General features: G+C 40.0%; 4 protein-coding genes across 5 annotated transcripts; 2 read left to right on the plus strand and 2 right to left on the minus strand.

The window, feature by feature from the left end:
- Nucleotides 1-46,166: 46,166 nt before the first annotated feature.
- LOC110153628 (transient receptor potential cation channel subfamily M member 1) lies at nt 46,167-89,585 on the plus strand (the record flags this gene model as incomplete). The annotated part of the gene is given in 27 exon segments (XM_055155918.1): nt 46,167-46,303; nt 49,824-50,013; nt 51,595-51,808; nt 53,555-53,679; nt 54,947-55,118; nt 57,861-58,035; nt 59,459-59,582; nt 68,767-68,839; nt 68,947-69,047; nt 70,547-70,720; nt 72,804-72,938; nt 73,016-73,036; nt 73,038-73,067; nt 73,984-74,124; nt 76,331-76,360; nt 76,440-76,732; nt 77,745-77,973; nt 78,061-78,189; nt 79,711-79,839; nt 79,915-80,043; nt 81,863-82,114; nt 83,470-83,662; nt 85,573-85,593; nt 85,686-85,830; nt 86,592-86,797; nt 86,971-87,103; nt 88,243-89,585. Coding segments are annotated over 27 exon segments (5,001 nt in total), but the record flags the coding sequence as incomplete, so codon positions are not given.
- An 8,499-nt stretch (nt 89,586-98,084) lies between these two features.
- dnaja (DnaJ heat shock protein family (Hsp40) member A) lies at nt 98,085-107,852 on the minus strand. 2 transcript variants are annotated; one of them, XM_020933034.2, is made up of 8 exons: nt 107,693-107,852; nt 106,670-106,811; nt 104,123-104,297; nt 103,939-104,043; nt 102,675-102,902; nt 100,939-101,169; nt 100,012-100,112; nt 98,085-98,479 (listed from the first exon to the last, which is right to left on the minus strand). In XM_020933034.2, the coding sequence occupies exons 2-8, from the start codon at nt 106,799-106,801 to the stop codon at nt 98,264-98,266; spliced, it is 1,188 nt and encodes a 395-aa protein (XP_020788693.2). In that variant the 5' UTR covers nt 106,802-106,811; nt 107,693-107,852; the 3' UTR covers nt 98,085-98,263. The 2 variants fall into 2 exon arrangements, with proteins under 2 accessions (XP_020788693.2, XP_055012009.1); XM_055156034.1 differs by lacking the exons at nt 106,670-106,811; nt 107,693-107,852 and adding an exon at nt 104,861-104,928.
- A 5,114-nt stretch (nt 107,853-112,966) lies between these two features.
- lrrc61 (leucine rich repeat containing 61) lies at nt 112,967-127,170 on the minus strand. Its single transcript, XM_020933038.2, has 9 exons — nt 126,938-127,170; nt 122,618-122,713; nt 119,061-119,207; nt 117,418-117,478; nt 117,236-117,321; nt 117,090-117,155; nt 116,930-116,998; nt 115,914-116,039; nt 112,967-113,265 (listed from the first exon to the last, which is right to left on the minus strand). The coding sequence occupies exons 1-9, from the start codon at nt 126,963-126,965 to the stop codon at nt 113,159-113,161; spliced, it is 786 nt and encodes a 261-aa protein (XP_020788697.2). The 5' UTR covers nt 126,966-127,170; the 3' UTR covers nt 112,967-113,158.
- A 146-nt stretch (nt 127,171-127,316) lies between these two features.
- Nucleotides 127,317-139,085, plus strand: cib2 (calcium and integrin binding family member 2). The gene is made up of 6 exons (XM_020933036.2): nt 127,317-128,494; nt 130,626-130,660; nt 132,117-132,228; nt 133,811-133,958; nt 135,291-135,486; nt 137,087-139,085. The coding sequence occupies exons 1-6, from the start codon at nt 128,444-128,446 to the stop codon at nt 137,106-137,108; spliced, it is 564 nt and encodes a 187-aa protein (XP_020788695.1). The 5' UTR covers nt 127,317-128,443; the 3' UTR covers nt 137,109-139,085.
- Nucleotides 139,086-144,179: the final 5,094 nt, after the last annotated feature.

The following is a 144,179-nucleotide window of genomic DNA, read 5'->3' on the forward strand; positions in this document are numbered from 1 at the left end:
ACTTCAGCCTTAAGCCATGTTATAATGTTACTTCATCCGAAACAGACCTGGAGTTGAGTTTTGGTTCATACCGACTTGTCAGAGCCTGATCCTGTCAGATCTCAGAAGTTCAGCAGGACCGGGCCTGGTCAGGACTTGGATGGAGACATTGGGAAAATCAGGAGCCACAGGAGGCGTCAGGGGCAAAAAAAATCATCGTGTTTATTCTGCCTCCACTAGTGTTTCAGAACTAGCTTTACAGATGGCAAACAATGTCCTCAATAAGCACCCAGGAAGCCTCTTGCTGTGTTGGACATTTACTCAAGGGTTGACTGTAAAACTGTAACATACAAAAAATAAATATACAGTTACAAATAATATTACAATTATGTCTTCACATTTGAACGAACAAAGAACAAGCAGAGCTACATAAAACAACGTAGAGCAACTCAACAATTCAAAATATGTCCAACAATAGCAATAACATCACAAAAAAACGTCTATAAATCAAGCAATTAGCATCATGCTAACATCAATGGAAATCTCCATAGACATGCTAACGCTATTAGCATATTCAATTTTATCAGGAATCTCAAATATAAAACAACCCAAAGTGCCTCATAGAGTGAGGTAGCATGTTATAGTATTACAATACTCACACACAGATATTTCTATGGGCCCAAAAAACAGTTCACAGGAATCAAACACTGACAAGAACAGTTGAAAAGTCAAGAACAATATAGCGGCTAAGGTAGCTCAGAGTGGACAAAATAAATAAACTAAAAACAGAAATATTCTCCACTGGGGGCAGAACAGTGTTATTAGGCAAGACACTTCATCCAGTGTCTACCCAGTAGTAATTTACCACCACTGAGTGTTGAGTGAGTGAATAATAAACTGTAAAGGGGATCTTGAAAGGTGCTATATAAATGCAATGATTAATTAATAATTAAATAAATTAATTCACACATGTTTGCTAAATCTTTTCTTGTATTCATCTGTTTTCATCTCCAAAGGCCAAATGTTCTGCCTTTGTAGTTTCTAACAGAGCAGTGCCTTCAGTTAGCGTCACACCCCCAGGGAATCTTGACGACATCATCGTTTGGGTGTCAACACCGGAATACTGAATCACCATCTCCAAAGAGTTGTGAACAAATACATATTTAGTGTTGAGTGACAAGTACAAACCCGGCGCCTTAATCTCTTTACACTGTTCTGACATTAAACCGACTTTGGCGACTCAGAGTTCAATGGTTCTGCGCAGGAGTGGCCACAGACAAAACATGAAGCTCACCATTTCACCGAACGTGTTTGGCGCGAGGGCGTGTTTTCGTCTGTCGGCGTGTGTCGGATGCCCTCCCTCGAGCCTGTGCGTGACCCAGCGGTGCCCGGCTCTCTGGGTTAATCCTCTCACATGTGGCACAGGAGCAATAATCCAGCTCCTCGGCTCCGCTCAAACGCACACGCCCACGTCCAGAGTCTGAGCGAGCTTTCACCACACGAAACATCTGTGTCACGACGAAAGGAAAAGCCCAGCGTGAATTTAAAAGAACAGTACGTCACATGGGTTTGGGAGAATCCGTGTATCATTCGTTCATTTGTTTTTCAATATCCAAAAATAAGAAAACAAAAAAAAAAGCAACTATTTTCTTCATTATTTGTCTCCAAAACCAAAATGATAATGGATAACGGCCGTTTCCCGCATACGGACTGAACCAGGACTGATCCAGGTCCGGGACCAGAGCGAGACTGAGATCGAGACCAGACCGAGACTGAGATCAGAACTGAGACCGGGACCAGACCGAGACTGAGACCAGACCGGGACCAGAGCGGGACTGAGACTGAGACCAGACCAGACCAGGCCGGGACCAGGCAGGAACCAGAGTGGGACTGAGACCGAGACTAAGACCGGAGGCTCGGACCCCGTGGAGGTTCGGAGTCAAAGCTCGGAGTCCACTGTCCACTCGGAGTCCCAGTGTGGTCCCGGACCTGGATCAGTTCTGGTTCAGTCCGTATGTGGCGCAAAATCCGACATCTCAGTCACGGAAGTCACGTAAACGGGAAACGGTCGTTATCCGTTTTTTCCATTTTTCATTTAAACACAAAATCGAAAACTGAAAAAACGAATGATTATCCGTTTTTTCATTTTGGTATTGGAGACAAATAATGAAGAAAATAGTTGTTTTTTCATTTTCTTATTTTTGGTTTTATATTGAAAAATGAATGAACGAATGATACAAGGATTTTGGAGTTACCTGAAAATTATAGTACCGTATTTTTCAGACTACAAGTCACTCTGGAGTATAAGTCGTACCAGCCAAAAAATTTGTAATGAAGAAGAAAATAACATATATAATTTGCACTTTTTGGAGGAAATATATTTTATAAAATCAGAAAGCAGGAGCTGACATTTCCTGTTGAAAGTCAAGTTGTAGTAAAAACAATAGAAAAGAGAACAACAGACTGTTAACGTCACATATGAACAGTTCTTCAGATAAACTATAACATAAACAACAGAACAAGTTTAACAAACTCTCCATCTCACTCCAAACCACTAAATCCATTCAATTCTTCATCCTCGGTGTCACTTCTGAACAACTCGGCCTCGACCTCCGGAGGTAAACAGAGCGACGCAAACTCTTCTGCGTCGCTGTCGTCAGACTCAGCATCAGTTCCAGTTAGAATTATTCGGGTCTTTCTGAATCCTGACAGGATGGTTTCAGTGTCACTGAAGTCCAGACTTTGTCCATCCAGTGACTCCAGGAAAGTTTTGTGGTGCATCCTCCCGGTGTCACAAGTTTCTCTCTCACTCCAAACTTTCTTTCTACTGCTCGATTATCGTTTTCAGCTGCAGATTTCACAACTTGCTGCTTGTAAATCTGCAGAATCTGATTTTGTTTTTGGAGGCATTTGTGTTCAATCTTCTCAGTCGTCTTTAGAAGTTTGTTTAAATGTTAAATTGTTCAGTGGTGCAGAAGTAACGGTGCGATCGACTGACATGATACAGACAGGACAGAGGCTCTTTCTGCAGGAGACATGCACAGTAGAGCCAAGTGACAGTGGTACAGGAGGAACAGGAGCAGCAGATACTGACACACAAGGCTAGAACCTCTCCACACTTCACGAAAAACATTTTAATATATAAGTCGCACCGGGGAATAAGTCACAGGAAACACACAAACCATGAAAACTTGTGACTTATTGTCCAAAAAATACGGTATATTGAGAACAATTAAACGTAACGTTAACTAGTTTTCAGGGTTATGGAATTCCAAACACTTGTCCAGTAAAGTATCTGGGAAATATAACAGATGAAGTAAGAAAGGATGACATGTATCTGACAAAAAATGGTTCTTGGCTGTGTCTAAAAAGGGAATTACAAAGAGTTCTGGTGTCACAAGTTTCTCTCTCACTCCAGACTTTCTTTCTGCTCCTCGATTTCCATTTTCAGCTGCAGATTTCACGACTTGCAGCTTGTAATCTGCAAAATCTTGCACAGGACAGAGGCTCTTTCAGCAGGAGACATGCGCAGTAGAGCCAAGTGACAGTGGTACAGGAGGAACAGGAGCAGCAGATACTCACAGACAAGGACTAGAACCTCTCCACACTTCACTCTCAACACTTGAATGTAAGTCACACCAGAGCACAAGTCGCAGGAAACACCCAAACCATGAAAAAAGTGCCATTTATAGTCTAAAAAATACGTTATATACTTCACTCACTTAGTTCTCAAAATCTAATTTATTCTATAGTTTTTCTTTTGAGATAGCCTTTTTGGTAGATTTTGCTGATTTCTGTTGTATCTTGCAAAAAGAAAAAACAGGCGCAGAGGCACAGAGATCATTCTACAGCAGCTTTAATGATGTTACAGCGTGGATTTAAAGTGTCAGGGTGACATTAGGGCTGTGCAAAAATATTTAAATATCGATATCATGGGCTGCTGTATCGATATATTGCCAAGAGTATTTTTAGGTATATTTTATGAAATTATTTAGTGTAAGAGCTACAATTGTGTTGACATTTTCACTGTTTTGATGAGTACAGGGTTCCCACAGTCATGGAAATCCTGGAAATCCTTTCGCGCAGCTACAGTGTTCTTGTATCTGACAAAAAATGTTCTAGCTGCGTCTAAAAAAGAGAATTACAAAAAGTTGGTTGCAACCAGATCCACCTGCACAACAAGACTGTGTCAGGATCGTGGAAAGTATTTCAAAGATGGAAAGAATGACACAGAATCTTAAATTGAAACTGTTCAAACACGATGAGCAATGGGAAGCGTGGAATGCTTTCATAAATCATAAATGACACCAGTAAAATAACACAGTGTATTAAAGTGTCATTAACAAATGCATGTTTAAATAAGAACCTGTAACTCCAGACTTTTGTTACATGGTGCTGATTTATATTGAAATGGTTTCCTAAAAATCAATAAAAACAAAGTTACAAAAAAAAAAAAAGAACTGTATGTGAGATTTGGATTTTAAATTTCATAAACTTGACTCGTCTGTGCCCAGATTCTGAGTAAACGTGTTCAAATCAAATACTGATAACAATTGCGCTGCTGATTTCTTCTTAACTACAAAAACTTTGCACCTTGACCCACTGACCCATTGATTCTCTCTGTATTATCTGGTGTTTTGGGTCTGAAGACGATTATCCAATCAGAAAGCAGGACGAGTCTCTCATGATCCTCGCTCGTTTGTGTTGCCAGGTTCAGTGGTGAAATCCGGTCGGTTTAAACCTGAAATGTTTCTCTCGGATCTGACTGGTCACTGCCTAAATCCCAGTTATGAATCATGTGTTCTGTATCTGCAGGTTAAAGAAGTTATAGGCGACGTTCAGACTAGTGATGGGCATTCGAGGAAATTTTCTTAATCGATCGTCGGAAGAATTAACGATCGATTATCGATTAACCATTAACGTTTTTTTATTAAAATGATCATCATTATTATTACTATCTGCACTAATCTGCATAAATAAATTCAACTTTACGACATATAAACCGTAACGACTCTAGAGCCACATCAGCTGTTTGACATTATAATGTGTTTAATTCAGTTTTGTTCAAATCTCACAGAAACAAAACTTAAAACTGCATCACAAATTTACATAATCTAAGCGAAGATAAAACTCCAGCTCTTGTGTCGCTGATGTGGTTCAATTTCTGTCAGATTAAAAGACATGACTCAGGTGAATACAGGTCAGTGTGACCAGATTTGCGTTTGTCAAAACCAGGACAGCGTACGGGGGGAGGGGGGCGGGGCCTCGTCATCCACATTGAGCGACTCTCACCTGGAAAAACTTTTTCCCACTGGACACAGAAACATATGTGCTGCTTTATACACTGTGCACATGGACTCACACTTGTCCCAACGCAACGGAAAGTGTGGAATTTCTTGTACAAATCATCGTTAAATCCACATTTGTGCTTCGGTTCGTTACAGACTGACCCACTGTTTGTGTCTCGCTCCTTCTGATGCAGAGACACATGTACACACCTGTTTGGTCACGACACACAACAACATACATTCGGTTTGTCGATTAAAATTAACGTAATCGATGAAATTCTTAATGATCAATTATCGATTAATCGATTAATCATGCCCATCCCTAGTTCAGACTGCAGCCTGAAGTGACCCAAATCTGATTTTTTGGCCCCTATGTCAGTCTGAACGACACAGATCAGATTTTTTCCAATGTGACCCAGGACACTTGGATATTTGCTCCTGAAACTGATTCATATCTGATCTTTTGACATGTGACTTCAGTCTGAACGGCCAAAGTGCATTCATCCACCTACACGTTATCAACAAGACACAAACGTCTAAGTTTAGCATCTGGTTTTAGACCTGGTTTAGAAAGTTAAACCTGGTTTAGATCTAGTTTAGGCCTGGTTTTAGACCTGGTTTAGACCTGGTTTAGACCTGGTTTTAGACCTGGTTTAGATCTAGTTTAGACCTGGTTTTAGACCTGGTTTAGATCTAGTTTAGGCCTGGTTTTAGACCTGGTTTAGATCTAGTTTAGATCTGGTTTTAGATCTAGTTTAGACCTGGCTTTAGACCTGATTTAGACTTGGTTTTAGTCCTGTTTTAGTCCTAGTTCAGTCCTGGATTAGTCCTCCTCTTCGGTCCTGGAATCAGTCCGAGGGTTAGTCCTGGGTTAGTCCTGGGTTAGTCCTGGGTTAGTCCTGGGTTAGTCCTGGTTCAGTCCGTGGCGTAGGCAGCACAAAACTTTGCTATAATCTCGTGTTAACGGGCAGGTGTGGTCCTGTCCTGGCAGGTGCGGTGTTGTACTGCGAGTCTCCAGAATTGGACCCGTGCAGGACTCTGTGCTGTACGGCTTCATTACAGACCGGGACGGAAAACTGAGAATTTCTTGTCCAAGTCATCGTTAAATGTGCATTTGTGCTTCGGCGTGTTGCAGACCGACCGTCTGTTTGAGTCTCGCTCCTTCTGATGCACAGAGCAAAGAGACGCTCAGTTTAATGGCCCCGATGAAAGATCATGAAAACCCGGACATTTCCATCATAACCTGGACCAAAACCAAACCAAAACCTGGACGCCCCGGACAGGATGTTTGGTCATCCTAGTTTAAGATATTCAGGATAATTGAGATTAATGCATTTAAAGAGAAATAATAACCAGAGAAGTTGATTTCTGGTCACCCCTCCCAAAACGTAAGTGTTGCCAAGACGACGCAATTTCAATACTGAGGAAAACACTCAAACAGTGACAAACCACAACGACAGAACTCGCTGCACCAGTCCTGTTGAGGAGTTTATTATTATTGAAATTAACCTTTTGAAATGAAAATATTATATCATCTAAATCACAGGTGTCAAACATGCGGCCCGGGGGCCAGATCCGGCCCTCCAACACCTTTAATGTGGCCCTCGGATGATTTTCTACTAAAATATTTTGATTCTATTTTCTTGTTAGGTTTATCTAAACATTATAAACAAGAAGAAAGACAAGAGATTAATTCAGTTTTACTCATGAGGAGAACGGGCAGAGAGTGGGCATCACAACCAACAGTCTCCACACGTTCTGATGACTCAAGGCCGTTCTCCTCTTTTTATTTCATTAGGAGGCCCTAGTTACAGAATGATAATTCTCAAGGGGAAGGGGAAACAGCAAAGACATAATAAGAAACTGATGAAGCTATGCATAGTACAAACATAAAACATGATTAACAATCAGGAGGTGCCTTAGGTCAGACACCATCATAACTCTTCATGTGTGACAGTGGGAGTTGGCTTCATGTGAGGAATCATCTTGAGGTTCACATAGGCCTAGAATATCACACAAGTATTTAGCAAATATGGGATAATAAAATTATTCTGACATTTCTATTAAAATCTTGTTAATTTTCTGTGGTGTTTATCACAGCAGCGTCTCCAGCGTCTCTGTACGTGGCCCCTCCCACCAGAGCAGCACAAATGAAGACTTGTCTCTTTCCAAACGCTCTTAAAGGACGATCGTTTTGACTGTTGACCGTGACACCCTCATCAGAAAAATGTCCAACATGAGAAAAGTGGAGCCGAGTGCAGGATTTTACAACAAAAACTGACTTATTCCTGTTTATACAAGTTAATGTTAAATATTGTGTTGAAATTGTATTTTTCTTAAAGTTTTTTCAGGTTGTTCATAATATTATAATATTTTGTAAAAGAAAGAGTTCATCAATTAAAAAAGATTTCTGTCATAGATTTGTGTTTCTCTGCACAAATATTTGAACTTATTGTTTTTTTGGGGTTTATATGACATGAGTTTTCTGATCCGGACACTTTGGGATCAAAGTCAGTTGGATACGACCCCTGACCAAAATGAGTTTGACACTCCTGATCTAAATGGTCCAAAGTTCTTAAAATGTCTCCCAGTCTCGCTCCAATTCCTTTTTATAAATCTGCTTTTGTAAAGTTTGTACTAGAGCTGGGAGATATGACCACCACATGTTCTTACTGACAGGACACTGGCTCTACACCTCGACTAAAACGTCCAAACTGTTTCAATTTTTGTTCCCCGAATCTACAAAGAAGTTGGACTCGGATCATTTCATTATAAAGCCTCTTCAGACTGGAACAAACCCAAACTGAAGAACTTGAACATCTTTCAGTTCGTTTAAATCACGCCTTGTTTATGTTTTTAGTTTTCCTTTTTATTTTTCAGTTTGGTCTATTATTATTTTTCCATTTGTTTATATCTTTGTTCTATAATGTACACTCTGATTTTTTCTAAATCAGGTTCTGCTGCAGGAGTTTGGAGGAGGACATGAAAGAACAAGTCTCAAACAAGTGTGTGTATGTTTTGTAATGTAAACCTGTAAGTTCTGTATTCCGTGTGTTGTTTTTTTTTTTTTTTTTTTTTTTGGACCACCTTGAAAACGAGACGGCACATCTCAAAGGGCATTTCAAGAACGAATCGTGAAAAACAAAACTAAATTTGTTGTGCGTAAAAGTGATGATCTGTGTTTGTGATTGTTTAAAGGGCCCATCTGATGCTAAATCAACTTTTCAGAGTTTTCTACCGTCTCAGAGTGATGTGTGGGTCTTGGATTTGTCGCCGAAGTGGTTTTTAGATTGATTCTGTGTTTGTTTGTTTGTTTTTTTTAACAAATTGCAGTGTATTTCTGCCTCCCTCCCACGTGACAACGAACTAAAGCTGCTACAACGATGACGCGGCAGATTCACTTATGACGCGTTTGACGTAGCAGAAAACACTTCGCTTTAGTCCTGGTTTAGTCCTGGTTTAGTCCTGGTTTAGTCCTGGTTTAGTCCTGGGTTAGTCCTGGGTTAGTCCTGGGTTAGACCAGGTTTGGATCTACTTTAGATCTAGTTTAGAGCTGGTTTTAGAACTGGTTTTGACCTGGTTTTAGACCTGGTTTAGTCTTGGTTTAGATCTAGTTTAGACCTGGTTTTTGTCCTGGTTTAGATCTAGTTTAGAACTGGTTTTAGTCCTGGTTTCAGAGCTGGTTTAGTCCTGGTTTAGACCAGGTTTGGATCTACTGGTTTAGATCTAGTTTAGAGCTGGTTTTAGTCCTGGTTTTAGAGCTGGTTTAGTCCTGGTTTTGACCTGGTTTTAGACCTGTTTTAGACACGTTTTTTGTCCTGGTTTAGATCTAGTTTAGAGCTAGTTTAGAGCTGGTTTTAGTCCTGGTTTAGTCCTGGTTTTGACCTGGTTTTAGACCTGTTTTAGACCTGGTTTAGATCTAGTTTAGATCTAGTTTAGAGCTGGTTTTAGACCTGGTTTTAGTCCTGGTTTTGACCTGGTTTTAGACCTGTTTTAGACCTGGTTTAGATCTAGTTTAGATCTAGTTTAGAGCTGGTTTTAGACCTGGTTTTAGTCCTGGATCGGTCCTGGTTCAGTCCTGGTTTAGATCTAGTTCAGACCTGGTATAAACCAGGTCTAATCCAGGACTAAACCATTGATCTTCTATCAAGTCAAGTCAGTTTAGAGTCAGTTTACTCTTCAGTAAAGTCTGGACTTTTTATTTTCTTTTATCAGATAAAACATCTTATGTGAAGATTTCCTCATCTTTGTTTCTCTACAGCAAATCAAGTAATCCAAAGTATTCAGATTACATTACTCACTTTAAGTAACTGTATATAAACTACATTTTGGTGTATGTAATCTGTAATCTGTAGATAAAATACATTTTAAAAGTCGCCTTCAGTCAGTTCTTCTACTTTCTATATTCGCTTCATTTTTAGATCATCACTTGTAAATCTTCCGTAGAAAAATCTTTTGAAATTGCTCTTTCCTCTTTCCTGTGTGTTTGTGCTGCACAGTCTGGTTCGTCCAGAGGATTTGGGCTCTGAAGTTTCCTTCAAACAGCAGATGTTGGATCGACTCTGAGCCTCTTCCTCTTTCACTCTGGACGAACTCTGATACGGAGAAAACAAGCAGAACGTCGTTTCAAAAGGAAAACCTCCGAGAACAACTCCAGCTCCAGCTCCAGCTCCCCAGAGACCGTTTTACTGTAACACGCACTTCATCAAACTTTTAATCCAGTGTTGGGAAGGTGACTTTTAAAATGTAATCCCCTACAGATTACAGATTACATACACCAGAATGTAGTTTGTAACAGAATCCATTAAATTACTTAAAGTGAGTAATGTAATCTGAATACTTTGGATTACTTGATTTGTTGTAGAGAAACAAAGACGAGGAAATCGTAACATAAGATGTTTTGTCTGATAAAAGAAAATAAAAAGTCCAGACTTTACTGAACCAAATTAAAAATATTATTGATACAAGAAGAGACACGTCCACACAGCAGGATTTAGACCTGTTTTAGTCCTGGTTTAGACTTGGTTTATACTTCATGTTAGTCCTGATTTTAGACCTGGTTTAGACTTAGTTTTAGTCCTAGTTTAGTCCTGGTTTTAGTCCTGGTTTTAGTCCTGGTTTTAGTCCTGGTTTAGTCCTCGTTTAAGACCTGGTTTAGTCCTGGTTTAGTCCTGGTTTAGTCCTGGTTTAGTCCTGGTTTAGTCCTGGTTTAAGTCCTGGTTTAGACTTGGTTTTAGTCCTAGTTTAGTCCTGGTTTAGACCTGGTTTTAGTCCTGGTTTAGACTTTGTTTTAGTCCTGGTTTAGCCCTGGTTTAGACTTGGTTTAGACTTGGTGTTAGTCCTGGTTTTAGACCTGGTTTAGACTTGGTTTTAGTCCTAGTTTAGTCCTGGTTTAGACTTGGTTTTAGTCCTAGTTTAGTCGTGGTTTAGGCCTGATTTTAGTCCTGGTTTAGACTTGGTTTTAGTCCTGGTTTAGTTCTGGTTTAGACTTGGTTTTAGTCCTGGTTCAGTCCTGGTTTAGACTTGGTTTTAGTCCTAGTTTAGTCCTGGTTTAGACTTGGTTTTAGTCCTAGTTTAGTCATGGTTTAGTCCTGGTTTTAGACCTGGTTTAGACTTGGTTTTAGTCCTAGTTTAGTCCTGGCTTAATCCTGTTTTAGTCCTGGTTTAGACCTGGTTTTAGACCTGGTTTAGATCTAGTTTAGACCTGGTTTTAGTCCTGGTTTAGACCTGGTTTAGTTTCTGGCAATGAGTGAAATGACCAAGAAGGACCAAAAAAAAAAAAAAAAAAGGGGGGATTTAGCCCAAAATGTGAAAACAGAAAAATCCCACCGTGTAATCCATTTATTTATTTATTTAAATATTTATTTATTTATTTTGTAATCCAATTACCACTCACTGAATACAGTTACTCATCATTTGTACTCTGATTACATAACTCCGGTACATGTAATCTGTTACTCCCCAAACACTGAAGCTAATTGAGTCTTTTGTTTTGTTTTGTTTTGACAAGTATTTGCGATTTATGTTTTAATAAAAGGGTTCAGTCACCTTCAGAACATGTGCAGACTTCGCAGTATTTACGCAGAACCAGACTGGAGGTTTTGTTGTTTGTGGAGGAAATTACGGTTCTTCTTTGTGATTTGCTCATTCCGTTCGTCCAAATTGTGATTCCGATCCCGGCCTACCTTCTTATTTACCCCAGTTTCCCGGCACTGGTGACTGATCTGGTTTTGTTGAAAAAAAAAAAAAAACAAAAAAAAAAACAACGGCTCGTACAAATACTCGTGGGTTTGTCCGCTTCGGTTTTTTTTTCTATTCTGTGAAACTTTTAAACAGTCTCCCGTGTAGGCGTGATGTGGTTGGATTTTTACAGGGGGCGCCACTGAAACGTCTCCAATCGTCTCACCCTGTTGTTTATGCGGTCTGATTGTGACTAGTCCCGGTAAAGAAGTGGACTGAAGGACTTTGTGACGTCACGGACATCTGTCGCCTTCAGTCAAGTGAAGCTCATCGAGGCAGAGTTTCATATTAAGAAGAAGAATTGATTTACTTAGACAAACTTTATTGATCCACAAGGGAAATGACTTAGATGCAGTAGCTCAAACTACACCAGGACTGGACCAGAACTGGACCAGGACTGGACCAGGACTACACCAGGACTACACCAGGACTACACCAGGACTACACCAGGACTACACCAGGACTACACCAGGACAACACCAGGACTGGACCAGGACTGGACCAGGACTGGACCAGGACTGGACCAGGACTACACCAGGACTACACCAGGACTGGACCAGGACTGGACCAGGACTGGACCAGGACTACACCAGGACTACCAGGACTACACCAGGACTACACCAGGACTGGACCAGGACTACACCAGGACTGGACCAGGACTGGACCAGGACTACACCAGGACTGGACCAGGACTACACCAGGACTGGACCAGGACTGGACCAGGACTAGACCAGGACTAGACCAGGACTACACCAGGACTAACACCAGGACCAGGACTAACCAGGATTACACCAGGACTACACCAGGTCTAAACCAGGACTACACCAGGACTGGACCAGGACACACCAGGACTGGACCAGGACTGGACCAGGACTACACCAGGACTGGACCAGGACTGGACTACACCAGGACTACACCAGGACTGAACCAGGACTGACACCAGGACTACCAGGACAAACCAGGACTACACCAGGACTGGACTACACCAGGACTGGACTACACCAGGACTGGACCAGGACTACACCAGGACTGGACACCAGGACTACACCAGGACTACACCAGGACTACACAGGACTGGACCAGGACTACACCAGGACTACACCATGACTACACCAGATCTAAACCAGGACTACACCAGACTAAACCAGACTACACCAGGACACACCAGGACTACTGGACCAGGACTGGACCAGGACTGGACCAGGACTACACCAGGACTACACCAGGACTGGACCAGGACTACACCAGGACTACACCAGGACTACACCAGGACTACACCAGGACTGGACCAGGACTGGACCAGGACTACTGGACCAGGACTACTGGACCAGGACTACACCAGACTCACCAGGACACCAGGACTACACCAGGACTACACCAGGAACTGACCAGGACTGGACCAGGACTGGACCAGGACTGGACCAGGACTGGACAGGACTAGGACTGGGACTGGACCAGGACTGGACCAGGACTGGACCAGGACTGGACCAGGACTGGACCAGGACTGGACCAGGACTGGACCAGGACTGGACCAGGACTGGACCAGGACTGGACCAGGACTACACCTGAATGAAATGAAATGAAACTGAGCGGAGGCACTAGGTGGCACCAGCCTGACTACAAAAACATAGCTCTGTAACAAAATAATTTAGTAAAATATGCCAAAAATATGGTGATATATCGATACAGCAGCGAGCGATATCGATATGATGATTGACAGACCAAAACAGTGAAATAAAAACACCAGGATCACGTCGACTGAGTTAATATGAACATTTAAGACCAAATTGACGAGTCTGACAGCAGCATTTCGAGAGAGGAGCCATGTTTTTTTCAATACAAAGTGAAATGGAGCCGGAGTCGATGAAACCGGAAGCACCACCCAACGCATCGGCGAGCAGGTCGACTTTAACTCCATTTAGATCTACAGTCTATGAAAACAATTCTGTATAAAAAACTGGGACGTGCCTCGTTTTGGGCGGTCGGTAATAACAAAATTATGAATCAATGCGTAATTAAGGATAATTGTTACGCACTCTGCCCATTCATGACTGATATTATTAACACGTGAGTCAGTTTAGTCACGTTTTATTTGACCCGGGACATTTTTTGTGTAAAACTGTGACAAATTTGCTGGGACAGGGGACACAGACTCCAAACTGGGACTGTCTCGGGTAAATTAGGACGTGTGCTCACTCTTTGTAAATGTATATAATCTGTGCGGTTGAACCTGTTACTCTGTCATTTTAGATGAATGTTTAAAATATGCAAATAACAGCGTCATGATCCGGGGGTGTCGTAGATTATAACTGTGGAGCGCACAAACACGGCGCGTCGGATTTAAAGCCTCGCGGAGATTTAAGGAAGATTTATAACAACAAATAATAATAATTGGTCAGATTTAATGGAGGGTTTGTTCCTGTAGAAGTGCAGACTGAGAAAAGACGACCTGGAGCCTGGACTCTCAAGACACGCCCACAAACACACACACAGACGCACAAAAACGCACAAACACACACACAACATACACACAAGACGCACAACAAACACAACACAGACGCACACACACACATAACACACACAGACGCACACAAACACACACACACAGACGCACAAAAAACGTATACACACAGACACACAACATACACACGCACAACACGCACAACAGACACACATACAACACACACACACAGCACACGCACACACACACACACACACACAGACGACACACACACAAGACGCACAACATATACACACACACAAGACGCACACACACACACACACACACACAGACACACATACACACACAGACGCACAACATATACACACAGACACACAGACGCACACACACACATACACACACACACACAAGACACACACAGACACACACAGACACACAACACACACAGACGCACAACACACACAGACGCACACACACACACGACACACAGACGCACACAGACACACACAGACGCACACAGAATCACACACACAGACGCACACAAGAACACACACACAACACAGACACGCACACAACACACAGACACACACACACACACACACACACACAGACGCACACACACACACACACATACATACACAGACACACAAACACACCGCACACACAGACACACACACACAGACACACACACACCAACACACAGAATCACACACACACACAGACACACAAACACACCGCACACACAGACACACACACGCACATACACAGACGCACACACACACACACAGATGCACATACACACACACACACACGCTCATATCAAAAGCACACCTGCGCCGAGGGGAGCTCAGGTGAAGCTCAGGTGAGGCTCAGGTGAGGTGTGGCCTGTTTCCATGGCGACCAAAAGGAAACACTTCTATTGTTTTGATTGTCGTGCCGCTCAGCCGACGCACGGGAGTCGGGTCCATTCAGGTGAAATCCACGCTCCAGTTTTGTTTTGGTTTGACCTACTTCCTGCGCAGCGAAAACTGGAGGGTTCAAATTCCAGGATGAAATATTGTTTTGAGTTGTTTTTAACACAAAAAGTGTTATTTTAACTATTGGAAAGTTAAATGAGGGTTTAAATTTGAGGTGATTTGCCAGAGTTGATATGGTTTAACTTAATCCAACTTCCCTTAGTGTTAATTCAACTTAATTTCAATTTCTTAGTGTTAACTTCCAATTCAACTTCTTAGTGTTAATTCAACTTCCACTAGTTTTCAATTAACTTCACTAGTGTTAATTCAACTTCCTTCAACTTCCTCTAGTGTTAATTCAAAGTTAATTCAACTTCCTTAGTGTTAATTCAACTTAATTCAACTCCTTAGTGTTAATTCAACTTCTCTAGTGTTAATTCAACTTCAACTTCTCTAGTGTTAATTAATTCAACTTAATTCAACTTAGTGTTAATTCAACTTCCTCTAGTGTTAATTCAACTTCTTAATTCAACTTTCTAGTGTTAATTCAACTTTCCCTTAGTGTTAATTCAACTTCCTTAGTGTTAACTTCAATTCAACTAGTGTTAATTCAACTTCCACTAGTGTTAATTCAACTTCCCTTAGTGTTAATTCAACTTCTTAGTGTTAATTCAACTTCCACTAGTGTTAATTCAACTTCCACTAGTGTTAATTCAACTTCCACTAGTGTTAATTCAACTTCCACTAGTGTTAATTCAACTTCCACTAGTGTTAATTCAAATTCTACTAGTGTTAATTCAACCTTAAGTAGTGTTAATTCAACTTGTTCATAATTTCATCTTAAATTAACTCAAATAAAGTGTAAAAAATAAAACACCTCTGTGTGTTGTTTCGCTAAATCAGAATAACTCTACAAAGTGTTATCTGTTTACTCTCAAAACGTTAATATAACTCTTGATTTTGGGGTTAAACAGGAACTTTACTTAAATGTTACTTAATTAACATTTCCAAACTTGTTAAATTAACTCGTGAACAGATTGGACTCATATAAACCCTGAGAAAATGTTAAAATTGACTCTGTGAGAGTCGATTTTAACACTTTTTGCGGTGTGCACAGGCTTTAGTTCAGTGTGGTGTTTAGTGTAGAACTGGTTTAATCCTGGTTTAGGTCCAGCTATAATCAGACCTGTTTATCTTGTGTAGCCCTGTAGTTTGGACCTGTTATAGTCCTGGGTCTTAAGTCAGTTCAGACCTTGGTTTTAGTCCTGGTTTAGTCCTGGTTTAGTCCTGGTTTAGTCCTGGTTTAGTCCGTGTTGAGGTCTACAAGCTCGAGAAAATCCCCTTTGTGTGTGTGACCTCACAGATGGACTGAAACCAGGGCACATCTCCTCTTTTCTTATTTTTCTCATCTGACAGGAGCAAAATGAGGGGCAGAGACGAAGCAAATAAACAGCATGATTAGGTCTTTTGCAAAGACTGGAGGCCCTGGAAGTGTTTTGCTCAAGGACACAGTGTCAGACCGCTGCTTGTATCCTGCTCGTTTTATTCCATCTGAACCGTACGTATAGAACAGAACAGAAACACTTGATTGATTCATAATTTAGCGCGTCCTGACAGTCCTCACCTCAGATGACGCGCCCGGACACGGACACATACTCAGGTACAGGGCGCCCTCTGCTGGACAAAGACACTCACTGCGCTTTCTCAGACCTAAAAAAGCAAGAAAGAAAACAGGAAAGAAATCAAAATTCAAAACACAAATGGAAAACAATAAAGTTGACCAAAGTGCTGTACACAAAGACAAAAACATTATATATAACGTTTTATCTTTGCCAATCGGCTCAAATGGAAAACACCTTTACCAGATGTGGGGACTTGTAAGTCGTGATTTAGACTCGAGTTAGACTTGAGTCAGTATTTTTAGGACTTGAGACTTGACTTGATAAAATGGACTAAGACTTGGGACTGAACTTGGACTTGAAGGTCAATGACTTGAGAAACACTTCACGCCACTAAATCAGAATTTTTTCTATTCTGACCGTAAAGATTCACACTAAGATCTTGTTAAAACATTTAAAAAGGAAAAAGGAACATTTCTACAACTCTTACATACTCTTATAATTACAATACTCATATAATTATACTATGATTTTTTTTAAGTAAAATTTATCTTAAAATTCATATAAATTGCAAAAATCTAAGCTATATTCAGTTCTTTGTTTTAAAGATTTGAAATGACTTGAAGCTCAAAGCAGACGACTTGGACTTGACTTGGAGTTATGGGCCAATGACTCGAGACTCGACTTGGTCTTGCCTCTATTTGACTTGGGATTTGACTTGGACTTGAGGTCAAAAACTTACTTAAGACTTGCAGAACGAAGACATGGTCCCACCTCTGGTCTTTACCACAGCACTCGTTTGTTTGTCACGTTTAAAGTCTTGATCAGTTTTCACTCCCAGGTTTGCGGCTGTGGGTTTGACAAACTGTGACAAAGATCAGAGTTTAACTGGAACATCACCACCAGCACAACTTGGACTAGAGATGTAATTAACCGAAATATCGTGATATCGTATCGTCAAAGTTCTCACAAGTAATATCGTGGACCATCACTACATATCGAATTACAAGTGTCTTTGCTTAAATTAAGAGTTATGGTGCAGCAATAGATAAAAAAAAAAAAAAAAAGACAGAAGGAACTACATAGACCATGATCCTTTGCTCCATTTCAGTGCAGACGACAAGAAGAAATAACAGTTCTAACACTTTTAAGTCTTAGTTCTTTGGATTAAAAAGTTGCATGTTCACTGTTTTGCCCTCAAAATATCGTAATAAATATCGTACTGTGAGATTCATACTGTGATGATACTGTATTGTGAGACTTGGACCAATGAAAAGAATTTAAGAATTTATTTTTTTATTTTTTATTTTTTTTTTTTTAGTCATTAAAATGCAAAAAAAAAAAAAAAAAAAAAAAAAAAAAAAAAAAAAAGTGCAGACATCCAAGTTTTAACATCATCAAAACAATCAAACAGATGAGTGGCACAATATTTATTCTGACGCTTAATTGGGAAACAGATGGAAAGCAAGCAAAGAAAGAACAATGTTTTCTTTTGAAATAGGCCAAAAAACTATATATATATATATTTTTTTTTTTACATTTCATAACTTTTGTTCTAAAATACATTCAGGGAGTAGGTGGTGAACCCGTCTGTTTAAGAATGTTTTAAACCAGTATCACATCACATAATGACAAAAGACGTGACATTGTGATTTCATATTTACTTTTCCCAGTATAAAGAATCATTTCCAGAACAATTGAAACAGTAATACCAGACGTGTTTCACTAGAGGGAGCCAGAGGACGGATTACAGCAAGAAAAAAAACACCAGGTTATTGTATTTCTGTGAAAATCTTCACACACACACAGAATATTTGTCCTCTTCCCTCGGGACACTTGAGCCTGATCCACAGTACAAGAGTTTAAATTGTTTTATTTATGGAATCCAGCCACGACTCTCAACATCACGTGCATCTGTACATGTTCAAGGGGCTGAAGTGTTTGAGTGACGCAGGTTCAGTCTTTCTCATGAATTCACATTTCAGTGCTGATGTCACAAGGTGGTGTCTCCTGTGAAGATCAAACTCTCCTCTGGACATTTTAAAGCAGGGCTCCCCAACCGCTGGACCAGGACCAGGACCAGGACCAGTACCAGGACCAGGACCTAAACCAGGTAAACCAGGACTAAACCAGGTCTAAACCAGGTCTAAACCAGGTCTAAACCAGGTCTAAACCAGGTCTAAACCAGGACTAAACCAGGTCTAAAACCAGGTCTAAACCAGGAACCAGGTCTAAACCAGGTCTAAACCAGGTCTAAACCAGGACTAAACCACTAAACCAGGTCTAAACCAGGTCTCAGGACTAAACCAGGTCAGGACTAAACCAGGACTAAAACCAGGACTAAACCAGGTCTAAACCTAAAACCAGGTCTAAAGACTAAACCAGGTCTAAACCAGGTCTCAGGACTAAACCAGGTCTAAACCAGGACTAAACCAGGTCTAAACCAGGTCAGGACTACTAAACCAGGACTAAACCAGGTCAGGACTAAAACCAGGTCTAAAAACCAGGACTAAACCAGGACTAAACCAGGTCTAAAACCAGGTCTAAACCAGGACTAAACCAGGAAACCAGGTCTAAAACCAGGTCTAAACCAGGTCTAAACCAGGACTAAACCAGGACTAAACCAGGACTAAACCAGGACTAAACCAGGTCTAAACCAGGACTAAACCAGGACTAAACCAGGTCTCAGGACTAAACCAGGACTAAACCAGGTCTAAACCAGGTCTAAACCAGGTCTAAACCAGGACTAAACCAGGACTAAACCAGGACTAAAACCAGGTCTAAACCAGGACTAAACCAGGTCTAAACCAGGTCTAAACCAGGACTAAACCAGGACTAAATCAGGACTAAACCAGGACTAAACCAGGCTAAACCAGGAGGTCTAAACCAGGACTAAACCACTAAATCAGGACTAAACCAGGTCTAAATCAGGACTAAACCAGGACTAAACCAGGTCTAAACCAGGACTAAACCAGGACTAAACCAGGTCTAAACCAGGACTAAACCAGGTCTAAACCAGGAGTCTAAACCAGGTCTAAACCAGGTCAGGACTAAACCAGGACTAAACCAGGTCTAAAGGACTAAACCAGGACTAAACCCTCTAAACCAGGTCTAAACCAGGACTCTAAACCAGGTCTCAGGACTAAACCAGGACTAGACTAAACCAGGACTAAACCAGGTCTAAAAATAAACCAGGACTAAACCAGGTCTAAATCAACTAAACCAGGACTAAACCAGTCTAAACCAGGTCTAAACCATCAGGACTAAACCAGGACTAAACCAGGTCTAAATCAGGACTAAACTAAACCAGGTCTAAAACTAAACCAGGACTAAACCAGGACTAAACCAGGTCTAAATAAACCAGGACTAAACCAGGACTAAACCAGGTCTAAAATCAGGACTAAACCAGGACTAAACCAGGTCTAAATCAGGACTAAACAGGACTAAACCATGCTGCGCAGCCACAGCCCCTGGTTCGGGCAATATTGTTGGAGTTTGTTCTGGTCCCTGTGATCTTCCTCTTCGTCTCGTGTTGTTTCTGTGACGTGTCACGGTTCGGTTCAGTTTGGGAACAAAATACAAAACCATTTTCTTGTTGTTTGTGTGTTTATTAAACCAGCAGTTTGTTTTAACATTATACAAATGGGAAAATAAAATAAAGTGCTGCTTGGTAATACTAATAAGTTAAATAAAATATTATCAAATAAGCAACAAATGTATGAAATATTATAAAAAATAAATTCCTTGTAAACAGTAAACAAATCTAGTGCTGTCAGGCGATAAACATTTTTTTTAGAGATTAATTAATTATGATCTGTAATTAATTAATCAAATTAATCTCCTAAAAATTGCTGAGAAAAGCTTCAAGTTGAGGCATTTTCATTTAAATTCATTATTACATTATTGTGGCAGATCAAAAGACTGACAGAACAAAAAAGTGACTTTATAAAGTCATTTATTGTTTAACAAACTTTAACAGATGCAGTCACTTACATTCCACAGTATCATTATTATTATTCCTATTACTAATCTGCATAAATAAACTCAACTTTACAACATATAAACATCACACTCTAGAGCCACATCAGCTCGTTTGACATTATAATGTGTTTAATGCAGATTTGTGCAAGTCTCACAGAAACTAAACTTAAAAACCGCATGGCTCATTTGCATAAACTAATTGAGAAAAAAAAAAAAAAAAAAAACACTCTTGTGCGCTGATGCGGTTCATCTTCTGTCGGAATAAAGGACACGACTCAGTGGAATATGAGTGTTCTTTCTGTGACAGAGGGATGTTCTGCTGATGGTGAGTCTGTTCTGTGTCTGTATCACGATGTTTTCAGAGATCAGGTTTATCGCAGATGCAGCGACAACGGGAATGAAAATTACAATTCTTTGTGGGAGCGATGTGTTGTTGGCAACTCACGTACAGAAACAGTAAAGTTAGAGATTAAAAATGAGATTAACGCGATTAAAAAACATAACACACTAAATATGACTGTAATTAATTAATCGCAATTAACACGATAATTTGACACTCCTAAACAAAACTTAAAGTTCCAGCTCCAGCATAAAGTTTTACTTAATCTTCAAATTTTTGGCCAGAAAAAACAACTTGTCCACAGTGTCTGCAGTAAGTGCAGATCTACAGGGGGTGAGGGGACGGAGATTTCGTGTCAGTGAAAGATGAAAGTGAGGACTGTGGCGCGACGACCGTATTTATGCCAGAATTCACATGGTCCAAAGGAACATGGTCAAGGCTGGGGGCAATTGTTGTCAAGGCGGCCACGCAAACTATAAATTGCCACGGGAAACACTTAGTCTGACTCAGCCAGTTTCACTTGGTGGAAACCGCGTGACCTCGCAGCATTAGGATTCGTTCACTCCACGGTAGGCAGGTACTTTTTTAAATTAACCAATCGCTGCTGAAAGAATAAGAATATGGCTGTTTGCTGCAGACGTTCCAACCAGTGGGAGCAGTTAGAGCAGAGGTGGGCAAAACTACGGCCCGGGGGCCATTTGAATTTTTTAAATCCGGCCCACCGAATTTGAATAATAGTAATAATAATAATAATTTTCAGTGTTTTAAAAGTAATTTCTATACATAGCAAATACCGTGGGACTTGATAGACATTTTGTTGTAATGTTTTGTAAAGATTTTCAGTTATGGGATATTTCAGTAACATGGGATATGTTTTCTACACATTCCATGTTATTTTTTTCTCTTATGAGGATCCATCTGCTCCTGGTCTGGCCCTTCTGTCAAATTTTAGAACCCTTTGTGGCCCACGAGTCAAAAAGTTTGCCCACCCCTGAGCTAGAGGAGCTCTTGGAAAAAGGATCAAAACTAAAACACAGCGGACTTCATCAGGGCTTAGTTGCCGAAGCCCTGGATGAAGACCAGTTAAGGTCAAAACATGTTGGTTTTGGCCCTTCAAATAAAGGCCTTTTAACTACATTTTTCCTTGTGTGATTTTTTACTTTTTCTACTTCTTTGGAGTGCCTGGAGTCCGTTGTGTTTTAGTTTTAATCAATCGCTGCTGTTTGGTCGTGATGTATGTAATGCTCCACTAACGGGGTTAACTGGTATATTAAGCTTTTCCCAAATCCCGTAGGAAGAAGAACAAAAACGTCTTTCCCCTTGATAAAATTCACCGAACATTCTCTTTGTTCCGGTTTTAAATCCTCGATCTCGGGAATCGTTGTCAACACAAAATGTCTGACTCTTCTCTGATTGGCTGGTGCCCGGAATCACACTTCCAGGGTTGTTGCGAACAGTCTAGTGTATTCTGATTCCTGACCTAGTTGCTGGAGAGAAATTAAATTGAGCGGAGGCACTAGGTGGCGCCAGCCTGACTAGGAAACACTGTCATGGATGAGTTCCCTCGTGAACATTAAAGAGCCGCGACTTCGTGGAGCTGCACATGTAGTGGAGGAATGTAAACACACACAAATTACACAAATTCACTTGAACCAGACGCCCTGTGCCCAAACAGTTTGGCACAAACACATGAACCGTTACAAATCTACATTACATTTATGCTCTGGTTCTATTTTATCTTTTGCGTGGAAGAGTAACTGCCTGAGTTTTCTGTTCAGTTTCACTGGTGTGTTGATATTTTCTCATTGCCCTCTGCACTTCATCCAATGAAAACAAACTCTAGGTTGGAAAAAACAATCTAATAACATAAATGATCGAAAAACCAAATGAACCTTATTGGACCATTACAGATCTGTGCCTGAACTTAACCACACACAGAGTTGGGAAGAATAATAAGAATACTTTTAAAATGTAATCCCCTACAGATTACAGATTACATACCTCAAAATGTAGTTTGTAACAGAATCCATTAAATTACTTAAAGTGAGTAATGTAATCTGATTACTTTGGATTACTTGATTTGCTGTAGAGAAGCAAAGACGAGGAAATCGTAACATAAGATGTTTTATCTGATAAAAGAAAATAAAAAGCCCAAACTTTACTGAACCAAATTAAAAATATTATTGATAGAAGAAGAAACACGTCCACACAGCAGGATTTAGACCTGGTTTAGTCCTGGGTTTAGTCCTGATTTAGTCCTGGTAAATCTTGGTTTAGTCCTGGTTTAGACCTGGTTTTAGACTTGGTTTAGATCTGGTTTAGACCTGGTTTTAAACCTGGTTTAGTCCTGGTTTAGTCCTGGTTTTAGACCTGGTTTAGTCCTGGTTTTAGACCTGGTTTAGTCCTGGTTTTAGACCTGGTTTAGTCCTGGTTTTAGACCTGGTTTATTCCTGGTTTTAGACCTGGTTTATTCCTGGTTTTAGACCTGGTTTAGACCTGGTTTTAGACCTGGTTTAGATCTAGTTTAGACCTGGTTTTAGACCTGGTTTAGATCTAGTTTAGACCTGGTTTTAGACCTGGTTTTAGTCCTGCTTTAGTCCTGCTTTAAGACCTGGTTTTAGACCTGGTTTTAGACCTGGTTTAGATCTAGTTTAGACCTGGTTTTAGACCTGGTTTAGATCTAGTTTAGACCTGGTTTTAGACCTGGTTTTAGTCCTGCTTTAGTCCTGCTTTAAGACCTGGTTTTAGACCTGGTTTAGACCTGGTTTAGATCTAGTTTAGACCTGGGGCTACAACCCAAAATGTGAAAACAGGAAAATCCCTCTGTGTAATCCATTTATTTCAACAAAGTAACTGTAATCCAATTACCACTCACTGAAACAGTAACTGTAACCGAATACATTTACTCATAATGTGTACTCTGATTACTCCGGTACATGTAATCTGTTACTCCCCAACACTGTCCACACACACAGAGTCTACAGAAACACACACAGACAAAATCCCTTTAATATTTAACATTTAACAACAAACTAAACCAAAAACTGATGAAAGTGTGAGGTGCGTGTGGTGGAGCCTGCAGCCCGACTCGGACTCGTGCGTCCAGACCGGCGCCGCCCCGTGTTTTACCACAGGAGGTTCTTGTGTGTGAGGTCTGTGGAGTGACAGTAGATTTAAGCCCAATAACATTTATGAAGCTCGGTCCATTAGACGCGCTGCTGCGGCGTTAAGCCTGATTACGAGGAGAGGCTCAGAGGCACAGAGGCAGAGCTGCTCGTTCTCACATCGCCGCCCGCCGAGCTGGGAATCACACCGGCAACCTCAAATGCACCGGGAGGGTTTCGAGACGCTCCTTTTGACCGGACGCCTCCAAGGGGGATCTCCTCGGTGGAAGAAGTGAAGACCTGAGGAGGCGATGGAGCCCAAAGGAGCTGGAGGGAAGCGCCCGTCTTTAAAGAGGTCCACGTCAGGATCGCAGAGGGTGAGTCCAGACTCCGCGCTACGACTCAAGTTATGACGTTGTTCCTTTCTCAAAAACAGACCTGGAGTTGTGTTTTGTTTCATTTTCATCTTCATCTTTCATCTCCAAAGCTCAAAATGCTCTGTCACGAAGCGATAAGTTTCAAGTTAAGACCTTTAGTTCAGTAGAGATTGTCAGTTCCAGGGCAGAACTTATCTTCAAATGATTTAATTGAAGCTGCATGGAGTTTAAAAACACAGTGGAGCACTTTCTGTATTAGAAAGTTTTCAATTTGAGAGAAGAGCTCAGGCTAAATCTGCAGAGTTTGTTTGTGTGTGAATGAAACAAAACACAACTTCTATGATCAGGGGCGTCAAACTCAAATTCAAAGAGTCTGATGAGGTTCATTTGGTGTTCAGATAATTTATGTTATTAGATTCTTTTTTCCGACCAGTACAGTTTGTTTTCAGGTATGAAAACAAACCCTTGGTCTGAAAAAAGAACCTAATAACATCAAAATCACAGAGGCCAAACGACTTCATTGAAAAATTCCAACCACATCTGCATGTTTTCTCTTCTTTCGACGTATGTGTTAAACCTTTTCTTATTACAATAAATGTTTAATAATAGTTTTGCTTAAACATTGAATCCAGAAGAAGCAGAATATAAAATAATAACATTTAGTATCTGTAGCCGGTGGTCCAGCTCTAAAACATATTTGATATGATCTCGTGGGCCAAATATAATTATATCACGGGCCAAATTTAACCCCCAGGCCTGAGTTTGACATGTCTGTTCTATGTTATAATGTTGTTTCCTCATCAAAAACATATCAGAAAATTGTGTAATATTGGCCGTTTAAAAGAAATAACCAGTAGAGATGTAACAATAACTGAAATATCGTGATATCATATCGTCAAAAGTCTCATGATAATATCGTGGACCATCACAATATATCGAATTACAAGTTCACCTGTAGGTTTTACAGTAGCAACAGCTTTTAATTAATCATTGCGTTTATTGCCTTTCAAGATACTCAGAGACACTTCACAGTTCATTGTTCATTCACTCAACACTCAGTGTTAAACTACGACTGTACTGGGGCAGACGGACAGAAGCGAGGCTGCCAATCTGTGCCACTGGCCCCTCTGATCACCACCACTCACACACACACCACTTTCATACTAGGCAAGGTGGGTGAAGTGTCTTGCCGAAGGACACAATGACAGTTTTTTGCCGCTGGCGCCCCCCTGAGGCTCCTGGTGTTCCCAGTGTCTCCATCCTTATGTCCAGGTTACACTGTGATATTTACAGTCATGTCACTCAGCCCACGACCAAATCACAGGCTTTAAAAGTTCACAGCTCATGAATCATGTTCTCACACTGAACGAACTGATGCTGCGGCCTCTGCCCGTGCACACTGGACGTTCACATAACGACCGGAGTTGTTGTTTCGGAAGTAAAAGACCACGAAGAAGAAAACCACGGACGTGTGGAGACACAACGCTGATCCAGGCAAAAAACAGACGCACTGCCTTGGCAATTTGTGCCGTTCTCAACGCAGACAAGAACAAAAAGAAGAGACGACGAATCTGGTCAAAGAAATGTCTGCGCAGACGTGGGCAGACGTGGGCAGACGTGGGCAGACGTGGGCAGACGTGGACAGACGTGGGCAGACGTGGGCAGACGTGGGTAGACGTGGGCAGACGTGGCAGACGTGGGCAGACGTGGACAGACGTGGGCAGACGTGGCAGACGTGGGCAGACGTGGCAGACGTGGGCAGACGTGGGCAGACGTGGGCAGACGTGGGCAGACGTGGACAGACGTGGGCAGACGTGGGCAGTACGGGTTGTCAGTTCTTCAGAAGGAACTGGTGGAAAGTAACATCAAGTTCTTCACCAAACGTTGTGTTCTGTGTTGCTCGATGAGCTGCGCCTCCATGTCCTGTGTCCAAAACAGTCGCCGGCGCCGTCGTCCTCCACAGGCCTCATATCCTGCTTCCTCTTCTCTGTCCGCACATGCTCAGTCTGACAGATTCCGGCAAATCGTCTCGTGGAACGACTTCAACAGAGCGAAACCCTCACGAGAGGCGACTGGATTTCAAACAAGTTTGATCATTAGCTGGTCATGAGGTATAAATTGACACACACGATCAAACCAAACTCGGCCCGATCACCAAAACAGTCGCACGAGTGAAAAATCGTCTCAAAGAGGGTCAAAAATCGCACAGTGGACGCCCGGCTTTATTGCTGGTGATGGTTCATGATATTGTGAGAACTTTAACGATACGATATCACGATATTTAGGTTATTGTCTAAATGTGCAGGTTTGTGTGTTAAACGTGTGAATAAAACAAAACACAACTCCAGGTCTGTTTGTGAAGAGGAAACATTAGAACAGACCAGAATAAAGCGTAACACGGGGGGGGGGGGGGCTCTTTAACGTCTCCGTGATCTTCCTCTGCTGCTCTTGTGTGGAGCCCGCGTCCCGCACGTGCTCCTCTTAATCCCCGTAATGGTCCAGTGCTCGGCCAGGCCACATTAGCCTCTGTCTGCGGAGCCGCTCTCATGTGATTAACACATTCCTGAAGTTCTGTGAGCAGGAGAACTGAAGTGTGCGCAGATGTGACGCTCTCCAACAACAGGAGTCCAGAGGAGGGTTTAACAAGAACAGAATCCAAACTAATAAAAGTGTAAGAGTAACGTAACAGGACGGTGAAAAAAGTCACATTCCCCGTTACGTAAATTTGGCAGTGAAAACATTTAGAATAAAACACATAAAACCACTTCTGTTCTGTTCACTTCTGTCCAATAAACCAGTGATCCCCAAAACTTTTTAGAGCCACAGACCGGTTTTATGTCCAGCGGTATTTTACGGACCAGGGGCTGCGGCAGCGCAGCAGGGTTTAGTCTTGGATTCAGTCCTGGTTCAGTCCTATTTTAGGTCTGGTTTAGACCTGGTTTAGACCTGGTTTTAGAGCTGGTTTTAGATCTGCTTTAGTCCTGGTTTTAGTGCTGGTTTAGACCTGGGTTTAGACCTGGTTTTAGTCTGGTTTTAGACCTGATTTAGACCTGATTTAGACCTGATTTAGACCTGATTTAGACCTGATTTAGAGATGCGTATGCGAGGGGGGCTTTTGCTTTCGCCAAAGACCAGTGTTTCCCAAAGACTGGGTCGTGATCCTCAAATGGGTCGCAAGAGATTTTTTTTGGGTCGCCTTGTCACGATCAGCACGACCCCCCCCCTTCAGTGGAGGCTGAAGAGAAATGATCCCAAAATGCTTTTTGTTTTACACTGTTCATATGTTTACGTTTAATTGACTGATTAGAAATGTGGATTGTAAAAAAGAAAATCACAAACTAAAATTAGATCAGTGATTTTTGTGTGTTTATTACATTTACATGAGTGATTTAGTTGTGTCGTAGTATGCGGTCTTGGTTACGTCTTGGTCTTGAAGGCGCTTGGACTTGGTCTTGTCTTGGACTCAACCGTGCTTGGACTTGGTTTTGAAGGAGCTTGGACTCTGTCTTGTCTCGGTCTTGAAGCCGCTTGGACTCGATCTCGTCTCGGTCATAAAGGCGCTTGGACTCGGTCTTGTCTCGGTCTTGAAGGCGCTTGGACTCGGTCTTGTGTCAGTCTAGAAGACGCTTGGACTAAGTTTTGAAAGAGCTTGGACTCGGTCTCATAGCTGCTTGGACTCGGTCTTGTCTCGGTCTTGAAGACGCTTGGAGTCGGTCTTGTCTCGGTCTTGAAGGCGCTTGGACTCGGTCTTGTCTCGGTCTTGTCTCGGTCTTGTCTCGGTCTTGAAGGCGCTTGGAGTCGGTCTTGTCTCGATCTCGAAGGCGCTTGGACTCGGTCTTGTCTCGGTCTCATCTCGGTCTCGTCTCAGTCTCGTCTCGGTCTTGAAGGTGCTTGGACTCGGTCTCGTCTCGGTCTCGAAGGCGCTTGGACTCGGTCTCGTCTCGGTCTCGAGGCCCAACATTCGACAAGTGATAAATTGGCAACAGATTTATAAAAACATTGATATATTTGGGCCAAACTTACTCTAAAATACTAATAAATTACAAAAATGACAAAGATGCTCTCAATTTGGTCTCGACGGGCCGTGGTCTCGGACTGGTCTTGGTCTCGGTCTCGGTCTCGATTCGCGCCTTCTCGACTACAACACTATGAATTCAGCATCAGTATCGTCAGTTAAGGGTCACTCGTTTTTACTCCGATTCATTTCAAAATAAAAGGAAATGGTGTAAAAATGTGAATCGCCCTGGTCGCGCGGATCTTTTGCCGCTGCGTTGCTTTCGAGGCGGCGCTGGACTTAAGAGCTCAGGCTGCGTTCTTCCATGTGACGGGACATAAGTGCACAAATGCTCCGCGCAGAGAATTATCTTTGTATAATCCAGCGGGCGACGACACGAGCTTTTACGGACGAGCCATCAGAGCGCCGCTTTTAATAAGACCTGACGAGCTTTAAATAGAAACCAGAGCATCCTCCCTGCACCGTTCGTGTGTTTGTGTGTCCGCCCGCTCACCCCGACGCCTCAAACGCACGACGAACACACGACGCTCCAGTCAAACGAAGCTCAATGAGGTCTGGAGTTAGAAGAACGAATTTGGAGCTGCCACATATTAGGAACAGGAATTGATTTATGGACTAAATAGTGAAATAAAAACACCAGGATCATGTAGAGAGAGTTAATAATCAGGACTGAACCAGGACTGAACCAGGACTAAACCAGGACTGAACCAGGACTAAATCAGGACTGAACCAGGACTAAACCAGGACTGAACCAGGACTGAACCGAGACTGAACCAGGACTAAACCAGGACTAAACCAGGACTGAACCAGGATTGAACCAGGACTAAACCAGGACTAAACCAGGACAAAACCAGGACTGAACCAGGACTAAACCAGGACTAAACCAGGACTGAACCAGGACTGAACCAGGACTAAAACCAGGACTAAACCAGGACTAAACCAGGAACTGAACCAGGATTGAACCAGGACTAAACCAGGACTAAACCAGGACTAAACCAGGACTGAACCAGGACTAAACCAGGACTAAACCAGGACTAAACCAGGACTAAACCAGGACTAAACCAGGACTGAACCAGGACTCAATCAGCATGACGAACGCACGACGCTCCAGTCAAACGAAGCTCAACGAGGCCGGGGGTTAGAAGAACGAATTTGGAGCTGCCACATATTAGGAACAGGAATTGATTTATGGACTAAATAGTGAAATAAAAACACCAGGATCATGTAGAGAGTTAATAACATTTAAAGACCAAAATGACTTCCACTTCACTTCCTGTTTGGAAAGCTTTGTCCATTTATATACACTGTTAAAAAAAACTATATCTATGTAAGTAAAAAAAAAATCTGTCATTCGTTCATTCGTTTTTCAAAATAAAACCAAAAATAATAAAATGAAAAAGCAACAGTTTTCTTCATTATTTGTCTCCAAAAAAAATTAATAAATGAGAAAACAGATGATTCGTTTTTTCAGTTTTTGATTTTTTGTTTAAATGAAAAATGAAAAAAAAAAAAAAAAAAAAACTGGTCACAATCAGAATCAGGACTGAACCAGGACTGAACCAGGACTAAACCAGGACTGAACCAGGACTAAATCAGGACTGAACCAGGACTAAACCAGGACTGAACCAGGACTGAACCGAGACTGAACCAGGACTGAACCGAGACTGAACCAGGACTAAACCAGGACTGAACCAGGACTGAACCAGGACTGAACCGAGACTGAACCAGGACTGAACCAGGACTGAACCAGGACTAAACCAGGACTAAACCAGGACTGAACCAGGATTGAACCAGGACTAAACCAGGACTAAACCAGGACTGAACCAGGACTGAACCAGGACTGAACCAGGACTGAACCAGGACTGAACCAGGACTAAACCAGGACTAAACCAGGACTAAACCAGGACTAAACAGGAAATGAGCCAGGACTAAACCAGGACTAAACCAGGACTGAACCAGGACTCAATCAGCATGACGAACACACGACGCTCCAGTCAAACGAAGCTCAACGAGGTCTGGAGTTAGAAGAACGAATTTGGAGCTGCCACATATTAGGAACAGGAATTGATTTATGGACTAAATAGTGAAATAAAAACACCAGGATCATGTAGAGAGTTAATAACATTTAAAGACCAAAATGACTTCCACTTCACTTCCTGTTTGGAAAGCTTTGTCCATTTATATACACTGTTAAAAAAAACTATATCTATGTAAGTAAAAAAAAAAAATCTGTCATGTCATTCGTTCATGTTCGTTTTTCAAAAATAAAACCAAAAATAATAAAATGAAAAAGCAACAGTTTTCTTCATTATTTGTCTCCAAAAAAAATAAATAAATGAGAAAACAGATGAATTCGTTTTTTCAGTTTTTGATTTTTTGTTTAAATGAAAAATGAAAAAAAAAAAAAAAAAAAACTGGTCACAATCAGAAATCAGGACTGAACCAGGACTGAACCAGGACTAAACAGGACTGAACCAGGACTAAATCAGGACTGAACCAGGACTAAACCAGGACTGAACAGGACTGAACCAGGACTGAACCAGGACTGAACCGAGACTGAACCAGGACTAAACCAGGACTGAACCAGGACTGAACCAGGACTGACCGAGACTGAAACCAGGACTGAACCAGGACTGAACCAGGACTAACCAGGACTAAACCCAGGACTGAACCAGGATTGAACCAGGACTAAACCAGGACTAAACCAGGACTGAACCAGGACTAACCAGGACTGAACCAGGACTGAACCAGGACTAAACCAGGACTAAACCAGGACTAAACCAGGACTGAACCAGGACTAAACCAGGACTAAACCAGGACTGAACCAGGACTCATCAGCATGACGAACACACGACGCTCCAGTCAAACGAAGCTCAACGAGGTCTGGAGTTAGAAGAAACGAATTTGGAGCTGCCACATATTAGGAACAGGAATTGATTTATGGACTAAATAGTGAAATAAAAAACACCAGGATCAACCAAAATGACTTCCACTTCACTTCCTGTTTGGAAAAACGTTGTCCATTTATACACTGTAAAAATAAAACTATATCTATGTAAGTAAAAAAAAAATCTGTCGTTCGTTCATTCGTTTTTCAAAATAAAACCAAAAATAATAAAATGAAAAAAGCAACAGTTTTCTTCATTATTTGTCTCCAAAAAAAATAAATAAATGAGAAAACAGATAATGATTCGTTTTTTCAGTTTTTGATTTTTTGTTTAAATGAAAAATGAAAAAAAAAAAAAAAAAAAAAACTGGTCACAATCAGAATCAGGACTGAACCAGGACTGAACCAGGACTAAACCAGGACTGAACCAGGACTAAATCAGGACTGAACCAGGACTAAACCAGGACTGAAAACCAGGACTGAACCAGGACTGAACCGAGACTGAACCAGGACTGAACCAGGAGGACTGAACCAGGACTGAACCAGGACTGAACCAGGACTGACCAGGACTGAACCAGGACTGAACCCCAGACTGAACCAGGACTAAACCAGGACTGAACCAGGATTGAACCAGGACTAAACCAGGACTGAACCAGGACTGAACCAGGACTGAACCGACAGGACTGAACCAGGACTGAACCAGGACTAAACCAGGACTAAACCAGGACTAAACCAGGACTGAACCAGGACTAAACCAGGACTAAACCAGGACTGAACCAGGACTCAATCAGCATGACGAACACACGACGCTCCAGTCAAACGAAGCTCAACGAGGTCTGGAGTTAGAAGAACGAATTTGGAGCTGCCACATATTAGGAACAGGAATTGATTTATGGACTAAATAGTGAAATAAAAACACCAGGATCATGTAGAGAGTTAATAACATTTAAAGACCAAAATGACTTCCACTTCACTTCCTGTTTGGAAAGCTTTGTCCATTTATATACACTGTAAAAAAAAAACTATATGTAAGTTAAAAAAAAATCTGTGTGTCATTCGTTCATTCGTTTTTCAAAATAAAACCAAAAATAATAAAATGAAAAAACAACAATTTCATTATTTGTCTCCAAAAAAAATAAATAAATCAGAAAACAGATAATGATTCGTTTTTTCAGTTTTTGATTTTTTGTTTAAATGAAAAACAAACAAAAAAACAAAACAAAAAAACAGGTCACAGCTGTTTACGTGACTTAAACTGAGATGCTGGACTAAACCAGGACTGAACCAGGACTGAACCAGGACTAAATCAGGACTGAACCAGGACTAAATCAGGACTGAACCAGGACTGAACCAGGACTGAACCAGGACTGAACCAGGACTGAACCAGGACTAAATCAGGTCTAAACCAGGAGTGTCGGGACGGGTCCGCAGGTGCGGTCCTGGTTTAGTCCTGGTTTAGTCCTGGTTTAGTCCTGGTTTAGTCCTGATTTAGACCTGGTTTAGTCCTGGTTTAGTCCTGGTTTAGTACCTGGTTTTGAGCGTGACTCCGAGCCTCAGCTTGGAGCTTTGGCCCTGCTGTGGGCTCTGAGCCTCTGGTCTGGTCCCAGTCTGGTCCTGATCTCAGTCCCGGTCTGGTCCTGATCTCAGTCTCGGTCTCAGTCCTGATCTCAGTCCTGCTCTGGTCTCGGTTTTTGTTTTTATATTGAAAAACGAATGAACAAATTACACACGTATTATTGCATCGCAGTTTAAGTGACAGAAACGGTTGTTCGTTTAAAAAACAAAATCAAAAACTGAAAAAAAAAAAAGAATCTTTATCTGTTTAATTTTGGTTTTGGAGACAAATAATGAAGAGAAGTTGTTTTTTCATTTTCTTATTTTTGGTTTTATTTAAATGAACTAAACGAAATGAACGAATGACACACGGATTGCACTGGTTCTGTGGTTCTCTGGTTCTGTTTGTTTGTGATGATTCTCTGGTTTTCTTTTGTTCTGGTTTTTCGGTTTTGTCTGTTGTCCGATGGCCCTGGTCCGACCGGAGGAAGCGGAGCTAAACTCAGGTCTCATGACTCTTCTAATCGGAGACACGCCGCACTCGTGATGCTCAAACCCCCGACACAACGAACGCCTTGACAAACAGCACAGAACACACTGACTGTTTGTGCGAGAGGGACGTCTGCAGGAGCATGTGACGGACATCTGGGCTGTGGACGGGCGGGGGTGTGGCCTCTGCACTCAAACATAAATACACTTAAAATCACTTGAACTCAGAAGAAATAATATTGATTTGGACGAGTTTGATACACGGACTCGTAGACGTTCTTCTGGATCATTTATACAAAATCCGTGTGTCGTTCGTTCATTCGTTTTTCAATATAAAACCAAAAATAAGAAAATGAAAAAGCAACGGTTTTCTTCATTATTTGTCTCCAAAACCAAAATGAAAAAACAGATAAAGATTCGTTTTTGATTTTGTGTTTAAATGAAAAATGGAAAAAACGGATAACGGCCGTTTCTCGTTTACGTGACTTCAGTGGCTGCGAATTTCTGACATACAGATTGAACCAGGACTGATCCAGGTCCGGGACCAGACCGGGACTGAGATCAGGACTGAGACCAGGGACCAGACTGGACTGAGATCAGGAGCGGGACTGAGACCAGACCAGGACCAGACCGGGACTGAGATCAGGACTGAGACCGGGACCAGACTGAGACTGAGACCAGACCGGGACCAGAGCGGGACTGAGACCAGACCGGGACCAGACAGGGACCAGACCGGGACCAGAGCGGGACCAGAGGGGGACTCAGACCAGACGGGGACCAGAGCGGGACCAGAGCGGGACTGAGACCAGACCGGGACCAGAGCAGGATCAGAGCAGGATCAGAGCGAGACCAGAGCGGGACTGAGACCAGAGTGGGACCAGAGCGGGACTGAGACCAGACCAGGACAAGGCCGGGACCAGACTGAGACCAGACCAGGACCAGACAGGGACTGAGATCAGGACTGAGACCGGGACCAGACTGAGACTGAGACCAGAGCGGGACCAGAGCGGGACTGAGAGCAGACCGAGACCAGAGCAGGACTGAGACTAGACCGGGACCAGACCGGGACCAGAGTGGGACCAGAGCGGGACTGAGACCAGACCGGGACCAGACCGAGACCGGGACTGAGACCGGGGAAAAAAAAGGAAAAAGTGTAAAGAAAAGACGTCAAACTTAAAGAAACGCTCGCATTGGACTTTTTCAAAATAAAAGCCAGTGAGCAACAGACATTTACAATAAAAAAATAAATAATAAAAACTGCGTTAACGGTTTTAAAATAATTGTTGGCAATAATGAATTAATGAGTTAACACAAAATTAACATAACGGGCCTGGCCCTAAAATAAACATATTGGGGGGTCAGATTAGTCATAAGTTTCCCCGATTTAACTACTTAACTCATCAGCCTCGTCTATTTTAACAACTCATTATACATCACTTTGATTAACTAACTCATTAATTAATAACTACTTATCTCGTGTTCAGTAAAATATGTGTTTAAACAAGTAATTTTTAACATTCAGAAGTTATAATTGACATAAAAAATGCATCTGAGTTCTTCAAAAAACACTTTTAAACATGTCAATATGTTGTAAATTGCAGGTATAGTATTAATATTCAACGTTTTTCTATAGAATTCAAGTTGTTTATTAATAAAACACAGATTTTAATAGGGGGGGTCAATTTACCATAATAAGATTCTGGGTCAAAACCTTACACCACACCGGGACTTCCTTCCAGTGGGACTTCCCTTCAGATTTGTGAAATAGAAAGAGATCTGTTTCATTCCAAGGTCTTCACTTTATAAAATGAACCGAAGTGTAAAATTGGGCTTAGACGTTCCAAACTTTGGCAGAGTCGAGGACCAAACAAACAGAAACGGCCCCTGTGCTCTGCTGCGGTGTGACCGTCCCCCCGCAGGAAACATCCCAACACAAGCTCCTCTATTGTTTTATTGTTTCCTAATCTTTGTTAATACGCCCGGTGTGACCAAATTGATCCATTAGCGATTTTTCTAATTCTCCAATCTTTTAAGCACCGGGAGCTTATGAGTGTCATTCAGCTTTGTCAAATATAAAACTGTTCAGGATTTAAAAAAAACAAACAACAACACTGTTTTAGTCACTGTTGGGAAGGTGACTTTTAAAATGTAATCCCCTACAGATTACAGATTATATACCCCAAAATGTAGTTTGTAACAGAATCCATTAAATTACTTAAAGTGAGTAATGTAATCTGAATACTTTGGATTACTTGATTTGTTGTAGAGAAACAAAGACGAGGAAATCGTAACATAAGATGTTTTGTCTGATAAAAGAAAATAAAAAGTCCAGACTTTACTGAACCAAATTAAAAATATTATTGATAGAAAAAGAAACACGTCCACACAGCAGGATTTAGACCTGGTTTAGTCCTGGTTTAGTCCTGGTTTAGTCCTGGTTTAGTCCTGGTTTAGACCTGGTTTAGAGTTTAGACCTGGTTTAGACCTGGTTTTAGTCCTGGTTTAGACCTGGTTTAGTCCTGGTTTAGACCTGGTTTAGACCCTGGTTTAGACCTGGTTTAGACCTGGTTTAGTCTTGGTTTAGTCCTGGTTTCAGACCTGGTTTTAATCCTAGTTTAGTCCTGGTTTTAGACCTGGTTTAGTCCTGGTTTAGACCTGGTTTAATCTTGGTTTAGTCCTGGTTTAGACCTGGTTTAGTCCTGGTTTTAATCCTGGTTTAGACCTGATTTAGACCTGGTTTAGTCCTGGTTTTAGTCCTGGTTTAGACCTGGTTTAGATCCTGGTTTAGACCTGGTTTAGTCCTGGTTTAGTCCTGGTTTAGTCCTGGTTTTAGTCCTGGTTTTAGTCCTGGTTTAGTCCTTGTTTAGTCCTGGTTTAGTCCTGGTTTAGTCTTGGTTTAGACCTGATTTAGACCTGTTTAGTCCTGGTTTTAGTCCTGGTTTAGTCTTGGTTTAGTCTGGTTTAGTCCTGGTTCATTTCTGGTTTAGTCCTGGTTTTAGTCCTGGTTTAATCTTAGTTTAGTCCTGGTTTAGACCTGGTTTAGACCTGGTTTGGACCTGGTTTAGTGTCTGGCAGTATGTGGAATTACCTGGGGAAAAAAAAGAAAAAGCGATGTAGCCCTAAATGTGAAAACAGGAAAATCCCTCCGTGTAATCCATTTATTTCAACAAAGTAACTGTAATCCAATTACCACTCACTGAAACAGTAACTGTAACTGAATACAGTTACTCATAATTTGTACTCTGATTACTCTGGTACATGTAATCTGTTACTCCTCGACACTGGTTTTAAAGTTACAAGAAACTGAAACCTCCTCAAAAACAGACCTGGAGTTGTGTTTTGTTTCATTCACATGTTTCAGTTACTCTTTATTATTCGTCTGTTTACATCTGCAAAGCTCAAAATGTTCTGTTCCACCTTGTGATGTCATGAAGTGGTAGTTTTCAACAGCTCCTTTTACCTCACCAGTCTGGAGCCTTTTCTCTCCAGTGACTAGAACATAGTGGTGTGCAAAAATATCAAAACATCGATATCTTGTATAGTTTAATGTGATGATACAGTAACAATATCGAGGGCTGCTGTATCGATATATCGTCAAGAGTATTTTTTGGTTTATTTTACTAAATTATTTTGTTACAGCTACAGTTTTGTTGCTTGTTCAGTGGAAGGAAACTGTTATGCGACACTTTTGACATTTTCACTGTTTTGATGATTTATGTTTGTGTTTCATATGAAATTTGCACAAAAAGTGGTTTAACAAAGACTTTTAGTATCACAGCCATGATTTAGCCTTTATTTTTTATTGAACAGTACTGAATCGACTTGAAATATATCGTATCAAATCGAAAGTGCACTGCAACTTCTTAATGATACCAGCCCTACGAGGTCAGGAATCAGAAAACACTAGACAAGTTCACACTTTTTCATCATGTGAGTTACTTACAAAATGACCAAGTCAAAATGATCTACCTAATACAAAGTAAAACAAACTGCACTGAAACACTCTGTGCCCCTTTTTTGGACCCTCCCCCACAGTTTGAGAACCTCTTCTTTAAGAGAACTTCCTCTGGCACTTTACACAAAACTGTGAAAAAAGTGAAGGAAGATTTTTAAACCTGTTTTTAAAGTTCCAAACTGGAGTTTCATTCTTTTCTGGTTTTGCAGTGATATTTACCAGCCTCTGCACGTTTACCAAACCAAACGCACATCGTGACAAACACAGATGCATTTGTCACTTTTGTTAGACAAACTTCAGCCAAATGTGGCAGTAGGTCTGTTCTGTAGATCCGCTCTATGCTGTAGACCTGCTTTGTGCCAACACTGGAACACAAATTTAGACTGGTTTTTGCTTCACGTTTGGTCTTGCTCTTCTAATCAGCCGCACTGTGGGAGGGGCTTGTGTTGGCTGTACGCAGGAAGGAGCGAGAGCGTGAAAAGGCGAGGGGCGGCGTGCTGACGTGAGGCAGATGGACAGGTAGGATGTTTAGGAAGTTGAACCTGCCCTGTGACGCACGCTGGTACACGAGGGCACACGCTGTCGCAGACGAGCCGTGCATAGGGAGCGTGTGTGTTTGTGATGCGCCGTAGAGTCTCCGCGGGTTTCAAATGAGCGCACAGGCTGCACTGAGACGCCCCACACGCTCCTGCACCCGCTACAAGTTTATTACCAACAGCAGCGGCCGGAATGAAATATGATCACACTTGTTGAGTGTCAGACCTCGAGTGAGAGACAAGACCGAGTCCAAACGCGAGTCCGAGACGAGACACGGAGATCGACCCACACGACCTTGGCGATCAACTGGTAGATCGCGATCGACGTATTGAGCACCCCTGGTCTAGACAGTTTACATGAACCCAGGAAGTTGTAGACCGTGCACCGGCCAATCATCTGTGAGCTGTGAAGTCATGACGTCAAACTCATGGCGTCTGTCTGTGTCCCTTTTGTGGAACAGCACAACGGTAAACAAAATGTCGAGATGGATGTAGACGAAGACAGACATTCTGTGTTGGCAACGATTCCCGAGATTGAGGATTTAAAGCCGGAACAAAGAGAATGTTTGGTGAATTTTATCAAGAGGAAAGACGTTATTGTCCTTCTTCCTATGGGATTTGGAGCATTACAAACATCACGACCAAACAGCAGCGATTGATTAAATAAAAAAAAAGTACATGCCTTTCGTCGAGTGAACGAATCCTAATGCTGCGAGGTCACACGGTTTCTATGAAGTGAAACCAGCTGATGAATCAGACTAGAAAACAGGAAGAGACAAGAAGATAGATATTCCTCTGCAAAGAACAAAATATTACCTAAATAACTGTCTGTGTATTGATAATTGTGCCAAACTCAAATTTGCAAGGAAAATATCAACAAGTATCAGTTAAGAAAACAAACACCACAAGCGACGATTCCCCAGATCGAGGATTTTAAGCCGGAACAAAGAGAAGGTTTGATGAATTTTATCAAGGGGAAAGACGTTATTGTCCTTCTTCCTATGGGATTTGGAGCATTACATACGTCACGAAACATCACGGTTAAATAACAAAGTACCCACCTATCGTCAGGCGAACGAATCCTAATGCTGCGAGGTCAGACGGTTTCCACCAAGTGAAACCGGCTCATGAATCAGGCTACACCTCTTACCTTTTGTTCAGTAGAGTTTGGTGATTCCAGTGAGGTGTGTGGAGTTTAAACCACAGTTTTCTGTTTGAGACAAGAACTCGGCCTGAATCTGCAGAGTTTGTGCGTTAAACTCGTGTGAGTGAAACAAACTCCAGGTCTGTTTGTGACGAGGAAACGACGTTATAAAACACAGATCAGGAAACAGAGTAAAACGAGCCCTTTAAAAGACAAACAAGTGAAGTCTGCTCTGTTCAGGTCGACACTGCACCAAAAAAGGAGAGTTCAACAAAGCGTGCGACAGGTCGGGGCACCGGTCCTGCTCAGAACCTGTGGGCGGCACAAGGACTTAGACACTTACGTAAGATCAGACGAAACTGCAAAATACAAGAAAAGAAGTTTGCTTAAAGTGCTCTTTTGACACTATTTTCTGATCTGTGTTAAAATGTCGTTTCCTCATCACAAACAGACCTGGAGAAAGAATCTGTTCCACCTTGTGATGTCATGTGGTAAGGACGGGAAGAGCTCCACTGTGTTTTTAAACTCCACACACCTTCAGTAGAATCGTTTGGATCATTTCAGCCCAGGAATTGCCGATCTCTACTGAACTAAAAGTAAAAAATGTAGATGTTGCAGTGTCCCAGCTGGATGAAAGAAGTGTACAAGTGCAAAAAACTAAATCTAGTTGAGGTAAGATGACTTGAATTAAGAAATTTTATCATGATTTGAGTCAATTTCACTTGAAAACTAAAATTATCTGTGTTTCGTGTTTAAATGAAAAATGGAAAAAACGAATAATGTCCGTTTCCCGTTTATGTGACTTAAACTGTGATGCCGGACTGAACCAGGACTGAACCAGGACTGAACCAGAGAGCCAGATGGGGACTGAGACCAGGACTTAGATCGGGACCAGGACCAGGACTGAGACCAGGACTGAGACCGGGACCAGACATGAACAGAGACCACGGCTGAGACCGGGACTGAGACTAGGACTGAGGCTGTTACCAGACTATGATCGAGACCATGATTGAGACCGGGACTGAGACCAGAACTGAGACTAGGACTGAGGCTGGGACCAGACCATGATTGAGAGTATGATTGAGACCGGGACTGAGACCAGGACTGAAAACGGTTTTAGTCCATTATCAGTTTTTTCCATTTTTCATTTGTTTGTTTTGTTTTTGTCAGTTTTCGATTTTGTGTTTAAATGAAAAATGGAAAAAAAACAAATAATGGACTGAACCAGGACTAAACCAGGTCCGGGACCAGACCAGAACAACACCAGCACTGAGACCAGGACTTAGACCAGGACTGAGACCGGGACTGAGACCGGGACTGAGACCGGGACTGAGACCGGGACTCAGGCTGGGACCAGACAATGTTCGAGACCATGATTGACACCGGGACCCAGACCGGGACTGAAACAGTTTTAGTCCTGGTTCAGTCCATTATCCTTTTTTTTTTCCCATTTTTCATTTAAACACAAAATCAAAAAACGAAAAAAAACGAATCATTATCTGTTTTTTTCCATTTTGGTTTTGGAGACAAATAATGTCTTATTTTAAAATAATTTCTTATTTTTGGTTTTATTTTGAAAAATTACCACTTCATAACATCATAAGATTGAACAGAGCGTTTTGAGCTTTGGAGATGTAAACAGACGAATAAAAAAGTTACTCAAACACGTGTGAATGAAACAAAAACACAACTCCAGGTCTGTTTTTTGAGGAGTTAACGACATCAGAACTTGACTTAAACCTCACAACATCATCGGTTTTGTGTAATTCAGGCCCTTTAAACCTTTTCGATTCAGGATTTCCACAAACAGTTTTCACCAAAGTTACAAGTCGACCATTGTGATTTTGCGGCAGCGCCCGGTTCGCTCACCCCCCAGAGATCAGCTATGTCTTAACAAGGCTCCGCAGGACAGAGTGGCTGCACCCAATTCTCCCAATTATGCAAATGAGCTTGAAATCAAAGTGGCAGCGAAGGGGCAGAATTCAGACGAGAAGAAAAAGAAAAAAGGCAGACTCCGCCGCCCCGCACCGTCCCCAGCGCCGGTCCCTCCCGACGAAGAGGCACAACAAACGAGCGATTAGGGGCCACTTATCAAAGTCCATTTCTTGAGAGGTTTTTTAAGAGGAGATGAAAATACCCCGAGGCCGGAGAGGGTCATGGGACTACCAAAAGGATTACCTTCGACCACAGTCATGGGACCGGCCAACAAAGAGCTGCTCACATGCTCCTCGTATTAAAGTAGAGTTTGAAGTAGACGGGCTCAGAGAAGAGCTGAGGAGGCACGAGCGAGACCACGTAAACAAAACGCTCTGAGAAAGAAAAGAAAGAAACAAACTGAGGAGGTGCACAGCTGGTGAGTCATTTCAGAGTATTCGCGGAGATTCATTTATTTTGACATTTTAGCCGGACAAAAATGTTGCAAAAAAACAAAACGAGAAAAAAAAGGAAAGACTAGAAAAGGTACAAATCTGGTGTCATTTCAAAGTGCATTTTGAGAATAGATTTCGCAGCTTCTTCAGTTTTCTTTTGAGGGACCACATGTATGTTTTACTCTTTGTCGTCTGAAACTGATGGGAAAAAAATGGCTTGAGAAAGAATTGAGAAAGATAAGAGAAGGTGCACAACTGGTGAGTCATTTGAAAGTATTCGCAGAGATTCATTTATTTCGACATTTTAGCCGTACAAAAATGTTGCAAAAAACGTACAAAGGATAGAAAATTTCACCTCTAATCCAAGCTGTTTCTTTACTTTTCTTCTGAGAGATCACAAATGCAGACATCACATGTAGGTTTTTCTTTTAGTCGTCTGAAAACGATGGAAAAAAATAGTTTGAGAAAGAACTGAGAAAGATAAGAGGAGGTGCACATCTGTTGAGTCATTTCAAATTATTCACGGAAATTCATTTATTTCAACATTTTAGCCATACAAAAAAGTTGCAAAAAACGTAACAAAAAAAAAAGAAAAATGGAAAATTTGACCTCTAATCCAAGCAGCTTCTTCAGTTTTCTTTTGAGGGATCACATATAGGTTTTACTTTTTGTCGTCTGAAAATTAGAAGAAAGAAAAGTGAGAAAGATAAGAGGGGCTGAACAGCTGGTTAAGTCATTTATTTCAGTTTTGCCACATGGAAACAACCAACAAAAAATAGAAAATTTCACCTCTAATCCAAGCAGCTTCTTGCGTTTTCTTTTGAAAGATCATAAACTCAGGGACCACATCTACGTTTTACTTTTTGTCATTTGAAAATTATGGAAAAATTAGTTTGAGAAAGAATTGATTCACCGTTTTAGATGTACAAAACGCTGGTAAAACTATTTCAGAAACTACTGAGACTAGAAAAGGTACACATCTGGTCTCCTTTAAAAGTACATTGTGGGAACAGATTTTACGTTTCATCCAAGAAACTTCTTCAGTTTTCTTTTCGGGTCGTTTAAAAATGATGGAACAAATGGTTTGAGAAAGAAGTGACAAAGATAAGAGGAGGTGCACATCTGGTGACTCATTTTTCAAATTATTCATGGAGATTCATTTATTTCAGTTTAGTCATACAAAAATGCTGCAAAAACTGTACCAAAAAAATTAAAAAATATAAAATTTCACCTCTAATCCAAGCAGTTTCTTCACTTTTCTTTTGAGAGATCACAAATGCAGAGACACATGTAGGTTTTTCTTTTAGTCGTCTGAAAACGATGGAAAAAATAGTCTGAGAAAGAATTGAGAAAGATAAGAGGAGGTGCACATCTGGTGAGTCATTTCAAAGTATTCACAGAAATGTATTTATTTCACTATATTAGCTATACAAAAAAGTTGCAAAAAATGTAACTGAAAAAGAAAAACTTGAAAAAATTTTGCCTCTCATCCAAGCAGCGTCTTCAGTTTTCTTTTGAGGGACCACAAATGAAGTGACCACATGTAGGTTTTACTCTTAGTCGTCTGAAACCGAAGGAAAAAATAGTTTGAGAAAAAAGTGAGAACAATAAGAGTGTGAGTCATTTCAAAGTATTCACAGAGATTTATCTATTTCACCATTTTAGCCATGCAAAAAAGTTGCAAGAAACGTAACAAAAAAAAAAAAAGAAAAAGTTGAAAATTTCCCCTCTCATCCAAGCAGCTTCTCCAGTTTTATTTTGAAGGATCTCAAACGAAGGAACCACATGAAAAACGATGGAAAAATTCATTAGAGAAAGAACTGATTCACCATTTTAGCCACACAAATGCTGGTAAAATGATTTCAGAAACTATTAAGAATAGAAAAGGTACACATCATTGAAAAGTGCATTGTGAGAGTAGATTTTGCGTTTCATCCAAAAAAAAAACTTCTTCAGTTTTCTTTTGAGGGAACACATGTACGTTTTACTCTTTGTCGTCTGAAAACTGATGGAAAAAATGCTTTTAGATAGAACTGAGAACGATAAGAGAGTGAGTCATTTCAAAGTATTCACAAAGATTTATTTATTTCACTATTTTAGCCATGTAAAAAAGTTGCAAAAATGTAACTGCAAAAAGGAAAAAAAATTTAAAATCGCCCCTAATCCAAGCAGTTTCTTCAGGTTTCTTGTGAGGAACCACAAACTCAGGGATTATATGTACATTTTACTCTTTGTTGTCTGAAAACTATGGAAAAAATAGTTTGAGAAAGAAGTGAGAAAGATAAGAGGAGGTGCACATCTGTTGAGTCATTTCAAATTATTCACGGAGATTCATTTATTTCAGTTTTGCCATATGGAAATGCTGCAAAAAACTTAACAAAAAAAAAAAAGAATAGAAAATTTCACTTCTAATCCAAGCAGCTTCTTGAGTTTTCTTTTGAGGAACCACAAACTCAGGGACCACATGTACATTTTACTCTTTGTCGTCTAAAAACAATGGAAAAAAATAGTCTGAGAAAGAATTGATTCACCATTTTATCCGTACAAAATGCTGGTAAAACTATTAAGAATAGAAAAGAAGAGGAACGCATCCAGTGTCATTTAAAACGACTCATCCAAGCAGCTTCTTGAGTTTTCTTTTGAGGGACGACATGTACGTCTTTCTCTTTGTGGTTTAAAAACTATGGGAAAAAAACAGTTTGAAATGACTCACCCTCTAATCTTTGTCACTTCTTTCTCAAAGTATTCATGGAGATTCATTTATTTCAGTTTAGCCATGTGGAAATGGTGTAAAAACATAACTAAAAAAAGAAAAAAATAGAAAATTTCGCCTCTCATCCAAGCAGCTTCTCCAGTTTTCTTTTGAGGGACCACAAATTACATGTATATTTTTAACTTTATCGTCTAAAAACGATGGAAAAAAATGGTCTGATAAAGAACTAATTCACCATTTTAGCCGTGCAAAATGCTGGTAAAACAATTTCAGAAATATTGAGAAAGAATAGAAAAGGTACACATCTGGTGTCATTTGAATGTACAATGTAAAACTAAATTATAAACTGGACAAAAGATTTTAAGTGAGAATAGATGGAACATACCTGGACAACTGAAGGAAGACACAGTGATTATAGTGTTAATTTCTTTTAGTCGTCCGAAAATGTTGGTAAAAACTCAACTGAGAAAGAAATTGAAAGAGCAGAAAGTTCACATTTAAAAGTATATTGTAAAAGAAAATGAACTGGACAAATGATTTTAAGTGAGAATAGACTTAACCACTCATCGAAGCAGCTTCTTCAGTTTCTTTACACAAATATGAAGTTTTAGGAATGGGACAAGATCTCGGGAGCTGAAATTGCCACAAGATTGAGCACACGTGACTTTTTTTCCATTTAATCTACATTTAGAGTGGACAAAAAAGACTTAAGGACTGGTCATTTTAATTTGGTTTAAAAAAGAAGGTCTACAAATACACAAAAAAGTTTGTAACAGAATCCATTAAATTACTTAAAGTGAGTAATGTAATCTGAATACTTTGGATTACTTGATTTGCTGTAGAGAAACAAAGACGAGGAAATCGTAACATAAGATGTTTTATCTGCTAAAAGAAAATGAAAAGTCCAGACTTTACTGAACCAAATTAAAAATATTATTGATAGAAGAAGAGACACGTCCACACAGCAGGATTTAGTCCTGTTAAATCCTGTTTTAGACCTGTTTTAAAAAACTGGTTTTAGACTTTAGACCTGGTTTTACTGTTTAACCTGGTTTAGACCTGGGTTTTAGACCTGGTTTAGACCTGGTTTTAGACCTTTTAGACCTGGATTTAGACCTGGTTTTAGACCTGGTTTAGACCTGGTTTTAGACCTGGTTTTAGACCTTTACTGGACCTGTTTTAGACCTGGTTTAGACCTGGTTTTAGACCTGGTTTTAGACCTGGTTTAGACCTGTTTTAGACCTGGTTTTACCTGGGACCTGGTTTAGACCTGGTTTAGAGACCTGGGTTTAGACCTGGTTTAGACCTGGTTTAGACCTGGTTTTTGGACCTGGTTTTAGACCTTTTAGACCTGGTTTTAGACCTGGTTTGGTTTAGACCTGGTTTTAGACCTGGTTTTAGACCTGGTTTTTAGACCTGGTTTTAGACCTGGTTTAGTCCTGGTTTGGTCCTGGTTTTGGACCTGGTTTAGTGTCTGACAATGAGTGAAATTAACGGAGGGAAAAAAAAAAAAAAAGGGACGCAGCCCAAAATGTGAAAACAGGAAAATCCCGCCGTGTAATTCATTTATTTCAACAAAGTAACTGTAATCCAATTACCAACTCCCTGAAACAGTAACTGTAACTGAATACAGTTACTCATAATTTGTACTCTGATTACTCCGGTACATGTAATCTGTTACTTCCCAACACTGAGTATAGATTACATAAAAATCTCGTTTTGTCTCGATCTCGTGTCTGAACAAAACTGTGTCTCGTCAAATTCCTACAAGTTTTTGTTTTTGTAATTATTGAAATGTACAGTTGACCTGTTTTATTGTGATTTTTTTGTAAATAGGTGTGAAAATGTTACAAAAATCACAAAACGCACTAAAATATAATGACTTTGTGGATTTTAAGATCATTAAAAACTCAGTTGTTTATAAGTTTTGCCTGTGTCGTCCTCGCCCACATCCGCCCCATCGCTCAGTCACAAGATTCAAATCAAACATTTTCTGCCATTTAATTAATAGCGTGACCTGCATCCTGTTTTCAGTTTTACTTCGACCAGATACGCAGGGGAAATCCAGCCTACACACTTTCCAGTCCTGTTTTCAATATATTATAAAGTTCAAAAGTGAGTTTCAGTGATTTCAGCAACAGAAAATCGTCTCTTGACCTTCTCAGACTCAGACGTCTCACACTTTTGTTTTTTTTTGTTTTGTTTGTGGTCTCTTTCAGGTGCAGAGGGCCTGGATCGAAAGAACATTTTGCAAAAGAGAATGCGTCCATATATTTCCCAGCAAAGATCCCATCAGGTAAGTCCTCAAAACTATACAGAACTTTAAGCTTTTACGTTTGATCGTTTTGACCGTCGTCTGCGTATCGATCGACGTTGAGTTTCGATCCGTTTTATTTCGTTTTCAGAAACTAAATTCTCAGTACAAACACGGCTTCATGGATTTTTTTTTCTTGGTTAAAAGTCCAGAACAGGAGCTTCTCAAGGACGAGGCTGAAAGGCTAAAAACGGTGAAGAAGGTTTAAAGATTTACCTCCAAATTCCTCCAATTAAGAACAGCCATGAAAACATATGCAGTTCCATGGCAGACGGCGCTGCAGCTTCATCCAGTGCTGAAATGTGTAGATGGTTCTGGCGTTTCAAAGGGTGTGATTTCTAAACTGTAGAGTCATATTCTGGAAAATACTTATGTTCCGTTGCAACTGGATCTTGGATGGAGGAACGATATTCCTAATCTACCTCTGAATTTTAACTGGGAAGCGATATGGGACTCTGTGCTTTGCTCATCTAAGAGTCCAGACCATCAACAGATGAATCTAAACTTTATTCACAGGACGTACATGACACCGCGCAGACTTTTCAACATGAAGTGCAGAACTCACCCAAACTGTACTCTTTGCCATACAAATTCATTAGGTACCTATTTCCACATGGGATGGGAATGCCCAGGGTTTTTTTTACTTTTGGAAGGTAATAAGTAATAGTCGGTCTCTTCCCTGTTCACCTTTGGTTTTGATTCTGAATCACACGTCTCTGCTCGGCTTGAGTAAAGAGCAAGAAAAGGCAAGTTTATTTGTAGAGCACAATTCGTACACAAAGTAATTCAAAGTGCTTTACAGAATAAGAAATACATTAAAATCATAATAAAAACAAATCAAAACATAAATAATCATGAAGATTAAAATTAAAAAAGAGAGACATAAATTGGAGAGAAGAGTGCGGAATGAAAACCTTTCAGTTATTTGCACAGTTAAACAGAAATGTTTTGAGTCTGGATTTAAACAGCGTCACAGAAGAGTCTGTCTCACATGTTCAGACTGTTCCAGGTTTTAGCTGCATGAACCTGAAACTCTGACTCCCCTTGTTTAGTCGTGACTCTGGGCACCAGCAGGAGTTGGTCCCTGAGCTCCTCAGAGTGTGAGATGTTCATATGACACTAACATGTCACAGATGGACTTTGGTGCTCGGACATGGAGACACTTGTACAAACAGAGCTGCTTTAAAGTCTCTGAGCCACAGGAGCCAGAGCAGAGACCTGAGACCAGGACTTATGTGCTCGTACTTCCTAGTTCGAGTCAGGACCCGAGCTGCAGCGTTCTGGATGTTCTGGATGTTCTGGATGTTCTGGATGTTCTGGATGTTCTGGATGTTCTGGATGTTCTGCAGCGTCTCACAGCTCGTTTGGAGAGACCAGTGAGCAGAACATTACAGTATCTAACCTACTGGAGACAAACGCATGGATAAGTTTCTCCAAGTCTGATTTAGACAGTAAACCTTTGATTTTTGCTCTGTTTTTTAGATGGTAAAAGGCTGCAGATGTTATTGATTTGATGTGGCTGTTAAAGTTCAAGTCTGAGTCCATTATTACCCTGAGATTTCTTGCCTGATTTGAAGGTTTTAGAGAGAGAGACTGGAGGTGATGCTGACACTGTCCCTTTGTTTCTGTGGACCAAACACTATGACTTCAGTCTTGTCTGAGTTTAGCTGGAGAAAGTTGTTTTGCCTCCACACAAGAGCAAGAAAAGGATTTTTCTGCTGGGCCTTACAGCTGCTAAAAGAATGGTTGCTGTTAGATGGAAACCCCCTCACTCTTTATCACATCGCCAACGGCACTTTCATTTATGGACATTGCTTATTTAGAATTGTCCACAGCGCGTATCCATAATGCAAAAGAAAAAACTATTATCTGACCTTAAAACCTCCTTGTTATGAGGTTTATATTAGACGACTGAGCGGCTAAGTGATATTGTTGTTTTGGGTTTGTCTAGGTTTGATGTGGTAGATTTAGATGAGCACTAATCTTTCATTTATTTAATTTTGTCCTGGACCTGTTGTGTTGTGTTGGTTTGTAACAATAAACATTTGGTAACAACAACAAAAAAAAAAACATTCAGAAAAGGTCCGTTTTCCGCTTTTGGAAATATTAACGAAGTCTTTTATTGGCCACAGACGACTCAGGTAGTGTTTTTGAGACGACGCTGTTGATTTAATAAAAATACAAACTGTTAATCTTTACTATTTGACAGAAAATAATCACATTTATTCCCCCAAAGTTGTTTGCATTTACATTTGGACAAGATTCAGGGTTGATCTTGATTCACATTCGAGTCACTGCACAGCCCTGGTTGTAATGTTGACTTTGATCAGAGGCATCCAAAATGCGGCCCGCAGGCGAAATGTGGCCCTTCGGGGGGTTTAATTTGGCCCAAAGGGGGATCTGACATTTTATGAATAAACTATTTTGATCACATTCTGTATTGAAAAGACTGTCATGAGATGGGAAGAAGGCCAATCCTGTCTATGTCCTCATATTTTAAGTCAAATATTTTTATGTGTAAACTGTCATGAGTTTGACCCTCGACCAGTGAACCTGTTTTCATTTTAGCTTCTCCAAGGAAAAACTTTGGGCACCAGATTATCTTGTGTTACTATCAGTGTTGGGGAGTAACAGATTAAATGTACCGAAGTTACATAATCAGAGTACAAATTATGTGTAACTGAATATAGTTACAGTTACTGTTTCAGTGAGTGGTAATTGGATTACAGTTACTTTGCTGAAATAACATTACATTGTGGTATTTTCCTGTTTTCACATTTGGGGCTATATGCCCCTTTTTTTTTTTTTTTCCCCTTGGTAATTCCACTCATTGCCGGACACTAAACCAGGTCTAAAACCAGGACTAAACCCAAGTTCACACCAGTTCTAAACCTGGTCTAAAACCAGATCTAAACTAGGTCTAAACCAGGACTAAACCAGGACTAAAGCAGGACTAAACCAGGACTAAACCAGGACTAAAACCAGGTCTAAACTAGGACTAAAGCAGGACTAAAGCAGGACTAAACCAGGACTAAACCAGGACTAAACCAGGACTAAACCAGGTCTAAACCAGAACTAAAGCAGGTCTAAACCAGGACTAAACCAGGACTAAACCAGGTCTAAACCAGGATTTAACAGGACTAAACTATGCCGCGCAGACCGTGTCTCCTCTTCTTCTATCAATAATATTTTTAATTTGGTTCAGTAAAGTCTGGACTTTTTAATTTTCTTTTATCAGACAAAACTTCTTATGTTACGATTTCCTCGTCTTTGTTTCTCTACAGCAAATCAAGTAATCCAAAGTATTCAGATTACATTACCCACTTTAAATAACTTAATGGATTCTGTTACAAACTACATTTTGGTGTATGTAATCTGTAATCTGTAGGGGATTACATTTTAAAAGTCACCTTCCCAACACTGGTCACTACTGTGTTCCTTGTTTGTGTTTTGTGTAATTTGAAGTGTGTTATCGCTGACCCGTTGTGTGTGTGTGTTGTAGATGTGCGTGTGGTCAGATCAGCGCTCAGCACGTGGCCATCCCTCCCGGGGCCACGTCTCTGGAGGAACACAGCTCCGCCCCCATCGACCCCAGAGACAAATGGTCCGTGGTGAAGCACACGCGCACTTACCCCACCGACGCGTACGGCATGATCGAGTTCCAGGGCGGAGGCTTCGTCAACAAGGCCCTGGTCAGTGCCACAACTCAGATCAGTCAATAGTGAAGGGGAGAAAAGTCTTTTACATATTCCACAGTTTGATGGAACATTCCAGTCATTTCAACACTTTTCTCTCAAGACAAACAGGTAGCGAACCCCCACTCACAATGGTGCACTTTTAACCTCATTCCATCTCGTGCATTAAAAAACGGAAATCACTGGGTCAAAGTCAAGCCCACACAAAACACTTTCATTAGGTGGCGGTGAATGTTTTTGCATAAACATTAACACGAGCAAAACAAAAAGAGGTCAAGAGTGAATGACTGCGGCTCGGTTTCGTACATTTAAAACAGTTTCATTAACGAACACACATTTGGTCGACTAAAAAGACTTAATGACAAAAGGGTTACTTTTCTACGTTACTTACAACTGATAGTTCGCTAGTTTTACAGAGGCGGAGTTTGACTTTTGCGCTGGGGGGGCAAACATTTTAACGTCAGGGCACTAGATTCAAGATTTAAAGTACGTATTGTCGTGTGCGCAGTAAGAAAACACCTCGCCCTTTACAATTAAGTTATGGTTTTACTGTCCACACCGCTGTGCTGTTTAACTATTCTGTGACACTACACACAATAGTTATAACACTATTACACATGTAACAGGACTGTTCATAAGCCTCACATAAAGACAAACTACACAGAGCATCACACATGAGCAGGGGTGTAGTGGGCCTGGTACACGAGGGTAACACTGCCAGGACTGAAGCAGGACTGAACCAGGACTGAGTGTCAGAATGGGCCCTGAGGTGCACCTGCCGTCGGGTGACCGCAGGAGAAAGGGCCGGTGCAGAGCTCCACGGCTCAAGGAGCTAAGTGCAGCCGCTGCCCCGATCGCGTTTTGGGGGACACCTGCTCCACGGACTCGGCGTTGTCCCTCTCTCTCAAGTTCAAGATTAGTCCTGATTTAGTCCTGGTTTAGACCTAGTTTAGACCTGATTCAGTCTTGTTTTAGTCCTAGTTCAGTCCTGGTTCAGTCCTGGTTTAGTCCTGGTTTAGTCAGACAGGATTCATATTTATTTAATTTTTTTTTTATTGACATATTTAAAATTAATATATTTTTTTAAGTAAATATTTATATGGACAATATTATAGACTCCATGTCATGACATATTTTAGCCACTAGGGGGGGCAGTGGCCTGGCTAACCATACTATGCCTTGATAGGAACATGGTCTGGGGGTGGTTCTTTTTTTTTTTCTCCTCTCCCTATCCTTATGTTATGCTGAAATATTTATTCCTATTTGCAACTTCCGGTCTTTCAGTCCCGTCAATGTCCAATCTCCACATGTCATAGTGTATTGTGTGTCTGTAATGTACAGACAGGGGGACAGGTCCAATTTTGATTCCTTTGTATGTCCAGTACATGTGAAGAAACTGACAAATAAAGGCCATTATTCAAGAAAATTAAAGAACTTAGCACCTCCCTAACTCCTTCAACCAAAAAAGCCTGGCGCCGCCCCTGCTTAAACTTATCAAACAACAGATAACGAGCATAACTTTAAATCCCAAGTGTCCTGAAGACTAGAGAGACTCATTATGCTTTTATCTTTCTCCAGTACATCCGCTGCTCCTTTGACACTAAACCGGACAACCTCCTGCACCTGATGGTGAAGGACTGGCAGCTGGAGCTCCCCACGCTGCTCATCTCCGTCCACGGGGGTCTGCAGAACTTCGACCTGCAGCCCAAACTCAAGCAGGTGTTTGGGAAAGGTCTGATCAAAGCGGCGGTGACCACAGGAGCGTGGATCTTCACCGGGGGAGTCAACACTGGTACGTGACGCCCTTTAACCGAGCATTATCCAAATTATGATTGTGTAAAACCTTCAGCGATTTCCTGGTAGAGATTTGCCCGGTTCAGATCATTTTAATTAAACTCTGTGCTGTATTTCCGTTGTTATATCCCCTCCATGAACCTCTGAAGTTTCAGTCACTAAATACACTACATTAAATTTGAGGGCTTGGGGTCTCACATGGGCCCCCATCTAATATAATTTAATAAGGAGGGGTTCCAATTCTGAGCCCCTAAAATCTCGGGGCCCGGAAAAACAGACCCATTAACTTCCCGGCTTGTGCCCATAATGAAACGTAAAATAACCATTAACAATAAGAATTCTGTTCAGTGTTGCCAGATTGGGTTTAGTGATTTCCACCCAGTCATGTTCGAAAATCCACCCTATTCAGCAAAAAAACAAAAACAAACTGCTAACAATGTTTTGTCACAGAAAACATTTAATCTTTAAATAAACGTATGTAACCCACTGTTGGGCTTATTTATTTATTATTTATTTATTTGAAAAGAGACAATGCACATTAATCAACACCAAAACAACGTAAATGTGCCCGAGTTCACTGAAAAGAGCTCATTTAAAACATCACCAGGACTGAGAAAATGTTAAATGTAGAACAGAATTTTCATTTACCACAGAAAAAAGGACATTTAGATCAATATTTGAATAAACTTGTTGTAACATAATCTATTGGGTTTTTAAAAACATTGCCAGGATTGAGAAAACATGTTCTGTAAAACCTTTGGTAAAACGTAGAAAAGCTTTTTTTTTTTTTATGTGTCCATGTCTGCAGGTGTGATCGCTAAACAGCCTTAAATTGGAACAACATTTATTTGATTTATTTATGTGTGAAAATCAAAAACTGCCCAAACTTGTTGAAAGTTGCCCAGATATTATCTGACCGCCTAAAGCACAGGTGTCAAACATATGGCCCGGGGGCCAGATCCGGCCTTTAATCTGGCCCTCGGCTGATTTTCTACTAAAATATTAATATTTCTACTAAATTATTATTATTATATTTTCTATTAAAATCTTGTTAATTTTCTGTGGTGTTTATCACAGCAGCGTCTCCAGCGTCTCTGTACGTGGCCCCTCCCACCAGAGCAGCACAAATGAAGACTTGTCTCTTTCCAAACGCTCTTAAAGGACGATCGTTTTGACTGTTGACCGTGACACCCTCATCAGAAAAATGTCCAACATGAGAAAAGTGGAGCCGAGTGCAGGATTTTACAACAAAAATCGACTTATTCCTGTTTACAAACAAGTTAATGTTATAACATTGTGTTGAATTGCATTTTTTTTTTTTTTTAGGTTTCAGGTTGTTCATAATATTATAAAATTTTGTAAAAGAAAGAGTTCATCAATTAAAAAAAAGATTTCTGTAATAGATTTGTGTTTCTCTGCACAAATATTTGAACTTATTGTTATTTTTGGGGTTTATATGACATGAGTTTTGTGATCCGGCCCCTTTCTGTCCAAAGTAGGTTGGATACGGCCCCTGGACCAAAATTAGTTTGACACCCCTGGTCTAAGGCGTCCCCTTCCCGTCCGATGTGGTCAAAAGAAGCACAATTGGGCGAGCACCCGACCAATCTGGCAACACTGACTCTACTGCCGATCCAACAAGCAACACACTCAGTGCATTAAACACTTGCACATAAACTGGGAAAAGGGTCTTGCTCAAGTCCTTTTCTATTTTCTGTTACGTTTTGTTTTGTTTTTTCCTCAGGTGTGATCCGTCATGTTGGAGACGCTCTGAAAGACCACTCCTCCAAATCCAGAGGGAAAGTCTGTGCCATCGGGATCGCCCCCTGGGGGATACTGGAAAACAAAGAGGATCTGCTGGGGAAAGATGTACGACCTGCTCACAAACACTCCACTGTGACTAATCAAGAATGAACCTAGACTGGCCAATGATCCCCAAAGATTTTTACTCCATTTTAATGACATTCAGTCTTCACACAAAAAATATCAAATGGCGACGGCAGAGTGTTCAACAAGAAACTACAATAAAACAATTCTGTCTGAGGTTATAAACATCACTACAGGAGCTAACTACATTCAAACTTGTTTAAAACGGCAAAGCAAACTGGGGGTTGGGGCGCTCACATCCATAAAAGGGTCTAAATTACAGGGTTCCCACGGTCATGGAAATTGAAAATGTCATTTGCCAGGCCTGGAAAAGTCATGGAACATTGTAAATTCAATGAAAATTTTAGAAAAGTCACGGAATTTTAATATCTCTTTCACACAACTCCAGTGTTCTGTTAATCATAATAACGTCATGAGAACTTATTTCTGAACGTCTGCGCCTTTTGTTTAAAAGAGACGACAATAAAATGCACTGACAGGATTTTGAATGTTCAAAAACTATAATCCCAAACCATAAGGTGAGTGGAAAGAGTTAACGTTTCATATTTAACCTTAAAAGTCTGATCAATTCTACACACGTAGGTGCCGTAAAATCATGGAAAATTCACTTTAGCTCATGAAAAAGTCTAGCCTGATTCATCAGCCGGTTTCATTTCATGGAAACCGTGTGACCTCGCAGCATTAAGATTCATTCGCTTGACGGTATGCAGGTACTTTTATTTAACCAATCGCTGTTATTTGGTCGTGACGGATGTAATGCACCGGAACCTCTGTGGTGTCCAAGTAATTGTCGGCAGCACAACAGCAAACAAAACAGAGAGTGAACATGTCTGTCAACGATCATTGCCGTTTTTGCGAGATTAATTTGCGAATTAAAGGTGAAATCAAAAATACAAAGTTTGTACTTGACAGAGGAAGTCCAAAGGAGGATAGTGTGTGCAGTTTGTTGTCGCAACTCGCTGATTGGCCGGTGTGTGGTCTAAAACTTTCAGTGTTCTTGCAAATCTTGTGTATTCCAATTCCTGACCTAGTTACTGGAGAGAAATGAAATTGAGCGGAGCTGGTGGAAAAAGTCATGGAAAAGCTTTGAAATTTTGTTAGTGAAAAAAGAGTGGGAACCCTGAAATCAACATGTTAACTGCACATACCTACTGAAGACCTTTGCCTCCCCAAAGCTCCTCCAAATAAAAAAGTCTCACGCGACCCCTGCAACAAACTCTATTCATACTTGATGCGTTTCTGTCCCCAGGTGACGAGACCGTACCAGACCATGGCCAACCCGCTCAGCAAACTCGCCGTGCTAAACAACAGCCACTCCCACTTCATCCTGACGGACAACGGCACCTGCGGGAAGTACGGCTCCGAGGTGAAACTGCGCCGCGTGTTGGAGAAACACATCTCGCTGCAGAAGATCAACACGCGTAAGTGCAGGAGATTGGACTGAGAAGAACCTAAAGGGAATTGATTCATTGGTTCAAGTGACGCTCGTGAGTCCAGCAGTTATGGGGCGAACTTGGAGCAGAGTAGGAATTGATTTACAGACAAAATATCAAAATAAAACCCCCAGGATCAAGTAGAGCGGGTTAATCCGAACATTTTAAGACCAAATTAAGACGCTCGTGTGGGTTTTTTCGGAAGGTTCAATGCGTGTCCTAAAAAGAAGCACAGGAGATGGAGAATCCAAGAGAACAGGCCACTTTATTTCGTCATTTTCCATTGAGAGGGATTCAAGTTGATTACCAAGTACAGCTGTCACCCCGGAATGACGCCTCTGACCAACTCAAAATCAGGGGTAGCTTTATACTACATCTTGACAAAACATTAACTTGTTGATTTAGCATATACAGCAAGAAAATGAACAATACTGCTGACCCAGTACACCTTATCATGGGTGGAAACATGCCACGGGGTCCACATATGTCAGTTTTGCTGCTTCGTGGCACTCAAAGTCCAGAAAAACATGTTCTTTATGGCACTCAAAGTACAGAAAAAAACATGTTATATAGACCTATAGTCATACGTGTTTTCCACCCTGTTGTCATTCCAAAGTCCATAATATTGGGTGAATTAGCATGACAAACACTTAATTTCCCACACTCGCTACAATAGGTGAGTTTCAGCTGAGTAAATATTTTGTTCGGAGGCAAGAAACACGGTAGCGGTCAAACACAGTGGTAACCTCGCGTATTTCTATCCGATAATTGTAAATTCCTGCTGCATTATCGGAAGCACAAATAGAAGCACTGAAGAAGGAAAATTCTGAGTGAAAAGAACCGCTAACGGTGAATTAAACGACTTTCAAACATCCGCAGAGCAAACGTAAAAGATCCTAACAAACCGTGGACTCCAACAAGTTCAACAACACATCGAGACTCTTGGAGGTTTTCATCTTTTCTGCTGTGAACGGCCCAGGAGTTTCCACCAAGTCATTGTGGATGTCGCCCAAGTGAATATTTGTCCAGGTAGTTGGCGATTCCGACCAGAAATTGGGTTTGGTCCACCTTTTGTCGGGGTTGAAAAGGGTGATTTGGCGTCCGTCGATGCTTATGACCAATTTCTGGTCAAATGGTCTTGGGTCCTCTGCCGTTAGAGTGGATAAATAACCGGGATCAATACCCTTTACATGCTTTCTCGCTCCGTCCGTCATGTTGAATTAGTGTTTATTGCCGCCGACCAAAATAATTCCCAGCATGCAACGCGCGCTTTTGTCAACAATGAAACTCTCCTATTGGGCATCCTAGTGGGGAGATTTTTCGATGGAGCCGTAAATGGACTTTATATGTCATTACTCTGGACGTTCAGCAGATGGCGCTCTTCTGTGACCCATGGCCTTCCCTTTGTCATCCTATGCCTGGAGCTCAGAAGGCAGGGACAGCAAAGGGAAGCCCAGAGGTCGCTCCGACTCCAGCTAAACACAGAGACGTCAGCGAGAACTCACAACGGAAAACTTCACGGGTTCCATCGCGCTTAAACCCGAAGTACTCCACAGAAAAAGTGTTGCAAACCATCTTCATCAAATAGAAAACAGGCCAAATGAGTCCTGATATAACTATTTGTGATGAGAGATATTTGCCTGTTCAAGACCGTCACTTCTCAGTCTGAAAAAGCTGTTCTTAAACTGTGCCAGGGTCAAACAAATCAGGCACGTGAACACTGGTACTGAACACAGCACAGTGTCTGAGTGAGTTTCCTGTGGACACTTCTGTTTCCCCCGTCAACCCAAAACATGGGCGGTGGTGCTCGCTGCTCTTGAGATGATGACCCAGTAGCATCGAAGAATGGATCAAATGCAGACGACAAATACACTAACTTACCTTGACCTTATAATAATATTCATTTTTTACTAAACTATAATAGTAATTTTTCATATATTTTTTTACTGAAAATAATGCAGAATCATGTTACAATGGCTCCGAGCACCATGGGGTGTGAGCTCTGAGCTGGTCCTTCGACTGCGGTCACCTGACGGTCTCCGTGGGCACACCTCCGGCCCGTCCTGACACTCAGTCCTGATTCAGTCCTGGTTCAGTCCTGTTTTGGTCCGGTTTTAATCCTGTTTTAGTCCTGGTTCAGTCCTGTTTTGGTCCGGTTTTAAGTCCTGGTTCAGTCCTGGTTCAGTCCTGGTTCAGTCCTGGTTCAGTACTGCAGATATCATGAGCCTATGCAGATTGTTTTCAATATTGCCAGTAGCTCCAGTTTGACATTTAAGTAGTAGCTATTTTATATTTGTTATTTTTTTTATATCTCACGTCGGGAGAAGTGGGTTATTACATAGAACACATCAGTGGAGGTGATTGGCTCGGCGGTTGCAGTGTGGATATATTTATACTCTGCTAATGACTCGGCATGTGTCTTCTTCTGTTTCCATGAGTCTTTCCTTTTCTTCTTTCGGGTAATAGTGTTACTATTTTTGGACAGTAATGGATAGGACACGTGTTTAGCGTCGACACCTGAACACTCAAGACACGCTGCGTCAACACCAGATTCGTGCCACTGACGCTTGAAGACACGCTGCAAAAACGTAGGACGCCCTAGAGTTTGCACGTAAACTGGACACTTTGACGCGACGTCTGAACGCAGCTTTAGTGTCATGTTGCTGAAAACAGTGAAATTCCAGATTTAAACACGACTCTCACCTGAGTCTGTGCTGCTCTGTGCTGCAGGTCTGGGGCAGGGCGTCCCTCTGGTGTGCCTGATCGTGGAGGGGGGTCCTAACGTGATCTCCATCGCTCTGGAGAGTCTCCGTGACGACCCGCCCGTCCCCGTGGTCGTCTGCGACGGCAGCGGACGCGCCTCTGACATCATCTCCTTCGCCCACAAGTTCTCAGAGGAGGGAGGGTAAGACCTGGACGCTGGACGAAGGGAAAAGTCAGCACCATCGTGTTCAAACTTTACACTCACATCACGCTTGGGGGGTTCTACATGTATGTCTACGGCAGAATGTTCAGCTTGCAAAGTATCAATAGACTTAAAGTTAACCATTTTTATTTGATCCACAAGGAAAATGACTCCGACACAGTAGCTCACATATGACAACATACAGCAATGACCCCAAATTAATAATGTTGTAATATATTTCAAGTTATTTAAAGTTGCAAAAATGACATCATAAGAAAAAAAAAAACTTGTTTAACCTTATATTAGTAGAGGGTTTAGTTCAAAGACATAAGTTCTAGAGAGATATCATTTTTAATTGATATTTCAGGCCGATATTTGCAATTTTAAGCTTATTGGTGATCGATTAAATCTCCAGTCGAGGCCGATACGAGGACCTGCCGCCTGAAGAATATGCACAAAACTATATTTGGATTTTGACATTTAAGTGTAAAAAGTTCACTGCACAAACATGACTACACAGCTCTCTTAAAGGTCTGCGGTAAAAACACACTGACAGAGTTTTTTGTAAAATTAAATGGCATAATTTGACTTAGACTTTATTGATCCACAAGGGACTTTATCGATCCGTAAGGGAAATTACACATCACATTATATTACAATAATAAAGAGTAAAAAAATATAAATGTATGTACAAGTAAATAAACAAAAATCGTACAAGGTCATAAGGAAACAGTGCAAAGATATGATTGACAGAAACATAGGCTTATCTGATGCATAAGGTGAGTTGCTGTTTATCTGTATGGAGTATGGTATGAATATAGTCCTGTATTTTTGGGGAAAATAATAAAAATAATCAAAGCCTACCTAAAAAAATGTGTATATCCGTCGTCGATATTGGCATTGGCCGTGTTGAAACCCTTATCGGTCGATCTCTTACAGGCACAGCAAGTCACCCAACCCACAGATCAACAGACAAAGTGTTACAGAAAGAACATTCTAAGCTTATGAAATCCAAAACTGACTTAAAACACACATTTTATCAAAAGTTATATTATTATTTATTAAGAGTGTGTGTCGCGACCCTGGTTTTCTTCACAAATAAAATGACTCCACACTTGGTACTCGATGATCAAGTGTCAGGATTTATTCTCATTCACCTTCGACTCCATGAACACCGTGAAAACTAGAAATAAAGACGAAAAAAAAAAGAAAACTGCTCAGCTCTAATATTACAACATCTTTGAAATCAATACTGAACACAAAAAATAATGTTTACAGTGTTCGCCAGGAGTTTCATTCAAGTTTGATGTATTTTCTTTACACTTTCTATGCGTTTCTCTCCCGTCTTATTATGTGAACAAATAAAGAATAATCATTTTCTGATAGTCTGATGTTAAACTGAAGCGTCCGTTTCCTCTTTCAGTCTGGTCAGCGACGATGTCCGAGATCAGCTCCTCGTGACGATTCAGAAAACCTTCAACTACGGCAAAAGTCAGTCCCAACAAATCCTGCTCATGGTGATGGAGTGTATGAAGAAGAGGGAGCTGGTAAGTCTGAGAATGTGTGAAATAAAGATACGCAGTGGTGGAAGAAGTACAGGTACCAGAGCAAGAAAATACTCAAGTAAAAGTAAAATAATCACATGAAAAAAATCTACTTAAGTGAAAGTATTAAAGTACCTGTTTAAAACGGTTCTTTAAGAGTAAAAAGTAAAAGTATTTCACGCATATTTTGAGATCTTCCAAAGCTTCAAATGTAGTTAATTTGACACAGATTTTATGCTGTATTTTGTTCAGCAGAAACAATGATTTTGTATATTTTTGTTTGGTCAAACTACAAATGTGTTAAAAATAAACCCTCAGTCTTTTCAGCAGGTCACAAACTATCATAGAAATACTTTTACTTTTCAGTCTTGTTCAAAAATGTGCTGCAGTAGAAAGTACAAATACCTGCTCTAAAATATAGTGAAGTAAAAGTAAAAAATATTCACTTAAAAGGTGCATTGTGTAACTTTTCTGGCGGAAAAACGCTTTTCTCAATGGAGACGTTACTGCTTTGTCTGGTATATTTCACAGTACGGCATTAAACCATACGAGACCAAGTTATTGATTGATTAGTTTTTATTTTGAGTTTGTGCCAAGAAAAAAAACGTTAAAAACTCATGCACATACGACATAAACACTGTAAACAACAGAAAAGCACATTTCTCGAAAAGGAAGAAGAAAAAACTTGTATTATCCCGCCTCTGTTCATGACAAAAATGATGTGGTCGCATCTGGACACTTACATATAGTAAAATAAATAACAGACTATGCAAATTAAATATCATTTTAACCCAAGACCTTTATATAAAAACAAAAACAAAACCATATATACTTTTTTTTTTTTTAGATACCATGAAAGCAAAAAGTCTTTATAATTTCTTTTGAAGCTGTGAATATTTGGGCACTGCTACAGGTTTACTTACAAACCGTTTCACACACAGATACACACAAACACACAAACACACACAAACAAAAACAAACACACTGTTATGTCCCCTTTGCTCGGGGAGAAAAGGAAGTAACAATAAAAAAAAAAAAAAGGTTTAAGGTTTAACTGAAACTTGTGCATTTATTATTTACAGTGTAGGAAAAAGGAAAAAAAAAAAAAAAAAAAAGGAAAGTTCTGGTGAAAATAAAAAGGACTGAACCAGGTCTAAACTCAGGACTGAACCAGGACTAAATCAGGACTAAACTAGGTCTAAACAGGACTGAACTAGGACTAAACCAGGTCTAAACCAGAACTAAATCAGAGCTGAACCAGGACTGAACCAGAACAGATCCAGGTCTAAACCAGGTCCAAACAAGGACTAAACTAGGTCTAAACTAGGACTGAACTAGGACTAAACTAGGACTAAACTAGGACTGAACTAGGACTAAACTAGGACTAAACCAGGTCTAAACCAGAACTCAACCAAGTCTAAACCAGGACTAAACCAGGACTAAACCAGAGCTGAACCAGGTCTAAACCAGGATTAAACCAGGACTAATCCAGAGCTGAACCAGGTCTAAACCAGGTCTAAACAGGACTGAACCAGGACTAAACCAGAGCTGAACCAGGTCTAAAGTAGGTCTAAAGTAGGTCTAAACCAGGACTAAACTAGGTCTAAACCAGGACTGAACCAGGACTAAATCAGGACTAAACTAGGTCTAAACTAGGTCTAAACCAGGACTGACCCAAGTCTAAACCAGGACTAAACCAGAGCTGAACCAGGACCAAACCAGGAGAAACAAGCAGGTGACCGACCCTCCACCAAAAAGTTACACATTGCACCTTAAAAATGTACTCAAGATACCTCAGATTTATACTTTAATGCAGTACTTTACTTCTTTTCCTGTGTCATGTTCATCTCCATCTCCCTGTATTTCCCTGTATTTCTATTTTTACCAATAAAGCCTGACTTGTACATCGCCGGTGTCCGTTGTCATCTCCTCTGCTCCAATCCCTTGTGTCCATTAACATATTGAATAAACATAATCCTCGCCACCTTCTGGTCATTTCCTTCTTGTCCGTGTGTGTGTGTGTGTCCGTGTGTGTGTGTCCGTGTGTGTGTGCTGCTGGGCGTCGTATAATCCACGGCGGTCGCTCCGTTCTCTCTAAGTGCTGGCACGCACCCCGACCCCGACACGCAAACGCTTCATTTATGATCATTAAAGCCACATTTAGGCACATCTTCGCTGATTAATTCTCAGAAGTGTTGCGGTGAAGAATATGAGGCATTAAGAGGTGCAGGGCTTTCGTGTATCCGCGGGTATGATTAGTAGTTTAATGCCCCGTGATATTATCCGTGTATTTTTAGGTGGGAAAGAGCAGCCTTAGATCTGCTTAGAGCTTTTACTGTATCCACACACAGATGGCACATCACAGAGTCACAGAGTAAATCTCCTTAAAGGTCCTATATTCCACAAAACTCACTCTTGTGACCAGAGATCAGTGTTGGGAAGGTGACTTTTCAAATGTATTCCTCTACAGATTACAGATTACATCCCCCAAAAATGTAGATTGTAACAGAATCCATTAAGTTACTTCAAGTGAGTAATGTAATCTGAATACTTTGGATTACTTGATTTGCTGTAGAGAAACAAAGACGAGGAAATCGTCACATAAGATGTTTTGTCTGATAAAAAAAAATAAAAAGTCCAGACTTTACTGAACCAAATTAAAAAATATTGATTGATAGAAGAAGAACGTCCACACAGCAGGGTTTAGACCTGGTTTATCTGGTTTTAGACCTGGTTTAGACCTGGTTTTATTTAGACCTGGTTTTCCTTTTTCCTGGTTTAGACCTGGTTTTAGACCTGGTTTTTAGTTTAGACCTGGTTTAGATTCCTGGTTTAGACCTGGTTTAGATCTGGTTTTATTCCCGTTTTATTCCTGGTTTTTATAGTCCTGGTTTTAGACCTGGTTTTTAGTTTCCTGGTTTTTTCCTGGTTTTTAGACCTGGTTTTAGACCTGGTTTAGACCTGGTTTTACCTGGTTTAGACCTGGTTTAGTACCTGTTTAGAGTCCTGGTTTTAGTCCTGGTTTAGAGCTGGTTTAGTTAGACCTGGTTTAGTCCTGTTTAAGTCCTGGTTTAAGTCCTGGTTTAAGTCCTGGTTTAGTTTCCGGCAATGAGTGGAATTACAGAAAAAAAGAAAAAAAAAGCCCAAAATATGAAAACAGGAAAATCCCGCCATGTAATCCATTTATTTCAACAAAGTAACTGTAATCCAATTACCACTCACTGAAACAGTAACTGTAACTGAATACAGTTACTCATCATTTGTACTCTGATTACTTAACTCCGGTACATGTAATCTGTTACTCCTCAACTCTGGTAGGGATGTAACAATAACCAAAATATCGTGATATCGTATCATCAAAAGTGTCACAATATATGGAATTATTGTTTTATTGTACCAATACCTTATAAACATCAGGAACTACATATCCCATGATTCATTTCAGCGCAGACAACATGAAGAAATATGTTTTTATGTGAATTCTTGCAATTATGACAGTAATAGTTCACACCAAAAACATTGTCAGGGTGTTTTAAAAGCAAAAACGTGTCGCATCTCCAATTATATCACAGAATAAATATCGTATCTTGAGATGCACTTCGTGATAATAACGTACCGAGAGATTTGAACATCGTTACATCCCTACTTGTGAGCTTTAAGCCGTGTTATGTTATTTTCTCCTCAAAATCAGACCTGGTCTTGTGTTTGTTTCATTCACACATGTTTGAGTAACAGTTACGACCCCCAAGGTGAGTCCCAACATATTTAAAAAGGACACAGGAGTCAAAATAATATAGCTCTTTATTTTATTTATCGTTGGTTCTTAATTAAAATTTTTTTTTTAACGTTTTTAAAGAAATTTTAAAACCCTCACGAAAAAAAAACCCTAATGAAAAGTAATGAACAGAAAGGTGGACCTGGCGAGGCGGCCAAACAGAACAAACAAGGTGCGACACCGGGCCGACCCCGTACAGGCCGTAGAAGCCGGCGCCAGCGCCTGTAACTAAAGACAAGAAAAACCCCAAACCAACCTGAACCCAAAAGAAACACGAAAACAGGACAGACGCTCCCACCAGGTCAAAACGCGGGACTCCATTTTCCGACGGACCGATCAAGCGGCAAGTGAAGAAGAACTACTACAACGTGAAATGAATAACGATAAAACAATAAATTCCTCATTCACTATTCCTTAACAACAAATATAAAGACACCCAATTTAAAATTTTACACAGGCAGCACAGAACACCAGTTTTTTTGAGCAGGATAAACCCAAGTAGATCACCTTTATGTCTTAAATGTAAGGCAACAGATGGGACTTATTTACACTGTCTGTGGACTTGCCCAAAAATCTCAAAGTTCTGGCAATGTACAACTGAAGAAATAAGCAACATAGTGAAATTAAAACTGGTGAAGGATCCGGGTTGGTTTCTGCTGGAGCTGCCACCATTAAACAAAGTGGCAGACAAAAGTAAATTAAAATTAGTAGCTAAATTACCATTTCTGGCACGTGTGTGTGCTGTTTGATTGGATTCAAGAGAAGCCACCAACTGTCACCCAGTGGTATAAAGACATTTTTAGAGTCTTACCCATGGAAAGAGTCAGCGCAAAATTGAAAGGTAATGATGATTTTTTTATGGAGTTGTGTCGCCTCTGCTTGATTTCTTGCCCGGTGATCTCAGTATCATTAGGTACAGGCTCAGTGTTGTGGCGGGCGGTTGGTTTGCCTGTTTGACCGCGTCAGTGTGTCTTGCCTAATTGGGTTAATATGTAATGAGAAAAACTCAAACACATGCTCAGACTGCTCTTTGCTTTGTGTCTTGTGTTAAAATGTTGAAAACTTAATAAAATATGTTTTTAAAAAAAAACAAAAAACAATAAATTCCTTTTACTTACGTTTCCAACTTCTCCGTTCCTTTACTTTTCACGTTGTAATTCTTCTTCACTTGCCACTTGATCGGTCCGTCGGAAAATAGAGTCCCGCGGTCACTTCCGTTGCAGCTTTTGTTGTGTCGCGGCGTTTTGATGTGTCGCGGCGTTTGCATTAAAAAAGAGTCCCGCGGTCACTTCTGTCGCGGCTTTTTGATGTGTCGCGGCTTTATGTTCCGTCGCGGCTTTTTGTTGTGTCACGGCGTTTGCATTAAAATAGAGTCCCGCAGACAGTTCCGTTGTGGCTTTTTTTGGTGTGTTGTGGCTTTATGTTGTGTTGTCGCATTTGCGTTTGTTGTCACCCCTCTCGGCTTCCGTACCAATCAGCCCAAAGCGCAGAGAAATCAGTAAAGCCGTGCAACAGTTTGGGTTCTAGGAGGATAACAGCTCTAGTTCAGAGTTCTGACGAGTATTAAACTTTGTAATGGTGTTTTTGAACGTGTGTTGCGTTGGCGCTGAAAGCTTCTGCTGCTGGTGGAGGTGCTGGTCATGGTGATGGTCATGTTCATGTTGGTGCAGTTGACGTGAACAGTGTAAATGTCATTACGAGGTCTGTGTTAAAGTCAGGTGAAGCACGTCTCTGTCTGGCCTCCTTTAATCCTAAGTGCATCGACTGAACAGCTGGACGTCACAAACACATCCAGAGCACTTTACTCCGTTACGTAACAGACGAGCGCGGCACGGAGCGGCGAAGAGGTGCCATTTACCCTGACCCACTTTGAGTCAGGAGCACAGACCGAGTAAAGAAGTAGTGTGACCCAAATGAAGCTCACCGAGGCCGGCAGTTACAGGAGTGAACTTGGAGCCGGTTCCATGTTAGGAAAAGGAATTGATTTAAGGACAAAATAGTGAAATAAAAACACCAGGATCATGCACAGCGGAAAGATATGAACATTAAGATCAAAATAATGTGTTTTTTTCTGAGTCTGTGGTCATGACGTTGGGTAAACAGTTGCAAGTCCAGAGAATATGGAGAATAAAAGGTGAGGCAAGCTCGTCTTATATCAAGATTTTAAAGGCTTCAGACTACAACAACTTGGTTCTCCTCAGTCTCAAAACGTACAATAGCGTTTATGTTCTTGACAAATTACCCCAGCAGCATTCTTCAGTCAAAAAAAGTGGTATTAACGATGTCAGTAAAAATAATTCACAATATACTGTTAGGCAACTTCAAAAAAACATTAAGCGTGTTCTCCCAAAAATGACAACTGGAATCGATCAATTAAAAGCAAAAAGAATTTATTCCCTATTCAATACAATTCTAATACAGAGCTCTGGGTCAGATCGTTGTCCCTAACGGCCTACAGCTACACAGGACGTACATCAGACAATCTGAGCGCCGGTCCATCCCTCACCCAGAGTTATAATCCATCCATATTAATATGCAAATAAAAGGTTGAACAGGTAAAGCCTTGAATCCTCCTTGGAGTATCGCCGCTTTCCTTTCAGGGTCGGGGGGATGACAGCAGCCAAATATAAACCACAGCCAGTTTGTTTGGTTTCGTACCAGGCCGAACCATCTCCAAGGCTGCTGCTCGACAATGGATTTCCTTAAAACACAGGTGTCAAACATAAGGCCCGGGGGCCAGATCCGGCCCTCCAAGAGCTTTAATCTGGCCCTCAGATGATTTTCTACTAAAATATTTTAATTATATTTTCTATTAAAATCTTGTTAATTTTCTGTGGTGTTTATCACAGCAGCGTCTCCAGCGTCTCTGTACGTGGCCCCTCCCACCAGAGCAGCACAAATGAAGACTTGTCTCTTTCCAAACGCTCTTAAAGGACGATCGTTTTGACTGTTGACCGTGACACCCTCATCAGAAAAATGTCCAACATGAGAAAAGTGGAGCCGAGTGCAGGATTTTACAACAAAAATGGACTTATTCCTGTTTACAGACAAGTTCATGTTAAAACATTGTGTTAAAATAGCATTTTTTTTAAAGTTTCAGGTTGTTCATAATATTATAATATTTTGTAAAAGAAAGAGTTCATCAATTAAAAAAGATTTCTGTAATAGATTTGCATTTCTCTGCACAAATATTTGAACTTATTGCTATTTTTGAGGTTTATATGACATGAGTATTTTCTGATGCGGCCCCTGGGGGTCAAAGTAGGTTGGATACGGCCCCCGGACCAAAATGAGTTTGACACCCCTGCCTTAAAAAGACACAACCCTGCACAAAGATTACCTTAAAAACATACATGTTTCACATAGTGGTACCTTTAAACATAAGATTTCAGTGGTTAAGCAACTCAATATGTATTAGTCAAACAAATATATAATTTCAGTATTTGATGCATGCATGTGGTACACTCACGATACTGTATTACTTGATATAGTCTTCAATACTGCAGTACAAAGGCAAACGACTTCAACTCTCCAGAGTGTGAAACTGAGAAAAATTACGTCAAAGTTTGTTTAGTCCAGACAAACGTTTAATAGGTCGGGCTCCCAAACTTTGACAACTAGTCGCTATGATGAAGAAATATTTGATATGTGAAAAATACTGAGCTCAAAATTGCCCTTTGACACTTATTTGTCAGTTCCTGTTCTCTGCCTTTGTATCATGAGCCAAAAAAAAGTTTTCGTGTAAAGACAAAAGGCAGAAACTGACATGATCATTATTATTATTTGCTTCAATTTGCCCAAACTTCCATCCATTATTAAAAAAAAAACAAAAAAAAAACACCTCACCGAGCTCGAGTCATCACGGAGTTTGTTTGAAATGATCTACAAGAGTTTTGGATTTTCCATTTAGTTTAGATCAGAGTCGAGGAGCGACACTTACACAGTTAAACAGTTTTACACGAGCGACTTTGCAGTAAAGTGTGTACAGTATGAATAAATACACAAAATACTTTCACTTTAAAGATAATTGACGTATAATTAAATACAAAGGTTTATTTGTTTAAAGTGTTAAAACCGTGAGCCAAGGACACAACAAAAAGACGACTAGAGGTTGGATTTTAAAATAAAATCTATTTATGAACTAAATCACAAACAAAACACACACTGTTTCTGCCTTTTGTCTTTGCACGACTCCTTATTTTTGTCTCATGATACAAAAGCAGAGAACAGAAACTGACAAAATAAAGCCAAAAGGTCAATTTTGAGCTCAATATTTTTCACAATATTTATTCATGTGATAAAGTTGGTCTCAAATACAAACAAAATGACATAAAACATTTTTGCCTAAACATGATATTACGGCGTTCTGACTTTGTAGGGCAGGATAGGAACTTGCTTCTGTGGTGTGGTGCAACATAAAACAATAGTAAATGGATCCGATCAAACGGTAAAGGAGGGAAAGGGGCAGATTTTTGACATTCAAATGTCTCTTATTCAGAAACTAGAGGAACTATTGAAATAAGTAAAGTATCAGAATGTAGGAAAGAGTTACACTCCAACAGGGTCAAGTTAAACCTGTGATATTCTTTCAAGTTGTTGACACAAAAAATTTAAAAACTCATGTTCGGTAACGGAGGGAATGAAATATGCAGCACTTTTTGGTCAATAAATCCAAACAGTGATAACTCTTGGTTCTCACTTACATATCCTTAACAAACTGGTTTGAATATTTGCTTCATATAGTTTTCTACCATATGGTACAAGATTAGGTTGAAAAACCTCTTACTTTTTGACTCAAGATTAGGTTGAAAACTTTAATATTACTTCAAAATGAAAGGAAACTATTTCTATAAAATATTTCAGTCCTTCCAAGCAAATTTTTATAATTTTAAATACATTTAAAAAAAAAAAAATCATGTACCTTCATCAACAGTTCAAAGATGGAATAACACAAGATATGATGAAATACATCCATTTATTTACATGATTTGCAGGTCTTTGAAATTTGGGAAATAATTTTTGTTCCATGTTTCATACATGGTCTGTTTAAAACATATGGAACTTTAGAACCAAAAAAACTAGAGTACATATGTATCTGTTCAATACATTTTAATATCAGATGCATTAACTTGAATTTTTGGCATTGTTTACTTCTGCTTGACCGGACCCATATATAAATGATAAAATAAAAATAAGGCAAATAAAAATGGGAAAGGTGACATAGGTATATTCATCAGTCAATTTCATCTTTCATTGTTCATTTTTCTACCTGAAGAAAGCATAAAAGTCACATCCCCAATATTTAGAGAACAAACCTACAGACTACAGACTGTCTCACTTAGATTTAACATCACTGAACGGTCAAACAGTGGTTGGTTAAGTGTGTAATAAAAACAAACCTTTGCTCTTCAGATCACAGTGTTTCGAATGGGCTCAGAGGGACAGCAGGACATCGAAATGGCCATTCTGACGGCTCTGCTGAAAGGTAAACGCTCTGACTGTGTGTCTGCTGTTTTGTGTCTGATAAAATAGAAAACTGTGGTAAAACTCTGAATTCTGCGTCACTTATTTCACTTTATTTGTCTGCACCAGGGACAAACGCCTCCGCCCCAGACCAGCTGAGTCTGGCTCTGGCCTGGAACAGAGTGGACATCGCTCGCAATCACATCTTTGTTTACGGACATCATCTGCCAGTGAGTGTTTCTGAGACTGAAGTGAAGTGAAGTTTTAGTCGTGTTTGCAGTGACGGGTTTATCGACATGTGTACAGTCATCAAGGTCCCCACTCTCTTTCATTGACAGAATTTCAAAACTTTTCCATGACTTTTTCATGACCTAAAGTGAATTTTCCATAACTTTACGGCACCTACATGTGTAGAATTGATCATAGTTTCAGAGCTAAATATGAAATGTGAACTCTTTCCACTCACCTTATGGTTTGGGATTATAGTTTTTTAACATTCAAAATCCTGTCAGTGCATTTATTGTCGTCTCTTTTAAACAAAAAGGTGCAGACGTTCAGAAATAAGTTCTCATGAGGCTATTATGATTAATAGAACGCTGTAGTTGTGCGAAAGATACTAAAGTTTCATGATTTTTCCAAAACTTTCATTGAATTTACAAAATTTCATGACTTTTCCAAGCCTGGAAGATGACATTTTCAATTTCCATGACTTTTTCCAGGATTTCCATGACCATGGTGAACCCTGTGTCATATACAGACTTTTGAGCCAAAGCTGCGCAAAAAAGATGTTCCTCCAGGTCATAATAAAATACTGTCACATTTAATTAACCTATTGTAAGTTCATCTCCATTATGTTCAGCTGCCAAAAGAAAAAAAAAAGGAAGAACTAATTGCAATGTTTATGAAAAGTATTGTGACTGGGTCTAAACTATTAGTCAGTCTGGCGCCACCTTGTGTCTCCGCTCAATTTCATTTCTCTCCAGCGACTAGGTCAAGAATCAGAATACACTAGAAGAGAAGTGTCAAACTCAACTTCAGCAGCCACCCCATTTCAGCACCATGCTTCTACATTGAGGCATAGTATGGTTGGTTAGCCAGGCTGGTGCCACTAGACGGTTTGTAAGAACCCTGGAAGTTGTAGACCGCGCACCGACCACCAAGTCATGACGTCAAACTCGTGGCCTCTGTCTGTGTCCCTTTTGTGGAACAGCACAACAGTAAACAAAGCCGTCGAGATGGATGTAGACGAAGACAGACATTCTGTGTTGGCAACGATTCCACAGATCGAGGATTTAAAGCCGGAACAAAGAACATTTGGTGAATTTTATCAAGGGGAAAGACGTTATTGTTCTTCTTCCTACGGGATTTGGAGCATTACAAACGTCACGACCAAACAGCAGCGATTGGTTAAATATAAAAAGTCCCCGCCTACCGTCGAGCGAACGAATCCTAATGCTGCGAGGTCACACGGTTTCTACGAAGTGAAACCAGCTGATGAATCAGGCTAGAAAACAGTAAGAGACAAGAAGAAGACAGGTAGACGAGATAGATATTCCTCAGCAAAGAACAAAATATCACCTAAATAACTTTTTGTGTTTTGATAATTGTGCCAAACTCAAAATTGCAAGGAAAATAAGAACAACTATTGGTTAAGAAAACAAACAACAGACTGTCAGACACTTCTTTACCGCCATTTGCTCTCTGTGCCTAATTTAAAGCCTTTGTGTAGCCCGCAGGTGCGCTCGCCGCCACCACCACCACACCAGCCCCTCAGGAGAAACAGAAGAGTCCCGCCACCGCCCCCCAAAGCAAAGCCCGCGCCAAGAAGGGCAAAGGCAAAGGCAAAACCAAACCAGAGCCCCCGGAGGAGACGGACCCACGCAAACTGGAGCTCATACGCTGGGTACGTGATCAAGATAGATGTCATTTTTTCATATATGTAAGTCAAACCATTACATCATGATATTTACTGATCATTATTGTGGCAGATGAACATTATGCTGGTCAATATCAATGATTTAAAGGTTCTATATTACGCAAAATAAACACACCTGAACTTTTAGTCATGTTGGGCTCTTTGTTCCAACTCCTGGTGTGTTTTGGAGGAGGTGAGTGGTAATTTTCCAGCTCCTTTTACCTTTAGTTCAGTGGAGATTGGGCTGAAATCATCCAAATGATTCAAATGAAGGCGTGTGGAGTTTAAAAACACAATGGAGCACTTCGTATATTACCACGTGACAAGAGTGTTACGAGCTCTTTGCTTGGAGATGAGGGATGCAACGATAAAAACCCAGATGTATTAGGCTGAAGTAAAAAAAAAGTGGTTTATTAAATTAAAAGAGTAAGAAAGAAAAAAAGTAGTGATGAAAAGAAAAATACTAGATACAGTTAAGGGTTTCAAAACAAAATTAATTAATCATACAACTACGACAACTACGACTACTACTACGACTACTACTACTACGACAACTACTACTACTACTACTACTACTACGACAACTACTACAACTACGACAACTACTACTACGACAACTACAACTACTACTACGACGACTACTACAACAACTACAACAACTACTACAACGACTACTACAAACTACTACAACGACTACTACAACAACGACTACAACTACTACAACGACTACTACTACAACGACTACTACTACTACTACAACAACTACAATAACAACAACTACAACAACACAACAACTACTACAACAACTACTACAACAACAACTACTACAACAACTGCAACTACAAGAACTACAACTACTACAACAACTACAACAACTACTACTACAACTACAACTACAACAACTACAACAACTACTACGACAACTACAACAACTACAACAACTACTACAACAACAACAACTACTACAACAACAACTACAACAACTACAATAACTGCAACTACAAGAACTACAACTACTACTACTACTACTACTACTACAACTACTACTACTACTACAACAACTACTACGACTACAACAACAACTACTACGACTACAACAACAACTACTACGACTACAACAACAACTACTACGACTACAACAACAACTACTACAACTACAACAACTACTACAACTACAACAAATACTACAACAAATACTACTACAACTACTACAACTACAACAACGACTACAACTACTACAACAACTACATCTACAACTACATCTACAACTACTACAACTACAACTACATAACACAGTGTACATTAAAGAGCTATAACTTCATCCTTTTAAATTACATCGTTGTATTAAAGACATATTGTGATTAGGGTTGAATATCATTAAGAAGTTGCAGATACATAACTCAACACATACGCCAAGATACGATACATATCTCGATATACTGAATCGAAAGTTCCCTGTGTTTCAAATTGATTTAATATAAAATAACGGCTAAATCATGGTTGTGAAACTAAACGTTTCTGTTAAACCACTTCCTGTGCAAAGTTCATAAGAAACACAAACATTTTAATCATCAGAACAGTGAAAATGTCAAATGTGTCGCATAAATGAGTTTCCTTCCTCTGAACAAACAACAAAACTGTAGCTTTGTAACAAAATAATTTAGTAAAATACACCAAAAAAATATTCTTGGCGATATATCGATACTGCAGCCCATGATAAGTACTGTATCATCATATTCATAACAAAAAGATATATCGATACTACAATAATTTTTGCACAACCCTAATTGTGAGTTAAGTACAGATTTTATGTAATTTGTGCTAAAATTACTACACGACGCCACCAAATCCTCCGTGTATCAACAATTAAGGAAATACAACTAGAGGACGAAGAAAATACAGAGCAGGTGGCAGTGAAAATATGCGATTAAAGATTGTCAAACATGCACAAATCACTCCAAATACAATGTCCGGTGAGTAAATAAGAAGAGGAAACAAATGTAAAAGCTCTGAAAAGTCAATTTTGCAGAATAGGTCTGTTTTAATGACTCTCTCTCCATGCTCCTCTCAGGTGAACTCTCTGGAGCAGGCCATGATGGACGCTCTGGTCCTGGACAGAGTGGACTTTGTGAAGCTGCTTCTGGAAAACGGAGTCAACATTCACCACTTCCTGACCATCCCCAGACTGGAGGAGCTCTACAACACGGTGAGCAAACGCAAAACTCTGACATACTAAAGAAAATAAAAGTGAAGATGAAACTAATGTACTCATGTTTTGTGTAGAAACTGGGCCCCGCCAACACCCTTGCATCCTGTGGTACGAGATGTAAAAAAGGTAAACTTAAAACCATTTCAGTCTTCGTGAGGTCTGTATGAACATTATTCTGACACCTAAACAATCCCATTCAACCAAGGGAATAGGCGAGTTTCAGCTGACGTCATTGTTATTAAAAGCCCGCGTTGCTGCTGGGAAATATTTTGGTCGGAGGCAAGAAACACGGTAGCGTCAAACACAGTGCGTAACCTCGCGTATTTCTCCCCGATAATGGTAAATTCCTGCTGCATTATCGGACGCACAAATAGAAGCACGGAAGAAGGAAAATGTCTTTTTTCGTATTCTGAGTGAAAAGAACCGCTAACGGTGAATTAAACAACTTTCAAACATCCGCAGAGCAAACGTAGAAGATCCTAACAAACCGTGGACTCCAACAAGTTCAACAACACATCGAGACTCTTGGAGGTTTTCATCTTTTCTGCTGTGAATGGCCCAGGAGTTTCCACCAAGTCATTGTGGATATCGCCCAAGTGAATATTTGTCCAGGTAGTTGGTGATTCTGACCAGAAATTTGGTTTGGTCCAGGTTTTGTCGGGGTTGAAAAGGGTGATTTGTCGTCCGTCGATGTTTATGACCAATTTCTGGTCACATGGTCTCGGGTCCTCTGCCGTTAGAGTGGATAAATAACCGGGATCAATACCCTTTACGTGCTTTCTTGCTCCGTCCATCATGTTGAATTAGTGTTTCTTGCCGCCGACCAAAATAATTCCCAGCATGCAATGCGCGCTTTTGTCAACAATGAAACTCGCCTATAAATAGGAAATAAGGAAAAACAAAAACGTGGGTCCAGAAAGATGAAAAATGAGGAACACTACCACAGCGATTAACGATTTAAAATATTATATCTTTTGAACGGTAAAAAGTCTTCAGTGTTAACAGGAAGCTGAAATCCATGAATCTGTATGTTGTTTTTCAGGGGAATCTTCCTCCTGATTATCAGATCACTCTGATCGACATCGGGCTGGTCCTGGAGTATCTGATGGGCGGAGCTTACAGGAGCAAATACACACGAAAGGCTTTCAGAAACCTCTACAACACTCTGTATGGACTCAAGAGGGTAACGCCAAAATTATCCTGTTTCAAAGAATACTGTGCTTGTGGGTTACAGTTTTAATCTCTGACCCCCGTGGATCAGAGTCCTGCACCGGGTCGGGTATCTGCAAATAGTCACTGAAACGGGTGGGTTTTAAGGTTCTGGAATTTTTACAGGGGGGTAGTGATCACACAGAAGTGGGTCAGGTGAATCAAACGAACGACAAACGGGAGAAAAATACTTGATGCCCCCTGGACGTCTGTTTTCCTGGAAAGTGCCATTTCCTGGTCTTTTCCTGGAACGATGGACCAGACTGAGAGAGACTTTAGTGTTTTTATTACATAAAACCATCAGCAGAGGAGATCGGCTCAGTGACTATGTTCCGGTCCAGTCCTTTCCAGTCCTGGTCCAGTCCTGGTCCAGTCCTGGTCCAGTCCTGGTCCAGTCCTGGTCCAGTCCTGGTCCAGTCCTGGTCCAGTCCTGGTCCAGTCCTGGTCCAGTCCTGGTCCAGTCCTGGTCCAGTCCTGGTCCAGCCCTGGCGATCGGCTCTGCAGCTGCGGTGTATATATTTATAATCCACTAATGACATGGCATAGTGTTCTGGTGTAGTCCTGGTGTAGTCCTGGTGTAGTCCTGGTGTAGTCCTGGTGTAGTCCTGGTGTAGTCCTGGTGTAGTCCTGGTGTAGTCCTGGTGTAGTCCTGGTGTAGTCCTGGTGTAGTCCTGGTGTAGTCCTGGTTTAGACCTGGTTTAGACCTGGTTTAGACCTGGTTTAGACCTGGTTTAGACCTGGTTTAGACCTGGTTTAGTCCTGGTGATTGGCTCAGCAGATTATAAATATATAGACGCCGCAACTGCAAATGACACGTGGCGTAGGTTCAGTCCTGGTTTAGTCCTGGACTGTTGGGCTGTTGGACTAAAGGGCTGATGCAGATTTATCACGGGCGCAGGCGGGTAACAATGGTAATGGGTCCGGGTGGGTGCGAATTTAACTTTGATATATTCACGAGTTCAAGGGCGGGTGCAGGTCTCCATAAATGGACCCATGTAAGGACTGTGCCGTGGATCATTATAATCTGGACGTTTTAAATCACAATACTGATCTAAAATGAACAAAAAAATGTACGCCGACTTCAGCTTCAGAAAACTGCGGTGCCCGATGTGAGCTGACGTTGCCGTAAACGTCACAACAAAGAGTCGGCCCCTCCTGTGGACAGCTTTTCATTTGTGCTAAAGTGACTGAACGAATCCTACATGTATCACAGATTAAGACTGAAGCGCGTGTGATGGTGAAAATGGGGGTTGATCAGCAAATGCTTCTTGAAAATAAGCGATTAAAGATGATTCAAACTTGCACGAATCACTCCACATACAACTACAGAGAAAAGTAAATGAGAAAGAAACAATAACCTCACGATTAATGAAAACTGAGAAAAGCTTCAAAGTATTTTCATTTAAATTCATTATTACATTATTGTGGCAGATCAAAAGACTGATATAGAACAAAAAAAGTGACTTTATAAAGTCATTTTTGTTTAACAAATGTCTCCAAATTGGCTGTTGAGTCCAAGCATGAATGAAACTGTTTGCTGTGATAGCAAAGACGAGGAAATCTGAACACAATAACTTTTGTCTACTTAAAGAAATAAAAAGTCCAGTCTTTCCTTCATATTAAAAATATTATTGATATAGAAATGCTTTATATATGAGATACTTAGCTGGTTTAGACTGGTTTAGACCTGCTTTAGTCCTGGTGTTAGTCCTGGTTTTAGTTCTGGTTTAGAGCACAGGAGGAAGCGCGGTTTTACGCGAGAAACGTAATCACGGGAGCACGTCAGTGTCTGCACAGTAACAACAAACGTGGTCCGCGCGTTCTCAGGTTAATGTGGGTTGACAAACGTGTTTGTGTTTGTTTGGGTGTTTGTGTGAGTGTGTTTGTGTGTGTTTGTGTATAGGACAGTAGTGCAGACATCATGAGTCTACAGGTTGTTTTCACCAGTGACATTTAAGTTGTACGATTTTATATTTGTTATTGTCTTTTATATTTCACGTCGGGAGAAGAATTTAAGACACAAATGTGTTTTTAACTGCTGCTCTGTTCTACTGGCTCTTCCAGTCCATTTGACTGACAACGTTAACAAGTTTACAAGTTTTGTAGAATAGATTTGCTTTAAGAGTAGATTTTTTACACCAATGTCAAATCAAAATATTCATGTACTTTGTCTTTCACAGCCCAAAGCGCTCAAACTTTTAGGAATGGAGGTAAGATGTTCAAAATAAATCAAAACCAGTTCTACTTTTGGTTCAAACTCGACAATAACCAACACATTTTTTTTTTCAGGATGACGAGCCTCGAACAAAGGGTAAAAAAAAACCAAAGAAGAAAAAAGAGGAGGAGGTGGAGATCGACGTGGACGACCCGGAGGTGTGCAGGTTCAAGTTCCCCTTCCACGAGCTGATGCTGTGGGCCGTGCTCATGAAGAGACAGAAGATGGCGCTGTTCCTGTGGCAGCGCGGGGAGGAGGCCATGGCCAAAGCGCTGGTGGCCTGTAAACTGTACAAAGCCATGGCCCACGAGTGTTCAGAGAGCGAACTGGTGGACGACATCTCCCAGGACCTCGAGAACAACTCCAGGTAGACCAGATATGCTATGAACAGTACAATATATATCACCTCATTTTCATATTAGGGCCCAGTCAAGCAGAAGTAAACAACAAGGCCAAAACTTCAAGTTAATGCATCTGATATAAAAATGTATTGAACAGATACATATGTACTCTAGTTTATGAAACTGTTGACCTTTTTTCTGTACCATTTTTGGTTCTAAAGTTCCATATGTTTTAAACAGACCATGTATGAAACATGGAACAAAAATTATTTCCCAAATTTCAAAGACCTGCAAATCATGTAAATAAATGGATGTATTTCATCATATCTTGTGTTATTCCATCTTTGAACTGTTGATGAAGGTACATGATTTTAAAAAAAAAAATGTATTTAAAATGATAAAAATTTGCTTGGAAGGACTGACATATTTTATAGAAATAGTTTCCTTTCATTTTGAAGTAATATTAAAGTATTCGGAAGAAAAAAGCGACAAATTATGTAAAATCCTGCACCTTCTACTTGTTTGTACAATTTTCCCTCCGTTACCATGACCTTTCTTAATAAAAAATCTCATGAGTCAAAAAGTAAGAGGTTTTTCAACCTAATCTTGTACCATATGGTAGAAAACTATATGAAGCAAATATTCAAACCAGTTTGTTAAGGATATGTAAGTGAGAACCAAGAGTTATCACTGTTTGGATTTATTGCCCAAAAAGTGCTGCATATTTCATTCCCTCCGTTACCGACATGAGTTTTTTAATTTTTTGTCAACAACTTGAAAGAATATCACAGGTTTAACTTGACCCTGTTGGAGTGTAACTCTTTCCTACATTCTGATACTTTACTTATTTCAATAGTTCCTCTAGTTTCTGAATAAGAGACATTTGAATGTCAAAAATCTGCCCCTGTTTCCCTCCGTTAACACTTGACCAGACCCATATTCCACAGTATGGCATCTCCACAGATACTAGTGTGTAGCAGACGTTCACCAGAAAACATTTTAAAACGTTTTTAAAGCCCACTTGTTATTCCATTCCAGAGAGTTTGGGCAGTTGGCGTACGAGCTGCTGGACCAGTCGTACAAACACGATGAGCAGGTGGCCATGAAGCTCCTCACCTACGAACTGGTGAACTGGAGCAACTCCACCTGCCTCAAACTGGCCGTCGCCGCCAAACAGAGGGACTTCATCGCCCACACCTGCAGCCAGATGTTACTCACAGACATGTGGATGGGCTGTCTGCGCATCGGAAAGAACCCCGGCCTCAAGGTGTCCCTTTAGTTCAAAATCAGTTCCTTTGCAGATACAGATACATTCTATTTTTATAATGTTTTCATATTTACATTATTCTTTCAGGTTATTCTGGGGATCATTTTTCCTCCTCTGATCCTGCTGTTGGATTTCCGAGTTGGAGACGACGCGTATCAGGCAGGATCAGGGATGGACGACGGGAAAGAGAAAGACGAGGACACAAAATCTGGAAAGGTTTGTGTGAAAGAATTTTGGGGTCTTTCCATAGACTGTATATAGCCGTCACATTTCAAATTGGAACGTGAACATGGGCGTGCATCCCAGCTCCATCGACTCCAGCTCCAATTCACTTTCTATTGGAAAAAACAGCGTCTGTAATTCGTCTCTCTCCAACTTCTGCTGTCAGACTCCTCATTTTGGTCTTTGAATGTTCGTATTAACCCGCTCTACATGATCCTAGTGTTTTTATTTTTCTATTTTGTCCATAAATCAAGACGTGAACATTATAGGAGACAAATGAGAAACCTTCTTTCCCTAAAGTTGCTGCTACTAGCATTAGAAAAAAAGGTTTGATTGACTTCTTGGGTTCTTTTTAAGACAATAAAGTAGGAAGTCCAATTACCTTGATAACATGTCAACATGGTAAATACCGTATTTTTCGGACTATAAGGCGCACTTAAAATGCTTTAATTTTCTCAAAAATCAACAGAGTGCCTTATAATCTGGTGCACTTTATGTATTAATTCTGGTTGTGTTTACTGACCTTGAATCGGTTTTATGTGGTACACGGCGCTCAAAAATCTGTCAAAACGTTTTAGTACGACTTCGGTAAACTACAAAGTCGCACCGCTTGATGGACTGTCGAAGCGTTATTGTGTAGTAAATGGTCACATTTTTCTATAGTGCTTTTCCACCTTCAAGGCACTCAAAGCGCTTTACAACAAGGAACCACTCACACATTCACACACCAGTGTACACAGACAGTGGGGGCAAGGTGGGTTAAGCGTCTTGCCCAAGGACACAACGACAGCATTCATTTGTGGGAGCTGGAATCACACCAGCCAACCTGTGGGTCAGTGGATCTGACCGCTCAACCGATGATGGAATTTGGACAAACGCTCTACCAACTGAGCTACTGCCGCCTCCAGTAGTAGTTCTGTCGTCAAGAGCCTCACGGAGTCCGACAGAAGCTGAACCACATCAGCGCAAAAGGAGCGAGCAGTTTTTTTTTTTTTTTTTTTCAGGGCTTATAGTTTATGCAAATGGCTCATGTGGTTTCAAGTTTAGTTTCTGTAAAATGTAAACAAATGTGCAAAGCTGCATGAAACACATTAGTACTCAATGTATATTTGTTTTTTATTTCCTACTAGAAGGACTTACATGATCCACCCACATTCACATTCATAATCCACATTCACCAAGACAGGGATCTGCCAATGGACTGCCTGGGCTAAGGATCAGTCTCAAGTGTTTGTTTCGATAAATGTGCCTTATAATCCGTGTGCCTTATAGTCCGAAAAATATGGTATGTCTCGCTCTGATTGGCTCTTTGGTTTGGAATTCCAAATATGAAATGGAAAATATGTTTCCAAAATTCACAACTATAACTTCCTGCCTCGATGAGCTTCAGTTGACTGGAGCCGAACGCTGTGGCTGACATCACGCTCCCTTAGTCCACTTCTTTATACAGTCTACGGGTTTTTGTTTTGGATTTTTAAAAGGTGACATTTTCAACAATTATCTGTGTTTTATTAGGAACCTGCCGATGCCACGTCCAGAAGAGGAGACGAGGAGGAAGGAAGCACCAAAGTCCGGAAGATCCCCATTGCCAGACGATACTTTGAGTTTTATGACGCACCATTCACCAAGTTCTGGTTCAACACTGTACGTTTCCTACAACCAGTAAACGAAATCCTCACTCTTCCTTTGAGAACAATAACAGTTATATCGCCTCCACAGATTTCCTACCTGGGTTACTTGATGTTGTACAACTACATAATCCTGGTGAAAATGGAGCGGTGGCCTTCGATTCAGGAGTGGATTGTCATCGCGTATATTCTCACACTTGGTACAGAGAAAGTCAGACAGGTAAGAGCAAACGAACCCAACTCAGCTGTTCAAATCTAGTGTTTAACAGGTCTTATATTCACAAAATTAACTCTTGTAAACTTTAAGTCATGTTATAATGCTGTTCTCTTGTATATAACTGATATATCTGTGTTTATATTACGATTAGGGATGTGCAAAAATATTGAAAATATTGATATATCGTATCGTTTAATGTGATGATACAGTATCGATATCGTGGGCTGCTGTATCGATATATCACCAAGAGTATTTTTTGGTATATTTTACTCAATTATTTTGTTACAGAGCTACAGTTTTGTCGCTTGTTCAGAGGAAGGAAACTGGTTTATGCAACACATTTCACATTTTCTCTGTTTTGATGATTAAAATGTTTGTGTTTCATATGAACTTTGCACAAGAAGTGGTTTGACAAAGACTTTTAGTATCACAGCCTTGATTTATCCTTTATTTTTTATTGAACCAAATCGAATCAATTTGAAATATATCATATCGAATCGAAAGTTCACTGTATCGAGATATGTATCGTATCATAGCCTATGTATCGAAGTATGTATCGTATCAGCAACTTCTTAATGATACCCAGCCCTAATTACGATATTTGTTTACTTACTGTGCATACATTTATATCAATAAAGTCTATGGCTACGTTCAGACTGCGACCTGAAGTGACCCAAATCTGATTTTTTTCAAATGTGACTCAGGACACTTGGATCTGTGCCCCTAAAACCGATACATATCTGATCTTTTGACATGCGACTTCAGTCTGAACGGTCAGGTCACATTCATTCCACCTACACGTCAGGCTCAGAGTCTCGTCAATGGAGGGAAAGCGAGGTTAGAGATTTTAGTAATACTTGTTGGGATCGCTGTGTTCAGGACAAATTGGAGGAGTCTTATCAGAACAGGGCGGTTTTTGAAATGATTTCCAAAGAAATGTCCTGAGCGCGGCGACAGACGGTCCTGGCTCCAATGTCAACGAAAAATAAAGAACCTGCGAGACAAATACAAGGAGTCTAAAGAGTCAAAGCGACCGTGGACGTGTAACCCGTCCATTTTACCAAGAACTGGACCAGATTTTGGGAGACAAGCCCAGAGTTTAGGCGACTTCTGTGTTATGTCGTCGTGTCCTCCAATGCTCATGCGGGACACTTTTGGGGCGTTTAAAGTTCACACTGGAGATCACATACAAGTCGCATTTAATTGTGAATGTAAAAATGACATCGCAAAAAAAAACAAAAAAAGATCTCACAAAAAATTACGAATTGAGCATTAAACCCTGCAGTCTGAACGTAGCCCAAGTCTAAGTTGCCTTCTCAGAAACAGACCTGGAGTCGTGTTTTGTTTCATATAAACATTTGAGTAACTTAAAAACGATCGTTTTTAAGTTAACATCTCCTTTTACCTTTTGTTTAGTAGAGTTTGGTAATTCCAGGGATGAATTTGTCCAAATGATTCTAGCGAAGGTGTGTGGAATTTAAAAACATACTAATACTAGAGAACTTCCAATATCACCACATGACGTCACAAGGTGGAATTGAATGTTTTCCGTTTGAGAGAAGAACTCAGCCTAAATCTGCGGGGTTTGTGTGAATGAAACAAAACAACTACAGGTCTGTTTGTGATGAGGAAACTACACTAAAATATAGATCAGAAAACAGGGGCCTTTAAACATTAGAAGCCTAAACTTTTTTTTTTTTGGCCCCAAAAATTGTGATAAAATTTATTCGATTCCTGAATTTGCAGACAATAATTTCTGATATTTATAAACTGATGAATCTGGGTAGTAGTTCCAGCCTTAAACATCCGTGTGCACGTGTAGATCCTGATGTCCGAGCCGGGGAAGCTGAAGCAGAAGGTGAGTGTGTGGATGGAGGAGTACTGGAACATCACGGACCTGGTGGCCATCTGCACGTTCCTCCTGGGCCTGATGCTTCGCCTGCAGCCTGAGCCGTACATGGGCTACGGTCGGGTCATCTACTGCATCGACATCATCTTCTGGTACATCCGCGTCCTCGACATCTTCGGAGTCAACAAGTATCTGGGGCCCTACGTCATGATGATCGGCAAAATGGTAAAAACAACAGGTTATATTTGTGTCTGCGCGCCAAAAAAACCCTTCTCTCTGTTACTTAAAGTCAGTGGATTTATTAGTGAATGAACACTTCTTTATTAGTTTAAATATTTTCATTGGTTACAACTTTTTTCTGCAAAGTAAGGTAGAACATTTTTGTTTCTTTCTCTCAACAATTTTGAAAACTATTTTGAGATAATTAAAATGATCTGAGTGAGGAAAACAAATCAAAATCAGAATTAATATTTCCCAATAATTTTACACCATGTAGCTTTCTCCATGGAGATGTTATTGCTTTTTGTGAAGTTCCACAATCTTGCATTAAAATTATCCATCTTAGGGATGTGACAAGATCTTCATTCCACAGGAGCTCGTGAGATAAAATTGCCACAAGATTGAGACACATGAGAAAAATTATATTGAGATTTTTTTCCATTTTGTCTGCATTTAAATATGACAAAAAACAAAAAATAAGACTCAAAGACTGGGAAGTTAAATTTCGTACAAGGCTTTAGTTACAAAAAACTAGGTCTACATTAACAAAAAAAGTTAAATACAAAAATGTTGGACCAATTCTGCAAATGGGATCACACTTTTTTTTTTTTTTTTTTTTTTTAAATTAGAGATTGAAAATCTCATTTTGTTTTGATCTTGTGGAGAAAAATCTTAAGTGTCTGGTCTCGTTTAGTCAAAAACTGTCCTGTCGTCTATGGAAGCAAACAGGAGGCAGGTTACAGGTCAGACCTGTGGAGATGCAAGCCTGTTCACTATGGAAGATAATATGTTCCATTAGATTTTGAATTTTAAATACCACTGACTTTTTCACTTTGAAACATATTGAAAAAATACACTTAAATTTTCAGTAACTAATATTCAGAATAAAAATTATTCTAACATCTTAAGAGTTAAAAAAAAAAAAAAATCAAAATAAAAATCATGCAAATTGCGAATTTTGCACTCTTGGCTTGAAATATTTTGTGCTGAATATTTGCAGTAAAAAGGTGATTTTTTTTTTTTTTTTTTAATACTGTATTTTAAAACACTTTGAAAATGAACACTTAAAATTCCAGCAACTAAAATTCAGATAAAAATAATTCCAACATGTTTTTTCAGAGTTAAAAAATTCAAAATGAGAATTTAAAATCCATTTTAAAATCCAAAATCTGATTAAACAAATGATCTTCCATAGCTCACAAACAATACACTGTACCTGAGCAAAAACAGCACGTTTAATTGAATAAATGCAAGAAGTTTAACACCATATAACAAGTTACATATCGCACATGAAATCACGTAGACTTTTACATTGAACCGTACAATGCTTGCAGAACTGAACGCTTCTCCTCTTCCTTCAGATGATCGATATGATGTACTTCGTGGTGATCATGCTGGTGGTGCTCATGAGTTTTGGAGTGGCGCGTCAGGCCATCCTCCACCCGGACGAGGAGCCGACGTGGCGTCTGGCACGAAACATCTTCTACATGCCGTACTGGATGATCTATGGGGAGGTTTTTGCAGACTCGATAGACCGTAAGACTAGAATTCATAGTAAGATTTGGTTTCCTGATTCTGGGCAGATGATCCGTGTCATTTCCATCAATAATACGAAAAAAACAGCACTAAAACTGATCATCTGCCATCTGGTCATTTTCTGTTCAATTTAAATACAACATGTAATTATTTTCATTATTAAAAAGGTCCTATATTACATAAAACGTACTCTCGTGAGCTTTCATGTTCTAATGTCGTTTCCTCCTCAAAAAACAAACCTGGAGATGTGTTTTGTTTCATTCACACATGTTCGATTAACCCTTTATTATGACTGTTTACGTCTCCAAAGCTCAAAATGTTCTGTTCCATCTTGTCCAGTTTAAGTTAACAATAACCTTTAATCTTTAGTTCAGTACAAATTGGAAATTTCCAGGAGCTGAAATCATTCAAATGATTCTAGTGAAGGTGTGTGGAGTTTAAAAACACAGGAGCACTTCAGTGTTATAGTCAAGATTGCACTAATCGAGACCAAGACTAGTCCAAGACCACAGGGTCCTGACACCAGGACAAGACCAAGACCGAGACCATGGCCCATCGAGACCAAATCAAGACCATCTTTGTCATTTTCAACATTTATTTGTATTTTACAGTTATTTTGGCACAAATATATAAATATCCATGTTTTTTGTAAATCTCCATTTGCTCTGATTAATGTTAATTTAGGCCTAAAATAAGCCAAGCAAAATTTACCGCACTGAAACGCCCCTTTTTTGGACCCTGACCCACAGTTTGAAAACCCCTTCTTTAATCCCATTCCACTGGCACTTTACAGAAAAAAGTGGGTAGGATTTTTAAACCTTCAAGTTCCTGACTGGAGTTACATTCTCTTACTGGTTTTGCAGTGGGATTTACCAAACGCACGTCGTGACAAATACAGATGCATTTGTGCAGTTTTATTAGGCAAATTGTTGCGGTAAGAGGTTTATTGCCGACAGCAGCGGCCGTAATGAAATATGATCACACTTGTTGGGTATCAGACTTTGAGTCCGAGACAAGATCGAGTCCAAATGCGGTTGAGTCAGAGACGAGACCAAGAAAAACAGTACGACGACACTATGTATTACCACATGACATCACAAGATGGAACAGAGCATCTTCAGTTTGAGAAAAGAACTCAGCCTAAATGTGCAGGGTTTGTGTGTTAAACATGTGTGAATGAAACAAAACAACTCCAGGTCTGTTTGTGACGAGAAAACAACATTATAACATAAACCAGAAAACAGTGCAATATGGGCCCTTAAACCTCACATTAAAGCTAATAGTTCTTCTAATTTTTTACTAACAATAGACTAAATATTGGTCAGATTATCCACATTTGACCCTACTGACTGTTAGACATAAGTAGAATGAAACTAAACCTGATCCAGTCTAACAATAAAACTGAGCTAAAGAAGCATAAACACATCATAACTCCATAAGACTAATACAAACAATATTCATTTGTCATTAAAAAGTATAATATGTAGGATTTTAGGATAGAAATGTTTATGTACAAATCTGCAAACAAATCTGCTCTTTTCCATATTTTTTTTTAATGTTTTAGGCCGATGTAAAGAAAATAGAATCCTACATATTTTACCTTCTTTACAACTACAGACTTAATCTAAAGCTAATCTAACTTTTATAACCACATAATTTTGTTTAATTTTGTTTTCACTGTTGCCCATAAAGTTGGAGTCATATCTACATTTTGTTTTGAAACATCTAGTCATGACAGTGACCAACTCTGAGCAGAATGAGACCTGCTCTAGTGAAATTACTGCTGTGAATAGATCGTTTAAAGCAAAAATAATTGCACCTCTATAGGCAACAGTATATTTGCTCTGAAATAAAACAGTATAAATGTGAATTTAATGCTTTTGAATCTTTCTCTACGTTTTCTTGTGTTACTTGGGGATTCGTACAAGTCTACGCCATGGAAATCAACCGTGAGTGTTTGTTTAAATAGTTAAAATGTTTAAGTCTGATAAACATACGAGTGACACAAAGACGTACTGTCTGACGTGCCGTCCTCTTGCAGCCCCTTGTGGTGAGCATCTGTATGACGAGGACGGGAAGAAGCTGCCTCCGTGTATCCCTGGAGCCTGGCTCACTCCGGCCATCATGGCCTGTTACCTGCTCGTGGCCAACATCCTGCTCGTCAACCTGCTCATCGCCGTCTTCAAGTGAGTCTAGTCCTGTTTCATGTTACCTACGCCACATAAGTAGATAGTATTTCTCAATATCAGTAAAAATTTTAAACCTTTATGTCAGGGAATTTGAAATATTTCATATTCTGAAAGTTTTAAACACTGTTGGAAATCAAATTTGTGACCTAGTGTTGGTAAACCTGGTTTAAATGTCCTTAGTGTCCAGGAAGTAGATGTGGTCGACCAACCAAAGGCACATAGACAAAGAGGCATATTTACTATAATTGAGGAAATCCAAACTTTTAAATATGTTAAAGTTTGTTATTCTTTTAGCAAAGATCTGAATGCATCTTGTAAACGTAGGATACATTTGCAACCCTCTGTATAGTTTAAAGTGCATTACGTTGCCATTTTTTTTGCAAAATAATTATCAAACTTTTGTTGACCTCTAGATCAGACCTGGGCATTGTCCTGCTCCAGGGCCACATAAGGGTCCTTTGGTTGACTGACCGGCCCATTTAAGCTCATATGGAATTACAAAAAATAAAGATTTTATTATTTTACCTGTCATTTTTAAATGACATTTTTCTGTTTATTAAAAAATAAATAAATATAATTAATATTATGCAGAACTGAGTTAAGCATTTTGGCCTAACACTGCACAATATTTTGTGTTTCTCACATGGCTCTATAGAAAAAAATAATTGCCCACCCCTGCTCTAGAGACACAGGATATCTAGAAAAGTTGGTATTTAGAGTTCTGTTTTATTAATTGTGAACTCTTATATTTCCCACAGCAACACATTCTTTGAGGTGAAGTCCATCTCAAACCAGGTGTGGAAGTTCCAGAGATACCAGCTCATCATGACGTTCCACGACCGGCCCATTCTTCCTCCTCCCCTCATCATCCTCAGTCACCTGTACATCCTCCAGAGCCGACTGTTCAGGCGCTGTGCCAGGAAGAGACAGGAGGGGGAGCTAGACGAGAAGGACCGCGGCCTCAGTGTGTATATTGTCTACATTTACACTTTTACAATCAGCTAGTGTAACTTTACTGTTCAATATGGTCTCAAATCTACACAGATATTAGGTCCACTGTCAAAAATCCAAGAACTTTTGGATGGTGATCAGAGCACAGACTTAAATACGTGATGATATCCGTTTGTTTCTTCCCAGAGCTGAGGTTGAATCCTGAGGAGCTGAAAAACCTGTACGAGTTTGAGGAGCAGTGTGTGGAGGAATACTTCAGGGAGAAGGAGGACGAGCAGCAGTCGTCCAGCGATGAACGCATCAAAGTCACCTCAGAGCGGTCAGTTTTTCTGAACATCTGAACAGATTCCTCTGGTCTCACTGTAGACTGTATAAATGGACATGGCTAACCTGCTAGTCTTCCCGTTCCGAGGAAGTGAGCATGTATCATCACTCCTCTCTCTGTAATCATTGTCAGAATACCGTATTTTCTAGGTTGCACCAGCCAAAAAATGCATAATGAAGAATTAAAAAAACAAAAGTCAAATTATTTTGGGGAAAATTTATTTTATAAAAATCAGAGACCAGGAACTGATATTTCCTGTTGAAAGTCAAATTCTAGGAAAAAACAATAGAGAGAGAACAACAGACTTAACGTCACATATGAACAGTTCTTCAGATAAACTATAACATAAACAACAGAACAGAACAAGTTTAACAAACTCTCCATCTCACTCAAAATCACTAAATCCATTCAATTCTTCATCCTCGGTGTCACTTCTGAACAACTCCACCAACTATAGCTAAATCTTGCTTTTAGCCCACGAGTAGATTGTTTTCTTCTTTGCAGTTTGAGTATCCCTCACAAGTTTCTCTCTCACTCCAAACTTTGCTTCTGCTGCTTGATTACCATTTTTGGCTGAATATTTATTATATTTATTCGCAGCAGGACAGAGGCTCTTTCTGCAGGAGACATGCGCAGTAGAGCCAAGTGACAGTGGTACAGGAATTATAGGAGTAGCAGATACTGACACATAAGACTAGAGCACCCTCTTGTGGCTGTCAGTGTACAAATAAAATATACTTAACGAACATGTGAAATGATATAAGTCGCCCCCAAGTACAAGTCACAGGACCCACCCAAACCATGAAAAAAGTGCAACTTGTGGTCCGAAAAATACCATAATTTTAGTCTTAAAATGTTCATATTACTAATTTTGTCCCTAAATCAACAAAATTAATGACAGACAAATCAAGGAACCTTCTTCTCCCTCTAACATCAGTGGTGTGGGTGAGAAGGTGTCATCTTCCACTGACTTCATTTAGAATTGGCTCTTTCTTTGTTATGAAACAAATATGGAACTCAACTCGCCCCCATTACTGCAAATCTCAACAAGCTTCATTTGACTGAACACTGTAAGTGACGTTATAGAGTCTGTTGGTTTCTCGTAGCCTTAACCCTGATCTGTCCTTGTGCAGAGTGGAGAACATGTCCATGCGTCTGGAGGAGGTGAACGAGAGGGAGAACACGATGAAGGCCTCGCTGCAGACCGTGGACCTGCGCCTGGCCCAGCTGGAGGAGATCCACGGGAGAATGGCCGTGGCTCTGGAGAAGCTGGCCGGCGTGGACAAACTGGAACTGACCCGAAGTTACTCAAGAAACTCGTCCGTGTGCGACCCCTCCTCGCTCCACCGCCAGGGCAGCATCAACAGCGCCGACGGGTACAGCCTCTACCGCTTCCACATGGACATGGAGGAGTTCTCTCAAAAGCAGAAAGAGGGGGATGAAAGTAAAACCGTGGAGAAGCAAAAGAGTGTACGCTCAACTCACTCTGCGCTGAACAAGGACAGCAACAGCCTGGAAGTGTGCGGCATTGAACGATCCAGACCTGGGTCACGTGTGGACATCTTGATCTCTCCGTGTGAGCAAAAGTCTCTCAGCTCAAGTCAAGAAATAGTGTCCAGAGATTTACAGGGAAGCACACAGATACTGGACAAGCTCATCGATCAGAACAGACTTCGTCCATCATCGCCTCCGAAACGAACAAAGTCGTTGCGATGTTATCCACAAGAAGAACAAACTACATCACCTCACCTGACCAAACGTAGATCAATGAGTACAATCATCATCAGCCCTCCAGATGAGCCAGAGGAACCAGAAGAACCTCAAAGCGTAACTCCAACGTTTGATATTCCAGTTGGTTCTCGTCCACAAAGAACTAAGTCTTTGAGATACGACCCTCCTGAAGACGTAATTACAAAGAAGAGAACTATGAGTAGCATCATCTACAGTCCAAAAGAACCTGGTGACTGTACGCAAGTGGACTACAAATCACTACTGGAGCAGGTCAGCCAAACCCCGAACCAGTGGCCGGCGACTTTAGAATATAAACTACATCCAAGTGTCGCTGGACAAATGCCGAAAGTTTCAACTGTTACAAATCTAGCGCAGCAATTTCAGGACTCTTCGAGACAAACTGAACAGCAAGAAAGAGTTGTAGAAACCAGCCCAGACATTCCTCCACCAGTGCCACCAAAAATACCAGCCAGAAGGAACTTGTCAGACTCCACGGACTACCTGGCTGTAGCAGATGATCGGTTTCTTCCGTATTACAGGTCCCGGAGCTTTAACGTGTCTGACAGGAAACCCAAGCCCACGGTGAGTGAGTCCAGAGCGGCCAGCAGCCAGATGGACCTCACTGGAGCCCGTGGAGCTCCTAAAGAAGAGAGTAAGGTGGGGACTAGAGAGCAAACAGAAAAGGGACCAGAAGAGGACTGAAAACAACAATGGCCACGTTTACATGAGAACTTTAATTCCGAATGAAAAATTAATTGCTTTAAAAAGACTTAGTAAACACTTAATTTCGAAGTAAGTGGATGGTTTGTTCAGATTTTAAAGCCAAATTAAAGTTCGTCGATCATGTAAACTTTTGATTCTTAAAATTCCGGTCGTTCAGCTCATGCTCTTCTGATCAGACTCCCAATCCTGGCTTCGGACTTTTATCCACGTCTCTTTGGATTTGCGAGTGGGATGCGGGAGTGGGCTGAGGAAGAGCAGCCGTTGACTCAGTTTGTCTTCTTCCTCTCTTCTCCGACACTCTTCCCTTCTCCTCCTCAGCTGACAAACGTAACGCGTGATGAGAGAATTCTCCAGCTGCTACTTCATTATCATCGGAATCACTGCGAAAAAAGTTTGGATCGTGTTTGTGTCCGTGGCGTAACGAGCCGGTAGCAGCTGAAGTGTGTGTTTTCTTCTGGTCGACTTAAATACGGTGGTGTGTCTGTCCAATCAGAAACCTTACCCATTCCCGGATGTTGAGCGGAATTAAATAAATGCGATTTAACGCGTTTTCCATGTTCAACCTCAATTTGGAACAATTCGGAATTAAAAAAAAAAAACATGTAAACGTGGCCAAATAACTCTTAGTAAATGGGTCAACAGTGGTCTTGACTACATTTTAAGTCAGGGGTCTCCAACTTCTATCTCCACCCTGTTCCAAGGAGCTCGCCAAGGAAATTATACATATTGTGCTGAATATCAAATTTGATGAATTTAATGCCCACTGTAAATATATAATTTTGTGCACTAATAACTGGATAACGGTTTAACGTTTTAAATCTAACTGTTCCTACCTGAGGCTGTCGCTCCTATATTTCTTGCGACCACTAAAATGAGCAGCTCTGTGGCATTTTCGTTTTGTAAAAGGAGCTCACTGGAGGAAAAAGTTTGGAGACCCCTGTTTTAAGTAGAATATGTTTACGTTCTGATCAGGGCTGTATGATATGGCAAAAAAAAAAATGTATCCCTAATAATAGTAGTTAGCATTTTGTATTTGATGTTATGGTTTCTTCATGAAAAGCAAATAAATGACAAACGATAAATATTGGTATAAGCAAAGTTCTTGAACAAAGACAGACTTTTTAAATGGAGATTATAACTCCTAAACCAGGGGTGTCAAACATACGGCCCGGGGGCTGGATCCGGCCCTCCAAGACCTTTAATCTGGCCCTCGGCTGATTTTCTACTAAAATATTCGAATTATATTTTCTATTGGTAATTTTGTGCAGTGTTTATCACAGCAGCGTCTCCAGCGTCTCTGTACGTGGCCCCTCCCACCAGAGCAGCACAAATGAAGACTTGTCTCTTTCCAAAACGCTCTTAAAGGACGATCGTTTTTGACTGTTGACTGTGACACCCTCATCAACAAAAAGTCAAAAATGAGAAAAGTGGAGCCGAGTGCAGGATTTTCCAAGAAAAAATTGACTTATTCCCGTTTACATACAAGTTCATGTTAAAACACTGTGTTGAAATAGCATTTTTCTTAAAGTTTCAGGTTGTTCATAATATTATAATATTTTGTAAAAGAAACAGTTCCTCAATTAGAAAAGATAAAGATGCACAAATATTTGAACTTATTGCTGTTTTTTGAGGTTTATTATGCCATGAGTTTTCTGATCTGGCCCCTTTGGGATCAAAGTCGGTTGGATACGGCCCCGGACCAAAATGAGTGACACCTCTGTCCTAAACCATTAAAAAAGGGCCCATTAAGGCCTTCTATTGCTATAATCCCCATTTCTATTCAAAAACATACCTGGAAGTCTTATTTTGTGTGATTTCTTTCATACAAACCAGCCTTTGAGTTCTTCTCTCAAACAGAAAACCCTTGTGAAGTCAAGTGCTAATACAGGATTTCTCCATTGTGTTTTTAAACTCCACACACTTTCTCAAGGATCATTTGGATAATTTCTGCTCTGTAATCAATCTCTACTGAACAAAAGAAAATGTAGACAGACCAATTATGAAGGGTTACTCAAACATGTGTGATCACGATAAAGGCGGCAGGTTTTACGCCAAAGCAACCCTCTCCATTTGTCCAGGCTGGGGACTGGCACAGAGGGACACAGCGCCCTCTGTGGCTGGATTAGACCCACCGCCCATGCTTTTGTAAGGTTAGTGTGTTAGTAAGTGCGTGCAGATACTCACCACAAACAGCCTCTGGAACCTGCAAAGACTAATTTAAAAGATTAGGTAAAACAGTTTAGATCTGAAACGAGAAGAGATTTCAGAAGAGTTAGAAGCATCAAAAAACAACAACAAAAACATACAAAAATGGTAGAATTGACCCACAACATTAGTACGAGATTGAACATTGCTATTTAAAACACAAGGTTAACAGAAATGTCAACATATTTCAAACTGGTTTAAGGTTAAAAAGAACAGAACATTAACAATGCAAACCTGTGGAAGAGTTTAGATTAGAATAACCAGTATTTTAGTTCAGTGTAAAGATTCGAAACAGAGCTATTACACTCAATAAACCAGTCCAAATCTGGTCCACATTTAGTCCAGTTCAGACAAACTCAAAATACAAAAATGCGAACACATTCAGTAAGGTCAGTCTCTGTGGATTAGTCAGTTCCAAAGAGACCTGGTTCAGACCAATTAAAAAAAGTTAAACCTGTGGAAGTGTTAGTTTAGAATAACCAGTATTTCAGTTCAGTGTACGGGTTAGAACCAGAGCTATCACGCTCAAACCAGTCCAAACCTGGCTCACATTTATACCAGTTCAAACCAAACCAAACACAAAAACCATATTCAAAAACCCAAGACAGTCAGTTCAGACCTGATTTAAACACAAATCAGTTAAACCTGTGGAAGTGTTAGTTTAGAATAACCAGTATTTCGGTCCAGTGTACGGGTTAGGACCAACGCCATTACAATCAAATAAAAATCTGGCTCACATTTAGACCAGTCCAAACCAAATAAAAAAATACATTACATTCAATAAGCCAAGACCACTTCTTTTCAATTTGGTCTGAACCAACAAAAAGTTAAACCTGTGGAATTGTTAGTTTAGAATAAAGACATTTTAGTCCCAGACCCATGGGACTGGGACCAAGGAGACCACACAGTTTCCATTAAAGTGTGCAAATGGTTATAATCTGGCACACACCAGTTTAGGCCCAAAACCAAAGCCTTAGAGAGTAACATAAGAATGCTCAGCACATTCAGACCTTGTTCCGAGATTACACATGGTTCTCAGAGAACCTCACAAATACCTACCGGGTTTAAGGCTGCTGCAAACCAGTAGCAGGGTGAGATCATCCCTGGAAGATAATTTCAGTCACAAACTAAACGTTCGTGTTTGAACCATTACACTCAGTCCATGTGTGTCCACTCTGGACCAAAAAAAAAAAAAAAAAAAAGAACACAAGGGCCTCAACCCTTGGACCAAAAACCAAAACTGGTCAGTATATTCAAAATGTGTCAGGTCAGTCTATGATCATCCATTAGTACGGTGGCTGAGTGGTTAGCACTCACATGTACGACAGCAGCTCACTGTTCCTGAAGTCGCCTCAGCAACACTTGGTTAATGACAAATGGCTTTAATACAAAAAGGGAAAACTTCAACTTTAGTTAAAATGTTCAGATGAGGTTTGAACATTTCTCCATTTGGTTCCGTCTTGTGCATCCTCTCAGCCTCCAGCCTTTGGGGTTCCATGATCAACATTTAAACTCTTTTTTGTGCATCATAAAAGGACAGTTTCTTTTGCATCTTTTTTTTATTGTTTGGTTTCCTCTGTCGAGCAGGTCTGTTCTTTACACAGTATTCAGTACAGGGCTGTTGGTGCAGTTTGGATTTGAATTTTGGGTTTTTCCACTGCAAAAGCTTTTAGACCAGGTTAGATTTTTTCTTCCTGATTAGTCCCATGTTTGGTTGTGGGTTGTCTGCAATGCAATCCATTTCTCAACGTTATAATGATTTAGCTCCATTTTATTGCTTTGACTTTGACGTATTTGGTCCTGATTTTTTGCACTTCAGGGTGTATTCTTTCTTTGGGTGAATTAAGTTTGTTTCCATTTTAAATGATATCTTCTTTTTATTTATTCCATATTTTTGGATATATCCTGTTTATTTTTTCTCCTGGGTCCTTTGGCTTTTTGACTTCAAATGAAGGTGAAGGTTCATTTTTCAGTAGTGCACATTCTGCACAAGGCTAAATAACCCAGAGCTGCCTGTAAAAGGTTAGATTAGCATGTTAAGGTTAGACGGCGACACCACCACCAACACCACATGTAAATTACATAATACATTAGTGTTTAGCTTTAGCAGTGTACAACTAAAGTTAGTAGTTTAGCTTAGCAATGTTCAAAAAACACGAATTTAAGATTTAGCTTTAGCTTATGTGATGGACAATTCAATTCTTAAAAATCAACATGGCAACAATAAAACTGCTCCCTGTAAAAAAAAAAAAAAAAAAAAAGTTTAGACACCATCCTAAAACCTGAAGGGGTTAAAAAGGGTTAATAACATGACAGACATGTTTTAGTCTTAGCTGTATTCAGTTACAAGACATGGATTTAAGTAGATTTAGCTTTAGCTTGTGTTAAACAAATACATGTTTAGCAGTTTAAATAAACATAACAATTCTGCTCCCTGTGGGGGAAAAAAAAAAAAAAAAAAAAAAAGTGGTTAGACACCGTCCTATATCCGGAAAACTAAAGGGTTAGTTTAGCTTAGAAATGTTCAAAATGACATGACTTCAAATAGATTTAGCTTTAGCTTGTGTTATGGACAAATAAATGCTTAAATACACATGGCAATAATAAAACTGCTCCTTGTAAAAAATAAAAGGTTAGACGCCGTCCTAAAACCTGAAGAGGTTAGAAAGGGTTGGTAAATTACAAGTCACATTAGCATTTAGCTTTAGCAGTGTATAACTAAAGTTAGCATAGTTTAGCTTAGCAATGTTCAAAATTCAGTCAGTAACATAACAGACATGATTTAGCCTTAGCTGTATTCAGTTACAAGACATGAATTAAAGTAGGTTTAGCTTTATCTTACGTTAAACAAGTAAATGTTAAGCAGTTCAAATAAACATAACAATAACTCTGCTCCCTGTAAAAAATGTTAGACACCGTCCTATATCCGGAAAACTAAAGGGTTAGTAAATTACATGTCACATTAGCATTTAGCTTTAGCAATGTACAACTATAGTTAGCATGGTTTAGCTTAGCAATGCCCAAAATGACATGATTTTAAGTAGATTTAACTTTAGCTTGTGTTATGGACAAATAAATGCTTAAATAAACATGGCAACAATAAAACTGCTCCCTGTAAAAAAAAAAAAAAAAAAATAAAAAAAACGGTTAGACACCATCCTAAATTCGGAAAACTGAAGGGTTAGTACATTACAAGTCACATTAGCATTTAGCTTTAGCAGTGCACAACTAAAGTTAGCAGAGTTTAGCTTAGCAATGTTCAAAATGACATGAATTTAAGTAGATTTAGCTTTAGCTTATGTTAAACAAGTAAATGTTTAGCAGTTTAACATGAACATGTCAATAAATCTGCTCCCTGTAAAAAATTAAACATTAGATGCCATCCTAAAATCTGAAAACTAAAAAGGGTTAGTAAATTACATGTCACAGTAGCTTTTAGCTTTAGTAGATTTTCTAAAGTAAAAACAGGGACATCCGTGGTTTGTGGTGGTTGATAAAATTGTGAAACGAAAGGAAAATTGTAGAAAATTACAAATTCGTCTAATTTAGTCACTAGAAATTCGTCAAGTGCGCCTACCTCACCGTTTACTGCTTAATCTAATACATTTTGTTTTCGCGAGTTATTGTGTTTCGTTTTGTTAATTTCTGGGTGCACAGGGTACAGCGTTGTATTTTGTGGTTATAATCTGCATGAAACAAATAATGTACTACAACAGCTCGACACGGCAAGCAGCACTCTACAACGATAGTAAGCCACATCAGCATTTAAAGTCCTGTCACGACATGTGCCACAATCCACTGCTACGTAATCACTCATACACTATACAAAATATGAAATCATAAATGTCCCAAATGCCATAAATACGATGCACAAATAGGCATGAAACACACCAGCACAGCAAAGCATTATTCAAATCCACATTGCATTAAAAACAAATTAAAATAAATCAGCGTGAGGAGCGAATTGAGCACAGATAAACCAACATTGCACAAGCATTATTTCAGCAACAATTCGACAAATACACAAACACAGCATTGCGATAATTCGAATTCACAAACAAAACACGCGGGTAAAGTTGCGTGACCAGCCAGAACCACCTACATCCCGCCAAAAGGGGAGAAAATGGGGGGCTATCGCAAAAGGGGAAATGTACCGCGAAGAGTTAATGTGTAATAACAAATAAAAATGTAGGCCTATAGCAAAAAGAGAATTCAATTCTGTCAAGTTTGATTTTAATTGATTTTCTCTTTCGTTATGACCTGGACGAAGGAGGGATTTCAAAAACATCCCATTCGAATCTAATTGGCCTTATAAAGTAGTAAATTTGTAAAAGCGTGCACGGTCTTGGCTGGTCAGGCAACACGCAAAACTTACCTGGACTCCTCGGCGTGGTTCGGCGTGGTTCGGCGTGGTGACGTAGCAATCCGGACGCTGCTGCTGCTGCTGCACGTTCGGCGCGTTCTCCTCAGTCTTGCGTGTCCCGATGTTATTTTTGATATATCCGTGGTCTCGATCGCAGCATGAGTTCCAAACATGTCCCCTTCGCTGTCGGCTAAAGGCCAATTTACGGTCCAGCGTCGAATCGTTTGCGTTGAAGCCCTACGCAGACGCACAGTGTACAGACCTCGACGCAGATTGATAAATGAAAAAACGACGGCGGCAGTGCGCTTTGAGTCGACGCAGAACTACACTTCACTCTCAAATGCGCGATAAAAGAGCGTAAAACCGATGCGATGCCGTCACAAACAAACAAGCACTCGTTTAAGTCCCGATGCTCCTGCCGCACCTGTGCACTGGGGCTATTTAAGCTATTTAAGGGCACCCGTAGACACCTGTAATCACGCTCACCTGGCGGGAATCAGCATGGCAATTGTCCCATAGATAGATATTAGACGTACACATTCTTGGCATGCGTTAATACCGCCGCCATCTTGGTACGGGCTTCCACGGTCTAAAGTCACTTAACGTCATTTGACCGCCGCTTTTTCACGGTTTCAGCGAGTAAAGAGCATATGGACTGAACCAGGACTGAACCCTGAACCAGACTAAACCAGGACTAAACCAGGACTAAACCAGGACTGAACCAGGACTGAACCAAGAGGACTGAACCAGGACTGAACCAGGACTGAACCAGGACTAAACCAGGACTAAACCAGGACTAAACCAGGACTAAACCAGGACTGAACCAGGACTGAACCAAGAGGACTGAACCAGGACTAAAACCAGGACTAAACCCAAACCAGGACTAAACCAGGACTGACTGAACCAAAAGGACTGAACCAAAAGGACTAAACCAGGACTGAACCAGGACTAAACCAAGAGGACTGAACCAGGACTAAACCAGGTCTAAACCAAGAGGACTAAACCAGGACTGAAAAAGGACTGAAACAAAACTAAACCAGGACTGAAACAGGAGGACTACAGGAGGACTAAACCAGGACTAAATCAAGAGGACTACAGGAGGACTAAACCAGGACTGAATCAAGAGGACTAAACCAGGACTAAACCAGGAGGACTAAACCAGAACTGAACCAAGAGGACTAAACCAGTCCTAAACCAGGACTGAAACAAGAGGACTAAACCAGGACTGAACCAAGAGGACTGAACCAGGACTAAACCAGGACTAAACCAGGACTGAACCAGAACTGAACCAGAGCTGAGCTAGGACTAAACCAGGACTGAACAAGAGCTGAACCAGGACTAAACCAGGTCTAAACCAGGACTAAACCACAACTGAACCAAAGCTGAACCAGGTCTAAACTAGGACTAATCTTGGACCACAAAGTGCGCTCGGTCACCCGATGGTCTACACGAGTTCACCTCCAGACCCGTCCCGACACTCAGAACCGTAATGAAACCTGGCGCGGTTCGGCGGTAATCAATGCAAGGTCTACCGCTGATTTCTATGCAAAGTTAGAGGACAAATGCAGAATTGAGTAAAACATTTTGGCCCTTCTTACACGCTAGGGTAATGGGGTTGTGGTAATCAGTGGATCTATAATAAAATATCTTATTATACTTTCAATGGGTCTGGGCTGTTGCTGGGTTTCAGACAACATCACAACATTCTATAGGTCATATATAGTTAAAATTATTATTAAAATGCAGCTTTCTGTTGTAATACGCCGAGTTCTAAGGTGTAGTCACTCACAGAAACACACAGGTTCCACATTTGTGCATTTAACTTTTAGATATTTCAGGGCAAAAGACAACAGAAAACCACAGATTAATGCAAAGTGTTTTTAGTGCTCACTCCATTTTCCTCTGGGCAGCGACAGAAAACAATCGATTTATACATAATAAATGAAGACCACCTTTGCAAATATTGTGCGTTTTATTAACAAAAATATGAAATTACCTTCACAGAAAGTATAATCTGACAAAAACACACTTAAATAAAGACGTAACAACAGACGATTGCGTTTTTGAGTCCGAGCCTCAACCGCAGAATACAAAACTCTGGCGGGTGTTTTGAGTTCGGGCGGAGGAGCGGTTCACTGGGTCTGGCACTGGACTCCTGATCGCGGGGCGTCGTCGTCCTCCTCGTAGGCCTCTCCCTGCTGCTTCCTCTGCTGGGCCTGGACGTCCACCTCCTCCAGGTCCACCTCCTCCATGTCGTCCGTCAGCATCACGTCTTCTCTGGGGGGCAGAAGTCTCTCCAGCTGGTACATGAGGTGTTCGGGGAGCCAGTCTTTCTCTGGGAATTCAATCTGTAAACGAAGAAAGAAAGCACAATTAAGAACACTTCTGGAGGATTTGTGATGGGTTTAGAGTCACTGAGAAGCTGTAGACAAAATTACCAACAATAATGGACTAGGTGTTGTAGTTTGGGAAGTTTAATTGGGCATAAATAAAATCCTAAATGATGTGAAACTGACTGACTGAGTTTCAAGTCATGTTATAATGTGTTAATCCGTGTATCTTTCGTTCATTCTCGCTTTCCCCGCACAGAAGCAGCGTGCAGACAACGACATGGAACCGCTCGGACCGCTGGTCTTGGTCTCAGTTCCGCTCTGGTCCCAGTCTGGTCCCGTTCTCAGTCCCAGTCTGGTCCCGGTCTCAGTCCCGGTCCTGGATTAGTGCTGGTTCAGTCCGTAGGTGGTGCAAAAGTCCGGCATCGCAGTTTAAGTCACGTAAACGGGAAACGGTCATTATCCATTTTTTCCATTCTTCATTTAAACACAAAATCAAAAACTGAAAAAAACGAATCATTATCTGTTTTTTCATTTTGGTTTTGGAGACAAATAATGAAGAAAACTGTTGTTTTTTTGTTTTCTTATTTTTGGTTTAATATTGAAAAACAAATGAACGAATGATACACGGATTATTGTTATCTCATCAAAAACAGACCTGGAGTTGTGTTTTGTTTCATTCACACGTTTGAGTGACTCTTTATTATTCGTCTGTTTACATCTCCAAAGCTTAAAATGCTCTATTCCACCTTGTGATGTCATGAATACAAATTGGCAATTCCAGGGCTGAATATTAAACAAATGATTCTAGTGAAGTTTAAAACACAGTGAAGCACTTCCTGTATTACCACGTGACATCACAAGGTGGAACCGTGTGTTTTCTGTTTTGAGAGTAGAAGTCAGCTTCAATGTGTAGGGTCCAAAAAAAACCTACATATTTAGGCTAAGCTTTGTGCTTTCGACGTGTGAATGAAACAAAACCCAACTCCAGGTCTGTTTGGGATGAGAAAACTACATTTAAAAAACTAGATACATAACATGGGCCCTTTAATACACTTTTGTATCTATATACATTAAATCTGTGCAGCTCCAGGGCCACATACGGCTCTTTGTTTAGCTCTGACCGGCTCGTTTAAGCTCATTTGGAATTACAAAATAAACATTTTATCATTTTAAGTCATTCCTGGACTAAAGCTGCATTGCTTTTATTTTAGAGCCTCACTTTTTCATTTCTTAGTCGTAACAAACTCTTCCCAGTCGGAGCAGCTCGTCAAAACAATGATATTTACTGCTTTTTATACAGAAATACAATTCATATTATGCAGAATTGAGTTAAGTATTTTGGCCATCCTCAGTATTTTCTGTTTCTAATGTGGCCCCATGGAAAAAAAATTATTGCTCAACAGTGACATAAATAATCATGGCCAATATTTTTTTGTGTTTGTCTGATGTAATTATAAATACTACATAATTTACAAAGCCGTATTGGTTCTTGATGAAGTCATCTTGAATCGTCATAATCACGCTTCTGAATCGCAGGAAGTACTTACAAAGAAATTGACGAAGAGCTGTCCCTTGTCGCACGGATCTCTGTAAACCGGCATTCCCTCGTTCTGGATGCACTTGATGTCATTGGGTTTGATGACTTGTCCTGTTAAACAAAATAAAACATCAGTCAGTAACTAAAAGAACACGGTTTAATTTAACTTTAATGTTAAATTAGATTCAGTATCAGCCTTTTTTTCTTTCATTTTCTCTTTCACTTTCATACTTATGTGTACGTGTTTACATCCTTTTTTCACATTTTTTTTTTTTACATTATTCAGTTATTAAGTTAAGAATGTACAAGTCTGACATGTTAAAGCTGCACTGTGGAACTTTGTCTCCATGGAGATGTTATTGCTTTGGCTGGAATGTTGCACAATGTGTCATAAAACGTATTTATCTTATATCGAGTAAATTATAGGTATTGTTATTGCTCAAAAATCCTTTAAAAACATTCATTCTCATTGTCAGCGTAGGCGTCTAAAAGGTGCACTGTGTAACTTTTCGTTTGGGGCTCCATCATCTGCTTGTTTCCATGGAGATGTTATCACTTTGCCTGAAATATTCCGCAGTGTGACATCAATTCTTCTCGATTACAGGTGGTTTTCTAGCTCAAAAATACCTAAAAAACGGGTATTCTGACTGTGAGTGGGTCGCCTCTCCACAGATCTGACCTGTAACTTGGTCTGGTTTGGTCTCCGTGAAGATAGAAAGGTTTAATGCCCTACTGTGGAACATTCCAGACAAAGTAATAACATCTCCATGGAGAAAAGGAACTGACAGACCCTCCACCAGAAAGGTTAAACAACGCCGCGCTGTAGAAAATTCCAGGCAGAGCAAAGACATCTCCAAGGAAACAAGGAGTTGACGGACCCTCCGCGAGAAAAGTTACACAGTGCATCTTTAAATCGCCCGTCCTAAGCTTGCGTTACCTGGCGAGGAGGTGATGACGAGCGTTCTGTTGTCCAGCGTGGTCAGAGTTTTTCTGAATCCGCACAGAGCTTCCACCAGTTTGATGTCCATCTTGGTGATCAGGTCGTCTCCTTGTCTCTGGAACAGGGGATGGTCCTTCTGATCCAAGACGATGATCACGTCTCCGGGCTCCAGTCCGGGCTCCTGGTCGCCCTCTCCGTGGAATGTGATCTTCTGTCCGTCCTTCATACCTACGAACAGAAGGAGAGCAGGTTTATTATCGAGAAATTGGCAGAATTAAGAATCTGTAGCTGATCAAACTTGGACTAAGTTCTAGTAGAGATGTAACAATGACCGAAATATCGTGATGTAATTCGATATATTGTGAGAACTTTGACGAATAATAAGTCTCTTTGCTTAAATGAAGAGTTATGGTGCAGCAATAGCTAAAAAAAAGACAGAGGGAACTACATAGACCATGATCCTTTGCTCCATTTCAGTGCAGACGACAAGAAAAAATAACAGTTCTAAGCACTTTTAAGTCTTAGTTCTTTGGGTTAAATCTTGTCAAGGCACTTTAAGAGGAAAAAGTAGAATATTTTTGTTGCACAGTTTTGTTTGCCTCCACAAAATACCGCAATAAAAATCGTACTGTGAGGTTCATACCATGATGATATCGTATCGTGAGACTTGGATATCGATACATCCCCAAGTTCGAGTGACGGGGCAAATGAGTCGACGTGTTGACATTTGAGTCGAGCTCAGTAAGTGGCGCCTGAGTCGAGCTTTGTCGCTGTGTGTATCACACGTTAAGAAAAGTCAAGTGACCGATACATCGACACAGTTGTTTAGTGTTGCTCGTGTCGGGAGCGCTGAGGCAGCCCAGAGCGACGAGCGAGAGACTCAAATCTGTCCCCGTGTCTGTTCATCACCATAGAGAAACAAAGAACACAGGTCTATTCTGTGTGGGCTCCTTCTGATCAGCTCAAACAGATTTACTGAAAGAACTATATTATTTTACTACTACTTTACTTTCACAACCCTTCACCTCGTCATGTATCACGTATTTGCCAACTTTATCATAAAATAAAATTATTTGCTTTAATGAAAATGCATCGCCTTCTTGGTCAGTTCTTTAATTTGTTGGATATAAATAAGTGTTCAAGTGTCTGAATGAACGAGCCCTGCGCTGTCAGTGCTTCTGCAGTTCATTTTTTAAACCACCAGATGGAGCTAGAGAACGCACCAACACAGTTTGAACACTGTGTTGGAAAAGTGTTACACAGGCCTTGAAGCTTTATCTATCCATCACTTCAAAATACCAAAAATGAAAGAAAGAAAACCTGCAAATAACTGGTAAACAACAGTAACTTGAAGAACATGGCATATGTAAATTCAGTTTGTTTGATACTAGTTTTTTTAAATTAATTTTCTTAAACTGTCCTTCCCCTTCGCTTTTATGTGTGTGTTTTTCTCATTTTTTTGTCAATATCTTTGCATTATTAAGTCGGAGGAGGGGATACGGGGAATAATTAAAAGGTCCTATATTACACAAAATGGTTTCTTGTGAGCTTTATGTCTTGTTATAATGTTCACATTTCCTTAGAAACACACCTGAAGTTGTGTTTTGTTTCATTCACACATGATTTGAGTAATTAAACCACAATTGTGTGTTAAAAATTGATCAATAAAACAAAACACAACATTAAAACATATCAGAGAATAATGTAAGAATCTGCATTGAACAGATCTGTACCTTTGTCGATGTGGACCTCCAGGATCTTCTTGACGCGTTCCACTTTGCGTCCGTGGCAGTTCTTGCAGCGATCTTTGGAGCTGAACCTCTCGCCTTGGCCCTGACAGTCTGAACACATGCTCTGGATCTGCTGAATCATGCCCGGACCGATCTGCTGCACTTTGACCTGCACCCCTCTGCCTTTACACGACGAGCACTTCTCCAGGGCGCCTTTCTTTCCTCCGTAACCTGCGCGAGGAGACACAGAAACAGATTAGATAAACAGGTAAATGACTAAAACATAATTACTGTCTTGTCTGTCTTAAGTTCACAGTATTTATTGCGTTTCTATAATTATTAATCTGATTGTTTTTTTAGTGAAATCTGAATGTTCAAAAGTCGTTCTAGAGATTGTTATTTCGTGTTTTCAGTTTGAGAGAAGAACTGAAAACTCGCCAAACTCACAGGTCTGTTTGGGATGAGGAATAATAAATAAAACTGTACACTAGGGGTGTGCAAAAATATTGAAATATCGATATATCGCATCGTTTAATGTAATGATACAGTATCGATATCGTGAGCTGCTGTATCGATATATCACAAAGAGGGTTTTTTTTGGTATATTTTATTAAATTATTTTGTTACAGATACAGTTTGTTGCTTGTTCAGAGGAAGGAAACTCGTTTATGCGACACATTTGACATTTTCGCTGTTTTAATGATTAAAATGTTTGTGTTTCATATGAACTTTGCACAAGAAGAAATGGTTTAACAAAGACTTTTGGTGTCACAGACATGATTTAGACTTAATTTTTTATTGAACCGTATCGATTTGATTTGAAATATATATCGTATCGAATCGAAAGCTCACTGTATCAAGGTGTGTATCGTATCGCGGCCTATGTATCGAGGTGTGTATCGTATCGTGGCCTATGTATCGAGATGTGTATCGTATCGTGGCCTATGTATCGAAATGTGTATCGTATCGTGGCCTATGTATCGAAATGTGTATCGTATCGTGGCCTATGTATCGAAATGTGTATCGTATCGTGGCCTATGTATCGAGGTGCGTATCATATCGTGGCCTATGTATCATATCGTGGCCTATGTATCGTATCGTGGCCTCTGTATCGAGGCGTGTATCGTATCGCGGCCTACGTATCGAGGCGTGTATCATATCGCGGCCTACGTATCGAGGCGTGTATCGTATCGCGGCCTATGAATCGAGATGTGTATCGTATCGGCAACTTCTTAATGATACCCAGCGCTACTGTACACAGACGTACCTTCACATTTTTCGCAGATAACATTCTTCTGCAGCGCGAGTTTTCTGGTGGAACCGTTGTACATTTCCTCCAATGAAACTCCGAGCTGATGAACTACATTTTTCCCTAAAAACACAACAGTTTGGTTTAGATTTTGTCAAAACTATTACAGGTTTGTTGCTAAAATAATCAAATACACTCTTACCTCTTCTCTCTCTCTGCATTCGTCCGCCTCCTCCGAAAAACATGTTGAAAATGTCCATGGGAGACTGTCCTCCGTTCATGCCGCCCTCTTTAATCGCCTGCTCCCCTCCCTGGTCGTACAGGTCCCTCTTCTTTGGGTCGGACAGGACTTCATAAGCCTGGGAGATCAGCTTGAACTGTGGAAAGAAAGATGTAAAAACTTTAAAACAAGCTCTACATGTGTTGTCAAAATACTAACAATTCAAACTTTATTAAAATACTTTGGATAAGTCCTAATAAAAATAGTTTCTATAATGTTAAAATGTTTTTCTCATCACGTTATATCAGTTTTAGTATTAATTAAAATCTATTCTTCCTTGTCCACCTCTAGTATAAAGCCGAGATATGTTTTATATTACAGTTTCTATATTTTTATTTCTACTTGAACACAATTGTAGACTTTACTTATGCCTTATTTGACACTAGTCTCTTGCTGTTTTTGATACTTATTTATTTTGTTGTTTTTCTTCCAGGCTGTGGCCCCCAAATTATGGAATGCCCTGCCCCTAACCCTCCGTAAGGCAGACACTGTAGACTCCTTTAAAAAGCAGCTCAAGACACTGCTATTTAGACAAGCTTTTGGTTAACTGTGTCTGTAATTCATGTTTTTTCTATGCTTTTTACTTCACTCTGTAAAGCACTTTCCGACTTTTTATCTGTGAAAGGTGCTCTATAAATAAAGTCTTACGTACTTACTTACTTGCTTATATTTGTTGTGATGTGTGAGCAACCGAGTCCAGATAATTTCCCTTGTGGGTCAGTAAAGTTCTGTTTCAACACAAAATGGAAAAAAATGCTTCTATGTTTTTATATGTTTTTTTTTTTTTAATGTGTGCAGGACTTGGAATTGTAGTTGTCATTACCGGACAAACTTAGGGTGACCAGATTTGCAAAATCAAAATCTGGGACATCACCAATTTTAGGTGGTTGGTAATAACAAAATTGTGAAACGAGTGCGTAATTAAGAAAAACTGTTCTGCACTGTTTCATTCACGACTAACTAGCTCACTAAAGGAATTCTGATTATATTATTGTGTATTTATACATTTTTCCATTAAATTATTATTTTTTTTTTATTATTCTGCTTGATTTGCTTATTGTATGTTTTATTTCATTGTAAATGTTGTTCAGCTCTTTGGTAAACTTTGTCTGTTTTAAATGTGCTATACAAACGAATTAGATTTTTTGCAACCACTAAAATGAATGTCTTTCTGGTATTTTTTTTGGTTTTGTTAAAGTAGCTCCCTGAAGGAAAAATGTTGGAGATTCCTGCAGTATAGTCACATTTTCTTTGTGTTTTGGTCATTTTTAAGCAGCTTTTCTGTATTTTACCTAAACAGATGACAACTTATGCCTCTCTTTACTGTTGGCAGGGATCAGATTGGTCATTTCTTGTATAAAACTGGGACAAATCGATGGTTTTGAATCCATGTATCATTCTTTCATTTGTTTTTCAATATAAAACCAAAAATAACAAAATGAAAAAACAACAGTTTTCTTCATTATTTGTCTCCAAAACCAAAATGAAAAAATAGATAATGATTTGTTTTTTCAGTTTTAGATTTTGTGTTTAAATGAATAATCGAAAAAAACAAAAAAAAAAAACAGATAACAATTGTTTTCCGTTCACGTGACTTAAACTGCGATACAGGACTGAACCGGGACTAAAGCATTTTCAGTCCTGATCTGGTCCCGGTCTGGTCTTGTGCCGTCCAGTCCTGGTCCAGTCCTGGTCCAGTCCTGGTCCAGTCCTGGTCCAGTCCTCGTTCAGTCCTGGTCCAGTCCTCGTTCAGTCCTGGTCCAGTCCTCGTTCAGTCCTGGTCCAGTCCTCGTTCAGTCCTGGTCCAGTCCTGGTCCAGTCCTCGTCAGTCCTGGTCCAGTCCTGGTCCAGTCCTCGTTCAGTCCTGGTCCAGTCCTCGTTCAGTCCTGGTCCAGTCCTGGTCCAGTCCTCGTTCAGTCCTCGTTCAGTCCTGGTCCAGTCCTCGTTCAGTCCTGGTCCAGTCCTCGTTCAGTCCTGGTTCAGTCCTGGTCCAGTCCTCGTTCAGTCCTCATTCAGACCTGGTCCAGCCCTGGTTCAGCCCTGGTCCAGTCCAGGTTTAGCCCTGGTTTAGCCCTGGTTCAGTCCTGTATCGCAGTTTAAGTCACGTAAACAGGAAACGGTCCGTTATCCGTTTTTTCCATTCTTCATTTAGACACAAAATCGAAAACTGAAAAAACTACTTGTTATCCTTTTTTTTTTTTTTCATTTTGGTTTCGGAGACAAACAATGAAGAAAATAGTTTAGCTTTCCTGTTCGTATTTTTGGTTTTATATTGAAAAATGACGAAGTGTTGCATTGAAGCGTTGAAACAGCAGGTGGCACTGTTACTCGCTTTTTGCAGCCTCGCATTTTCCAGAAACTTCTCGGTCCTCTTCACGGTTCCTCTTACCTAACCCGAGCCAATGCGTAAAACTAAACTTAGCCACCGCCTGTGACAGCTCGTAACTGTCCGAACCGATCATGACTCACCCTTTCTCCTTCGTTCGGGTTCTTGTCCGGATGATATTTCAGAGCCAGTTTTCTGTACGCCTTTTTAATCTCATCCGGCGACGCGGTGGGACTGACCCCGAGCAGGTCGTAGTAGCCGGTTTCGTGGACCATTTTTGACGTCCTAAAATGAAAAAAAAAAAACACATCGTTAAAACACCACTTTATCTAATTTATGACCCACCCTGAAGCAAAGATTATAATTTGAAAAGACACCAGTGACGTAAAGATCGATAAAGTAACTGTTGATATGGAAGAAGCCGGGTTCGTGGACCGTTTTTGATGTCGTAAAAATGAAAAACACATCGTTAAAACACCACTTATCTTCCTTTTGAACCAAAAATAAAGCAAAGATTACAATTTGGAAAGACATAAATAATGTTAAACGTTAAAAAAATCGATAAAATAACTGTTGATATGGAAGTAGCCGGTTTCGTGGATAATTTTTGACGTAAAAATGAAAAACACATCGTTAAAACACCACTTTATCCTCCTTTTGACACAATCTAAAGCAAAGATTGGTAATGTTAAGCGTTAAAAAATCGATAAAATAACAGTTTTGACGTCGTAAAAATGAAAAGTGGTGTTAAAACGATACATTTTATCTAATTTATGAAACACCCTGAAGCAAAGATTATAATTCGGAAAGACACTGTTCATTTTACAGCGTTAATCGAATCGCTCAATAAAAAAAAAATAACTATAATATAATAATAGCTCAATAAAAAAAATAATAATAAAATAACTGTCGAAATTGACGTTAAGACGTTTTCTTATAAACCAAAGCACGTGCGATATATAGGTTCGGTTAACGTCAGTCACGTCAAAAACTATGCGGAAGTATAACGTTATATTACAACGTTATAAAAAAAAATATATAATAATAATATAATAATGTAATAAAATGTTAAGGTTTGTATAATAAATAATAATAATAATAATAATAATAATAATAATAATAATTTCCACTTTGTAGGTTGCATGTTGAGATCGTCGGCTACTTACTTTGCAGGTAGTGTTTCTTGTTTTTCTTCTGTTTCGCTTCTGTGTCTCCTTGAAGGTTCTGGAGCTCTGTGTGCACGCCGGAGCGGGGAGGATCTTTATATCCGAGAGCTGCACTGGAACCTTCTGGAGGCTCCGGCGCAGCCCGTGAGCGCAGCCCGGAAAAGGCGAGGAGGAATCCGGGGGCGGGGCGCTGCTCCACTTGGACCCTCCTGCACTTTCTAGAAACCCAAACCCCGAACAGAGCCTGAGCCTAGACACATGCACTGCACATCTGACCCACATCTGACCCACATCTGACCCACATCTGACCCACATCTGACCCACATCTGACCCACATCTGACCCACTGTCCAAAAGTGGAGATCAAACTCTTACGTAAGCGCACAAACCCGTGTAGCGTTCGTTCGTTCGTTTTCAAAATAAAACTAGAAATAAGAAACCGAAAATAAAACGACAACTATTTTCTTCATTATTTGTCTCCAAAAACAAAATGAAAAAAACAAAAACAAAAATAGATAATGATTCGTTTTTTTTTCAGTTTTCAATTTTGTTTTTAAATAAATGGGGAAAAAAAGGCAATGCCGGGCTAAACCAGGACTAAACCAGGTCTAAACCAGGACTGAACCAGGTCTAAACCAGAACTGAACCAGGTCTAAACCAGGACTGAACCAGGTCTAAACCAGGTCTAAACCAGGACTGAACCAGGTCTAAACCAGGACTAAACCAGGTCTAAACCAGGACTGAACCAGGTCTAAACCAGGACTGAACCAGGTCTAAACCAGGACTGAACCAGGCCTAAACTGGTCTCAATCCTGGTCTGGTCCTGGTCTCAATCCTGGTCTGGTCCTGGTGTCAGTTCTGGTCTCAATCCTGGTCTGGTCCGAGTCCCAGTCTAGTCCCAATCTAGTCCCGGTCTCAATCCTGATCTTGTCCTGGTCTGGTTCCGGTCACAATCCTGGTCTCATTTCTGGTCTGGCCCCGGCCTCAGTCCTGGTCCCGGTTTCAGTCCTAAACCAAGAAACCAGGACTGAACCAGGACCGAACCAGGAGTGTCGGGACCGACCCGGAGGTGCGCCCGTGTAGACTGTCGGGTGATCAGGACTGAGACCGGGACTCGACCAGGACCAATCTGGGACTGAGACCGGTTTAGCCTAAGCCTAAATCTAAGTAAGAGATGGGGGAAGACAGAGCAGTTTTGTTTTTTTGTTTTGTATTGTGAACTCGTGGACCTAATCAGTATTACATCATTTATTTCGTAAAGTAAAGTAAAGTAAAATACTCCAATAAAGTGAGAGCAATTTCTAAAAACAGAAATTCCAAAACACACCGGATACAAACAACAGCACGGGTTTAACTGAGGAATCTGGACAAATAACGGTTTATTTTATGTTACTAATTAAACATAACTATAATGAGAATATAACAGTTATAGCAGACAGATTTGTAAACAATTTAACAACGCTGCTCAAAAATGAAAACACTTCCACAGAGAGATACTTTCATTTTTATTTATTTGGGTGTAAAATTCTACATTTTGCAGGTTAACAAGAACCAACAGGTGGCGCCAGAGAAGACTAAAGTGCATGTATCTTACCATCGCTTAAACATCTAATAACTTTACAATGAGTTATTAGATGAGATATAAATACAAATAATGATAAAAAAAAATAATAGGAAAATAAACAGTTTGCAGTGACATATTTGGAAATAAAACAAGTCTTAAATCATTTTACTGGAAGTGAATGAGCAGAGGAAGCGTCATAGACTGTATAAAGAAGTGGACTAAGTGAGTGTGACGTCATCGAGGCTTGAGTTACAGGGATGAATTTGGAGCCAGTTCAATATAGGCGAGTTTCATTGTTGACAAAAGTGCGCGTTGCATGCTGGGAATTATTTTGGTCGGCGGCAAGAAACACTAATTCAACATGACGGACGGAGCGAGAAAGCACGTAAAGGGTATTGATCCCGGTTATTTATCCACTCTAACAGCAGAGGACCCAAGACCATTTGACCAGAAATTGGTCATAAGCATCGACGGACGCCAAATCACCCTTTTCAACCCCAACAGAGTCTGGACCAAACCAAATTTCTGGTCAGAATCTCCAACTACCTGGACAAATATTCACTTTGGCGATATCCACAATGACTTGGTGGAAACTCCTGGGCCATTCACAGCAGAAAAGATGAAAACCTCCAAGAGTCTCGATGTGTTGTTGAACTTGTTGGAGTCCACGGTTTGTTAGGATCTTCTACGTTTGCTCTGCGGATGTTTGAAAGCCGTTTAATTCACCGTTAGTGGTTCTTTTCACTCAGAATACGAAAAAGACATTTTCCTTCTTCCGTGCTTCTATTTGTGCATCCGATAATGCAGCAGGAATTTACCATTATCGGGGATAAATACGCGAGGTTACGCACTGTGTTTGACCGCTACCTTGTTTCTTGCCTCCGACCAAAATATTTCCCAGCATGCAACGCGGACTTTTAATAACAATGACGTCAGCTGAAACTCACCTATTAGGAATAGGAATTGATTCACAGACAAAATAGTGAAATAAAAACACCAGGATCATGTAGAGCAGGTTAATATGAACGTTTTAAAAACAAAATGACGAGGTTCACAGCTTAGGGGTGTGCGAAAATATTATTAATGTAATGATAAAGTATCGATATCGTAGGCTGCTGTATCGATATATCGCCAAGAGGATTTTTTTGGTATATTTTACTAAAAATTTTGTTACATCGCTTCGGTTTTGTTGCTTGTTTAGAGGAAGGAAATCTGTGTATCATTCGTTTATTAGTTTTTCAATATAAACCAAAAATAAGAAAACGAAAAAAAAAACGGTCCTGTTCCGGTCCCAGTTTCAGTCCTAAACCAGGACTAAATCAGGACTAAACAAGGACTAAACCAGAACTGAACGAGAACTGAACCAGGACTGAATCAGGACTAAACAAGGACTGAACCAGGACTGAACCAGGAGTGTCGGAACTGGACCAGACGTGCGCCCACAGACTATCAGGTGATCAGGAAACTGGGACCAGACTGTTCAGTCCTGTTGTAGTCCTGTTTTAGTCCTGGTTCAGTCCTGCATCACAGTTTAAGTCACGAAAACAGGAAACGCCTGTTATCCGTTTTTTTCCATTATTCAGTTAAACACAAAATCAGAAAATGAAAAAAAAAAAAATTTTGGTTTTGGAGACAAATAATGAAGAAAACAGTTGTTTTTTAGTTTTCTTATTTTTGGTTTTGTATTGAAAAACGAATGAACGAATGACACACGGATTGAAGGAAACTATTTACTCTTTTATGTGACCCATTTGACATTTTCAGTTTTGATGAAAATGTTTGCGTTTCATATGAACTTTGCACAAGAAGAAGTGGTTTAACAAAGACTTTTAGTAGCACAGCCATGATTTAGACTTTATTTTTTATTGAACCGTATCGAATAGATTTAAAATATATCGTATCGAATCGAAAGCTCACTGTATCGAGATATGTATTGTATCGGCAATTCTTAATGCAGGGTTCCCACTCTTTTTCACTGACAAAATTTCAAAACATTTTCATGACTTTTTCATGAGCTAAAGTGAATTTTCCATGACTTTACAGCACCTCCATGTGTAGAACTGATCAGACTTTTAGGGTTAAATATGAAATGTTAACTCTTTCCACTCACCTTATGGTTTAGGATTATAGTTTTTTAACATTCAAAATCCTGTCAGTGCATTTATTGTCGTCTCTTTTAAACGAAAGGTGCAGACGTTCAGAAATAATCAGAATAGCCTCATAACAGCTTAACAGAAGTATGTAGTTGCGTGAAAGAAATACTAAAATGCCATGACTTTTCCAGGACTAGAAAGTGATATTTTCAATTTCCATAACTTTTCCAGGATTTCCATGACTGTGGGGACCCTGTTAATGACACCAGTTGTATTCACAGCAGCAGTTATAGAGATAGTGGTGACGGTTTTTCAATGCAAAGTGAACTGGAGCCAGAGTCGATGGAGCCGGAAGTGCGCCCGTGCTCACTTCCTGTTTAAAACGTAGCAGATAGCGGTTTTGCTATGTCCATTTATATAAACAGTCTATGTTAAGCAGCAAACATGGTGCGGGTGTAGTAAAAAATGCATGTGCAATACAGATGCATCGAGAGTCTCGGACTTCCGATTATTGCGCAATTCATGCTGGGAAAGATTTTCCGAAAAAGTGAGCATCAAACCTCCATGTTTGTTTTCCCAGTGGGATGTGTCTATTGTCAAAGTCGATCTTTTCAAGTCTTTTGAACCATATCACTTTTGTTTCTGGTTCTGATATTGTCATATTTTAGTTTTGGGATTCGGACATCGTAATCATGTGGTTGTTGGATCCTAACAGTGGAAAACGACTCGAGAAATGTGTTTGTGAACTTCATAAATGCAAAAGTGAATCAGATGTGTGTGACTCAGACCTCTGTTCAAACTGTTTCTCTTCCCAACGGAATTGAAAAATAGTGAAAGGTGAAGGTGATGGGCAGAATTGATCCACAGGAAGAAACAAAAGGAAACATTTGTCTGCCTAAGAAATCATCCCGAGTTTGCAGAGAACATTTTATATGTGGAGCGACATCAAAGCGGATCCCGTTTGTTAATGGAGAGGAGCAGAAGACAAACAGACTGAGCTGCACTTTCTTGTTCTTGTGGTTTTACAGAAACATCACATCTTGGTCTCTTTGCAGTGGAAGGTGTTTCTTGGTGAACAGTTGGAGCCTTTCGCTTTGACGTTGACTTTTAAAATTCGTAACTGAGATTGAGCGAGAGATCGGGATTTTGTTTTGTTGTCGCTCCACATACAAAATGTTCTCTGTAAACTTCGGGATGATTTAGGCAGACAAATGTTTCCTTTTTGGTTTCTTCCTGTGGATCAATCGTGCCCATCACCTTCACCTTTTACTATTTTTCAATTCCGTTGGGAAGAGAAACAGTTTGAACAGAGGTTTGAGTCACACACATCTGATTCACTTTTGCATTTATGGAATTCGGAAACAGATTTCTCGCGCTGTTTCCCGCTGTTAGGATCCAACAACCACAACAATTAACGACGTCCGAATCCCAAAACTAAAATATGACAATATCAGAACCAGAAACAAAAGAGATATGGTTCAAAAGACTTGAAAAGATCGACTTTGACACTGGGAAATCAAACATGACGATTTGATGCTCACTTTTTCGGAAAATCCTTCGCAGTATGGATTGCGCAATGATCAGAAGTCCGAGATTCTTGATTCATCGATTAGTTAAAGGTGGAAAACGTTAAGCTGCTCACCTCCAGTAAATTCACTTAAATGATCAGTGCATAGAGGATGAATGGCTGCCCTGTGGCGAGCGCGCGTCACTGACACTTGAGGGTAAAGCTGAAACCAACAGTACGAACAGCCATGACTCGGGATCATGGAGCTAAAGCAGCTAAATTCTCTTTAACGAGCTGGTGGACTCAGATGGCGTACTGCTTGGACTGCTTCTTCAGGCTCATGGACCGCTCCGTCTGAGAGATGACGTGAGTGGCTCGGTTGTTCAGCAGTCGGCATTCGTGAAGAACGTCTGCGGAAAAAACACAAATGTTAAATAATGATAAGAAGTTATATTTGGATGTTTGATAAATGACATTATGTTCAAACGGTTATAAACAGAAACTCGAAGGCAAATATTTTACATTTCCAATCGTGAATATCTTCTTCAAATCAATAATTCTGAAAAGGAGTGGGGAGAAACAAGTGATTATTTGCTGTCACCATGTTTTACAAAGCATTTTTTTCTTTTTTTAATCAAAATGTTTTTATTGTTTTCAAATTATCAATTATTCTGCAGAGCTGGGAGAAAAAAAACCAAACCAAAATGCGAGTTCCCCACCAGAACAGAAAACACACACACAAAAAAAAAGAAGCAAAAATACGAACATTTTAAAAAGAATAAAGCGTTTAAAAAAAAAAAAAAAAACACCCACCGTGTCACTGCACAGGTAGAATATTTACACCAAGTATTACAAAGCCATTTTAACAATAATCATTCTTCTGCCAGAATTAACTTAAGTTCCTTCCATAACGTACTTACTTTAATCATTTCTTTATATCTTTGTTTAAACATTTTCATATGTGGGCATTTTTTGAGGTTTTCACTCATAGTTCCAAATTATGACCTCACAAACTGAAATACAAAAACGTTTCTTTGTTGTGTGGACATTTTAAATAGATGTAATCCACTTAAGTTATAAGTACTTCCCCTTTCAATAAAATATTTCAAAATATTTCTAGTAGTTCTTTCCTTTTGCCTTATTCATTATTTGTGCTGTCTGGAAGCGTTTCATGTCATGTATTGGTTCGCCTTCCTTTAACTGGTTTTAGCTTTTATTTAGATTTAATTTCTTATTTATATTTATTCTATTTCTTTTTATTTATTTATTATAATTTATTGGATTGTTTGTTATTTTCAGGGTTCCCAAGGTCATGTAAATCCTGGAAAAGTCATCGAATTTTGTAAATTCGATGAAAGTTTTGGAAAAGTCAAGGAATTTTAGTATTTCTTTCACACAACTCCAGCGTTGTTAAAGGTTGTATAGAGGATTTTCCAAGGAACGAGAAATCCAGCGACTGTTTGTCCTTTTTCAAATGTTGCGCATGCGTGAAACCACCCCTCCCCTACAGCTCCTACGTAGAAACGCCTCCTCCCTCCTCCTCCTTACGCCAGAAACAGGTTTGTTTACAGCCGGTGCTGCACATGACTTGTAAACAACTAACTACAGTGTTGGTTAGGCAAGACGGAGAAGTGAGGAACGGGGGGAGCAGGTGTGCGGACATTTCGTTCGCGGACGAGAAAGTGAGGAGCAGGGAGAAGAGCGGAGCAGGGAAGGAGCAGGAAGGGAGCAGAGAAAGGTTGCGCGGAGATTCAGTGCGAATGAACTAAGCTACAACACGCAGCAGCAAGCGGACTCTTTCTTTGCCTTGAAAATTACGTTTTCAGACATAGGATATCGCTTTCGTGTCCTGAAAAAACGTTTGTCTAGCTCTTGGAAATAAAGTACGTTTTCATAATAAGCAGAAGTTTCCTGTCCAGGAGTAATTTGTGGACCAGTGCGTCAGTCTTTAGACCCTTCGTCTGCTTCAGTCGCGCCATCGCTGGAATGAATCTTCAAGAATCACCTTAGTTTGGCTTCGCTGCTTTTTCCCTTGTCTTCTTCTTTCAGCGACCTCAAAAACGGACTTTCTTTTGCGGCGAACTGCTCCTGGATTCTTGTCGCCATTGCAACAAACTTTGTGCGAACTGCGAGGAAGATATAGGTCAAAAAAAGCCGCTAAGAACTGTTGCGTTGGTGGAGTAAACAGCGTCTGTGCGTCTTGCGTCTGTGGACTGCGTGACAGTCGTACGTAAACCACGTACCGGCGGCGCAGGCAAGTCAGTTACACTAGAAACGTAGGGAGATTGATTGACAGCCTGTCAGCTCACAGATAACGAGGCAGTGTCGTTATCTATTGGCAAATGTTTAGCCCCACCACGTCCAGAGTTGATGAATTTTTATTCTCTTTTTTTTGGTCATCATAATTACAAGGCTACTGCATCTCTATAATCTATCATTGACAATTTGAAACAAAAAAAATCCTCCATACAACCTTTAAGTAAAAGCACTGACAGGATTCTGAATGTTAAAAAACTATAACACAAACCATAAGGTGAGTGGAAAGCGTTAACGTTTCATATTTAACCTTAAAAGTCTGATCAGTTCTACACATGTAGGTGCCGTAAAATCATGAAAAATTCACTTTAATTATGAAAAAGTCATGGAAAAGTTTTGAAATTTTGTCATTGAAAAATAGTGGGAACCCTGAATATTTTTATGCTATTTTTATTTTTCTTTGTTGCTTTTAACACCGTGTGAGTTGTGTGGTCTTTTTTATTTATTTTTAATGTATTTTTATTGGTTTTAATTATTTATTGCTATTCTATGATTTTGCTCTTATTTTATTTTACTGGTTTTATTATTTTAAGACTAGTATGATTATTTTAGTAGTTTATTTTATCATTTTTTTAAATTATTGTTGTTATTATTATGTATTTGTGCAGCACTTTGGAAACTGTGAATGTAATGTACTTTTAAAACATTTGAAGTGTTAAACAGTGATAGAAGTGATGCTATGTGAATAAAAATAATGAATAAATGTGTTTAAATCGGTGAACAGTCAGAAAAAATACTGTACCGTTAAACTGTTTATAGGCTTCGTCCACTATGGCGTTATTAGACCTCTTGATTTCCCAGAAGTTATCCTCCACCCAGGGCTTACAGTCCGAGTGCTCCACCAGCTGCCCGTTTTTATATGAACCAGCTATAAAAACAAACATAAACAGTTATTGTTACAACATAGGATCTATACAAACCTTTCACAGTGTTGGGGAGTAACAGATTACATGTACCGGAGTAATCAGAGTACAAATTAGGAGTAACTGTATTCAGTTACAGTTACTGTTTCAGTGAGTGGTAATTGGATTACAGTTACTTTGTTGAAATAAATGGATTACACAGAGGGATTTTCCTGTTTTCACATTTTGGCATTTTGGGCTGTATCCCTTTTTTTTTTTCTTTTCGGTAATTCCACTCATTGCCGGACACTAAATCAGATCTACAACCAGGTCTAAACCAGGATTAAACCAGGACTAAAACCAAGTCTAAACCAGGACTAAAACCAGGTCTAAACCAGGACTAAAACAGGTCTAAATTAGATCTAAACCAGGTCTAAAACCAGGTCTAAACCAGGATCTAAAACCAGGTCTAAACCAGGTCTAAACCAGGTCTAAAAACAGGTCTAAACTAGATCTAAACCAGGACTAAAACCAGATCTAAAATAGATCTAAATCAAGCCTAAAACCAGGTCTAAACTAGATCTAAACCAGGTCTAAAACAGGATTTAACAGGACTAAATCATGCTGTGTGGACATGTTTCTTCTTCTATCAATAATATTTTTAATTTGGTTCAGTAAAGTCTGGGCTTTTTATTTTCTTTTATCAGACAAAACATCTTATGTTACGATTTCCTCGTCTTTGCTTCTCTACAGCAAATCAAGTAATCCAAAGTATTCAGATTACATTACTCACTTTAAGTAATTTAATGGATTACGTTACAAACTACATTTTGGGGTATGTAATCTGTAATCTGTAGGGGATTACATTTTAAAAGTCACCTTCCAAACACTGAGCATTCATAAAGAGATTCTGCACCTTTAATCGTATCATCAATATCTTTACACAACTGGTACAGATCACTCCCCCGGCCGACAACTCGCTCACCTGGAAACAAAACAACAAAAATACAGCTCTAAAAAACAGAATATTAACAAAGAACGACAAGACAAAAGACAAGGACTCATTTGTCACGTACCATCGAGAACCTTGATGTTGGGAAACATTTCTAAAACGTGAGCTCTGTACGCAGTGCTTCGACACACTGGAGAAAAGTTTGTGAGTGAAAATACAGAAAATAAATACGTCTTTTATTATTTAACTCTGACGAGAATGTTGAAGTACCTGGGTTGGAATAATTGTACGTGTTGTCTTTAAGGCGAATATTTTCAAGTTTTCTCAGAGACTGAAGGGCGTAAAGGCATTCAAAGCTGAAAAAAACAAAACAAATCAAAATAAAAGCATAGATAACACACACAGTATATTTTTTTATATTATTTTATCATCACAATCTCACTCTACTGTACCTGTTTATAACATTACCAGCCAAGTTCAAGTTCTGTAAAGATTCACAGTTGCGCAGAGGATCTGTGAGTAGAAAAGAACATTTATTTTGCTTAATTTGTCATCAGTGGCAATCAGTGTTGTGGAGTAACAGATTACATGTACCGGAGTTATGTAATCAGAGTACAAATTATGAGTAACTGTATTCAGTTACAGTTACTGTTTCAATGAGTGGTAATTGGATTACAGTTACTTTGTTGAAATAAATGGATTACAACGGCGGGATTTTCCTGTTTTCACATTTTGGGCTAAATCCCCCTTTTTTTTTTTTCAGTAATTTCACTCACTGCCAGAAACTAAACCAGGTCTAAACCAGGACTAAAATCAAGTCAAAACTAGATCTAAACCAGGTCTAAACCAGGTCTAAAATCAAGACTAAACCAGGACGAAACCAGGACTAAACCAGATCTAAACCAGGTCTAAACCAGGACTAAATCCTGCTGTGTGGACGTGTTTCTTCTTCTATCAATAATATTTTTAATTTGGTTCAGTAAAGTCTGGACTTTTTATTTTCTTTTATCAGATAAAACATCTTATGTTACGATTTCCTCTTCTTTGTTTCTTTACAGAAAATCAAGTAATCCAAAGTATTCAGATTACATTACTCACTAGAAGTAATTTAATGGATTACGGTACAAACTACATTCTGCTCAGTAAATAAAGTCTGTAAAGTGACGACAGTCGGGTTTTGTCAGTGAATTTGTGTTTGTACTGAAGACAGTGAAACCGTTTAAATCAGGGGTGTCCAAACTTTTTTCATCAAGGGCCACATATCTAAACACAGACGAAGCAGAGGCTGATCGAGGGCTGTAGACTGGTGCTCAGGACAGGGAATAATTGAAATATGTGCATGTTTAACACTTTAGAATGAACCATCAGTCCTTAATAGGGGTGTGCAAAAATATCGGAATATCGATATATCATATCGTTTAATGTGATGACACAGTATCGATATCGTGGGCTACTGTATCGATATATCACCAAGAGTATTTTTACATGGTTTACTAAATTATTTTGTTACAGTGCTACAGTTTTGTTGCTTGTGGAGTGAAAGGAAACTCATTTATGTGACACATTTGACATTTTGACTCTGTTTTGATGATTAAAACGTTTGTGTTTCATATGAATGTTGCACAAGAAGTGGTTTAACAAAGACTTTTAGTATCACAGCCATGATTTAAACTTTATTTTTTACTGAACTGTATCGAATCGATCTGAAATATATCATATCGAATCGAAAGCGCACTGTATCGAGAAAAAAGTTGCAGTAAAAAAATATGTTTTAATTGATGCGAGGTCATTTGGGCCAAATCACCTGGAAGTCTGAGGGCCAAGAAAGATTTGTCTGAGGGCCGCATTTAGCCCCCGGGCCATAGTTTGGACATGCTTGGTTTAAATGGACCCGTGCAGGACTCTGATGGCAAATTACATCAGTCTAATTTTTTTTTTTAATATGTGTAGCTTTCAGTAAACTTTGTAGTAAGAAACACATGGTCTGTCAGAGTAACACAGAGGACTGAGAAACAGCACAGACTTTTACAGAATCAACAAACAAAGCACCGAACTCTATGAATCTGGGGTAAAATAAAACACAGAAATCACTGACCTACGTTGGAAATCCTGTTCGCACACAGGTTCAGAACGGACAGAAGCCGAAGCGACGCCAACGGAGCTAAACTTGTGATGTTATTTCCAGACAGGTCCAGTCGCTCCAGATTAATGCACTCCCCGATGCAGCCGAGATCATGTATCCCTGTCAGATAAATGAACGTACAAGTTAACAGATCGCACTGGGGGTGTTCTACATAATCTGTGTGTCGTTCTTTCATTCGTTTTTCAGTATAAAACCAAAAATAAGAAAATGAAAAAAATAAGAACTGTTTTCTTCATTATTTGTCTCCAAAACCAAAATGAAAAAAACAGATAATGATTCGTTTTTTTCAGTTTTCGATTCTGTGTTTAAATGAAAAATGGAAAAAATAGATAACGGCCGTTTCCCGTTTACGTGACTTCTGTGACTGCGATGCCGGACTTTTGCGCTGCATACAGACTGAACCAGGACTGATCCAGGTCCGGGACCAGACCGAGACTGAGACCAGGCCGGGACCAAACCGGGACCAGAGCAGGACGGAGAGCGAGACCAGACTGGGACCAGACTGGGACCAGACTGGGACCAGACTGGGACCAGACTGGGACCAGACTGGGACCAGACTGGGACCAGACTGGGACAAGAGCAGGACTGAGAGCGAGACCAGACTGAGACCAGACTGAGACCAGACCGGACCAGACTGGGACCAGACTGGGACCAGACCGGGACAAGAGCAGGACTGAGAGCGGAGACCAGACTGAGACCAGACCGGCACCAGACCGACACCAGACCGACACCAGACCGGCACCAGACCGGGACCAGACCGGGACCGAGTGCGAGACCAGACTGAGACCAGACTGAGACTGAGACTGAAGACTGAGACTGAGACCAGACAGAGACAAGAGCGGGACTGAGAGCGAGACCAGACTGAGACCAGACCGGGACCAGACCGGGACTGAGAGCGAGACCAGACCGAGACCGAGACCAGACCGAGACCAGACCGAGACAGACCGGGACCAGACCGGGACCAGACCGGGACCACCGGGACTGAGAGCGAGACCAGAGCGAGACAGAGCGAGACCAGACTGAGACCAGACTGAGACCAGACTGAGACCAGACTGAGACTGGACAAGAGCGGACAAGAGCGGGACTGAGAGCGAGACCAGACTGAGACCAGACTGGGACCAGACCGGGACCAGAGCGAGACCAGAGAGCGAGACAGACTGAGAGACGAGACCAGACTGAGACCAGACCGGGACTGAGACCGAGATCAGAGACCAGACTGAGACCAGACCGGGACTGAGACCGAGATCAGACCGGGACGCAGACTGAGACTAGACCGGGACTGAGACGAGATCAGACCGGGACCAGACTGAGACTAGACCGGGACTGAGACCGAGATCAGACCGGGACCAGACCGGAGGCTCAGAGCCCACGGCAGGGCCAGAGCTCGAAGCTGAGGCTCGGACCCCGCGGAGGCTCGGAGTCTGCTCTGGTCCCGCTCTGATCCTGGACCTGGATCAGTTCTGGTTCAGTCCGTATGCAGCGCAAAAATCCAGCACGGGAAACGGTCGTTATTCGTGTTTTCCATTTTTCATTTAAACACAAAATCGAAAACTGAAAAAACGAATCATAATGAAGAAAACAGTTGTTATTTCTTTTTCTTATTTTTGGTTTTATATTGAAAAACGAATGAACAAATGACACACAGATTCTACATGTACCTCTTTGGTGGAACGTTCAGCAAACACAGTCAAGTCTTAATATTTTCTAAAAAAAAATCAAGAAATAATATAAAATTGATTTAAACAGCACATTTTAAGAAGTCTGTGATCAGTACGAGCGTTCAGGGTCCTGCTCGGGTGTTTGATTAACTGAAAAACGATTAATGAATGCTTGTTTAAGAGCACAAATCATCTAAATAAATAATAATAATAGTGCATCAGTTTTATAAAGCACTTTTCTGGACACTTATAGATGCTTTACAGAGCATTTTGCCTGCTGTAGTTCCAACTAAATCTGCTTTTTCCGGTTTTTCAGATTGTGTTAAAATAAAGATCAGATTAAAGTCTAACAGAGGTTCAGACAGAGCAGAGCCTCCAGTTAGCGCACTGTTGGGCAAGTTACTTTAAAACTGTAATGAGTTATTTATTACTCATTACTGTCATTTCAGAGTAATTCGTTACATTACAATATTACTGTGTTTAAAATGTAAAATATGACACGACTATTGCAGCACTTTTATATTACTCTCACCAAAATAACTGCGAAGATGATGAAGTTTTGCGCCGAATATGGACTGAATATGGACTGAACCAGGACTGAACCAGGACTAAACCAGAACTGAACCAGGACTAAACCAGGACTGAACCAGGACTAAACCAGGACTAAACCAGGACTGAACCAGGACTGAACCAAGGACTGAACCTGGACTAAATCAGGACTGAATCGAGGACTGAACCAGGACTAAACCAGGACTGAACCGAAGACTAAACCAGAACTGAACCAGGACTAAACCAGGACTGAACCGAGGACTAAACCAGGACTGAACCGAGGACTAAACCAGAACTGAACCAGGACTAAACCAGGACTGATCCGAGGACTAAACCAGGACTGAACCAGGACTGAACCAGGACTAAACCAGGACTGAACCAGGACTAAACCACGTCTAAACCAGGACTGGACTGAGGACTAAACCAGGACTGGACTGAGGACTGAACCAGGACTAAACCAGAGCTGAACCAGGACTAAACCAGGACTAAACCAGGAATAAACCAGGACTAAACTGAGGACTGAACAAGGACTGAACCAGAACTGAACCAGGACTAAATCAGGACTAAACCAGGACTAAACCAGGACTAAACCGAGGACTAAACCAGGACTGAACCAGGACTAAACCACGTCTAAACCAGAAATGACCCAGGTCTAAACCAGGACTAAACCAGGACTAAACCACGTCTAAACCAGGACTAAACCACGACTGAACCGAGGACTGAACCAGGACTAAACCAGAGCTGAACCAGGACTGAACCAGGACTGAACCGAGGACTAAACCGAGGACTGAACCGAGGACTAAACCGGAACTGAACCAGGACTAAACCAGGACTAAACCAGGTCTAAACCAGGACCAAACTAGGACTAATCTTGGACTAGAACTTGGAAGCGCTTTGCAGACAGGGTTTCCGCAAAGCTCGATCGGGCGTTGGCTGCTCTTCGCCCTCGTGGATTGTGGAGTTCTGCGTCGGTCCTTTTGCCCGCGGTCACCTGACGGATATCTGCCGATATCGTGGTGATTTTAGCGAATTTGTTTGAAGAAAAATCCACCACTTCAATCCAGGTTAAAAATGCATCGTGACACGCGATACTCACATTTGTACCGAGTAAAATATTCATTTTTCCCTGTAACGCCACATTATTGCGTTACAGCAAAAAGCAACACATTACAGTAATTTGTTACTTTTATAACACGTTACTCCAAACACTGAGTTAGCGTCACACCCCCAGAGAATGCGACTAAAAAAGTATCAATAGCTTTTAAAATTACATTAAAACAAATAACATGTATTGCAGCTCACCCAGATTTCTCAGTTTTAGAAAAAGTATTGATTCCAGGTCAAATTCTCCCGTGCGTGACTTGAGGAGCACCGGCGAGATCCTCTCCTGGTCTCCTTCTGAAAATATAAGAATAGAAAGTAGGTCGGAGCATAATATACGGACAAATTCAATATTGCATCCGACCGCGAAGTCCGAGTTCATTAAAATGCAACAGTCAGAGTGAGTCAGAAAGCGCTGGAAGGTTTGTTTGTGGAGTGGAGGATGGACTGAGCAAAGATATATATAAAAAATAGAAAAAAAGAAGATAGAAAAAAGATAATTGTTCATTAAATTATCCGGGCCGGGTCGCGGGGAGCAGCTAGACTTCTTAACACTCCTCCCAGGGGGACCCGAGGCGTTCCAGGCCAGCCGAGAGAATAGTCCCTCCAGCGGTCCTGGGTCTTCCCCGGGGCCTCCTCCCGGGGGACATGCCCGAACACCTCCCGAGGGAGGCGCCCAGGAGGCATCCGGAACAGATGCCCGAGCCACCTCACTGGCTCCTCTCGACGTGGAGGAGCAGCGGCTCTACTCCGAGCTCCCCGTGTGACTGAGCTCCTCCCCTATCTCTAAGGGAGCGCCCACCACCTGCGGAGGGAACTCATTTCGAGCGCTTGTATCCACGATCTCGTCTTTCGGTCACTACCCAGAGCTCATGACCATAGGTGAGAGTAGGAAGACTGACCGTAAACGGAGCTTCGCCTTTCGATCAGCTCCCTCTTCACCACAACGGTCCGATACAGCGACCGCATCACGCCGAAGCTGCACCGATCGCCTGTCAATCTCACGTTCCGTCCTTCTCACTCGTGAACAAGACCCCGAATACTTGAACTCCTCACTTGAGGCAAAGACTCCCCACCCCACCGGAGAGGGCAAGCCACCTTTTTTCGGTCGAGAACCATGGCCTCGGACTTGGAAAGATCATCCAGCCGCTCACACTCGCTGCAAACCGCCCCAGTGCACATTGCAGGTCCTGGTTCGATGAAGCCAACAGGAAACATCGTCCGCAAACAGCAGAGATGAAAATCCTGTGGTCCCCAACCGGACCCCCTCCGGCCTGACTGCGCCTAGAAATTCTGTCCATAATACAATGAACAGAACCGGTGACAAAGGGCAGCCCTGGCGGAGTCCAACATGCACCGGGAACAGGTCGACTTACTGCCGCAATGCGACAGCTCCGCTCCGGTCATACAGGGACCGGACACCTTAGCAAAGGCCCCGGACCCATACTCCCAGAGCACCCCCACAGGACACCACGAGGGACAACGGTCGAAATGCTTCTCCAGATCCACAAAAACATGTGGACTGGTTGGGCAAACTCATGAACCCTCCGATGGAGAAGAGCTGGTCAGTGTTCCAAGACGAAAAACACTGCTTCCTGAATCCGAGGTGACTAGGATTCTCCTCTCCAGTGCATAGTTTGGAGGCTGAGAGTGGATCCCCTATAGGAAACACATGGTCCTTTTATACTAGAGGACCACAACCTGTTTTCCATCCAGAGGTATCCCGAGCCACGCGATGAAGATCAGCCAAGACAGCCCACAACAAGAATCAGGTAAAATCAAAAGATGAAAAAAAATGGATGAAATCGAAAGGTGATGAAGATCCTCAAAGTAAAAAAAAAAAAAAAAAAAAAAAAAAAAAGATAATCATATTTTTCTATTTATCTTTTTTTAAAATAATTTTTGTCATTTTAGAGGGAAGGAATACCCAGCACATTAATAACAAGATAAACATAATAAATAACGAAATATAAGACTAATATATATACAAAAAAATAAAATAAAATAAAACAAATATAAGACTAACATACATACAAAAAAACAAACAAAAAATACCAAACAAAAAATAAATAAATAAATAAATATAAAAAAGAGGTGGGTGGTTGTGTGTTTCTACATTTTAGAGCTGTACAGTCAAATTTACATTTAAATATTTTCTTTTTTTTTTTTTTTTTATACTTTTTTAAGCTTTAAGATAAACATTTTCTATACAAATCATAATCTAAACCCATATATGCACAATAAAATAAAATAAATAAAATACAAATAATAATAATAATACAAAGAATACAAAAAAATGCAATAATAACAACAATAATAATAATAATATTGTTTTACATTAATATTATCATAAAAAAAATAATAAAAAATTAGGAGGGTTATATCTTTTACATATCTATGTACATATACACCTCTTCTATTCAGATTTCTTTTTCTTTCCTTTTTTTGTGAACAGCCTTAGTTTTATTTATAACCTATCTGTTCCCTTATATCTTTTGTTTTCTGTTTATTTTTTTTAATAGAATAATATAATGAAAAATGTCAAAATGTATATGTATGTACATTCTTGTATGATGTATGTGTAAGTGTGTTTTGGGGTTGCCATAAAGAAAAATAATAATAAATAAATAAATAAATATGAACAATAATCTTCTGATAGTGAATATATAAGCTGTGGCAGTGCTGTCACATCTGGAGAGGATCACGGCTCAAACGGATGAAGAGAGGAGGATGAGGAGAGCTATTTCTGGCATTACGTGTTTCATTCATCAGTAAAACCAAACCAACCTGGGTACAACTGTATGTGTTTTAAAAGGTACATACCGTGCTATTTTCTGATTTATTTTGATTTCTAATGTCGTTTCCTCATCACAAACAGACCTGGAGTTGTGTTTTGTTTCTTTCACACATATTTAGGTTCAGTTTTTCTCTCAAAACAAACAGAAAACACTCTGTTCCACCTTGTGATGTCACGTGGTAATACAGCAAATGCTCCGCTGTGTTTTTAAATTTTTTTAATGTTTGCAGCTGAGTGTGAAGCGGCTGGGATGAGGATCAGCTCTTCCAAGTCCGAGGCTGTGGTTCTCGACCAGAAAAAGGAGTCTTTCCCTCTCCGGATGGGAAAGACTCGTCCACTGCCTCAAGTGGAGGAGTTCAAATTTCTCGGGGTTTTGTTCTCGAGTGAGGGGAGGATGGAGCGTGAGATTGACAGGTGGACAGGTGCAGCGTCTGCAGTGATGCGGTCGCTGTATCGGACCGTTGTGGTGAAGAGGAGCTGAGTCCAAATGCAAAGCTCTCGATTTACAGTCTTCGTTCCTCCCCTCACCTCTGGTCATGAGCTCTGGGTAATGACTGAAAGGACGAGATCGTGGATAAACTAAGACTAAACCAGGACTACATCAGGTCTAAACCAGGACTAAAACAAGACAATCACAACTTTTGAATAATCTAATCCCCACCAACTGTAAAGAGGAGCATAAATTATTATTTGCTTTGCCAAAATACAAAAAAAATCTGTGCTTGGGAATGACCATAAAGCAAAAAAAAATAAAAATAAAAAATGCAGCATCAGAAGTTCCTCAGATTCTGACACGAAAATGCACAATTTTACAAACTATTTTCTCTATTTTATTTACACCAAACATCCAAAACCGGGTCTGTCCCAGTTTTAAAATGTGAAAATCTTGTCACCCTAGAGTCTGTATTTATAATCAGTGTTGGGGAGTAACAGATTACATGTACTGGAGTAATTATTCAGTTACAGTTACTGTTTCAGTGAGTGGTAATTGGATTACAGTTACTTTGTTGAAATAAATGGATTACATGGTGGTATTTTCCTGTTTTTACATTTTGGGCTAAACCAGGACTAAACCAGGACTGAACCAGGACTAAAAACCAGGACTAAACCACTAAACCAGGACTAAACCAGGACTAAAACCAGGTCTAAAGGAGGTCTAAACCAGGTCTAAACCAGGTCTAAAACCAGGTCTAAACCAGGACTAAAACCAGAACTAAACCAGGTCTAAACCAGGTCTAAACCAGGACTAAACATTCATGTAGTTTTAAAAAGCACGACAATATCAAATAACCCAAAGTATTCAGATTACATTACTCACTTACTAAGTAATTTAATGAATTCCGTTACAAACTACATTTTGAGGTATGTAATCTGTAATCTGTAAAGGAATACATTAAAAAAAAACAAAAAAAAAAAAAAACCTTCCTAACATTGTTTATAAGTGACAAAATATGAATTAAAACAAACAAAAATAAAAATAAATCCACTGGGTGCAGTTCGCTGTTAGCCCGGCAGGGGGCGACCGCGGCGAACTACAAGCAGCAACATGTTTCTATCTTTGCGCGTTTTTACATTTAATTATTCATGACGCGTTTTGGTAAATTTAAGTATATTTTTCTATTTAATAACGCGGTGTTTTTGTGAATTAAGTCCGCGGTAAGTCTGAGTTTGGTGCGGTGCTAACATAGCCGCTAGCATAGCAACAGCAGCAGATCGGGACTCACCGTGGCTCTTGTCGCGTTTTTGCTCCATGTTTCAGGCAGCTGTGGCTTTTTTTTCCGGGGTTAAAACATTCAGGTGAAGGAGGTGAGGTGTCGGTTTGGTGCAGTTAAAAAAGGTAAAATGTGTGCAGGAGGAGCAGGAGAGGAGCCGGAGCCGGAGAGGAGCCGCACTGCAGGTGGATCCCGAGCTCAGACTCAGACTCAGAGTCAGACTCCAGGATCAGGATCAGGATCTGCTCCAGGATCAGCCCGGGGAAGAGAGAGAGGAGAGAGGATGGAGAAGAGGAAGAGGGTAAATAAAGGGTAAAGACAGAGGGCAGTGCAGGACATGAGGGGGGAAATGTTTGGAAAAGTTAATATTGTGTGAGAAGGAGGAGGAGAGGAGAGATACAGTGCACGATTCAATACAATATATTTCAAATCGATTCGATATCAATAAAAAAATCAATAAAAAATAAAGGATAAATCATGGGAAAACACCCGTTTTACTCATCAAAACTGTGAAAATGTTAAATATGTCACATAAAAAAGTTTCCTTCCTCTAAACCAGGGGTGTCCAAACTTTTTTCATCCAAACCCAGACCAAGCAGAGGCAGATCGAGGGCCGTAGACTGATGCTCAAGTACAGGGAATAATTTAAATGTGAGCATGTTTAACATGTTAGAATGATCAGTCTTTATTCATACTAAATATTATAATATTAAATATTAAATATGAGCTTTATCAAGGTAGATTTTCAAAAAACTTGCAGTAAAAAAAATATTTTTAATTGATGCAAGGTAATTTGGGCAAATTCACCTGAAAGTCTGAGGGCCAAGAAAAATTTGTCTGAGGGCCACATTTGGCCCACGGGCCATAGTTTGGACATGTCTGCTCTAAACAATCAACAAAACTGTAGCCAAAAATACTCTCGGTGATATATCGATACAGCAGCTCCCGATATCGATACTGTATCATATCGATATTGCAGTATTTTTGCACCCTCCTATCTGTTACCTCCTTGTAAACATACTGTTGTAATTTAAAAGGCTTTACTCACTTACTTTAGACAAAAAACAAAGCCCAGGAGCATTTATACGGCACATTTTTCTCCAATGAGGCTGTAGTCTAGAATATTTAAAACCCTGAATCCTCGCTATCTGTTCTGTGAGTAAGACTATTTGGTTAATGGCAGTTTGAGATTACACTCTCCGCCCTCCGTCGGTTCGAGCACATTATTTATTTATTTCCGCTCCTTCTGGTTTGTTCGGCCGCTGCTTAAAGAGCCGGCGTGCGCTCGCTCCGTCCACATTCCCTCAGACGCTCCAGGACTCCGCACGACGCTCAGAAGAACCTGCTCCACTACCACTGCCGCCGATGTGTTTTTACTCTCCACGGATTTTACGATGAAGACCGGTGGATTCTAAGAGGGTCCTTTTTACCCGGATCCTAAATGTTTTCACACAGGAGGAGGCTCTGGACATTCTGTGATGCACAAACTAAAAACAAACTCAAAGCTCCAGGAGAAAGATGGGGAATAAACAGACCATTTTCACCGATGAGCAGCTGGACGCCTACCAGGTAAATCGACTTTTTTGAGTGTTTTCAGTTTGGGTTTGGGTTTTAAACATGTGTGAATGAAAAAAAAAAAACACAAGATCCAGATAACAGAGATCAGAAAATAGAATAATATGGGCGCTTTTAACAGTTTAAAACAAAATAACTTCTCTTTTAAATAGTAGAAAATGGTTTAGTCCTGGTTTAGTTCTGGTTTTAGTCCTGAATTAGTCCTGGTTTTAGTTCTGGTTTAGTCCTGGTTTTACTCCTGGTTTTAGTTCTAGTTTAGTCCTGGTTTTAGTTCTAATTTAGTCCTGGTTTTAGTCCTGGTTTAGTTCTGGTTTTAGTCCTGAATTTGTCCTGGTTTTAGTCCTGGTTTTAGTTCTGGTTTAGTCCTGGTTTTAGTCCTGGTTTAGTTCTGATTTTAGTCCTGGATTAGTCCTGGTTTTAGTCCTGGTTTAGTCCTGGTTTTAGTTTAGTTTAGTCCTGGTTTTAGTCCTGGTTTAGTTCTGGTTTAGTCCTGGATTAGTTTTGGTTTTAGTTCTAGTTTAGTCCTGGTTTAGTTCTGGTTTTAGTCCTGGTTTAGTCCTGGTTTAGTTCTGGTTTTAGTCCTGGTTTTAGTTCTAGTTTAGTCCTGGTTATAGTTCTAGTTTAGTCCTGGGTTTATTCCTGGTTTTAGTCCTGGATTACTCCTGGATTAGTCCTGGTTTAGTTCTGGTTTTAGTTCTGGTTTTAGTTCTGGTTTTAGTCCTGGTTTTACTTCTAGTTTAGTCCTGGTTTTAGTTTAGTTTAGTCCTGGTTTTAGTCCTGGTTTAGTTCTGGTTTAGTCCTGGTTTTAGTCCTGGTTTAGTTCTGGTTTTAGTCCTGGTTTAGTCCTGGTTTTAGTTCTAGTTTAGTCCTGGGTTTATTCCTGGTTTTAGTCCTGGATTACTCCTGGTTTAGTCCTTGGTTTTAGTCCTGGACAAGGTTTATTAGTCCACAAATTAACCAAAACCTCACGTGACCCATGATCATCTCTGAAAAAACAGAAGATTAAAATATTAAAACTTCAGCCTTCAGCCGTTTTTTTCTAAACGTCGGCAGTTGCGGTTGTGTTTGTAAGATTAGGAAATGTTATGAAATGTTATGAAATGAGGTGCAGATGTATTTTTAATGGGAGTTTGCGACACATGTTGAAACTCTACTCTCAGGAGTCGTCTCGAGTGCCGCCGCTCGCTCCTGTAACCTGATCCACCCACCGCCGGTCTACACCAGCGGGTTTCAAACAGATGGAGTTAGACATGCTGTACGTCCACGCATCCCTATCCTATGTACCCGGGACAGTCCCAGTTTTGAGTCCTGTGTCCCCCGTCCCTGCAGATTTATACAAAACCAGTGATTTGTCCAAATACAAAAATTCAAATCCAAAAAAAAATTTAAAAAATCCAAAAAATCCAAAAATCCAAATCCAAAAAAATTCCAAAAATCCAAATAAAAAAAATAAATAAATCCAAATATTTTTTTTAAAAATCCAAATCCAAAAAAGAAAAAGAAAAAAATCCAAATTTAAAAAAAAAATCCAAAAATCCAAATTAAAAAAAAAAATCTAAAAAATCCAATTCCAAAAAAAAAATAAATTAATTAATTAATTAATAAAATTTAAAAATCCAAAGATCCCCCCCCCCCAAAAAAAAAAAAAAAATCCAAAAAATCCAAATAAAAAAAAATAAATAAATAAATAATAATAATAATAATTTAAAAAAAAATCTAAATTTGTCCAAATACAAATATCCAAATACAAGAAATGTCCCATGTATCTCTATTTTTGACCAATCTGATCCCTTCCAACAGTAAAGCAAGACATACATTGTTATTTGTTTAGGTAAAATATAGAAAAGCTGCTTAAAAATGACAAAAACTCAAAGAAAATGTGACTGTACTGACTCACCTTAGATATTAATGTGTCAAGCGCAGAACTGTTTTCCTTAATTACACACTCGTTTCACAATTTTATTATTACCAACCACCACAAACCATTGGTGTCCAGTTTTTTTATTTTGAAAAGCTTGTCACCCTGTCAATAATGGCTAGGCCTAAATAACTAGGTGGCACCAGCCTGGCTAACTTTAAGTCACAGAATAGAACTTTTATGAATGAATCACACTTTGTTTTTCAGGACTGTACTTTCTTCACCCGCAAAGAAATCCTCAGGTAAGTGTTTTTTAAGGAAGAAATTACTAATATTTTCGGTAATTTCATCAGTTTCTTGAACCCTCTAGAAGGTTTTATAAGTTTGAACATTCATCAGTGTTGAATATTCAATCCCCAGTGAAAAACATGAAGGATATTTGAAATCAGGACATATTTTTAAATGAATATAAGATCATTTGCATCTCTACAGCTCTGACGTTTATGTGAACTCCAGTTGGACGTTTATCAAAGGTCTGTGTGCTCTGGGGCTTTAAGTTCAGCGGAACAGTGACGTAATCTTCTCCAGTAAAGTTTCATAATCGTGTTGTTTTACACCATCCCAAACCAAAGGTCAAATTTCAGCAAGTGTCAACGTGAGAACTCGTGTTTGGAGATTCTACCAGGTTCTTCACGAGCCACAAAACACATACACAGTGTTGGGAAGGTGACTTTTAAAATGTAATCCCCTACAGATTACAGATTACATACACCTAAATGTAGTTTGTAACAGAATCCATTAAATTACTTAAAGTGAGTAATGTAATCTGAATACTTTGGATTACTTGATTTGCTGTAGAGAAGCAAAGACGAGGAAATCGTAACATAAGATGTTTTGTCTGATAAAAGAAAATAAAAAGTCCAGACTTTACTGAACCAAATTAAAAATATTATTGATAGAAGAAGAAACACGTCCACACAGCAGGATTTAGTCCTGTTAATTCCTGTTTTAGACCTGGTTTAGTCCTGGTTTAATTCTGGTTTAGTCCTGGTTTAGATCTAGTTTAGACTTGGTTTTCGTCCTGGTTTTCGTCCTGGTTTAGTCCTTGGTTTAGACCTGGTTTAGACATAGTTTAGATCTAGTTTAGACCTATTTTAGTCCTGTTTTATTCCTGGTTTAGACCTGGTTTAGGTCCAGTTTAGGCCTGGTTTTAGACCTGGTTTAGATCTAGTTCAGACCTGGTTTTAGTCCTGGTTTAGACCTGGTTTAGTTTCTGGCAATGAGTGGAATTACCAAAAAAAAAAAAAAAAAAAAATGCAACCCAAAATGTGAAAAAAAAAACCCATTTATTTCAACAAAGTAACTGTAATCCAATTACCACTCACTGAAACAGTAACTGTAACTGAATACAGTTACTCATAATTTGTACTCTTATTACATAACTCCGGTACATGTAATCTGTTACTCCACAACACTGAATATATATGAAAATATGAACTGTTTTGTGGAGTTTTATTTTGAGATTTTAAAGAATTAAATTTAGGTTCAGAGTTTAAACTAAATTAAAAATGTTTAATCTCACTCTGATTTTATCCACAATTATGAGGATGAATTTGAAAAGTACAGTATTAAAATATGCCATATGTTTAAAATATAAAGACTCTACTTGTGTGTACTGGACGACATGTTATTATTATTTTTTTGTATGGGAGTTGTTTGTGTTTTTGTGCTTAAATCACAGCTGTGTTTTTGCTGCAGGCTCCACGGTCGATATCATGAACTGGCTCCACATTTGGTTCCGATGGATTACACCAACGACCCTGACTGTAAAATCCCTCCGGCTCTGATCGTCAACATGCCCGAGCTCAAGGTACAACTCTCCCGCCGAGCGTTTACTGCACGTGCTTGTGATTTACAGCTTTTCGATCACTTTGGCGTGTTTTCTGAAACTTTTATAAATCTGTCAGATCTTTTGCAAAACTATTCACAAGATGAAACGTTTGAAAAATGTAACTTAGTGAACAAAACGTAAAACTGTCTTGTAGAAAGGACAGTTTGTGGTTCAAATACAAACACAGTCATCAGATTTATAACCGAGTATTTGCTTCTTCAGTGGCACGTTTTAGCAAATGAAAAATCTGTCATCATGTCAGTGTCCCAAACTCCAAACGCTCACAGTTCAGCTTGGATAAACTACCCTACAGATATTCTAGAGATGAGAATTTCACCTCTTTTTGGAGAGACGGTTCTTTTGTCTCTGCTTATTATGAAGATGGCTCCTGAGATTTTCTGCTTCTTAAATTAATTTATCACCAAAAATAAAGCAAAACTGTGTGTAAAATGAATTGTATACTAATGTAAAAAAAAAAAAACGTGACATCAAATGTTTATCCTTTATATGGCTTTATTTTCCGAACAGAGTGCTACTAAATAAATTATGAAGTATAAAAATGTATGTGAGAAATCCCTCAGTCGCTCAGGTAGAATCCACAGCAAAGGAGAAAAGTTTGTTTGGTCGACTGGACAAAAGTTTGTTTGGTTGAAGACGTTTCTCAGTTCATCCAAGGTGCTTCTTCAGTTCTGGTCAGACGCTGGTGACACTTCCTTATATCTGTCTGAAAGGAGGAGCTAACTACACTGAAACTACTCTGAAACGAACACACCTACATGTTTACCGTTTCTGTTCATTAGCACGGCCTGTTGATCTGTACTCAAAACAAACAAGAGAACAAGAGACCCCACTGTTAGTACAGATGAACAGGCCTAACTAACAAACAGAAACTGTAAACAAGTGTGTGTGTTAGTTTCAGAGTAGTTTCAGTGTAGTTAGCTCCTCCCTGCAGACAGATATAAGGAAGTGTCCACCAGCGTCTGACCAGAACTGAAGAAACAGCTTGGACGAACCGCGAAACGTCTTCAACTAAACAAACTTTTGTCGAGTCCACAAGCTGATTTTTCTCCTTTGCCATATAAAAAAGTATAAAAAGACCCATCTCAGTTAGTCAACCTTTCAATTTATTTATTTGTGGAGCCTGTTGGATATGTTTGTTTTCACTTTACACAATCAACACTCTGCCTTTGAACTGCATATTGCATTGAAATATGTCAAAATTTTAATGCGTTTTTTGTTTTCTGTTTCTCTCTGTCCCGCTCGCTCTCCCTCCGTCTCTCGTGTTCACTCTAAAAAAACTAAATCGACTCCCAACGAGAAGCCGGCTAAAGTCGTTCACTTCAAAGAGTCGGCTTTAAGAACCGGAATGTTCACAACCGACACATCACTCAGATATTCAGCTGTGTACTCATGTAACAGCATAAGAAAGGAAATTATGCATTTATTTGTTAAGTGTTTTTGTGTTTAGTTGTTACTCAACTTCTACACGCACCATAAAAAGTTTCATTGGTTTTTGTCTTTCTCATCAAACACACATTTTCCCATATGTGTTTATGTGCAGGAAAACCCGTTCCGTACCCGGATCGTAGAGTCATTCTCTGAAGACGGCGCGGGGAATCTGAGCTTTAATGAGTTTGTGGACATGTTCTCAGTGCTCAGCGAAATGGCCCCGAGGGAACTCAAAGCAATATACGCCTTCAAAATATATGGTAAAGACACAGTGTATAACTCAAGCACAGTGTTGGGAAGGTGACTTTTAAAATGTATTCCCCTACAGATTACAGATTACATACCCCAAAATGTAGTTTGTAACGTAATCCATTAAATTACTTAAAGTGAGCAACGTAATTTGAAGTTGTTTTAAATGTGCTATATAAACTTGAATTGAATTGAATTTCTTGCCATTTGGCGTCTTTATCGTCACTGAGCGTCATGTCGTACTGATGTTTGTATTTCTCACCATTTCCTCCAGCTGTGACTCAAAACCATCCCTTTTTCTTCTTGCTCTGCACCGGCGAGGAAGCAAATAAACCACAAACACATAAATAACCTGTCAGAAAGTAGGCGTGCGACAGCGCTGCAGAACTGACGCATAAAGTTCTGCTCAGCTGAGGTGTCGAGAACAAACCGCAAGAACTGCCAGACAAAATGACGTCATGTCTGTTTTTTTGTGCAATATCTACATAGGTGTACAGAGGCCCATTTCCATGAACTGTCTCTCCAGTGTCCTTGTGCATCATGTTAGAACAGGTGAAAACAGTTTATCTGGTTAGAGAAGCTATAAAACTGACCTTTCTTTGAGCAGGTTGAGTATCTGGAGCATCACATTTGTGGGGTCGATTAAATGCTCAAAATGGCCAGAAAAAGAAGAACTTTCATGTGAAACTCGACAGTCTATTTTTGTTCTTAGAAATGAAGGTTATTCCATGCAAGAAACTGCCAAGAAACTGAAGATTTCCTACAACGGTGTGTACTACTCCCTTCAGAGAACAGCACAAAAAGGCTCTAACCAGAGTAGAAAGAGAAGTGGGCATCTTGACCTTACGGTACAAACACAAGAAGTGTCCATCCAGTCAGTCCAACTTGTGGGACGGTGTTCTTGAAACGTGGGGTGAAATTTCTCCAGATTACCTCAACAAATTAACAGCTAGAATGCCAAAGGTCTGCAATGCTGTAATTGCTGCAAATTCAGGATTTTTTTGTCGAAAGCAAAGTTTGAAGGAAAAAAATATTATTTCAAATACAAATCATTATTTCTAACCTTGTCAATGTCTTGAATATATTTTCTATTAATTTTACAACTCGTGGTGGTAAATAAAAGTGTGACTTTTCATGGAAAACATAAAATTGTCTGGGTGACCCCAAACTTTTGAACGGTATTGTATGTTCTTATGAAGTATGAATAGGCCTTTACAAAGCGTCAGACAGAGCAGTGCCTCTAGTTAGCGTCAAACTCAGCTCATCAAAATCAGCTGCAAAGTATCAATGGACTGAACAATATCGTAGGACAGTGTTATCAGTGTCTCTGCTCTTCTCCGCAGATTATAATGTGGATAATTACCTGTGCAAAGAAGATCTGGAGAAGGTTCTGAACAAACTGACGAAGGAGGAGCTGACGCCGGAGGAGGTGCAGCTGGTGTGTGAGAAAACCATCGAGGAGGCCGACCTGGACGGAGACAGTAAACTCTCCTACGCAGACTTTGAGAACATGATCTCCAGGGCCCCGGACTTCCTCAGGTAATTACACCATTTACAGATCTGTGTTTTAATGTCGTTTAATCCTTGTGTCATTCTGTTCATTTGTTGTTGTTTTTTTTAATAAAACCAAAAATAAGAAAACGAAAAAACAACAGTTTTCTTCATTATTTGTCTCCAAAACCAAAATGAAAAAACAGATAATGATTCGTTTTTTCAGTTTTTGATTTTGTGTTTAAATGAAAAATGGAAAAAACGGATAACGACCGTTTCCCGTTTACATGACTTCTGTGACCTCTAAAATTATCGGATTTATTTTGATAACTGTCACGGTTTACGTGCAGTGAAGCCGCAAATTTTAATCAAAATTTTGGATAATTTTGAATGTCAAGATTCACTCCTGTTTGCACAGGCTTAGTCCGATTGTGCTGAAATTTGAATCACTAATGCGTGATCTCAGTCGTTCCATGGAATATATTTATTCTATATCAGGGGTGTCAAACATACGGCCCGGGGGCTGGATCTGACCCTCTAAGACCTTTAATGTGGCCCTCGGCTGATTTTCTACTAAAATATTTGAATTATATTTTCTATTGTTAATTTTCTGTGGTGTTTATCACAGCAGCGTCTCCAGCGTCTCTGTACGTGGCCCCTCCCACCAGAGCAGCACAAATGAAGACTTGTCTCTTTCCAAACGCTCTTAAAGGACGATCGTTTTGACTGTTGACCGTGACACCCTCATCAGAAAAATGTCCAACATGAGAAAAGTGGAGCTGAGTGCAGGATTTTACAACAAAAATTGACTTATTCCTATTTACATACAAGTTCATGTTAAAACATTGTGTTGAAATTGTATTTTTCTCAAAGTTTCAGGTTGTTCATAATAATATTATTTGTCAAAGAAAGAGTTCATCAATTAAAAAAGATTTCTGTAATAGATTTGTGTTTCTCTGCACAAATATTTGAACTTATTGTTATTTTTGGGGTTTATATGACATGAGTTTTCTGATCCGGACACTTTGGGATCAAAGTCGTTTGGATACGACCCCCGGAACAAAATGAGTTTGACACTCCTGGTCTATAATGTCGAGCCACTGATTCACTGGCGGTGGGTCCTTTTTAAACCAGCTTCCTTGTTACTGCTTTTCTTGATGCCAATGTCAAAATCTTAAAAAGGTATCTGTCCGCGTTTTCGATCACGTCTCCAGGCAGAAGGCTTTACTAAGTGACTCTATTTTTCTGACCGTGACGGAGACTGAAAGAGAAAAACGCAGAAAGAAAAGAAATAGATTAAAAAGGCACAATTACAACAACAAACAACCAAATGCCGATTCGAGTATTATCACCGGACATCTGTGTTTGGTGAAATATTGTAGGTAAATTATGGTGGAATTTTTACTTTACAAATTACAGACATCGAGCATTCACACGGGATTAAGATCTCAGGCATCCTCTGCAATTATTACAAATCATCAAAGATCCACAGGTCAAACTAATCCTGTGCGAATACAAAAACACAACTCCAGGTCTGTTTTGGAGGAGGTAACAGCATTAGAACATGAGTTAAAGCTCACAGGAGTCCAGTTTTGTGTCATGTAAGATCTTTGAATGTTCACTCACTTTATGTTTTATCTTTTTGTAGCACTTTCCACATCAGAATCTAAAGGGCTCAGTGGAAGAGTGAAGCACCTACCTCCTGTCTGTGCTGGCCACGACACGTCCTCAGTTTGCAGACGGTAAAAAACGACAATGATAATGTTAAAAAAGTAAGGACTCTTAAAATGATAAGAACTATGAAAGAATCTATTCAGTGACTTTTTCAAACAGTGGAGCCACAACATAAATTCCAATGCAGAGACAGTTTATATAAATGGACAAAGTGAGCATGGGTGCACTTCCGATGTTCTGTCGAAATGAGCTCCCAGCAGCCTAAATCGACATGACGCCTATCGATTCGCACCACCCCGTCGAAATGAGCTACCTTACAATTTTACAGTTGTATAGATCCAATAAAACCAAATAATAATAATAAAAAACCCTAAACGAGACCTTCCCAATTTGACACACATTTCTTTGGATTAGAGACGCAGGTTTGATGCTGTTTTTGCACACGGTGATCAAACTTTATACCTTAGTTTTGTCAAATTTTAACTCATTTATATGAATCTGCGTAGTTCATTTGGACCAGGGATCATCAAACTAAGGCCCACTGACCGACTTCAATTTTTAAAAATGATTTCTTGTCAAATAATAACACGTCTGCATCTTATATTTTGTTGATTTTTTCAATAAAAAATATGTATTTATATGAAGTATTTATATTTAAATAATTATATGACATATTTACATTTGCTGCCGAATTTTCGTCACCTGACAAACTCGAGATCAAACAGTGACAGAGTTCTGTAGTGCAGTTAAAGACAGCTGAATGTCTCGTGTTAAAGGACGAAAACGGTGACAGAGAGAGCCGAGTTTTCAAAGAACAGTGAACGACTGATTATTTTTTTGTTCAGTGTGAGGACCGTGCTGTCTGATATTTATTTATGTATTTATTTATTTAACGAGACAGGGACAATTTACATTAACAGGAGAGATGTTTGTACCAGGTTGTAGCACCAGTGTTAAAGAATCACTGGTCGGAACCAAATATGCAGTAACAAAAAGTATTTATTAACAAAATAGTCGTGGACAGGGGGATTGATTCCAGGGGAGGTAGGACGGGTCCAGGTTGGCTGAAGTGCAAAGGTGAAGAGGCTGACCAGAGGCTTGCGGAACAGGTGGTAACGGGATGAGGCTGGCTCCAAAACGGTTGAACTGGGGAACGGACAAAAGTAAACAGGTAAGAGTCAAAAACCTTCCAAAATGCTCAAAAACACAAAAAGCCTGAGTAGTTCACCACTTGGTTGATGGAACGATCTGGCACAGGAAAAGCCAAATAAGGTGAGAGAAGGGAAGAGGGAGCAGGGAAAGGAGGGGTAGGAGAGGCAGAAAGAAACCCTCACAACCAGTGCTCATTTCCACCTGTTGTCGTTCCTGGGCAGGTTTATTGATTGATTTTATTTAATTGACCTTGACTCTCAACTGTTCTTCCTGGAGATGTATGTAGCATGTTTTGGGTTGTATATGTATATGTTAAGAAAGTGTGTCAGTTTTCAAAAAATATAATCTGCGTCGTCAGGGTCATACAATTCTGTTATACGGCCGACCCGACCTCGACCCCCATCACGGTCAGGGGCAGTAATGTGGCCCCCAGAGAAAAAAGTTTGGTGACTCCTGATTTGGACAGTCATATTCTGCTCAAATAGGCTCCAACTAAGGCAAGGCAAGGCAAGTTTATTTGTATAGCACAATTCGTACACAAAGTAATTCAAAGTGCTTTACAGAATAAGAAATACATTAAAATCATAATAAAAACAAATCAAAACATAAACAATCATGAAGATTAAAATTAAAAAAGAGAGACATAAATTGGAGAGAAGAGTGCGGAATGAAAACCTTTCAGTTATATGCACAGTTAAACAGAAATGTTTTGAGTCTGGATTTAAACAGCGTCACAGAAGAGTCTGTCTCACATGTTCAGACTGTTCCAGGTTTTAGCTGCATGAACCTGAAACTCTGACTCCCCTTGTTTAGTCGTGACTCTGGGCACCAGCAGGAGTTGGTCCCTGAGCTCCTCAGAGTGTGTGAGATGTTCATATGACACTAACATGTCACAGATGGACTTTGGTGCTCGGCCATGGAGACACTTGTACAAGCAGAGCTGCTTTAAAGTCTCTGAGCCACAGGAGCCAGTGCAGAGACCTGAGACCAGGACTTATGTGCTCGTACTTCCTAGTTCGAGTCAGGACCTGAGCTGCAGCGTTCTGGATGTTCTGGATGTTCTGGATGTTCTGGATGTTCTGCAGCGTCTCACAGCTCGTTTGGAGAGACCAGTGAGCAGAACATTACAGTATCTAACCTACTGGAGACAAACGCATGGATAAGTTTCTCCAAGTCTGATTTCGACAGTAAACCTTTGATTTTTGCTATGTTTTTTAGATGGTAAAAGGCTGCAGATGTTATTGATTTTATGTGACTGTTAAAGTTCAAGTAAAGGGAGCACATATCGACAGGACAATTGTAGAATCACATTTATTCACTCATTTGTATGAATTTGGGCAGAGCTCATTTCCACAGGCCGATATCTTCTATCAAATAAAACTCCCACTTCCCATATAAGAGAAAGAAATGACTGGAAACACTAAAATATTTATAGCGTTAAATATATAATATTTAAGGCTACAGTGTGAATTTCCTGTTATAATATAGTGATATTTTATTTATACAGCGCCTTGCTAAACAAAGTTACAACGTTTTCTACACATGGAAACAAAATAAAATACGAAAATTATAACGATAAAATCAAATATTAAATCCAAACTCTTCAATCATCTAACGTAGGTTTTCTGCCGCAAATCAAACACGCACACGTCGATGTTTAGCTGGTCAAAACAGACAATAAAACCAAAACACTTTTAAAATGTGACTTATTACTCCATTCTGTCTCGGGAGCTCAAATCGACAGGACACCGACTCCACCGACTCTGGCTCCAATTCACTTTGTACTGAAAAAAACGTTGCTCCTCTCTCTGTAGCTGCTGCTGTCAAACTCCTCATTTTAGTCTTAAAATGTTCGTATTAACCTGTTCTACATGATCCTGGTGTTTTTATTTTGCTATTTTGTAAATCAGTTTCTATTCCTAAAATGAAACACAACTCCAAATTTCGCTTTTATAACTCCAACTTCGATGAGCTTCGTTTGACTGGATCCAAACACTGTAGGTGACGTCACACTCCCTTCGTCCAGTTCTTTTTACAGTTTCAGTCTTTGAAAAGGGCTTACAGATGTTCTTGAGTTTAAGCAATATTGTACTAAACCAAATCATGTAAAAAGAAGAAAAGAAGCTCTGTTATTGGACAAAATAACTCCTGTAATGTTGGATTCATTTTGTATCATCAGTTCATGCATTAAAATAAACAAATAAATAAAGGGCTTTTACTTTCCCCTTGGTTGTTTTCGTGTGATTATTTGTACTTTATTTTATATTTGAGCGTGATCCACATCGAAGAAATGCATAAAGAAGTTTGGCGCAGATTGGCAGCCTCGCTTCCGTTAGTCTGCTCCAGGGCAGGTGTGACTTTGATAGTAGTTTCAGATAAATTAATACTGCACAGAATTGGAAAGTGTATGGAAAAGCGTGATATAGACCATAGACTAATATATAAGGTGATCAGAATTTCAAAATAAAAAAACTGGGACATCCTCGTGTTTTTTGGTGGTTGGTAATAATAAAATTACAAACCTGATTCATCGGCCGGTTTCACTTGGTGGAAACCGTGTGACCTCGCAGCATTAGGATTCGTTCACTCGACAGTAGGCAGGTACTTTTTTTTTATTAACCAGTCGCTGCTGTTTGGCCGTGACGTATGTAATGCTTCAAATCCTATAGCAAGAAGGACAATAACGTTTTTCTCCTTGATAAAATTCACCAAATATTCTCTTTGTTCCGGCTTAAATCCTCGATCTCGGGAATCATTGCCAACACAGAATGTCTGTCTTCGTCTACATCCATCTCGACACTTTGTTTACTGTTGTTCTGTTCCATAAAAGGGACACAAACAGAGAAAAGAGTTTGACGTCATGACTTCACAGATCAGATGGTCGGTGCTCGGTCTACAACTTCCGGGGTTCTTCTAAACCGTCTAGTGCAGGGGTGTCAAACTCAAATTCACAGTGGACCAAAATTAAAAACTGGGACTAAGTTGTGGGCCATGCATGTTTTCTCTTCTTTCAAGATATGTAATGTTAAACCATTTCTTAATAAAATAAATGTTTAATATAAAGGCCATAGCAGCTTGTCAAAGCCTGATCCCATCAGATCTCAGAGGCTCAGCGGGTCTGGGCCTGGGTAGGACTTGGATGGAGACACTGGGAACATCAGGAGCCACAGGAGGCGCCAGTGGCAAAAAACTGTTGTTGTGTCCTTAGGCAAGACACTTTACCCACATTGCCTAATATGAAAGTGGTGTGTGTGTGAGTGATGGTGGTGGTCGGAGGAGCCGATGGTGCAGATTGGCAGCCTCGCTTCTGTCAGTCTGCCCCAGGGCAGCTGTGGCTACAATAGTAGTTTACCACCACTGAGTGTGGAGTGACTGAATAATGAACTGTAAAGCACTTTGAATATCTTGAAAGGCGCTATATAAATGCAATCAATCAATCAAAATAATTAAACAACATTTTAAATAAATGATGTCTCTATAGCCTATCTGTAGCTTTTGAACTCTTTATTTATTTATTTATGTTTTATTTTTTTCACAAACCAACAACCAGTCAAAATGCGCCACACATTTGCAAAGCATTCTGGGATTCGTAGTATTAGCGGTGCATGCGCCATACTGGCAGACCAGTTCTAATACATATTTGATATGATCTTACGAGCAAAATATTACTATATCGCCGGCCAAATTTGGCCCCCAGGCCTGAGTCTGACACGTCTGGTCTAGTGTATTCTGATTCCTGATCTAGTCTGGAGAGAAATGAAATTGAGCAGAGGCACTAGGTGGCGCCAGACTGGATATTCCATTACTGTGTTAGAGCAAAAAGCAACACGTTACAGTAATTCGTTCCTTTTGTAACACGTTACTCCCAACACTGCTGACAATATTCTATTTATCTGCCTCATCAGTGTTAAATATTCTTGACCTGTAGAATCTTGTGACGTCATCTGAAACTGAAAAGCCAAACAGACTGATCCTACAACAAACCGTGTCCGTCGTAGAGCAGGATTCTCTGTAAACTGGAGGGTCGAGGGTTGAATCTTCGTCCGTAATCCTCAGCACTTCATAATAATAATAATAATAATAATGTGTTTTTGCTGATGCGTGAAGCTTCGGCTGCTGTTAGATTCACTTTAACTCACTGACTGCTGACTGCCTGCACATTTACCGTGATGAAGACCCCCGCACCGCTGCATGATGGGACTTTAAGAAGGATGGCTGTGTAATAAAAGCGCCCTCTCAGCGTTCTCCGGTTATTTACGCGTGCACTTATAAAGCCGATCGGACGACCTCTTTAAACGTGAACGCGAACGGACGTCATCGTTTAAAACACATCACCTTCATCTCTTTGGTTTTACAGACTCACACGCCTCAGAACATCATTTTAATCGCAAAGAAACACGATGAGAAGCTTTAGTTAGATTTATTTTATGTCCAAATTTAAGTTAACAGTAAATTAATGAATAAAATCTGAAAAAGTAATTTAATTTAAGTTCTGAAAATGTGAAAAAATGAAACTGAATCATTTAATCTAATTGGAAATTGGTTGTTTAGATATATTAGAAAGTGAGACAAATAATCTTCATAATCTTCCCTGTGGTTGGGTGTGTATAAGTTTTACATTTATAAATTAAATCACATTGTGTCGAGATAGTTTCAAGGCTCCTTGAACACAATATTATTATGAAAACCCATTTTAAAGAAGAGCAACTCCATCTCCTTTCTTAAATATACTGAGACAGAGCAGGTGAAGCTCCCAAGAAGAGTTTTTTTTTTTTTTTTTTAATCTTTGTCTCACTTTCTCTGTTCACTGTTGTGGCCTTGCTCCAGTGATGTGCGTAAACTTACACCTTTTATCATATTGTTTAGATTTATTCCAGTTTATTGTTATTGTTGTAAAATGTATTAAAGTCTAACCAAGTGAAAGCAGCATTAATTTTTAAAAGTGTGTATTATATAGCAATTAAAAGCTATTTATTTATGAATTCATAAAAATTATATATAAAATAATAAACTATTCAATTTGTTTCATACATTGCATTACAGTATTAGCAAATCATTCTTTCATGGTTTACTAATCATTAATAAATGTTCAAATTTGTACTTAAATATGCATTTACAAAATACACACACAAATGGTTAGTTCATGATTAACTAAGTGTGAAATAATTATGAGTAACTACTTACAGCACAGGCTTAGTAAAAGCAAGTTAAGTGCTTATTAAAGTAGTAATAAAGTAGTTATTAGGCTGAATGACTCTTAATGAAGTATTTGCTCATTATTAATTAAGTCTTTGTTCATGCTTTATTAAGGCTAAATAAGGTGTAGTTATTATAAAGTGTTACAGTTACATTATTTAAAATGATTATTATTTTTAAAATTAATCATTGCATTTATACAGCGCCTTTCAAGATACTCAAAGCATTTTACAATTCATTATTCATTCACGCAACACCAGACCTGGTGGTGGTAAACTACTACTATAGCCACAGCTGCCCTGGGACAGACTGACATAATCAAGGCTGCCAATCTGCACCATCAGTCCCTCCGACCATAACCACACACACCACTTTGGGTGAAGTGTCTTGCCTAAGGACACAACGATGGTTTTTGCCACTAGCACCCCCTGTAAATTGTAGCCTAATTAAGTTAAAATGTAAAAAAGGCATGTCCAAACTATGGCCCAGGGGCCAAATGCGGCCCTCAGACACATTTTTCTTGGCCCTCAGACTTCCAGGTGATTTGGCCCAAATTACCTCGCATCAATTAAAAAATATTTTTTTACTGCAAGTTTTTTGAAAATCCACCTTGATAAAGCCAATGTTGAATATTTAGTGTTTGGTTTTAAGGATCTTAGCATGAATAAAGACGATGGCTCATTCTAACGTGTTAATCATGTACATATTTCATTAACTGT

This window comes from Boleophthalmus pectinirostris, unplaced genomic scaffold (assembly GCF_026225935.1).
Source record: "Boleophthalmus pectinirostris isolate CB_2022bp ecotype Guang Dong unplaced genomic scaffold, ASM2622593v1 HiC_scaffold_2, whole genome shotgun sequence".
Lineage (NCBI taxonomy): Eukaryota > Metazoa > Chordata > Actinopteri > Gobiiformes > Gobiidae > Boleophthalmus > Boleophthalmus pectinirostris.

What these genes read in the sequence shown, in the direction of transcription:
- dnaja (XM_020933034.2), bottom strand. Translation starts at nt 106,801, where the DNA reads ATGGTCCACGAAACCGGCTACTACGACCTGCTCGGGGTCAGTCCCACC. An exon ending in GGAGGTCCACATCGACAAAG is followed by an intron (nt 101,170 to 102,674) that starts GTACAGATCTGT and finishes TTCTGTTCGTAG; the next exon opens with GTATGAAGGACGGACAGAAG. An exon ending in AGCTCTTCGTCAATTTCTTT is followed by an intron (nt 98,480 to 100,011) that starts GTAAGTACTTCC and finishes CTTCGTTTACAG; the next exon opens with ATTGAATTCCCAGAGAAAGA.
- lrrc61 (XM_020933038.2), bottom strand. Translation starts at nt 126,965, where the DNA reads ATGGAGCAAAAACGCGACAAGAGCCACG. An exon ending in AAAACGCGACAAGAGCCACG is followed by an intron (nt 122,714 to 126,937) that starts GTGAGTCCCGAT and finishes TTATATTTTCAG; the next exon opens with AAGGAGACCAGGAGAGGATC. An exon ending in AGCCTATAAACAGTTTAACG is followed by an intron (nt 113,266 to 115,913) that starts GTACAGTATTTT and finishes TTTTTTCCGCAG; the next exon opens with ACGTTCTTCACGAATGCCGA.
- cib2 (XM_020933036.2), top strand. Translation starts at nt 128,444, where the DNA reads ATGGGGAATAAACAGACCATTTTCACCGATGAGCAGCTGGACGCCTAC. An exon ending in ACCCGCAAAGAAATCCTCAG is followed by an intron (nt 130,661 to 132,116) that starts GTAAGTGTTTTT and finishes TTTTTGCTGCAG; the next exon opens with GCTCCACGGTCGATATCATG. An exon ending in ATACGCCTTCAAAATATATG is followed by an intron (nt 133,959 to 135,290) that starts GTAAAGACACAG and finishes TCTTCTCCGCAG; the next exon opens with ATTATAATGTGGATAATTAC.